This window comes from Sapajus apella, unplaced genomic scaffold, assembly GCF_009761245.1.
Source record: "Sapajus apella isolate SASKATOON/1434 unplaced genomic scaffold, GSC_monkey_1.0 scaffold10, whole genome shotgun sequence".
Classification (NCBI taxonomy): Eukaryota; Metazoa; Chordata; class Mammalia; order Primates; family Cebidae; genus Sapajus; species Sapajus apella.
The window spans coordinates 22,596,186-22,724,751 of NW_022436950.1; the positions used below are offsets into that span (position 1 = coordinate 22,596,186).

At 44.9% G+C, this 128,566-nt stretch overlaps 1 protein-coding gene, 3 long non-coding RNA genes and 1 pseudogene across 5 annotated transcripts; 2 read left to right on the top strand and 3 right to left on the bottom strand.

Annotated features, from left to right (window-relative positions):
- The first annotated feature begins 9,282 nt into the window (after window positions 1–9,282).
- LOC116551811 lies at window positions 9,283–10,241 on the top strand (annotated as a pseudogene). The gene has a single exon (XR_004269074.1). The product of XR_004269074.1 is annotated as a 40S ribosomal protein S2 pseudogene (transcript).
- Window positions 10,242–27,584: 17,343 nt separating this feature from the next.
- Window positions 27,585–29,007, bottom strand: LOC116551812. Its single transcript, XR_004269075.1, has 2 exons — window positions 27,885–29,007; window positions 27,585–27,646 (listed from the first exon to the last, which is right to left on the bottom strand). It is a non-coding gene; the product is annotated as an uncharacterized LOC116551812 (long non-coding RNA).
- A 2,728-nt stretch (window positions 29,008–31,735) lies between these two features.
- On the bottom strand, window positions 31,736–120,639 carry LOC116551815. Its single transcript, XR_004269077.1, has 5 exons — window positions 120,364–120,639; window positions 116,040–116,120; window positions 114,377–114,452; window positions 113,392–113,543; window positions 31,736–32,213 (listed from the first exon to the last, which is right to left on the bottom strand). It is a non-coding gene; the product is annotated as an uncharacterized LOC116551815 (long non-coding RNA).
- Window positions 71,762–73,186, bottom strand: LOC116551816. Its single transcript, XR_004269078.1, has 2 exons — window positions 72,420–73,186; window positions 71,762–71,945 (listed from the first exon to the last, which is right to left on the bottom strand). It is a non-coding gene; the product is annotated as an uncharacterized LOC116551816 (long non-coding RNA).
- TNP1 (transition protein 1) lies at window positions 84,606–85,852 on the top strand. Its single transcript, XM_032278285.1, has 2 exons — window positions 84,606–85,414; window positions 85,616–85,852. The coding sequence occupies exons 1-2, from the start codon at window positions 85,276–85,278 to the stop codon at window positions 85,642–85,644; spliced, it is 168 nt and encodes a 55-aa protein (XP_032134176.1). The 5' UTR covers window positions 84,606–85,275; the 3' UTR covers window positions 85,645–85,852.
- Window positions 120,640–128,566: the final 7,927 nt, after the last annotated feature.

Genomic DNA, 128,566 nt, shown 5'->3' on the forward strand with positions numbered 1-128,566 from the left:
TTGGCCAGAATGGTCTCAATCTCCTGACCTCATGATCTGCCCCCTCGGCCTCCCAAAGTGCTGGGATTACAGGTATGAGCCACCGTGCCTGGACTAGACACTCTTAACCTTTATACCCTCTAAACGTGCACTACCCAATACGGTGGCCACTGGCCACATGTGGTCATTGAGCCCTTGAAATGGGACCAGCATGATAGAGGGGCTGGAATGAAATGTGATTCAGTATAAAATAGACACTGGATTTCAAAAAGTTTGTCCTAAAATAATGTAAAATATCTCATTAATAATTCTATATTAATAGCATAATAATATTCTTGTTACAGCAAGTTAAATAAAACATAGCATTAAAATTTAAGTTTATCTGCTTTTTAAATGTTTGTTAATGTGATTACTAAAATGTTTCAAATTACATATGTGGCTTCTGTCACATTTCTAGATGGTCAGTTCTGCTTTATACTATTTCTCCTGGGCTTAAATATCTGCGGGGCTTATTTCAGGGCTTAATAAATTTACTCAAGTAATTAAGGTAGTATGCTGTTGACACTATCTTATCAACAACAATATGTTGCAATGAAAATTATTTCCAATCTAGAAGTATAGACCTAACTAGACATGTCGAGATAAACAAAAATTTCACGTTTTACCCTCTATTCATTCTTTCTTAAGATGTTACTGAACACATGATCAAAAAAATTAGTAAGTCAACTGGGAAATCTATAGCTAAGAAATGTGGGACCCAACGCAAGAGAGTGGTGAAGAGAGACGGAGGAAGATGGGAGAAGGAAGTCCCAGAGAGACAACTCCACAGCAGGCCCTGCTGAGCCTAGGGCAGGACCTAAGACTTCAGGATAAAAATGGAATTGGCAGATTATCAGATGCATTGCTCCCAAGAAAGATAGTATTAAGAGATGTTTTAAAGAGGGGAGAAAACAGTAAATTTATAAAAACTCAAGACAGAAAAAAAAAAACACAAGAAATGGCTACATACTCTACAATGCAAAAAGATACACAAGAAAGGAGCCACAGTCATAGTCCACTACTTGGATCATCGATGAACAATATTCGTGTAATTATAATAACGTTACATTGATCATAATTTAATAAAAAATAATTATAATTAAAGTGGTTGAATGCGGAGGGATGGGCAGTATAAAAGAACTAAGACCTCACCCAATGTAATAGGCGTTTAAAAATTAATGCCTAAAATTGATATATTGATGGTATTTAGAGCAACAGAGAGACATTACTAAGAATTAAACTTGCTTGCCTTTGGCAAGCAGGATGATACTGAGTTGGGGCATGATAGGGAACTGCCATTTTATTGTATCATGTTGTTCTATTTGCCTTCATAAACTATATCTGTGTTGCTTTTATAGAAATGGAAATTAATTCTAATTTTTAAAAAGCCAAGATATAGACTGGCGCATCAATGGTGCTCAAAAAAATCTAAGCTGTCTACTCTTCTTAAAATGTTGCCATCATCTGATACATGTTAATTATCTTAACTTGGAATCCTCCAAAATGCAAAGCCTTAAACAAGGACTTGCATGCAAGTCGTTTATTTTGAGGAAGTGACCCCAGAGAACAGAAGAGGAGACGCTGGGAGGATAGAACTGGAAAAGAGGAAAAGCTAATCCAAGGATGGGTCATTAAGCTGTTTACGTTTCTGTGGGCAACCATAGCTAAGCCCTCCTGAAGACCCCCTGGAGAACTGTGTGCTTCAGGATTGCCTGAAAGCACAAGAGAGTCGTATTTACCCCCCTAGCTCTGGTCCTTCATTGGCCAAGAATGCCCCAGTCAATGTTACCTTCTGAGCACTTTAGACTGTTTGAGCAGGCTCACCCCAGAATTCCCACACCACAGGATGGAAGCTTGGGCAGAAGGGAGGAGAACAGTGAGGTAGCTGGGGGAATCGTGGTCAGGCCACATCTGCACACAGCTGTTTGCTGAAGCAATGGCCAGAGCAGAAATGTAGGCTAAGAGGATGTGAGCTAGAGAATAAAAACTGACCACCACATGTCTATTCCAAGCCACCTCTTGTTTGCCCTGAAGATAAGTACCGTAGTCTCCCTCTCTCCTGTACTCCCCAAGCCTAAAAAAAACCCTTCATGAATATAAATGCTTTTACATTCTACCATGACCCATTAAACCCTGTCCTTAGATGCCCACCCATCTCCAACACCATCTGGATCTGGATCTGGGCTGTACTGAAGGTATTAGGACCCACATCTGCCTTTGTCTCTGGTCTGGCATCCACCAGAGGATGGGAAGAGAATTACACAACAAAACGTTTATGCTGGAAACATGGAGGAGGTGATGGTGACCCAGACTGGAGCACGCTAATCTGCAGGCTAATCTAATCTAATCGTCTTTGACACTGCTTCATCCATCCTGTTGTGTGTACACAAACAGGCTTCTCTCTGCATCATTTTCGCCAGTCATCCCTGAAAAAGCATTTGGAAAGAGGGGACTTACCACCATCTTTTGATCTGAATTTCCTAAACTGCCCATGTCCCTGGGACCCCAAATAGTAGATTTGGCCATACAGGGTGACTGATAGGAATAAAAACTCTTGCACAGCAGAAAGGTTCTCAGGGATACATGGATGGGAAGACTATGGCAGCCTTTCTCTCTCTATTTTGCAGTTGTGTACACAGAAGATGCCTGAGAAAATTGTCATCAATCTCCTTTCCTCCCACAGGTAAAACGCTAATCAGATTATAAACTTTTCAAAGATAAGAATTACTAATACTACCTTAGGGACAAAGGATTTCAATGAATGTCTAATCCAGCGTTTCCCAAAGTATACTGCTTGGACCAGTAGTATGAGCATCATGTGGAAATGTTCAGAAATGCAGAATCCTAGGCCTCACCCAGATTTACCAAACCAGAAATTCTGGGGGTGGAGCCCAGTAATTTGAGCTTTAACAAGGCTTCCAAGTGATTCTAATACATATTGAAATTTGAGAATCACTAATCTAAAGCTATTCTGCTCTTTTTTTTTTCAGATGAGAAAACCAAAGGCAGAAAAGAGGAACAACACAGTCAAGGCTACACAACTGGGAAACAGTGGGTTCCACAAGTACAGCACAATTTTGTGAACACAACAGGTCAGTGTTCACTTCCACATCTGCCATGATGGCAGCTATTCCCAGAACAGCCAGCTTTTATGTAATTGGTTAGGCCAGTTCCTTAGAGAAGGAAGCTAATGAATCAAGTCATGAATTTGATCCCCAGTGGGCACCATTTTCCGTTTCCACTCCATCTCACAAAGGCATTCCCTCCTGCAAATGCATCCCCTTGGTCAATAAGAAGAATAGGTGTGAAATTCGGAAAGCTTAGTAAAAATTCCATTGCTTCTACTGAGAAATAATATAAAATGTGCCCCAGGTGTTGGTTCTGTCACATGATCTTTGTATAGGAAGAGCCACGTGGTGCATGTCCCAAACACAGAACGGTGTAAGCCAGGGGGAACCCAGTATAACCCTAGTGAGCCAGGATAACATCACACCAGTGACCCAGTTCTGGTGCCTTCAGCCAGACATGTTCTAGCCTTTGCCATCCTACCTCTGATTCATGCTTTAAGCCAGAGGCTCCCAAACTCTTGAGGTTTCATGGATCAGTAACATTTCTAAAACTTTTAGAGGACTGATGTGCGATTTTCCCATCTTTGATCTTATTAAATGAAGATATAGACACAAAGACAGCAACTGCTGCCATTATTGTCCTTACCACCTCATATCACCTCATTTTATATAAGATACCAATGTTTGGGAGTCAGTTTTCCTCCATGCACAACTGCCTTCTGCACAGCCTGGCTTAGGCCACCCCTTGTGGACTCCTACAGCATCCTGTGGATATTTTAATGATTGCAATTTCATATTCATTTATAGTTTATGTTTTTCACACTCTGGTGTAAGTTCTAACGAGCAAGAATTGAAATTAATAGAATATTTGATTTTGTTTTTTCAGCATCTATTTGGCATATGAGAGCTGGGCAATAGATAATTGTGGAAAGAGGAAGGAAAGGAAAGAAGGAAGGAAGAAAGGAAGAAAGGAAGGAAGGAAGGAAAGCAGGGAGGGAAAAGGGAGGGAAGGAATGAAGGAAGGAAAGAAGGAAGGAAGGAAGGAAAAAAGGAAGGAAGGAAGGAAAATGGAGAAAAGAAATGAGGGAGAAAAGGAGGGAGTGGGGAAAAAAGGAAGAACTGGATTTTGCCACAGACATGATAGCCTGATATCCAGATGTTTCTGGCTTTCTTAGAAGTGAAAGGAACCCTTACACCCAACAACCTGAGCAAAACAACCTCATGCAGCTAGGGAAGCCACACCTGGAACCAAGTCAAGTGCGCACTATCAACCTCCACCAGATATCAAGCACGGCTTCCCTCTGGCTGCTCCCTCTCTAGAGATAAACTGATGTCAGAACTGTGGCTTCCCGGAGGAAAACAGGGGCAGCAGAAGACTGGAGGAAAAGAAGTTGCTAAAGAAGATCTCATAGGAAGAGCTCTGAAGAAAGCTACAATTCATTAGAGCTACCAGTCAGGGCAGGCAATGGTTTAGACATTGAACCCAGAGAGCTGTGGGCTGAAGGAATTTCTCATTCACATTGCATATGAAAGGTTGCGTTGGCACTACACAGTTATGAAAGTGTCTCTGAAACAGAAAATTCTAGAGAATTTAAGAAGCAGTTATGGTTTCTTTGTTCCTGGCTTGAACAAGCTGTTGGTCAGCATCATGACACAACGGGGTTTCATGTTTCAGAAAGGGCCAAAGACAGGACAAAATCACCTCTGTGCCAGGAAAGGAGATGGGAGGAAGGGGAAGCAGGCCACATGATAAAAACTAGAAGGCAAAGCTGTTTTTAGGTTAACATAATCACAGCCAACATGGCAGGAAGGTGTGCCCCCCACCCACCTTTCAAGGAAGGGGCCAGTGACACCATCTCCTCTTACCCCACCCACTTCCTTGCCTCAGTGCCCAGGAAATGGTGTCATGGAAGACAGACCAGAGCCTCATGTCTGCATCCCCGGGACTTTCCTAAAAGGAGAGAGAATTTCTGTTTGGGAAATTTTACAAAATCTTTGTGTTGGATGTCTTCCCCAGGCCCAGCTTCCAAGCTGGAACAGACAGTGAATGAATGTTAGAACTTGCTTTAAATAGGGGAATGGATTAAATGACCCCTATGAGACCTCATGAGCAGAAGGACTCAGAAAAGAGAATAAACAGAGACAAAGGAGGCCACAGATACAGAGGCTCTGAATGGCAGAAGCCAGGGGTCGAGGGTTGGATCTGATCTGAAAGTTCATGCAGAGACATTTGAAAGAAGTGGAAAGTGATTACATGATCCAAGTGATTAACTTACTTATTCATTAAGCAAATATTTATGGAAGTCTTCCTACCTGCCAGGCATTATACTGAGCCCCTGCCTTCAAGGAGCTTACCATATACTAGAGGAGAGAAACAAGTACATAGACACCTGCAATTCTATCTAATGTTTACATAGGACCTGCTGATGCCAGGCATGATTTCTAAGCATATTATGGTTTGGCTCTGTGTCCCCACCCAAATCTTACATCAATCAAACTGTAATCCCCACGTTTAGACAGAGGGACCTGGTAGGAGGTGATTGGATCATGGTGGTGGTTTCCCCCATGCTACTCTCATGATAGTGAATGAGTTCTCACATGATTTGATGTGGCAGTTTCCCCTGATCTCAATTCTCTCACCTGCTGCCATGTAAGACGTACCTGCTTCCCCCTCTGCCATGAATGTAAGTTTCCTGAGGCTTCCCCAGCCATGCAGAGCTGTGAGTCAATTAAACCTCTTTTCTTTATAAATTACCAAGTCTCAGGCAGTCCTTTATAGCTGTGTGAGAAAGGATTAATACAAAAACAGGTTACTAAAAAAAATTAATCCTCCCGACAACCTACGAGGTAGATCCTATCATTAGTATCACCCTCATTTTACAATTGAGGAAACTAAGGCACAAGGTGATTAAGTGACATTCCCTGTATTATCCAGGTATAAGTGGCAGAGCTGGGGGTGGAAAGCCTGTGTTCTTAACATATTGTCCTAAGAGGCAGTATTGGCCTGGAAAACGGAGGACAAGTTCACAGAGAAAAGCAAAAGCAAGAACAGGGTGGTAAAATGACAGAGGTGGAGGCTCAGAAACTCTTGCCTCATATCAAAGCAAAGCTCTGAAGGATAGTGAACAAATGATGAAAAAATACTATTAAGGATTGAGCTGACTAAGGGAGAGCAAAAAAGAATCAAGTAATCTAAACTAAGAAGTATAGAAACAGTTTAGGAGTTAGGATCTGGCTCTTCAAAACCAGGAAGATGCAAAAATTCAGCTTGACCAGATGTATTATTTCATTCTCATGCTGCTATAAGAACATACCCAAGACTGGGTGATTTATAAAATAAAGAGGTTTGACTGACTCACGGTTCTGCTGGGGTTGGGGGTGGGGGTGGAGGGGGGAAGGCCTCAAGCAACTTACAATCATGGTGGAAAAAGAAGCAAACACATCCTTCTTTAAAAACTGTCAGGGAGAGAAGAATGAGCAAAAGGGGGAAAACCCCCTGTAAAACCCTAAGATCTCGTAATAACTCACTCACTATTATGAAAATACCATGAGGGCAACTGCCCCCATGATTCAGTTGCCTCCCACAACACGTAGGATTATGGGAACTACAATTCAAGATGAGATTTGGGTGGGGACACAGCCAATCCATATTAGCAGACAAAATGCACTGGCCTTGCCCTTCTCTCCAAAAGGTCTCTCCCTACCAACTCCTACATCTCTGCCTTTCAGCTCTGGCCCTAAAAACAAAGGGCTGCCTGCCACATGACTCTTCAGACCCTACCTCAAGCCCAGCTTTATTTAGGATCCAAACTAAGGGGAGGCTGCAAAATAAATTAAAATAAAAGAGGAAATGGTCAAAAAAAATTGGGAATTGGGGCTAAAAAAAAAGTCTATTTATGTTAAGCTTTGAAAATTTAGGCTAGCAGTAATAGAAAAAGCAAAGAAAGAAAAAAATGGGCATTTCTTTAGGTTAGTACTTCTCAGTAGAATTCTCTACAATGATCAAAATATTTTGGGCTATCCAATACAATATCTACTAGTCACGTGGCTATTTAAATTTTTTTTTTAATTAAAGAACATTTAAATTCATTTCTTCAGCAAGCTACATTTCAAGTTCTCAGTACCACAAGGGCGTTAGCGGCTACCATATTGGACATCACCATTATAGAATATAAAATTTTGTTGAGGTGTAGTATAATCCAAATACATAGAAGGGAATATTTTTTTTGAGACAAGGTCTTATTCTGTTGTCCAGGCTGAAGAGCAGTAGCACAATCACAGCTCACTGCATCCTTGAAATGCAATCTTCCTACCTCAGCCTCCCAAGTGACTGGGACTACAGACATGCACCACTGTAACAAGCTACTTTTTGTATTTTTTGTAGAGGACAATCTCACTATGTTGCCCAGGCTAGTCTTGAACCCCTGGATTCAAGCAATCCTCTTGCCTCAGCCTCCCAAAGAGCTGGAATCACAGAGTCATCACAGAGTCATGTGGCTGGGCATGAGTCACCATGCCTAGGCTTAAAAGGAATATTTGAGAGGCCAAAATTTGGGATATAGTTTACTAGTTACATGATACATGGGCTTTTTTTAGGAGACAAAAAAAAAACCCTTTTCCAATAAAACAAATAAGACATGGAGGAAATGAGAACACTATTTGGATAATTAGTCCCTTGATGAGTGTGTACATTAGATATTCTTTTTCTGATAGGGAAACTCTGTGTTATGAGTTAGGAGACCTGGCTTTCAGTTTCTCCTCCTCACCTGTTATTTACTTGTTGTGGGAGCTCACTCAAATGATGTCTCCTCTCTGATCTTCCCTCTCTTCTCTAATGACAATTTGATCTTGATTGTAGATGGCATATACACATACACGCACCACCACTTCCATGCCTGTTTCCATCACAGACATGAATAATCAAATACAACACTCCTTCCCTCTGAGCTGAGTTCACCCACAGCTCCTTCACATTTAGTACACAAAGTAATCAACAATTGAGAATTGTCATAGAAAACGAAATGTCTTTGCTACCTCAGTTTGAGCTAATCACTAAATTAACTTGTGATTGTTTGATAAATGAGATGACCAAAAAAAATCAGGAGAATGAACTAACACTGAAAAGAACATTACCTGGACAGTCATCTTGATGAGCACTGGAGACATCTATCCAACAACATTTACAGGCATTAGGTTGTTTGTTGCATTGTTTAAAACACTTTGACGGAATTTAATCTAAGATGGCAACGCTGCTGTCATGGTTAGTTTTTATGTATCAGCTTGGTAGGTTTTGGTGCCCAGCTGTTCATTCAAACACCACTCTGGATGTTACTAGGCAAGTATTTTTAGATGTAACATTTAAATCAGTAGACTTGGAGTGAAGTAAATTACCCTCTGTGTGTAGATCTCATCTAATCAGTTAAAGGTCTTAAGAAGGAAGACTTAGATACCCAAAAGAAAAAGGACTTCTACCTTTATATTACACTTGAACTCAAGGCTGCAGCATCAACTCTTCCCTGAGTCTCTAGTCTCCTAGTCTTCCCTGCAGATTTTGGACTTGACAATTGCATAGGCCAATTTTTAAAAACAAATCTCTCTCTCTCTCTCTCTCTCCATACGCACATATAAATACACAGACACATCCTATTGGTTCCATTTCTTTGGAGAACCCTGACTACTACACCGGTCAAGAACACAACACAATACATATACCTACAATTCCCATGGGTACACTAACTGTACAACAAATACTATTTTTAAGTGCAATTTTTTGACATAAATGTTAATGTGTTTGTGAGTGGAGAACTTTGGGGGAGCCCTAAGCCCTCCTTTCAACATTGCCTTTACCCAGAAGCTTCAGGCTTCATGATCTGAGGAACCCAGTTACCAGTGTCCTTTTCTGACCCTTTGTGCAAGGGAGAGAGAAGGCAGAAGAAATCCACCCCCTTGAAAACCTCAGAGCAGCCAATACACATGTGCCCACTGCTCTTGTGTTGACTTGGTCTTTGTGACTAATTTTCCAAGGGGATAATTATCTGGTTAATTGCTCTGGTGCGAACAAGGCTCTGTCTACACTGAAGCAGGAAAACGATGTCAACGTGGGCACAAACAGGGAGGAACAACTTCCAGAGATGGGCTCATCTCATTCCTTCCTTTTTTCAACCACTCAACAAACACGTCTTCAGGAATTTGCCAATGTATAAGAAAGAAACGCTTCTTCTCCGATAAAACACCAAATGGCGGATGACGCCGGTGCAGCGGGGGGGCCTGGAGGCCCCAGGGGCCCTGGGATGGGGAACCGCGGTGGCTTCCGCGGAGGTTTCGGCAGTGGTATCCGGGGCCGGGGTCGCGGCCGTGGACTGGGCCGGGGCCGAGGCCGCGGAGCTCGCGGAGGCAAAGCCGAGGATAAGGAGTGGATGCCTGTCACCAAGTTGGGCCGCCTGGTCAGAGACATGAAGATTAAATCTCTGGAGGAGATCTATCTCTTCTCTCTGCCCATCAAGGAATCTGAGATCATTGACTTTTTCTTGGGGGCCTCTCTCAAGGATGAGGTTTTGAAGATTATGCCGGTGCAGAAGCAGACCCGTGCAGGCCAGCGCACCAGGTTCAAGGCATTTGTTGCTATTGGGGACTACAATGGTCACGTCGGTCTGGGTGTTAAGTGTTCCAAAGAGGTGGCCACTGCCATCCGTGGAGCCATCATCCTGGCCAAGCTCTCCATTGTCCCCGTGCGCAGAGGCTACTGGGGGAACAAGATCGGCAAGCCTCATACAGTCCCTTGCAAGGTGACAGGCCGCTGTGGCTCTGTGCTGGTGCGCCTCATTCCTGCGCCCAGGGGCACTGGCATTGTCTCAGCACCTGTGCCCAAGAAGCTGCTTATGATGGCTGGTATCGATGACTGTTACACCTCAGCTAGGGGCTGCACTGCTACCTTGGGCAACTTCGTCAAGGCCACGTTTGATGCCATCTCTAAGACTTACAGCTACCTGACCCCCGATCTGTGGAAGGAGACTGTATTCACCAAGTCTCCCTATCAGGAATTCACGGACCACCTCGTCAAGACCCACACCAGAGTCTCTGTGCAGAGGACCCAAGCTCCAGCTGTGGCTACAACATAGGGTTTTTATACAAGAAAAATAAAGTGAATTAACATTGAAAAAAAAAAAAAAGAAAGAAAGAAACAGGAATGTTTTCACCAAGAGATGAGTTTTATTTGGGCAGCATGCCCTTTTTAAAACTCGGGAAATTTCCAATTAAAATCCAGATTCCAGCTTCTCTTTGCAGAACAGAGCATCAGGCACATTCTGCCTGTGTTTTTTTGTGGTAGAGTATAGTAACAAGCTGGAGATAAGGAGATGAAGCCGGGTTTGAATTCTGCCAGTCCCCAGCTCTCACAGCAGGCCCACTTCCATCATCTACTGGGTGTCTAGGTATCTGAGGTAGAACCCCTTCAGCTACACTGCCCTGGACCATGAGCTTCAGGAAGGCAGAACTTGCTTATTCACCGCAGGATTCCCTGCGAGCTCTGCACAGTGACCGGCACACACAAAGTTCTCAAGGGACTCTCCCACATGGGTGAAGCGCAGGCTTCAGCTAGACCACAGGACCTAGCTGAAGTCACAACCTGACTTCTCTAGTGGCAGGCAGTGCCAGTATCTGCCAGAAAGAAGGGAGTGGAGTCTGCTCCACAGAGACAAATAATACAGTCTGGGAGTGAGAGAAGGGTGGGCGTGTCAGGGCCAAGAATGCTGTCTGGGCAATTTCAGACAACAGCTTGGGAGCCTGGAGACAGGACAGGGTGGATGTGTCGTTGTGTCCTAGGACATGTTGAAAGTCACACAAGCTTAGCAGAAAATGCCTAATGGACCATCGGTCCCCAGGGAGTACCCTGCTGGCTGGCAGAAGGAAGGGAGATGATCTAACTATTTATGTTACAGCCAGCTCAGAAGAGAGGTACAGTGTACACTTGGTGGAAGCAGAACAGATGTTAAACATCGCTCACCCTCACCTTTGCTTGCTTTTGGGTTTCCTGGTACCTCTTTTGTTGTTGGAGGAGAGTTTCGTAAATGGGTCTCTAAAAGAAGTTTCAGAAAAGTCATCATAACATGATATGCACTCCCCCCAAATGGGCTTCTCCTCCTGTCTGTCTGTCGTCATGTCTAGCTGTCTTCCCATCTCTGCCCATCCATAGCCTACCCCCTCCTCCAGACTCATCTCAAATGTTACCTGCTCCTGGAGCTCTCCTCCATAACCAAAGCTGAAAGCAGCCCTTCTTTTCATGCTGCCATCCTCCAGAAGGCCACGGTGTTCCAAGCCATGGAATGTCCTTCTGAGAGTGCATTTGGACACAGCCACGTGACCCCAGCTGGGCCCAGGCAAGTGGAAGTATCCACTCTCAGAGCCAAAGAGGACCTAGGGCACATCACTTTGACACCCTATTTTCATCCATGAGCCACCAGAGGCCACAAGTGGAGACATGACTTGACCAAGATCACAGAGCCGGCCAGTGGTAGAGGCAGAATTGGAATCTGGTCTTGGGAGTTTGGGTGATACACTTGTTTGGATGTCGTACTTGTTGAAGCACAGCTCTGGAGTCAGGCAGGCCATTTACAAATCCTGTCCCAGCACTAACTAGTTGAGAATTTTGGGCAAACAATTTAATCTCCATGTGTCTCCGCTTCCTTTTCTTGTCTATAGAATGTGAATGGTTACAGTATCTCCATTCAAGTGTTGTTTTGTTGATTAAATAAAGAATCTAGTTATGGAGCTCTTTACTAGTGCCAGATACTGAGCTATCTATAAGATGAGCTGAGTAGGCTGTGCACAGTGGCTCACACCTATAATCCCAGCACTTTAAGAGGCCAAGGCAGGGGGATTACCTGAGGTCAAGAGTTCAAGACCAGACTGGTCAACATGGTGAAATCCTGCCTCCACCAAAAATATAAAAATTAGCCAGACATGGTGGCGTACAGCCATAATCCCAATTACTCGGGACGCTGAGGCACAAGAATCGCTTGAATCTGGGAGGCGGAGATTGCCACGGGCAATCTGTACTCCAGCCTGGGTGACATAGCAAGACTCCATCTCAAAAAAAAGAAAAGAGATAAGGAAAGAGAGAAAAAGAAAGAAAGAAAGAGAGAGAGGAAGGAGGGAGGGAGGGAAGGAAGGAAGGAAGGAAGGAAGGAAGGAAGGAAGTAAAGAAGGAACTGAGTAAAGTATTTTTTAAATGTTATTTCATTTAGTGGATTACTGCTATTCCCCAAGTTCCCCTAAGGTTTTAGAATTGCCCAATATGGCACCCACCAGCCACATGTGGCTATTTAAATTTAAATGACTCAAAATTAAATGAACAATTGAGTTCTTCAGTGGCATTAGCCCCCTTGTAAAGCATTCAGTAGCTGCCTGCAGTTAGTATATCCGTATTGGACAATGCAGATACAGGACATTTTCCACCCCTGCAGAACCTTCTATTGGACAGTGCAGGTTTCTAATCTGGGAGCCCAGAGGAGCCCTGGAAAAGTAGAAGCAGTTTATCTTTGGGCTCCTTTAAACAAACCCTTTTCTTTTCCTTCTCTTCAGGGCTGCCTCTGGCTTCTTGATTTGGATTGAAAACATGTAGATTCCTGGAGGAAAGGCCTGGAGACTGTGCTGGCTGCACTTGCTCCTTGGGATGGGGGCTCTAGGAAGGAGGAGGACAGACAGAGCAGGAGAGGTTTGAGTCTCAGTAAGACGATCTGGGACCACCCTTAGTGCTGTCATCACCCTGATCAGTCTCCTAGAGAACCAAGGCTTCTAAAGAGGAGAAGCACATTCAACCAATTTGCCCAGCCAGCCTCCCAGTGTTTTCAGAAGCAGGAAATGAATGGTCACTCTCCCTTCCAAATAGTAAGGGGGATGGAGAGGACAGGGGAAGAACCATCAGTGACCTCGAAACTATCCCTGGAGCACTGGAGCTTTCACCATGGCCTTCTCTAGCCAGAAATTGATCCACTGGCGGACGTTGTCCCCTGCTCCAAGCTGACAGTATTGTTTTCAGCACAGCAAGGCCAATGGGTATTGAGCTGAGGTTTTCACTAGGAGCAGGAAGAGATTCCTTAAAGGCTCTCTGGCTAGGTATACATCTGCCAAGAAACAGACCCCTTTGGCCCTCCTCGTATTAACACTGTGGCTACCTTAAGAGTCCCAGCAAACTGACACAAGAATAGAAAATCAAACACCGCATGTTATCACTTATAGGCGGGTGTTGAACAATGAGAACACATTGACACAGGGTGGGGAACATTACACACTAGGGTCTGTTGGGGGGGGGCCAAGGGAGGGACAGCAGAGGGGTGGGGAGGTCGGGGAGTGATAACATGAGGAGAAATGCCAGATATAGGTGACGGGAGAATGGAGGCAGCAAACCACATTGCCATGTGTGCACCTATGCAACAATCCCACATGATCTGCACATGTACCCCAGAATGTAAAGTACAAAAAAAAAAAAAAAAAAAAAAGAGTTCTACCTCAGCTTGTGCCCCTCCCTTTCATAGGCGTAGCCACAAGGACTCTTTCTTTTTCAAACGCTGAAATGGCTAAAACAAAATAAAGAAAAAGGAGTGGCAGTTAAAGAGAGAGAATATGGGGAGGGAAAGTGAGAAGGGAGCCAGAAAGAGGAAGGAAAGAAGAAAGGGAAGCAGGCTAGATGATGAAGGGACAGGCGGAGGAGAGCAGGGAACTTCAAGAACAGAATGTCCCAAATTACAGAGGGTGGCACTGCTGGCTGGCGCGCCCCTCCCAGCCCAGCCTCACACCATCTGCTGGGCTGACTCGCCCCTGGTGGCAGCTGGTCAGTGGGTTCCAGCCTGGACTTACTGAGAAAGCTGGGGGAAGAGGCCGACGGGGGTCGCTTTCCTTTCCGCCTGAGCTCTTGGAATGTTTATCCCATCCCTTCCTGCCAGAACTTGAGGTGCTGAGATGCAGTGGTCTCCAGACAGAACCGGCACTGGGAGGACTGGCGCTCTGCCCAGCCAGGCCCTTGCACCATCAGAGCTGCTTCAACCCACTCTCTGGAAATCCCACCACAGCGTTAAGCAAGCAGAGCAAGGGGATGCTGATGGAGAGGGAGCAGGCGGTCAGGGAATTGGAGAAATGTGGTCTGGGGTCCCAGCTAGCCTTTTGTAGCCTGTTGAGGATAAAAAGATGGCCTTAGAACCCATATATCTGAGCCTACCCAACCTCTTTCATGCCTCCTGTGCATATTGGTGGTTTTTCCAAAACAAAATGCAGTCACTTCTCTGGTCACCTTGCCAGTGGTTCACAGCCTTCAAGGCTGCTGAGATCTTTCTGTGCTTCAGCAGACAATCAGGTTATGTATAGGAAGGCCGCTTCTCCAAGACCGCTTGTCCTTTCTCAGCTCTCTCGACCTCTCGCACAATTCAGTTTTGTTCTTTTACAGATTAAAAAGAAAAAAGAAAAAAAAAAACTGAGACCCAGAAAAGGGAGATGACCAGGTAAGGGCCACAAGGCTCGGGGTGCCAGGCCAAGGACCTGGGAGTCTGCATTCCAGTCCAGCGCTTTCTCCTCCATGCCTCCGACTCCCCACTAAATGAGGAATAAATGAAGTTAACAGTCCCACACTCTACTGTGTAACCCAACGGGGTCTCAGACCTCCACCATCTCTTCTTAGATGCCTTTATCTTTTCTCTCAGTGCTGGACATTTCCTCTTTTTCTCTAAATGACCCAAAGTCGGTCTTGCAGGCTGATTTGTGTAATCATTTGAGATCTCTGCCTCCCAGGGCCATTGAGAAGCTAAGAATAGATTAGGGGATGAAGGTTTCACAGATTACCCCTCATGGCCCCTGGGAGGTACAGTTCTATGAGTACAAGGTCCGGAGACTGCCAGTGGCTCCCATCCATTCACCAACCCCAGCAGAGACCTGCTGATGAAAATCATTACGCAGGACCCTCGAAGTTTCCTGGAAGTGGCTGAGGCCACAAGCCTGTTTAATGGGAAGACACGATTTCCAATTTCCAAACAAACAAATTCACAGCTCAATTGCACTGCCTGGATGGTTCCAAATTCCTCCTGCTGAGCCTGATTTCCCTCCTACTTTTTTTTTAATTATTAAAAATACAGGCCATATGCCATCCACGTAGGAGGAAGGAGACAGCCGGAGGGCCAAAAACAGATCCTACGTGATGCCAGGCCCATAGTGCTCACCTCTGCCAAACAGCCTCAACTATCCAATCCCAGAAAATGCCTGGAAGAGTGAGACTATTTCTTCCCAAAGGGGCTTTCTGCATTTTTCTGAGAAGGAAATGAGTTTAGAAGGGTAAAGGCAAAGTGCACGCAGCTAGGAGGAGGGGTCAGGATGTGGGATTAGGAGAGATGGGAGGCCTAGACGGGAATCCTACATCAGTTTTTTCTTGTGAAAGTCTGGACTTTGCATAGCTTCTAGACCCGGCTGACTCAGAGAAGAAAACTCAGACCTCAGATTTCCACGTTAAGGTGCTTAGCACTGACACACACACCCACTGGATCCTCAACAAAACCATCAATGTGACTTTACGTCAACAACCCAGGTTTGCAATGACAAAGCTACAATCTAACCCAGGATTATTTTTGTTAATTCACATACAAGCCCTAGGACACCATGGGAAATGAATAGGTATGCCCAGCCACCCTGACTTTAATAGGTAGCTGAAGAAAAGGATTGTTTGTTAGCTCAGAAATCTACAAATTCCCAAAAAGAACATTTGGTTACCTACAGAAGGTTTGTCAACTCAATAATGTGGGTGATAGACTTGTGAACCCCCAGCTAATGGGAGTAAACCTCAGCGCTCCCGAGTATTAGAGGGACAATTACCAGTTTTAGCAGTTTATTTGGGTCCCATGGTATCTGGACCCAGGCCGCCTGAGTCTGAATACTGGTTCTTCATTTTGCAGCAGTATGAGCCCAGGCAAGTTGCTTAAGCTCTTTGTGTCTCAGTTTCTTCTTTTATAAAATGGACAGACATGTGGTACTTACACATAGGCCTGCTAAAAATGTTTATCAAGTTAGTACATGTAACTGACACTTCAGAATGAGGCCTAGTACGTAAGTACCAGCTATCATGTTTGCTATTGATCTTAGTTAGATACCACTTCTGGGGTGGGTTCTGTTCTTTGTTACATCTATGTGGTCCTTGGTCCCTGACATCCTGTCCTGTGTCTCTAAACCATAACACCTGTCTCATGTTCCAGAATCTGGCATCCTGTCTCTGAAGGCCCAGCTCAAGACAGGTACTGCAACACCAGGACCTAAATGGCCACGACATCTAGCAGTGGATGGAACAGTTGAGGCTCATATCCTGCAGCCTCTCATAGAGAAGAAAAGACCCCCAAATTCACAGCTGCCATGTAAAAAGTCTTGTGACTGGAAAGGATCTGTGATTGATTAAAACTGCCACAATTGAGCAGGGAGGTCTAGTTCTCCTCCCTTAAATCTGGACTGGCCTTAAAGACTTACTGGACCAACAGAATGTGGCTAAGTGACACTCCAGGACTATGGAGGCCAGGTCCTTAGAAGCCATGTAGCTTCTTCCTGAGTCACTTGAAACACTCTTAGAGCCTTGAGCCACCATATAAGAAGTTTGACTAGCCTGCTGCAGAGACCACATGGCAAGACCTGAGACTACATGGGGAGGTAGAGGGGCCCAGGTGAGCCCAGACATCCAGCCAGTCCCACCAAGGCACCAGACATGTGAGTGGAGCCATCCTGGACCCGCCAAACCAATCTGTCTGCCAGCTGTGCACCAATGAGTGACTCTAGTTGCCACCATGAAGAATGAAAGAACCATCCAGCTGAGCCCTGTTCAAATTCCCAGCCACAAAATCATAATATATAAGAAAATATAAGAAATATAATGAAATATAACAAAATACTTGTTTTAAACCATTAAGTCTTGGGATAGTTGGTCATACAGCAATGGATAATAGTATCTATACTAGGTATAATTAGAACTAACAGCAGCAAAGTCAGACTTGAATAAACATCTCATGAGTTAGTTCAGAGGTCACTTTTTTTTAAATCTGCTCTGAATCTTTTTCTTTGGGACTCATCCTCATTCTCTGATAGTATTGCCCAGCGTTATGACTTGTGGCAGAAACAGGTAGCCATTTAACAAGCCTGTGTCCTTTCCTGCCACGTTCACAGTTAGACTATATTCCCAGACATCATTACATTCTGTTGGTGCGACTTAATTCTGGCCAATGAAATGTTAGACTTGGTCCATGAAAGAACCCCATGCATGCATCATGGTCCAGTTTCTCTTCCCCCGTTAGGGAGCTGGATATTGATGCTCTCGGTGACCTTGGAAGCCACATGTTAAAGATGCCAGGACCTCCCTCAGCCTGTGTGCTTAAGAATATTCTCCCAATATGACTGTGTAAATAACTAAAAGGTAAACTTCCATTATATGAAGTTATTGAGATTCTCAGGGATTGTTGTTATAGCAGCTAGAGCTACCTGACTAGTCCCTTGTGGCTAGTGACTCTGGCCTTGGCAACCAGAAAATCCCTTCTCCCTGGCCACTGAGATTGTACCTGTGATGGATATGAGACCCAGGCTGGACTAACAGAGTCACTTCCTGAAATATGCTATGCACTCTGTTTTTCTGGAACCCATGGAAGCATTTTGCTTCCACAAAGAAAGAGAGAGAGAGTTTCAATGACATCAGTGAACTCCTGGGTCCAGCTATACCTGAAGCTAGACCAGTCCTTGGAATCCCCAGCAGCATGAGTCAGCTGATCCCCTCTAAGCAAAAAGTTATTGCCAGTATATTTCTATTCCTCCCATGGAAAGGGTCCTAACCAACACTGGAGGACTATTTTGGATTTAAGAAGAATCCTTAGAGGCAAGTACATCCTGAGCTCATCATGAGTGGTGAATGAGACACTCAGAGAACCCCATCACACAAGGCCCGGCTGGTAAGTCACTGGGAGCTTGTATTTTACATTAAGGCCATTTTACTGTATTTCTTACATACCAGCTAGGCAGGTAGCTCTGATCTATGAAATAAACCAGGATTCGAGACAAGAATCAACTCTGCCTCTCTAGTTAAAACAATATTTTCCCCAAAATGGCGTCCTTTTAAGAATTTTGAGTGATTTTGGAAGTATCTCAATTCCAAAGCATAATGGTCTTCTAAAAACTTAGGGATGGTGTCTGGGAGGTGGAAGAAAGCAGATAGAAATGCATGGGGGCAAAAAGGAGGCATCAAGGACTAGACGGAAGGTAAATAATAGGTTAACATTCCACTTTGAAGGGAAATGCCTGAGCATTGATCTGGCACACACTCATCCTTTGCCATTTGCTTTTGTTCCATCTTTTAACACCTATACTTTGCATATATTCCCGTAGCAGTGGTTTGAATTGTGTCCCCCCAAAATATGTGTTTAACTCCTAACTCCCAATACTTATAAATGTGATTTTATCTAAAAATAGGGTTTTTGCAAATGGCCATCAATGAAAGACTGGATAAAGAATTTGTGGTATATATATGCCATAGAATACCAAGCAGCCATAAAAAGGAACGAGATCAGGCCAGGTGTGGTGGCTCACGCCTGTAATCCCAGCACTTTGGGAGGCTGAGGTAGGCAGATCACTAGGTCAGGAGATTGAGACCATCCTGTTCTGGCTAACACAGGAAAACCCCATCTCTACTAAAAAGAAAAAAAGAAAAAAAATAGCCAGGCATGGTGACTCATGCCTGAAGTCCCAGCTACTCGAGAGGCTGAGGCAGGAGAATCACTTGAACCCTGGAGGTGGAAGTTGCAGTGAGCCAAGATCACGCCACTGCATTACAGCCTGGACAATAGGGCAAGACTCCATCTCAAAAAAAAAAAAAAGGAAATAGATCATGTCCTTTTGCAGGGACATGGATTGAGCTGGAAACCATTATCCTCAGCAAACTAGCACAGGAACAGAAAGCCAAACACCACATGTCCTCACTTATAAGTGGGAACTGAACAATGAGAACACATGGACACAGGGAGGGGAACAACGTACACTGGTATCTGTAGGGGGCTTCAGGGGGAGGGAGCACATCAGGATAAATAGCCAATGTACCTAGGTATTCAGAGGCTGAATACCTAGGTGATGGGTTGATAGGTGCAGCAAACCAATTTGGCACATGTAACAAACCTGCACGTCCTACACATGTACCTCAGAACTTAAAATAAAAGTTAAAAAATAAATAAATAAAAGAACTAGGGTTTTCACATATAAATCTAGTTAAAATAAAGTCATTCTGGATTAGAGTAAGCCCTAAATCCAATGACTGGTTAAAAAAAAAAGAGAGAAGAAAATTGGAATATGGAGACTGAGAAGAGACACAAGGAAGAAGTCCATCTGATGACAAAGGCAGCGACTGGAGTGAGGCAGCTACAAACCAAGGGATGTCAAAGATGGTCAAAAAGCCATTGAAAGCCAGAAAGCAGCAAGGAGGGATTCTTCCCCAGAGCCCTCAGAGGTAGTGTGGTACTGCCAACACTTTAGTTTTAGATTTTTGGCCTCCAGAACGGTGCGAAGGTACATTTCTGTTGTTTGTTGTTTTAAACGACTAATTTGGTGATGATTTGTTATGGGAGCCCAGGAAACTAACGCATCCATGTTTCTCATATATGCATGACATGGTCTGGCTCTGTGTCCCCACCCAAATCTCACCTTGAATTATAACAATCCCCATGTGTCAAAGGTGGGACCAGGTGGAGGTAATTGGATCATGGGGGCAGTTTTCCCCCATGCTGCTCTCTTGAAAATGAGTGACTCTCACGAGATTTAATGGTTTTATAAGCTTTTGGCATTTCCCCTGCTGGCTCTCATTCTGTCTCTTGCTGCCCTGTGAAGAGGTGTCTCCCATCGTGATTGTAAGTTTCCTGAGGCCTCCCCAGCCATGAGGAACTGTGAGTCAATTAAACTTCTTGCCTTTATAAATTACCCAGTCTCGGCAGCTCTTTATAGCAGCATAAGAACAGACTAATACAATGCATAAGTGCTCCCTCACAGTGACTAAGACAAAAAAAGAGGCATGTGAAGCAGTCAATTCAGTGATGAGCTCAAAGAAAGTAAGTCCACCCAACTGGCTAAATGCCACACATTCCAAAACAAGTGCTCGGAAGTAACGATGCTTTCTCATTTCTTGTTCTGCGTCTTCTCTGCCTGTGACCCTATGCAGATAGAGTCAGAATTACTCTGTGAGGACGATATCAAGTTTAAACTGTACCAACCCACTATAATAACCCTGTGCCCAACAGTAGGATGAGCCAATCCTGGAAAGACTGCTCTCCCAAATTTTACCACTAAGGAGAGTGAGGTGGTTAGGGTATAAGTGTGAGAACCAGACTTTACTGTGTGACCTTGAGCAAGTTCTGTAAGTTCTCTGAACCTCACTTTCCTTGTCCATGAAATGGGCATAATGGCAGGGGCTACCGCCTGAGGTTGTGGCAAAGAGTAAATGATCTGATATCTATAAGGCACACAACACAGGACTGGCATACAGAAAAGCCTTAAGGGTTGGCTGTAAACTTTATTAGCTATTTCGATGGAGACAGATCCTGGCAGGTCAGCACAATGGAAAATCTTAGGCAAAATAGCCTTGTCTGGGCCCTCATTCCCCATCTCTCTTTTTCAGTTTCCTTTTCTTTCTCTGTCCCATTTCTCTCTCATATATGCACAATTTCATGGGCTCTCCCTGGCCCCTCTCAGTCTCTGATTTCCATCTATCTCTTCTTCTTGTCCTTGCCCCCAAATGTTCTACCTGCCTGTCTGTCTGTCCACCTCTCCCACCTTCACACAGGGCCTCATGAGGACCTCCTCTGCATCACAGCATCTCCCATGACAACCTGCTCCATCAGTTCATAGCATTGTTTATTAGGGATATGACTGACTTCATTTAAGGGGCAAACTCCCAGCCCCTTCCCCTCCTCCTGCTTCCTCAATTTGAGGTGGAGACATCTGGAAACCGGTTTAAGGCAGCTGGTTCCTGAGCTTCTCAGGGAGCCTCCAGGGAGCCTTTCTGCAGAGGAAGCTGGAAGCCAATCCGGTGATGGATTGGCAGTCTCAGGGAGAATCAGGTCAGATGCTCCAGGCAGGGAGAGGGCTACCCCCCAACCTGCACTCACAGGAGGGGTCCACATCTGTAAAGAGGAAGGGACAATTGGGTGGAGGTGGCTACAGAGAAAAGTGTCCTGATCTTCCTATGGTGCCCCCCACTAGCTGTATAACCTTGGGTAAGACACTAGACCTCGAGGAGTCTCCTCCATTCACAGATGAATTTGACCTGATGAGTCTCGGATCCCTTTCTGCCTTCACATTCTAGAATACCGTGGTGCGGCAAAGCCACCTGGTCAGAAATAAGACAGGAAGAAGGAGCAGTAAAAGACCAGTCACCATCTATTGAACTTGATAGAGACAATAAGCTGGGCTTGCTGTGGGACATCAAGATAAATAAAGGAATTTTGCAGGTTAAAGGAAGAGATGAAATGTAGATCTCAAGAATTCTCAATGTTTTGCATCAGAGCGCCCAGGAGTAGGAGTTTTACCAATGCTCCAGTCAGTTCATAACCAGATGGACAAGACAAAACTTCCACGCACAGAGAAGACAGAGACTACCAAGGGCTGAGTGTAATTCATGTGACCAAGTACTGAGTGATATTGGGCAGGCATAGCTCCTATAGAAACTGAGGACAGGCAGTTACCCAGAGAGCAGAGAGGGGTCAGGGAAAGCTTTCTGAAGGAGGTAGGACTTGAGCTGAACCTTGAAATATTTGTACTCATGGAAAGAAGAGAATAGGGTTTACCTGAGCCCAATGCAAAACGAAAATGCAAGGCCCCTTGTTTAAAAATGTCAGTATAGTGACAGTAGAGCATTAAACCAAGCATGAGCCCTTCTGAGCATTACAGAGGTTGCACTGCCATGAAGCAGGCCCTAATGCTGGGGTACCTGTCGGAGTGCTGGAAGCATGCTGCTTTTTCATCTGGATGATGGTTATATGAGCACATGCCTATGTAAATATCCTCCAAGCTGTACAGTTAAAATTAGTGCACTTTATGCACTCCTATTGTATGTATGCTTTGTCTCAAGGAAAAAGGTTAACACGCACAAAAATTAAAAGCAGGACAAGAAAACAAAGGCTGTTCTCACATGCGGCCTGGTTAGCCTATCGCCCTTCCTCCAACTCTACACACTGCCCAACTCTTCAGAGGCATTTATCACTCATAAACTCCCTTGAAAGGAGCTGTGGTTTGGGGGTTCCCATTGTCGCACCATCCTGCTACCCTTGGTATTCACATTGTTTCTCCCCACCCAACCATCATGCTCCTGGCTGAGGGTTTGTTTAAGCCTCTGCTTCTGCTGGGATTTTTCCTTCTCCTGCTGTCTGGGAGGCAGCCACTATCCTCTGTCTCAAGTTAACTAGAGGGGCGTGCTGGAATGAACAGTGTGCCCCCCAAAATTCATGTCCACTCAGAACATCAGAATGTGACGTTATTTGGAAACAAGAGTCTTTGTAGATGTCATTAGTTAAGATGAGGTCACACTAGAGTAGGGAGGGCCTGAAAACCAAACTCATGTTTTTTCACTTGAGGCGGTGTGGCTCTGCAGAAGTCTTCCCATCCTTCCTGACCAGGTCTGTGTTAGGCTCTCTTAAAATCAATGGAAGTGGAACAGTGACCTAAATATAAGAGCTGAAACAAAAACTGTCCGAAGAACACATAAGGGTAAATCTTCATGACCTTAAATTTGGCAGGGGATTCTTAGATTTAACACCAAAAGCACAAGCAATGAAAGAAAAAAAATTAGATAAATTGGAATTCAGAAAAATATAAACTTTTGTTCAACAAAAGATGTTACCCACACATCAGGCGGGTTTCGTTGCTTAGCAGGTGACAGCCCAATGGCCACAACCAGGGAGGATTTAGAAGGGAATTTTATTACTTACAACAAGTAAAGAGAACACAGGGGGTAGCTCTCAAAGCAATGTCTCCCTGAGCTGGGGTCTGGGTCAGGTTTTATAAGGATAGGGTAAGGTGGCATGATCTGATTGGATCTTGCAATGAAGAGAAGTTGGGAGGCAGGATCTGATGGGGTCCTGCTATGTATTGTTCCTGTTTTTTAATTCCATTCCCATTCCGTGGTCCAAGCAGTTAGATTTCTCTTGTGGTTGCACACTTGGTTCATCTGGGCATGCTTAGGTTACATAACCTTCAACCTGAGGGTCCATGGCAACTGAGAAACAGCTCACAACTTTGCTACATAAAAGTTAAACCATATTCATCTGACGCAGTTACAAGGGCATTAGCAAGAAAGTAAAAAGACAACCTATAGAATGGGAAAAAAATATTTGCAAATTATATATCAGATAAGGAGCTAACATTCAGAATATTCAAAGAATTCTTACAACAGAACGATACAAAGATATACAACCCGATTAAAGTACTTGAATGGATATTTCTCCCAAATAGTTATACAAATGAGCAAAAAACTAATGAAGTGATGTTTTGAGATTTTTTCTTTGTTTGTTTGACTTGTTTGTTTTTAGAAACAGAGTCTTGCTCTGTCACCAGACTGGAGTGCAGTGGCATGATCACAGATCAATACAAGCTCAAACTCAAGGGCTCAAGCAATCCTATGCCTTGGCCTCCCAAGGATTACAGGCATGAGTCACCATGCCCAGCCAATGAAGAGAGATTTAACATAACTGGCCATTAATGTGATGCGAATCCAAACTGCAGTGAGTTAACACTTCAAATCCGCGGGGATAGCTATTAATATATTAAAAGACAAAAACATCAAAAAATGAAAAATAACAAGTGTTGGTAATGATGTGAAGAAATATGAGCAAGGCAGGAGAACTCCAAAATTGGGGCTTAGCCCAGAAAGATTCTTGACTTCACTTAGGAAAGAATTTGAGAGTGAGAGGGTGGCAGAAGAAAACAGCTTTATTGAGGAGGCAGCGTTACGACTCTGTGACTGCTCCTGCACAGCACAGCTGCCCTATGGGCAATGTGCTGAGAATAGCAGCTCAGGAGCAGTTCTGCAGTCATATTTAATTATCCACTTGTAATTATATGCAAACTAAGGAGCAGGTTTTCAGACATTTTTACAAAAGGAGTGGTAACTTCCAGGCCATTGCCATGGAAAAAGGCAGTAATTTTCAGGTGTTGCCATGGCAATGCTAAACTGTCATGGCACTGGTGATTGTGTTTTCTGGTGCCTCTTCCCTGTTTCAGTCAGTCTTCAGTCTGGTCCAGAGTCAAGTCCCACCTCCTACCTCATTGGGAATGTAACATGGTACAGCCACTATGGAAAACAGTTTGGCAGTTCCTCAAAAAATTTAAACAGTGAGTACTATGTGACCCAGCAATTCTACTCCTAGGTCTGTACTCAAAATAACTGAAAATAGATACTCAAACAAATATTTGTTCATGCATGTTTATATCAACCCTATTCACAACAGTCAAAAGGTGGAAACAACCCAACTATTCATCAACAGAAATGGATAAACAAAATATAGTACATCCACTCAATGGAATATTATTCAGCCACAAAAAAGAACAAAGTATTGATTCATTCCACAACTTAGATGAACCTTGAAAACATGTTAAACGGAAGAAGCCAGACACAAAAGGTACCTATTATATTTTTATATAAAATATTCAGAGAAGCCAAATTACCAGAGACAAAGCAAATTACATTGCCAGTAGATGAGGAAGAAGCAACTAGGGAAGGATTACTTCATAGATATGGGGTATTCTCCTGGGGTTATCTTTTAAAAAGCATTGAAACTCAAGAGAAGTGGTGCTTGCACAACATTGTGAATGCATTAAATGGCACTTATACATTAAATTGTATACTTTTTGTTTTAATGTTTTTGTAGAGATAGAGTCTCACTGTTTGCCCAGGCTGGTCTCTAACTCCTGACCTCAAGTGACCCTCCTGCCTCAGCTTCCCAAAGCTCTCAGATTACAGACATGAACCACTGCACCTAGCCTGAATTTTATTATTTTAAATGTTTGATTTTACATGATGTGAGTTTCACTTCAATAAAAATAATGAATGAATGAATAAACAAATAAATGATTTTTTAAAGGTTATGGAGAAAGAATAGTGAATTGATGGACTCCTAGGAAACACTGATATTGCTATCTCATGGAACTCCGTAGCATATCATCACAGGTGTATATGTTAGCAGCATGGCTCTGGTGCCGATGACCTGGGTTCATATCCTAGCTCTGCCTCTTGCTAGCTGAATAATCTTGGGCACTTTACCTAGCTCCTGTGCCTCAGTTGTCTCATCTGTAAATGGAAATAATACCATTATTGTAAGAGGACTGTGATAACTGAATCAGTTAATACATGTGAAGTGCTTAGATCAGGCCTGGATTGTGTTAAGTGCTCAGCAGAGCTGAGCCATTCTTATTCCTAAAAGTTTAGGAATTTCAGTCTAACTTTGCCACTTTCTGCCACATCTACCTCCTCAGTGCCCTGTCATGTTTATGTTTAAGCTCAGGGTATATTTGTGAGGTAGGTAAATGGGGCCACATCCAACTTGGGGGCATTTAAACTCCATGGAAAGATTGCTTACCAAGCAAGAGCATTTTATGACAACCTCTAGTTCTAGGAACAGAGTTGAAAAGAACATAGGATGAAGGAACAGGTGAAAAGAATATAGGGTGAAGGAATAACAAGGGGAGAAAAAGCAGAACTCTGGCCCTACCAAGCTCTTGGGAATATCTAAGTGAGCCTCCCATCCTGTTTGGCAACATTAAATTAAAGGTTTTTCTCCCTTCCACCTCCCTCACCTCCACGACTATGGCCACAGATGCTGCAAGAAACAGTAGAACTAACCCAACATTAGGAATTTGCATATTCTTTCTATATGGCTATTTAGTTAATACTTTTAATTAAATGGACTTCCTTTTTTTCTTCAATAAAGTTATTTGTAGGAAATTTTATATTACTACTCTAAGTAACAACTGCCAGTCAAATTCAGACATCCACCTGTTTTTTCAAATAAAGTTTTATTGTAACACAGCAATGCCCATTCTTTTTGTATTGTCAATGGCTGACTTTGTGCCACAACCAGAGTTAAGTAGTTGTGACCTGCAAAGCCAAAAATCTGAATAATCTTGGGCAACTTACTTGGTTACAATCAAGCCCTTGTGACCTGCAAAACCAAAAATATTTAGTAAGTGGCTCTCTGAAGAAGAAAGTTTGTCTGTCCCTTCTCTAAGTGAAAACCAGTGCCGCTTACCTTAACTAGAAAGAAAAAGTAAAAATAAATATTTGAGAAACAAACTATTTAAAAGATTTTAAAAATTAAAAATATTTAAAATATTAAATTCTTAGATTCTCTTTTTTCCACTCAAAAAGTATTTGTCCATCCTATTCATGCAGTCATTCTCTATCTGGTACTTAAGAAAGAATGCAAGGTCCTGGGTTGAGTAGATGAACAACCAGGGATTCATATTTCGGTGGGAAGAGACAGACACTGAAAACCCAAGTATCCAAGTTTACCTTTAGTTTTTATTGCAACAGAAAATCACAAACAACACAATGTGTAGTGGGGTGACTGTGTGTTGAGCAGATGATCATGTTGATTGGGGGTCTAGAGAGACTTGTCTGAGAAGGTGAATTGGGCACAAACTCTAGCATTCCTGAAAGAGAACATGAAATCAAAGGCCCTAGGGCCTGAGGCTAGTATGGGCTTGATAGATTTTTTTTTCTAGGCAACTGGATCCCATAGCAGCCATCTCTGATATCGTCCCCAGTATTCTCTGGTAGCTATGGATTTGACTTGGTCAGAATGTGTTTTGGAGGGCTGTAGATCAGCTTTACTGGTTTCGGGGAGGGACTGGGCATAAAGCAAGATTCTGAACTGCTTCTGGGGAGATCTGTGAAGTAAGGGGTCCCAGCTGGGTTCTCTGGAAGCAGATGCTGAGGTGGACTTTAGGTGCATGTTTATTAGGGATCATCACTTGTGGGAGGCGGTAGAAGAAGGATTGGGGGAGGGAGATATTAAATGTGATGCAGTGTGACAAGGTCTTGGCCAAGCTGGTGGGAAGCTCTGAAGTGTGTATTGCTGGTCATCCCATCCTGGGTCAAGCAGAAATGGCCAGGCCTGTGTACTCCATCTTGCCCAGTCACTGGAGGTGGGCTGCCCTGAGAAGTGTGACCTTGAGCAAGTTTGTTCTCTGCAGCCGAGGTCAACGCCAAGGAAGCTGACAGCTGGAAACCATCTGCTGACCACACACCCGTAGCTGGGCAAGAAGTCCTGCCCTGAACAGGGGTCTGGGCAGCACACTTCCCGGCTGTCCACGTAGAGGAAAGGCCCTGCTGTTCCGCCCTGAACACCACTCCCATTCTTTCCAGAACCTCATAGCCAGCTGCCTAGAAGGGTTTGAAAATGACCTGAAGAGTAAAGCCTAGCTAAGGTGCCAGCTGGAACAACTTACCGCACAAGTTTTTTCTCACAGAACTCGAAGACGGGAGCCATCAGGACCCAATCGATAAGCAAATTTATTCATTCAGGCAACTGATAAGAAATGATGAGTCATATTACTATGCATAGCAGTGAGAATCTCAGGGGGATCTGACACTCTGCTAGCTTGGGAGTTGTGAATATTTTGCAGTGCTTCTTGCAGAGCATGAAATAGACATCCACCTCCTGAAGTGACTTGCGGTTCAGCCTCTTGTATCACCAAGGACTGTTCAGTCCCCGGCACAGTGAGCCACCAGAGAAAGGGGGATAGAGCTGTAATTCAGTTACTCACCAAAAACCACTGCACCAGGTCAGCTCAGAAGACAAATTCCCCTAGGGACTCCAGGAATGCGTGGAAGTGAGACAGCGAGTAAGTGTGGCCAGGACTCCTCCTCAGGACGGGCTCCTCTGGGGATGGCCCAGCAGTGGAAACCTCTGTTCATAGAAAAATGTTTGAGAATGCTGATTTCAGCCAATCATCTTGTTGAAAACATAGGCTGTTCTGGGTAACCAGCGCCTGTTAAAACTTCAGTCTCTGATATGTCCCCAGGCAGGCAGAGGCCCATGGAAGGGAGGTACCATGTGGAAGGCCACACAGCCAGCTCCTGCAAGCCAGAAGAGCCTCAGCCCTGGTCCCTTTGGTCCCTTGTTTTCTTTATCATTGTCCATTCTGTGTCACACCCTTCCCGAGGCTGGTCCTCCCAGCTGCTTGGCTCCCCCATGGACCTGGTGCTGGGCACCAGCTCCCCTCTACCCTGGGCCCAGCTGGCCTCTTGCACACTGACAACGCCATGTCTTCCGCAATCTGCAGCAGGCTGTTGCCCTCTCAGCATCACCTAGCAATGCCTTCATCCACATGCTTCCCTGTACACATCTAAACAGGAGGGGCCTTTCCACACCCACTACTGCCCTGGAAAGCCCTGGGGGGGACGAGCATGGCAGCACACAGCATCCTGAGAAAGCCGCTGTGCGAGTGCAGTGTCTGCTAGAAAGGGGGGTGCTGTCCAGAGGGATGAGTTTACATAGGAAGGGGGAGTGGCCCTCAGTGTCCCTAGAACCTCTCTACTGGCTCAAGGAAAGGTGCTGATGACTCTCACTGCCTCTGTGCCCAGGGAGGCCTCCAAGCCAAGTTGGGGGCTCCAGGGTGGGACATGGTCTCCTGTTCCTGCCCGCTTTGAGAACTCTGGCTTTATCCTCCAGAAAGCTTCAGAAGCTGCTGTTTGGGGAGCCAATTTCTAGTTACTTCTTTGCCATCAGCCCACAGGCCTGGGTCCCAACCTGAGTCCTTTGGAAAATAGAAAGTGAATTTACAAAGGTAAACACAGGGAGTTAAGCACCCCTTGGTAGGATTCAGCAAGAGGATGATCTAGATTTAGGTGAAGGAGGGTCAAGAGTCAGACAATCTAGGTGAGTGTCTTTTTTTTTTTTTTAATAAGGATGAGGTTTTACCATGTTGGTCAGGCTGGTCTTGAACTCCCGACCTCAGGTGATCTGTCTGCCTTGGCCTCCTGCTTGGATTACAGGCGTGAGCCACCACGCCCGGCTATTTTCTTTTTTTCTTTTCTTTTTTTCTTTTTTCTTTAAATATAAGGTGGCTTTTACCAGGCCTTCCTTCTCAGAACCCTTTGGCCGTGTGTTCAGGATCCAGGTTCCTCTGGCCCACTGAAGCAGAGCGCATTAGGAGGTCTGGAGAGGCTGCACTTGATCCTGCTTCTTAGGTTAATCTGAGCATAGTGAGCCATGAGAACCACTGACCAGATGGAAGCTGGTCTTGTGTCCACCCCAGGACTGATGAGCTTCTGGGGACCTTGGTTTTCTGTAAAAATGGATTGCATTGTTCCCTTTACTTTTGGAGATTTTATGGTTTACCACGCACTTCGTGTATATGGTCTCATTTGGTTCTCACAGTACCCTAGGATGTGGAAAGGGACTGCCACTGTCAGGAAAGGCAGGCAAAGCCAAGGAACAAGGATGGAGCAGCAAGAGGGGTAAGAGAGGCAGGCAGAGATGTGGGCACTGGACTGGCTGATGGGGCCTCCAAAGACTATGTACCCCCGACACACACCTCGCAACCAAATCTTCCAGCAAGAGGAAAAAAGAGCGAGGAGATCTAGAGAGCTCTGAGAGGGGTGGAGCTGCACCTGCAGGAGGGGAAGGGAATGTCGCGTTAAGGCATTGGAAGCCAGCAGGACTGGAGTGGGGCACATGCAAGGACAGGGGGCGGAGGGGGAAAGAGCTGGGAGGGAGGAAGCCCTATATTGGAGGGCTTCAGGGACAGACCTGGTGCTCTTGGGAGAGTCCTGAGAAGAGCTGTTCTCTGCAGGGCCTGGAAGGGTGTGGCCGCCCCAGGATGGGTGTGAGAGGTCACAGTTCCTGAAGGAGACATCTGTCAGTCTGCATCTGTTTCCAGCCAAGCAGAGCAGGAAAGGCTTTGGGATGGCTGAGAGCCCGGGCTCCGAGATGGGAAGTGATGACGGCATGAATCATGGGGAAGGAGAGCGAGGAGAAGACGACCAAGGCGTGCTCCTTTCTTCTCCCACTCACTCCTGCTCATCCCCATTGCTGTGCTTCTCTCCACTCTGTCCAGTGGCTCAGAGCCAAAAGCGGCTCCTCCCCTCACCTGCAGGAATCCTTCTGAAGGCTGACTGCCGGTCCGCACACCAACTCAATCATCTTCAAGGACCGGCAAAACTGCCTTTGGCTTGATTATCATTTTAAGGCTAACGAACATGATGTGAAATTAAGAAATAAAGAATGGATTAAATGAATGTCTTAAAGCAGGATTTCAATATTGTGTGGTAGAGAAACTTTGTATTTAGAGAACCAGGAGGCCCCTCAGAGGCCATGAAATCTGGACAGGATCCTCTTAAAAGCTATAATCTTTCAGCCTCCCAGCTTCCACCTGGCTGTCCCATCTTCCCCCTTGCCTGTCTTCTCTGTGCATGAAGAATATCTAATTTTCAGCCTCAGCATGATAATGCTCACCCCATCGTAGGAAGAAGGGTCACGATTTCATTGCACTCGTCCATCCTGCCCTCTTCCCCTCTCTCAGGACCCTCGAAGCAACAGTCTGGCTCTGAAGCTGACCAGTGATCCCGGGAAGTGTGGGAAGGCATATAAAAAGACCCCAAACCAAGGTTTTAGACGATGACTGTGTCAGGCCAGAAATGCCAAAAGCCAGGACAGGCAGGAGAGCTCAGGGCCCCGTGTAGTCTGCAGTGGGCCCTGGGGGCCGGCGGGCATGGCCGCTCTTAGGCCAGACACTCCGAGCCACAGCTTGGCAAGCGATGCAAACACACATTGATACCTTCAACTCTCTGGTCCCCGCAAACAAATGCATTTGGGGGCACCTAATTTATTTTGCTCCGCTCTTTCCTTCTGCATCCAAGACTTGAGTGAGAAGTGAATCAATCTCAAAGAGCAGAAAGAAGGGGAGTGGGAGCACATCCAGATCCTTGCAGGAGATGATGTCTGTGCCAACCCTTCTTCCCTTATTCCTCCCTGAAGGCCACCCACAGCCACTCCAACAGCTCCCTACCTCAGCCACCATCATCTCTCTGCCCTGGGGCTTTCTCTGGCCTCAGGAATATGATCTATCTATACATGGGGCAGACTGAGAGCACAGGGAAGCCAGTGTCCCAGGAGAAACCCAGGAGGAGTGGGAGTTGGTAAACACCCAGTTTCCTCCTAGAGAGAGTGCCTCCCAGAATATCCCCATCCGGACTGACCCCAGGTGCCCACACAAACAACCTGCTCACTAACACATCTGCTCCCCTCATCCCACTTACCCTAGTTTCTTTTTTCTTTTTTTAGACACAATCTCACTCTGTCGCCCAGGCTGGAGCGCAATGGTGCGATCTTGGCTCACTGCAACCTCCGCCTCCCAGGTTCAAGCAATTCTCCCACCTCAGCCTCCCGAGCAGCTGGGATTACAGGTGCATGCCACCACCCCCAGCTATTTTTGTATTTTTGTTAGAAATAGAGTTTCACCATGTTGGCCAGGAGGGTCTCAAACTTCTGACCTCAAGTGATCCACAGCCTCAGCCTCCCAGAGTGCTGGGATTACAGGCGTGAGCCACCACACCTGGCCCCACTTTACCTATTTTCTACTGTGTTTCCTGGAATCACCTCATGAATAAATCATTGCACCAAAATTCTTTATTCAAGGTATACTCCGAAGGAACCCCAAATTAATATAAGATGAGGTTTAAAGAATCTAATATGGGAATCATCCACACTCCTGCATGGAATGTGTCCCTGTGTGCCACTGTTGGGTCTGCTGGGGTGACAGCTAATCATCTGAGAATCGCAGGCAAGAAGAAAAAAGGAACTGGGCCCCTCACTCCACAGACACGGCCCGGCTCTCAAGCTCTTCACCAGAAGCTGAGTCGGGCTGCAGAGCTCCCAGGCCCACAGTAAAGGCCTTTCATTTACTCTGAGCCACTTTAACCCGGCATGGAAGGCAGCGGGATTTTGTGTGAGGCAGGTGAGATGAGCTCTGAAAAGCTGAGGTGACCCCAGGCATGAATTCTGCTCAGAAGTGCCCATCTTGGGGAGTTCCAAATCATCTGTCCCAGTCCCTGCAAAGAGGCAGGATCAATCTCCAGGAAAACCTGGCAACCTGGAAAACACAAATCAGTGAGTATGGATCAAGAGAATTTCATGTTGCTTGGAAAGAAAGAAAACATCTTAAACTACTTTCCGAAGAGCCCCAAACCTGCAGCCAGCATGCAGCAGCCAGCAGAGTCCCTCCGGCACCCAGCACGTGGCCCCATCGCCTGAGCACTGGGCTCACTACTCCCCAGCCTCTCTCCCCTGTGTCATTCATGTCTCTCAGTAGTTGACCTGTCGTTTCTCAGCCCACCCCTGCCACTTGGCCACTAAGCCATAGGAGAGGAGGAAGAATTCCAGGGAGAAGCTGAGAGCAGTCTGGGTGGCCAGAAAGGGCGCAGCCCCATGAGTGAGCCCGGGAGGGGAGGCAAGTTCCTAACTCCTGAGCCCACAGCCAAGGGGGTGGTCAGGGCTGGGGGTAGGGGTGACTCCTCTTGATTCCAAAACCCTTGTGTATTTTCAGGGAAATTTTATCCATATGTTTCTGATTCATTAACACTTAACTCATCAACATGTTATGTGGTGAGGGCTATTTGAAGTCCAACACGCCTGTTTAATGAGACTAAGGAGCCTTTTGACTGTTTTATTTTTTGCAAAAGGATGAGATTTTTATTTTCCTCTTTTCTCTCCAGAAAAGCAAGCAGTCATATCCTGTACAGTGATTCAGGGCTATGAAACTTACATCTTTGGAAAGACTATGAGACAGAAAGACAAAAGTCCGTGTATTGGGCTTGGATCTCCCTTGACCAAGGTGATCTTCTCTTGGCCAATCATCTTCTCGAGCTTCTGCAAACATCCAAGCTCTTCAAGTGACAGAGAAAGATGTTTAAAGCCAAAGAATTCTCATGATATCGAAATTCCTGAAGTCCCTAACTTATCTGTTCGTTGTTATCACCTCCTCATCGTCTGTCTCTTGCCCAGACTTTAGCTACATACATTCTGTTCTTAATGAAAATCTTCAAGATGAAGTCTGGAGAAGTATGAGTGTGGCAGGGGCCAAAAGAAGTTCTTTAATGGATATGAAGGTTTAGTCTCCAGAATGAGCTGAACCTCAGACAGAGTAAGAGGCATGGATGAAAATAGGGACCAGCTGGATGAAAAGAGAAGCAGAAAGAACTGAGCATCCAGGACATGAGGTACCAGATTACTAACTAAGGAAACTGTAGAATCTTCCTTTCTGTACATCCCAAATTAAAGGGTGATCAGACTCACCTTCTTCCCACTGCATTTCTGACCCACTAAGTTGTTAATTAGCTGCCCTTCCCAGAGACAGAAGAATGGATAAGATGACCTTTGGGGACCCTTACCCACCTCCCCCAGGGCTTTTACCATTCTCCCATTAGCCCAGCTTAACTCAGCAGAGCCCACTAAGAACAGAGGGCCATTATGTTATCTTCTCTTAAGACCACAGATTGCCAGAGACGAAAAGGTCAGAAGCCTCCAGTGCTGTCTGGGGCAGCCTATAGTTGCTGGTGCTTTGTCATGCCGGGTGAAAATAAAGCCAGAAGAGTGACCAAGGGCTCTCCCAGCAGGTAAATCTAGCCTCCAGTCTTCCCCTCTCATTCAATCAGTGCAGAGACTTGGCTGCATGCATTATTCTGGCTCCTGGGCAGAGAGACTTGAGGTGCCATGCATGAAGACAGCAGTTTAGATGCTGGAATGATTTCACACACTGAGAATGGGGGTGGGAAACAGAAACCATCTGTGTGCAAGTGAGTGTTGATGTCCATAGAATCCCAGATGCAGGGAATGTTGCTTCCTGAGTACCTCAGTCCAGTAACTCCAGCTGCGGAGATGAGATCTAGCCCTACATTGCTTTTTCCTCCCATACCAAGCTTCCAATTTACAGATGGAATAATTCCTGTGTCAATCAACACACCTTTATTAAATACCTGGGACAGAAGGAGAGAGAGAGCAGAGGCACCAAAGACAGAAGCCTCAGTCTTTTTACAACCTAACCTTAGAAGTGATATTCTATGTATTGCTTCTGCTGTATTCTTTCCACTAGAAGCAAGTCTGTAAGACCAGCCCATGCTCAAGGTGAGGGGATTACACAAAGGTGTGAATATCTGGAGGCAGGGATCACTGGGAGCCGACTCGGAGGCCACCTTCCACATGCCACCAGGGTGGAAGTCAGAAGATGTGCATCTGCCTGCCTCAGGCTCTGCCACTTTCTGGGCATAAGCCTTATGCCTCTGGGATTTCCATTCTATCTGCAAAGCAAATGAGTTAAGATTTTTTTTCCATTGGTGAGACTCCTGACATGGTTCCCTTGGAGAGTAGGTGGCAGACTCCTCAGGTGGCTAAATGCCCTGAAAAGTCAACCATCCCTGCCTTTTTTATAGAAAACCTTCTTCCTGGGCCATACATACGAGCCTCTTATTGTCATAGCCCTCCTGGGGAGGAAACGTCTTTCCTGGTGGGAATGCTTCCCGGCATCTAACCCTCCATTTGTTCCACTGAGGCCTCACCCCTTCTTATCTGTGCCTGTTCTCATTGGTACCAGAGACACTTTCGCATGTTTCTTTAATAACCTTTACATAATTTAAACATGGAGCACCTGGGCCCCTAGGTGTCTGAGTGACAGATGACTTCCCACCAATAAGCCAGGTCACCAGTGCCTAATTCAGACAGACGGAGACTGTGTTCAGCTGCCCTTTGCCACATGGCTCATCCTGGGACTAACTTGTTCTGTGGCCCTTTCTTGACCAGGCACCATCAAGTCAGAAAAACTGTGAAGAGACATAGAAAACTGCATGAATTAAGGAAAGAAAGGAAGAGAAAGAGGTTATCTGAAATTGAACTTAGCGGGGCTTAGCCCTTCACTGGGAATCTCATTGTCTTTTCCCAGAAGACCTTTGTGAAAGTCATTATCTTTGTGGTCAGGAGGAAGAGACTTGAGCTTCGTGTCCACAGCCAGTTTGTCAAGATCAGGCCCACATCTGTTTCACATTAAGCTGTGAACCATTCTTAAACTTTGCTTCACAGTACCTTCGAGTAGTTTTGAGTAAAGCAAATCCTTTCTTTAACCTAGGATTAAATCCTATTAGACTTCAATGGACAAGAGCCACCAGAATTGACTTTCTTTGTCCTAACCCATGGACAGTTACCTTCCCAATGTCTTGTGTGTACTACAGGTTCTCTTCAGGGAGCCAGACTTTATTAAAACTGTGGATATCATCAGGAAAAGATCACAGGTAAGCCTCTAGGTCCCAAAGAGTGCTGGGACTCAGGACCCCATCCAGAGAGTGGATGAATTCTAGCTCTAGTCCTCTTTACCCAGGACCATGTGCTGGAGAATGTGGTTCTGGACATTGGAGGTTGGCCCGAGTGCTGCACAGGTAGGCCATCAGCCTCACCCTCCACTTCTCTCCTGGCCTCCCTCTCAGAGCCTCCCAGGACCAGGAAGAGAAGGTGTGCCTCTAGGTGCTGACGCTGACTTCTTTCTGGAGCACATACAGCCTGGCTAAAGAGGACCAGCTATGTGAAATGGGAGGCAAAGCTCATAAATGACCTATGAATTTTACTCACTGCCATAAACACATCAGAATCATAAGAACTTGATAGTACTTCACAACCTCCCCAGATGTCTCTCCCCTGGCATTGAGAAGAGACCTTGAGAATCAACACCAAGGCCAATTTTGCCTGAAGCTCAGGCACATGCACTCCTTTCTAAGGGGACCTCCCATTGCCCATTAGCGACTCACTGATGAGAGCAGCAGCCCCAGAATGACTGCAGAGTTCTTCCTCCTCCGTCTACCTTGATCCAATGCCCAAACCCTGCCTGCCTGCTCAAGTGCACCAAATGGGTTTATGCATCATCCTTGAAGCCATGGCCCCTTTCAGTGGATCAAAGGACTGTAAGTACCAAAAGTCCAGTGTGTTCACTATGTTCACAAAGACTCCACCACTGTGGGCACTGTATTCTCCTTGAAATAAGAATTATCCCATTTAATCCTCAAAATAGTCCTATAAGGACAAATGTTTGCAAATGAGAATAAGGGAGATTAAGAAAGAACGTTACCAAGAGTCACACGGCTAGAAAGGTTGAGCTAGGATTTGATCCTAGGCAACCTGACTTAACTACCACTCCATGAGACCCCATGGTATTTCACAGCTCTCAATAAATGCAGCTGGAGGTAGCTTCTGTCTGTTTGGAAAGGCAAAACCAGGACTTACAAATCAAATGTTTTTAAGAACAAGCTCTCCCTAGAGAGATTGTGTTTTCCCAAGATCAGGCATCAAATTGGTCTGAGGGCCTAGGAGATGGGGGCCTTTTTGGCACCCCTCTTTTTGAGTAGCACCCCTAGAGAACAGCCTTATACTGGGAAGTCAGCAATCCTCTCCCACTGCCCATGCCCTGACTTCTGGGAGCCCCAAGTTTTGCACACCAGGCAGGGTAACATGAGGGACAAAGGGTAAGGACTTGGAAATGGGAGTCTGGCCTCTCCATGTGTCCTTGGGCTCTCCTCAAACCCAGTGCTTAGAGATTGCAATTTGGGAACCTGAAGGAAGGACAGGGACAGGCATCTGTCATGTTGGCTGTAAAGCTACTATCTCTCATATTAGGCATCTGGCACGTACAACCTCTAAGACACTACGCAGATGTGCCCCCGATCACCTCACTGCAGAAGCTAGAGAAGAACCACAACATTGCAAGGGGCAGAATGATCCCGGAAATTAATTTGTGGATACAGATTTTTGAGCTGTCAGGGGCCTTAGCAATTCCCCCACTATAGTTCCTTCATTTTACAGATGAGGCAAATGAATTCTAGAGAATTGCTTTTGAATTCCTTTGTTAGGATGAATCCAGTCATGAGTAACTGGGTTCATACGTGTCCGTTAGAACTCCCACCACCTGAACCCAGGAACTCATCCGAACCTCTGTGAAGCTTTGAGCCAGCAGTCACAGGAGTAACTCTGGCCCAGGAATACATATGTTTGAAGAAGAAGCATTCTAGAAAATGAGACAATCCTAGATAATGAGACCATATGATTTATTATCCAAACTGGTATGTTTTGAGAGGGTAAACCAAAAGAAACAGGGACATACAGTCTCAATAACCATAAGAAATCTTAGGGTCCTTCTTGGTGGAGAAGGAAGCATTGTGTAAGCATTGACTTAGGATGCAGGAGACTGAGCTGGCTTATTCATTCAGTCAATAGGCTCTTCCTGGACCCCAGCACCAATGAGACAGCTAAGAGCCTGCACACAGACAGCCTAGATTTTGGTGGTTCAGCTCCTGTTACAATTAGATGTGTCTTTCACAAGCCACTGCCCCTCTCTGAGCCTTATTTTCATCTTCAGAAAATAAAAGCATTGAACCGTATCACGTCTCAGGCCCCTCCCTTCAAGCTGTAGCGTCTGGGAACTTATGGGATCCCTGGCTGAGAGAAGGGGTCCCAGCACAGCAGCCTCCCACCTTGTCAGCCCAATGCACTAACAGCAGAACACATGGCTGGGCCCACAGGCTCCCCAGGCCTGCCCTCACCCAGCCTGCCCCAGCTCCCCCCACAACCTGTTGTTGCTCTTTCTGTTTGATGGATGGGAACATCCCTATGCTGGGAGACCCTGGGAAGGGACTGTAACACATGTACACGGGTGTTCACAAACACTCATAAGAACTGGGATAAATATTAAAAGCCACAACATTCAAACAAGTGCAGAGGCCATGCCAAGAATCCTCTGGCACTGCCTCTGTGGAGCACCTGGTCATGTTTAACCAAGCTGCAAATATGATTTCCATGTGGGAACTCCCAGCAGGGATGGTGAGAGGCAGACTGGACGTCCTCAGCATGAGCCAGGCTAGCCTGAGTCACCCCATTTTCGCCTAAGGGACACGTTCCACTCCTGCCAGGCAACATCTGACAAAGAGGGAGAGTGCAATCCCTCCAGGTCTCCACCACGTCCTCACTTCGGATGTGCTCTTTTACCTAAGCTCTGCCACCACCTCCCTAGGAGCCGGCAGATGGGGAAACAGAAGGGAGATGGCTGGTAGGGCCCACTGGCTTCCCTCAGAGCACCTCAGCCTAATAGAAGTTGTCATGTGTCAGCTCAGGGCATGAGCAGAGCCCTCCTGGGCAGCAGCTGCTCCAGCAGCTAACAGCCAAAATAGTGCTGATATGAGGGAGGCCCAGCTCAGAGGCTAGACAGAGGAAGGAGCCCAGGACCCACAGCACGAAAACAACCAAACGGCAGGTGAAGGGGAAACAGACTCTGCATACAAAGTTGACCTCCTGCCTTCAGCCAGCTTGGACCTCAGTGTTAAGGATGCCACCTTTCAGATGTGGTGAGCAAGAGAAAAGCAGGAGGGGTCAGATAACTTGGAACCCACTGCTAAGCTTTGTTCAACTTTTCCCAAAAATCCCAGATCTTGGAGTTACAGATCCACAGGGATCACGGTGTCTCACGCTCTAATTCTGCAAATGAGCACCCACACTCACGTAGGTTCCAAGGACCCATCCTGTGCGGTTCAGCCAGCAAAGCCTGAGTCATCCAGCCTAGCATTCTGCTGTGTACTATGTTCTCATCCCTACTCCTTACCAATAAGACAATATAAACGTCATAATGGGGTCAACCATGGATTTATTCATTTACTCTCTATTCAAAGTATCATAATTCTTTGGTTTTGAATCTTTACAAATCTCAAAATATCACCTTTTTGCAAGTAACAATTTTGTAATGTGGGCTATTCCGATAACAATTTTTAATAACTAAAGAAAGTTTAGAAGTTAGTTTAAAAATTTAAATTTTGAGGAAGCTGTAACATTTTACCAAATGCTGAATTTTCTTTATAACTAGCCAAGATATACTAATTGTTTCTGATGCTCCAGTTCCCCTTAATGAAGCATTTGAATTTGGAGAACATGAATCTATTTGTGATTTACATATTCCTCATTTATGAGGTCTTGTGTTCCGGTGAGTTCTTCTGTTGGGAATAATCAGAAAACATGGTAAGTCTTTGCAAGAAACAGCAAAGGAGATAAAATTGTTAAGAAAAAGTTGCAAGTTTTACAATGAAGTCATAGGAGAGAGAAGAGCACCTGTCATGACTATTAGGAGGAAGGGAACCGATGGGAGCAGGGGTATTGGTTAAGACTTCCACTCACTCATAGGCGGGTGTTGAACAATGAGAACACATGGACACAGGGAGGGGAGCACTACACAGTGGGGTCAGTTGAGGGGAAATAGGGGAGGGACGGTGGGGGGTGGGGAGCTGGGGAGAGATAGCAAGTGGAGAGATGCCAGATGTAGGTGATGGGGAGGAAGGCAGCAAATCACACTGCCACGTGTGTACCTATGCAACAATCTTGGATGTTCTTCACATGTACCCCAAAGCCTAAAATGCAATAAAATAAATAAATGGGAAAAATAAAATAAAAATAAAAATTACCTTGTGGAAAAAAAAAGATTTCCAGAGGGGTAAGCCTTTGAAATCCCATGTGTTGAGAAGGAGGCTTGATAAGGGCTCCTGCAGTTCACCAAGCAAGTTCAATAAAAGTTAACCGAAGCATTCAAACGTTCCAACTTAACCAGGGCCCACTGTGTTTCCAGAGACAGCCTTAGCATCCCAGTTGTAAAATCACATTGCCCATTGTGTGGCGAACAGATGCAGAAAACATGCCTTTTAACATGCTCATTATAGGAAGGAAAGCAAAATGACTATCTAGCCTGTCATTAAAACAGCAGGGGAGTGAAAGCTTGAAAAGTTCTAGCAAGTAGGGGGAAGTAAATGGAAATTAAATGGATAATAGTGGATATATTGTGCTAAGAAGATATGTATCATATCTTTTAAAAAGGCAGAGCACTAAATAGGGGTGCCACATTTTTAGTGAATATATTTATTCATTATCTAGTCCCTTATGAATTTTCTTGTGCCCTCAAAATCCCCCCCGTCTTTTTTGAGTTTTTAAGTTTGTTAATAGTAAACTAGTAAATTTCTTACTCTGAATTTATGTGTGTGTGAGAGTGTGTGTGTGTGAGAGAGAGAGAGAGAGAAAGTGTGTGTGTGTGCGTGTGTGTGTGTGTGTGTGTGTGTGTGTAAGAAAACTTGACTTCCTCTTAAGGCAAACAAACACACATACACAATTAGGAAAAATCGGGAGTATGACTGATCAGTAACAAATCTGATAATTAGGGAATAACAACGTCTTCATGTAGGTGGTTCACATATGCCCACAATGCAAAGGGAGATGTCTGGGTAACATGGTGACCAGGTGGCTGGTTTAAGGGCTGGTAATCATTTTAACTAGCTCTCTGGTTTGAAAGACAGCACACTGGAGATACAGACCAGAAATTGGTTCTCACTTCTGCCCCTCCCTAGCTTTGGAACTTTGGAAAAGCTATTTACATTCTCTGAGCTTTCATTCCTTCACTTACAAAGTTAAGAAAATAATGCCTATTTAACAGCACTGTGGTGAAGATTACATAAAGTGATGTTTGTAGAAAGCAGCTTGTATGCTATAAATTGCTTTGCAATTTACAATTGCAATGGCTAAAACTCCAAATCTATGTCAGTTTGGAATCTGAAAAGTGATAATTAAAAAAAAAAAAAAAAAAAAACTTTCTATTAGAAAACAGGAGAACGAGTGCAGTGGCTCACGCCTGTAATCCCAATACTTTGTGAAGCCAAGATTGGAGGATAGTCTAAGGCCAGGAATTTGAGACCCTCCTGGGCAACATAGTAAAACCCTGTCTCTACAAAGAAAAAAAAAAACAATTTAGTTGGATGTAGTGGCATGAACCTGTAGTCCTCGGTACTCAGGAAGCTGAGGTGGGAGGGTCACTTGGGCCCAGGAGTTAGAGGTTACGGCAAGCTATAATCACACCACCACAGTCCTGCCTGGGTGACAGAGGAAGACTCTGTCTCAAAACAAAAGAACACAAGAGAATTCAAATCGGACATCAGAAAGCCCAACCTACCCCCCATGAGGCCTGCTGAAAACAAGAAATAAGTTGATGGAAGTTAATCAAAACTCCTTTTCAGGAGACTTTTCTTTGCAAGAGGTTGTTCCACTCTAAGAAGGCAAAGAATAGCTATTTGTTTCCTTTGTTTTTGTTTTTTTGTTGTTTTTTTTTTGGGGGGTGCATTTAAAAAAAATTGTATATATTCAAGGGGCCCAAGTGTAGTTATGTTACATGGATATATTGCATAGTGGTAAAGCCTGGGGTTTCAGTGTACTCATTGTCTGAATAATGTGCATTGTACCCATGAAGTAATTTCTCATCCCTAGGCACCCCCTACCCTCCCACCCTTTTGAGTTCCCATGTCTGTCATTCCATGCTCTATGTCTATGTGTACACATAATTTAGCTTCCACTGGCAAATGAGAACATGCAGAATTTGACTTCCTATTTCTGTGTTCTTCCACTGAAGATAGTGGCCTCCGGTTCCAACCATGTTGCTGCAAAAGACGTAATTTTATTCTCTTTTGTATGGCCGAATAGTATTCCACCGTGTCTATATACCACGTTTTCTTTATCCATTCGTCAGCTGATGGACACTTAGATTTCTCCTCTTTGGAGCTGGAGCAGCCTGGATGCAGGGAGCAGTGTTCTAAGGCTGTAAAGAGCATCAGAGCTCTGGGCCTGTCCTATGAAACCATTCTTTCCTCATAGGCCGATAGGTCTGTGATAGGAGGGGCAGACTGGAAGACTTCTAAAATACCTTCAAGGTCTTTTTCCCATTGCCTTGGCTACCAGCATTTGGCTTTCGATCATACAAATATCTCTAGCAAGTGGTTGCTCTGCAGCCTGCTTGAATTCTCCTCCTGACAATGCTTTTTCTTTCTCCGCCACATGGCCAGGCTGCTCTAGCTCCAGCCTCAGCTCAAAGGGTTCCAGATACACCTCCAGCCACTGCTTCAGAGGTTGCAAGCCATAAGCCTTGGTGGCTTCTGTGCAGTGTTAAATTTGCAGGCTCGCAGGGTACGAGGGTAAAGGAGGTTTGGTAGCCTCAACCTAGATTTCAGAGGATATATGAAAAAGCCTGGGTGTCCAGGCAGAAGCCTGCTGCAGCCCTCACAGAAAACCTCTACTAGGACAGTTCTGAGGGTAAACATGGGGATGGAGGCTCCACTCAGAGTCTTCACTGGGACACTTCCTCGTGGAGCTGTGGGGAAGGGCCACTGTCCTCCTGTACCTGGAATGATAGATCCACCAAGCAGCTCACGTCATACACGTAAAAAATGCACAAACACTCGACTCCAATCCATGAGGCAGCTATGGGGACTGTGCCCTACAGAGACACAGAGGAGGAGCTGCCAAGACTTTGGGAGCCCATTTCTTGCAGCGGTGTGCGCTGGATGTGGGGCATGGAATCAAAGGAAATTATTTGGGAGCTTTAAGATTTAATGACTGCCCTGCTATGCTTCAGACTTGCATGGGGCCTGTAGTCCCTTTCTTTTGGCCAGTTTCTCCCTTTTGAAATGCGAATGTTTACCCAGTATCAGTACCCTCATCGTATCTTGGAAGTAAATGACTTGTTCTGATTTTTACAGGTACATGATTTAAGGAATCTTTTCCTGATGAGACTTTGGACTTAGGATTTGAGACTTTTGACTTAATGCTGGGATGAGTTAAGACTTTAGGGGACTATTGAGAAGGGGTGATTATATTTTGAAACACAAGAAGGACATGAGATTTGTGGGGCTAGAAAAAGAACATGGTATGTATTATCTGTCCTGACCAAATCTCATTTTGAAATGTGGTCCCCAGTGTTGGAGGTGGGGCCTAGTGGAAAGAATTTGGGTAGTAATGGCAGATCCTTCATAGCTTGATGCTGCCCTTGTGATAGTGAGCTCTCGCAAATCTGGTTGTTTAAAAGTGTGTGGCATCGTGCCTCTCACTCTCTCTCTTACTCCCACTGCTGCCATGTAACATGCCTGCTTCTGCTTCACCTTCTGCCATGAGTAAAAGCTCTCTGAGGTCTCCCAGAAGCCTAGTAGATGCCAGCACCATGTTTCCTGTCCAGCCTGTAGAACTGTAAGCCAATTAAACCTCTTTTCTTTATAAATTACCCAGTCTCAGGTATTTCTTTATAGCAATGCAAAAAACAGACTAACAGAGGCTTAGAGGAACAGAAAACTATGCATTCATCTGTCATTCAGTGAATCTGAATTTTTACATAAGATATTTAAACACAGAGTAGAGGAAGCAGTCAAATACACATTTATCTCAGGTGAGTGGAGGGATGACTTCTAGTCCTGTCTTTGTCCTGTACCTGTGAAGATAAGCTGTTAGTTTACATTATCGGGGTGAAATTCAACAGAACTCTGTTTTAGGGTGAAGATCTTAGGGACCACAAAAAGTTTTCTTGTGAACAAATTGTGAGGGAGCCCCCACCCCCGACCCCAGGGAGGTATGTGGCCTTTCTATTTTTGTAGCTATCTATTTAGGAACAAAATAGGGGGCAGTTTTGCACAACCCAGTTCCCAAGCTTAACTTTTCCCTATGGCATAGTGAGTTGGGGGTTCTGAAATTGTATTTTTCTTTTATACCTCCGACCTAGAATTTCATATTCAGCAAAAATATCCTTCAAAGAAAGGTGAAATAAAGACTAGGCTTTCTTAGACAAATGAAAATTGATGGAATTAGTCATCAATAGACCTGCAGTTAATGTTAAAAGTTCTCCAGAGAAAAGAAAAATTATACAGGCTCAGAAATGTGGATCTACATAAAGAAGGAGTATTAGAGAGGACTAAATGAAGGTAAAATAAAATGTTTTCTTTTATTATCTTAATCTAACAGATAACAGTTTGCTCAAAATAATATTACCAAAAATACATTTGATGATTATAGCTTATAGACAAATGAAATTAGTAACAGCAATGTTGTAAGGGACAAGAGGAAGAATCAAGAATACTTTGTTGTTAAAAGGTACTTGCATCACCCATAAAATGGTATAGTGTCATTTGATGGTGGACTTGGATTTGTTGTAAACGTACATCACAAACTCTAGGGCAACCACTTTTTAAAAAGTGTAATTGATACTCTAAGACAAGTGAGAAAATGGAATTATATTAAACTTTCTATTAAAACAAGAGAAGGCAGAAAAAAGAGTAGAAGACAAAAAGAAACAAGGAATGAGGAAAATGAATGGAAAATAGTTGTAAATATGATAGACGTTAATACAACTATGTTAGTAATCACTTTAAGACTGAAATAAATAATGAATAAAAAAGAAATAAGTCCCGACTATATATTGTCTATAAGAAGCTTTAATGATATTTCATATTGATAGAAAGCAAGTATACATTTCACAAGTACACATATTAAGCTATATACTCAAAGTATTTTTTAAAGGCGAGATTGAGCAATCCAAACTGCTTAGAAGCTACTCATATAGAGTAAGCTCTTCTGAAATTTCATTGTGCATAGGCATAGGAATCACCTGGAGACCTTGTTACAATGCAGATTTGGGATCAGTGACTTTAAGATGGAGCTGAAATTCTGCACTTCAAAAGAGAACCCCAGGGATTTGGATGCTGGCCTTCCTGAGACCTCACTTTGAGTAGCAAGGGTGTAGAAGATGTATTCCAAACACCAATAACTGTCACTGCATCTAAGAAAGAAACATAAGATCTATATTACTTACAGTTTTCCCTCCCCTGCAATGATAATGCATTCATATACTGCTGGCGAACTTATTTTTTTTTTTTTATGTTTTGGGGCAAACAGAAATAAGACTGCATCTAAACAGTAAGAAAAAAGGTGAAGAAAAGAAGAAGGAAGAAAACAGGAAAGGAAGGAAAAAGGAAGAAATAAGAGAATTAGGAATGAAGAGAGGAGGTACTATGGTATGAATATTTCTTTTTTTCAAAACTCATGTTGAAATTCAATTGCCCCATTGTGACAATTTTGGGAGGTGGGATCGTTAAGAGGTGTTTGGGTCATGAGGTCACCACACTAGTGATGGACTAATACGATTATCACAGAAGTGGGTTTGTTATCTCAGGAGTGGGCTCACTCCATCTTTTGCTCTCTTTCACCATCTCTTTGCCCTCTCTTCGGCCACCGTGTGATGCCTTCTACCATGCTATGATGCAGCAAAAAGCCCTTGCAAGGTGCCAGCACCTTGATATTGGACTTCCCAGCCTCCAGAACTGTGAGCCAATAAAGTTCTATTCTTCATCATTTACCCAGTCTCAAGTATCCCATTACAGCAGCACAAAATGGACTAACACAGGAAAATAATGAGTTAGAATACAAGAAAAGGTTACTCTGTCTTTGGGGTCATGAATCAGATAAAGTTATACAGAAATTAAAACTTATACAGATTTTAAAAATCAAGATTTCACTTTCATGACTCATTTGGACCATTTTGAAACTTATGATTATACTATAAGGAATATTTTGAAATAGGGGTCTAGGGAGTAGGCTTTAATTGTTCACTTTCATCTTTTATGGCTACTGAAGGAAATCTTGTGATGAGACTTCTATGAAGGAGATGTGGCAGAGAGCCAAGTCATATCCAGCAGCCTTAATCCTTGGGAGAGTGTTTTGGGAAAAAAATCTTGATTGTCTAATACTAACCAAAAGCCAGAACAAGCAGGTCGGAGTTCAAGGCCAGCCTGTAGGGAGGGAGAGAAAGCACCGAAGGCCCAGATGCTTTACCATCCATTTGGTGAAAGCAAATGCTGAAGACCCTCAACAGGTGGGCTTAAGTGGGATATAAATTACTGTGAGAAAAGAGAATAAAGTTCCAGATTTAGAAAGGATTATAGAGGTTATTTGAACTACTTCTACATTTCTGATATACTCCTCAACATGGTTTCTGCTCTCTCTGCCCCCTTTATGTCCTCTCTACCAAAAGTTCTAAGTTCACATGTGACCTCTTAACTTCAAAATCTAAAGAACGTGTCTCAGTATTTCCAACAGAACATTTGGCAGCATCTGCCTCTAGTATAATTGAAACAATACATAAATAAACATACATACATTTAAAATAAATAAATACATACATACATAGGCTATGAGGAGGAAGGGACTGGTTCACCAACTCAGGGTTTCCTCCCATATCGCTGATAACAGGTTAGACTCCTCTTTTGGCTCCTCTTCTAAGCAGTTTTTTAGTGTCTGAATGTATCTTTCTTAAAAGGTGATTCCCAGAGGTAAAATATATTTTTCATGTGAGGTTTGAGCCAGGGAGAGCACAATGGAAATCTTGCTATTTTTCTTGTTGACTTTTCCAAGGAAGAAGTCAAGTGCAAGAGCTAAAGGTAGGACCGCCCCAGTGCCCCCACTAATGTTGATCTTGCAGATTGCCTCCTGAAAGTTCTTCAGACAAATGGATCTAAGCTTCCTTTTCACAAGCCAAACCTATCCAAGTACAGGATCTTAATAAAATAATGTCTAACTAATTTATACTTTTTATTCAACAAGTGGTTCCCTTTTCTGAAAGCAGAACACTGGCTACATAGGAAAATAATATGCTATTATTTGCAAAGAAACATAATTACTTGGCAACTTCTGTCAACAAATTACAGTCCTATTGAAGTATAAACTAAAGCTATTACAAGTTATTCCTTGTCTATCCTGTATAGTTGATTCTGAGATCATTAAGTGGCTTGAATATTAAGGAAGCTAGAGAATGCAGTTGGTGAGACTACAGTAAGCAACTGATTCCTTATGGCATCCATCTGTGCAACTGACTCTGATATTTGGCCTCGAGAAAGTAATTTTCTTACTCGTCCTCCTTTCCCCATCTGTAAAATGGGCCTGTCAGGTTTCTACGTTATATTTTTCCCTAGGCTCATCAGCCTGGCCACATTCCATCTTTTCTGCTCAAAACATCTCATGGATTCTACAATCAGCTTTGTCTCTTTAGCCCTATCTTCTGAAATCACATTCATTCTCCTACCAGATCTTTCTCTCTCCTCCATTTGATCTTCTTCTGGGCACCAGTCTCACGGCTTGCACTAATTGCCCCTGCAACAATGCACCAATATTCCAGGAAAAAGAAACTGCATTCACAAATCCTGAGGTTTGTCACACTAAAGTACATCTAAAACACCGTCATGTCATTGGGGATGAGATCAGTTTCTATATCGCTGACTTCCCTTAGATTCCTTGGGACAGTAATAAATACAGTCCATGAGAACGGTCCCTAAGGAAAGTGACCTGTCACCAGGCCTCTCGAGGGGGCAGGAGACCTACAGTGTTCACTTGACTCCACCTCCACTTTACCAATAGACTCAGCCCTATTTCTGGGCTCCTTTTTTTCACAAGCTGCCTGGGGAGATTCAGCTTATCTCCTCCACCTTTCCAGTGCCCTTGGAGAGTAGTGAAACTGGTTTTTCCTGAGATTCTTTGAGGCACCTTTGACGTTGCCCTTGGTTCATTCCTTCCTCAGGACCCCCTTTAAAGTAGAGGTCAGAGTTCATCTTGCTTTCCACTTAAACTCTCCATTTTCAGGATTTTCTACTGAGGCAGGACCTGCAGTTCACAGTATAAAGAGTGGTATGGAAAAGAATGTAGTTCTCAGTCCCTGAGCAGTGGCCCATTGGATGCTGGGGGTTTATCCCCCTCTCTGTCTCCACATCCATAAAGTCCAATCCATGGAGATTGCACTTCAGTCTGTCTATACCATTCTCTGGGGAGAGGGCTCTTACTACATCCTTCAGCCACTCACCTCTGCACCCGGTACAGGGAATATGTTTATCTGCCAGGATTTCCCAAGCAGTACTTTTCTGAGGATAAGCAGCATTTAAAGAGAACTACTTATAGAGGGGATTAAAAAAAATCATAATAATAATAGGTTTCTTGTATTTTCAAGCTGATAATGAAAGAAGGAAGCCAGAGATGAAAGTCATCTGTATATCCAAAATTTTAACCCATTTATTAAAATCTGTTTTCTGAAAAGTTCAGTAATTATCTGCTTTGACATAAACCCCTTCCGGCATTCAGAAAATGATTGTTGTAGCTTTCTTTAAGAAAGGCAACCCTACCCTTGTTCTCGCACCAGATTGCACTCCACATTCAGAGGACTTGAGCAGCTGCAGTGAGGCAAGAAAGTGCTGAAGGTGCTGTGTAGCAGGTAACACCTGGAGCCCTACCAGGCAGACATGGCGAAGTACAGCCCTGCACACATATGCTCACCTGCACCAAGGTCACTGTTTGGTGTGATGGCTGTGCCCATTGAGCAGCCATTCTCAACACAAGGACAATTTTGCCCTCCCTGGGACATGTGGCAATGTCTGAGACAATTTTTAGTTATCACAACTGTTATGTGGGTGGGGTGGAGCACGGAAGGTTGCTATTAGCATCAAGTGGGTAGAAGCCAAGGATGCTGCTACACTTCCTACAATGCCCAAAACAGCTCCCGTTCCAAAGTATTGTCCATCCCAAGATGTCAACTGTGCCAAGGCTGAGAAACGCTACCTTTAGAGTAACCAGTTTGGGAAAAGAGTCATTTCTCGTATGTATTTTCAGATCTACCATCTCCCAAGCTTCAATTCTGAATGCATTCATTCATTCTTTCATTCATTAATTTGTTCACTTGTTCTACATGCATATGTTCAACCCCTACTCCTGTATGCCAATAGGTATACGGTACCTGTGTAGGTGCCGAATAAAGTGGCAAGAGGAAGTAGCCATGATCCCCGTCCTTAAAGAGAAGACAATCATTCAGGGAGAGAGGTCAACATTAAGAGTATATACTTGACAGCAGACACTGTCCTGAGCACTTTGTTTATTCATTTAATTCTTACAATAGTCCTATGGGATAGGTAGGCATATGTAGAGAGGTTAAGTAACTTGCACAAGATCACACAAACAACAGGTAGTGGAGGCAGGATTCAGGCATAGGCCACTGGGCTACAGGGCCCATCTATGCTTTTAGCCAGCATTCCATGCTGCCTCTCATATAAACAAACACACAGCTGGGATGACAGAAAATTATGTAAAAAGGAGAGGAAAATGAAGCTTTGAATGTCGATTATAAAAGAAAGTGTAACACAGTCAGGAGGCTCTGAAGAGAACTCCTTGAGGAAATGGCACTTGGGCTAAGATCTGAGGAGTTGACAACCAAGGCAGAGAAGAGTCTCTCAGGCAGAGGGACAGCATGTGTATTTGTTTTCTGTTGCTGCTGTAACAAATCACCACAAACATAGTGGCTTAAGACAACACACATTTATAATCTTAACAGTGCTATAGTTGAGACATGTGAGTCTCACTGAGCTAAAATCAAGATGTTGGCAGAAGTGCATTCCTTTCTGAAGGCTCTAAGGGGGATCTATTTTTTCTTTTTGTTTTTGTTTTTGCCTGTTCCAGCTTCTAGGGACTGCCTGCATTCTTTGGCTCATGGCTCCTTTCCAGCTTCAGAGCCAGCAACGTCTGATTGAGTCCATCTCTCATTAAATCATTTCAACCTTTTATTCTCCTCCCTCTTCTACTCTTAAGGGCCCTTGTGATTACACTGGACCCACCCAGATAATCCAGGGTGATCTCTCCCTGTTCAGGCCAGTTGATTAGCAACCTTAATTCCATCTGCAACCTTATTTTCCCTTTGCCATGCCATGAAACATATTCACAGGTTCTGAGGATTAAGGTGTGGACGTCGTTGGGAGGTCATTATTCTGCCTATTACAGACAGCGTGTGCAAAAGTCTTGCAGAAGTAGAAAACAGACAAGTATGAGAGGTGAAAGAAGGTCCACGCGGTTAAAATAGAACAAAGGAGGGGAGAAGTGGACAGGAGGCTAGGCCACAGGGCCAGACGTAATGGGTCTTGGAAGCTACATTAGAAACATGGTCTTCTTTTCTTCACACATATGGATAAAATACATATATTTAAAAAAAAAAAAATGAAATGAAGAAGAAGAAGAAATGAAAGAAATGTGGTCTTCTTCCTGACAGCAAGGATTAGCTCTGAAGCATGTTAACCAGGGCACTGGTGTGATTGGATTAGCATTGTGAAAACAGGTATTAGAGGTAGATGTGTAACAAAGAGAGAGTAGAGGAAGAGGCCAGAGTGGGGCAGGCAGACCTGTTGTGGAGGGAGGATATGCAGATGGAAAATGATGGCAGTCTAGAATGGAATTTAACACGGAGAGAGACAGGAAAATGAAGACTCAAGAGGTGTTTCGGAGAGGAAATCAACAGGACTTGGGTTTGGGTGAGTAGGAAATGGAGAATGAGAGACGGGGAGAAGTCAGGGAGGCTCCTGGGCTTGGGTGACCAGTGGCGCCACAGAGAATGGGAACAGGTGAGGAGGAGTTCATGGAAGTGGGGGAAATTGGCTTTGGATGCATTAAATTTGAAATGTCCAAGAGGAAATCCCAGCTAGGCTGGTGGATTTGTTAGTCTAGGGCCCAGAGGAATGGCCTTATGTATGGTTGCTACAGTGGCTGTTGGATAATTCCAACTCCATGTCCTGCTGGCATCTCAAAAATATATCTCAACCCAAGTCTGTTACCTTCCCCCAAACCAACTTCAACACCTGCATCCTTTTCCCTGTTAAGGCACCGTCCTACAAGGTCAGAAGTCTTATCTGACTCATCTTACCAGGCCCTATACAGTGCAGCAATGTGTCTGGATTCTTGCAAGAGAATAATAAACATGGTAAAATAAATAACTGATTAAGCCAATGAAATAATCAATTACCTCTAGGTCTCTTTTTCTGGATCCTTCTGCCCTACTGCCTGCACCACACTCTCTTATTCTGTTTCTTTTGGGCAAAAAGTCAGGTCTGTTTAGTTTAGAAAGATCTGGGGTCAAATTGTCAAATTGCGTTTTGACCCTAGCACCTGTAGCCACAAGACCTTTGACCTTAAAACTGCAAAGGGCTCTGTTTCTTTAAGCAGCTCAGCCAGACACTCAGGGAGAAATTTAACAAAACTGACAAGCATTGCTGGATTTTATTATCTGTGTGGGTGTCTAAAATCGTACTTATTTCCCATAAGAAATATGCTTCATAAAGCATTGCTATAAATTGATTCATTTAAATATAAAATTGTAGCTTTTTCAATCAGATAAATATATTCCCATGCATATATTATTTTGTGAATTCATGTTCTTTGTCCTTTAAAGTTTTCGGGAAATCAACACTCATTCACCACACAGAACTGCAGTAGGGAGAGAAACAAATGCTCTGGGTCAGAACCTCCCTGAGCTTAAACCTTAATTAATCAATCAGTCAGAAAAGCATCCATTAAGGTCTGCTGTATTCACCACTGTAAAAAAAAAAAAAAAAAAAAAAATTACAGACATGGCGCTTTGAAAGCTTGTGGGATGAGACTATTTTCTGCCTTCTGTTTTTATACCATACTTGTTAGATGGTTAAACAAGAAATTGGGCAAAACACACCAAAATGTTGAAAAGAGTTCTGGAGTTCTCTTTAGATATCAAATGTTAGTTCATTCTACCACAGCAAAACTCTAGTCAGATAATTTTCCTTTCTCCATTCATTTACCAAATGAACTATATTGAATACCTATTATTTGCCAGACAAAGGGAATACAGCAGGGAAGAGGCTGCTCCAGTTCCCTGCTGGGGCTTACATTCGAGAAGGAGGAGATAGTCAATGAGCAATAAATCAACAATAACAACAACAACAACAAAATACTAGGTCTTCATGATTGCAATAGGACTGTGTGAAATGAAGAAGTACTATAGGCTAGACTTTTAGGAAATGCCAGTCACCATAGTTAATATTTAAGCTGAAACTTGAATAATAGGAAAAAGGGGGGCATTAATACAAAAATCTGGGGGAGGCATCCCAAATATTTCTTTTTTTAATTGTACTTTAAGCTGTTGGGTACATGTGCAGATCTTGTAGGATTGTTGCATAGGTATACACATGCTACGGTGGTTTGCTGTCTCCATCCCCCTGTCACCTACATCAGGCATTTCTCCCAGTGTTATCCCTCCCCAACCCCCCCACCTCCCACTGTCTCTCCCCAGCCCTGCACACCCAACAGACCCCAGTGTGTGATGTTCCCCTCTATATGCCCATGTGTTCTCATTGTTCAACACCCACCTAAGAGTGAGAACATTGACTAAAAGCTACATAAAACAGGGACTGATCCCTGTTTAACATTATAGTCACTGGGGTTACTACCAGAGAGCGTTAGCTCTGAGTACTCAAAAAGGACCTGGTATTTTCAGTCTTTACAATACAGATCATCACCTCCAGGACCTACCTAACATCTTGACACTTTGCAAGGCTCCCTTAACCAGTACCATAATCACTGCAAAGCTGTGCTTAGAGGCTTTGAGCCAGCAGACCCAGTCTTTCCCCCCATACCTGGGCACAAAGACTCTTTTTTGAGGCTAGAAATTTTCTAACCTTACTCCTTCTTTCTAACATTGTTCATTTCCTGTTAATCTTTTAATGGGCTCAAGGTTTTGCCCAGTTTCCAGGTGGGTTCTGCTTTGGCATCTTAGGAGTAACCGCAGAAAAACCCTTCCCTTCACTTCTGAACCACAGTAAAGGAAATGCTTGGGCTAGAAAAAACTGGAACCACTTCGCATCTCCCCCCACCACAAAAGACTCCTCATAAGCAGACTTGAAGCACAGATTCCCTCAGTCTTCTCTTCTAGGACATCACATCCTCCACCATAGGAAGTTCCTTTTCATAACCAGTTCCTCCAGCTACAACTTTATTCCATGTATGGAGCTGGTTCTTGCTGCCAAAATCAGTGGCTAACTTCATAGACTCCACACAGCTGAGGAAAAAATTGGTGAACTTGAAGATGGGTCAATGGAAGTTAAACAAACTGAAGCACAGAGGCAAAAGAAGGTAGAAAGCATAACAAAATGCAACAAAAACAGAACACAGCATTCAACAGCTGTGGGATGATAAAAGCTAATGACTGGGCATGCAGTTATCACATAACCTGGAAGGGTTCTAGGGCTATTAGTTCAACCTGTCCCCACCTAACCCCTAGTTATACAGAATTAACTTCAAAGTCACCCTGAAAGTCGGCTCCCAACCTTAATTTCTAAGACATCTTCCTTGGCTAGCAAATCCTAATATTCTAATACACAGCCTTAGCTGTGATGAAAATGATGTTTTCATGGCACAGTTTGGGGGTCATTAAAATAGGATTGCCAGATAAAATCTAGAACATCCAGTTTAATTTGAATTTCGGATTTTTAATTCAAAGCATGTCTTACACAATATTTGGGACATACTTATACTAAAAAAAAGTATTCATTGACTACCTGAAAGTCAAATTGAACTGGGCATCCATATTTTCATTTGCTAAATCTGCTAACTGTACGTTAAAAGCCACCATGCAATTCACTCAAAAGTCTCTCCTTTTTGACCATCCACATTACCTATTCCTAATAAAACCATGGATTGGTTTATCACGTCTACCAGGCATTAACCTAAGCCTTGGGTGCTCGGTGAAGCCTGGGGCATAACATGGAGGAGTGGCCGGTGGAAACCTGCCACAGAGGGGAGAAGCTTTGAGTCGAGAATCAGAACATCCTGTTCTAGAACCAGCTCTGCCTCTTTCTTACAAATTGGGCCCCTCACTGAACCTCTGTGTCTCACCTTCCTGGCACATCCAATTACAGTCTCACTGAGTCCCCTCTCCGAAGCTCTCAGATGATCCTCAGCACAGCTCTCCACGGAAACATAGTTTGAAAACCATATAGGAAGACACGCCCATCTGGCAGTGATATTATTGTTCCTTATGGGAAGAAATTAGAAGCCCGGGCCGCTGGGTAGAGGGGGCTGGGTAAGAGAAGGAAAGGCCTCAGATGGCCTTTGCCTGTCTATCTTGCCCCTCACTGCCATGAGCAACACCTGCTGTCATCAGACCTGCCCACTTCCACCCCCGCGAGTTGCATTTCAAACTGTTATCGGTCAATAGCGTTTATTTTTGGACTTTGCCATCATGAGCAACCCAGGCGCCACCAGGCTCTGTGATGTCAGTGTGGCTGAGGTTGGCCTGGTCAATTCTCAGAGAGGAAACTGCCAAGGGGATCATGGGAGGGCACAGCGATACAAGACCCTGTTCTCTGAGCCAACCTTGACGACAGCCAGGTGAGGTAAGCATCCGTCGGGGACACCATTCACCTGCTGGTTTCTGGCCTCTCGCTGGCCATGATCAGCACCCGGCAAACTGGCTCCAGCATGAGTAAAAAGACAGGTTTATTTCACATGGCTCTCCTGGCGAGGGAGCAGTGGCCTGGATTCCATACATCAATAAGGGGACAGACAGCAAGCTGGCACTGGCCTGGAATTAGTACTCCCAGCCTGGTTCTCCAGGGCTGCTTTGCCATCTCTTGAGACTCCAGACTCTGAATCCAAGATTTTAGATGGTTCATGAGCTTAAGTGACTTGCCTGCAAGCCCAGATCCACCCCTCCCCTGCTGTGTCTCCCTCACCAAAACCCACGACAGTCCCCACGATCAGGAGAAAAAAGTCTTAGGTGTTTCCTCTGAATCTGAAAAAGAAGATTTGCATGAGCAGCAGCAAGCTCTCCTGGTCTCAGGGGCTCTTTAGTTATAAGGAGGAAGGTGTTGTAGTCACAGCTAGAGGGGTTTGAACTAGACAGTAGGATTGTGTACACTGCTGTTGCAGCGTGAGGACACAGATTGGATATAGTGGGACATGTTACCAAAGGAGGTTACAGACAGCCATGCTCTCATGTTTTCTGACCCAGAGACAAGGGACTACGGTAGGCCCAGAAGGAAAACTCCAGAGATAGGAAAATTGTGATTCTTTGCACTATAAAATAAGCTAGAGCACAACTGAGTGTCTGCTTGGAACACACGACATCCACAGGAACATCTTTAAACACAGAAGGCCTTCTCAATGCACATCTCTGGTGATAGGACAACAGTGACCTCAAGTTTCTCCAGCCAGTAGCAGGTGAGTTGCACCCAGACCTGTCAATCCCACGCACACCTGACCCAGTGGCTCATGCCGCCCTCCAAACCTCCCTTAGCTGCCATGTTGACCCTGGGCACCACAGGTCTAGGGACATGCACAAGAATTAGAGAGCTGCACGCTCTTACACGGATGGAGCCCATCAGTGGCTCAAAACTCCAGTCAAGGAAGGAGAGGCTGAGAGGGCCCCATGGGGAAAGTATAGAAGGTCCCACCGGGAAGCTGCCTCTTGGGATCCTTTAGGAGCAGGAGCACCTATCTGGCCTGAGGCCTGTCCCTCCCGACTCTCTCTGAAATGGCTTCTCTCTGTCCCCCCAGACCAGATCTGGTTTCAACAGATTTGGAACTCTCCAAGCCCTCTCCTGCTGTGAATGGATTTATTCAGAGGCATCTGTCAGAAGGTGACTGAAGGGTGCCTGGCCAGCTGGAAGCCCGGCAGCAGCAGATGTTGCCTTGGAATGCCCTGGAGGTGAGGCTCATGTGGATTTTACCTGCCCCTTCCACTTGTTCTCTTTTTGCCCTCCCGGGAAAGACTTGGAAAGGGGCTGAGAACATCTGCATGACCCGTGAGAAACAGGGAGCTGAACAGGGCATCTTGGGGGCCACAGAGCACTAAGGCAGGCATGCCAGTGCAGCAAATACTGGGAACCCCGGCTCTAGCCTGTGATCGTATATATAATATACACGTTGCTGATACAAGAGTATGTACCATGTTTTAATAATAAAATAAGCAACACTCTCCATTGTTAAGTTCCATAAGACCAATGGATTCTCACAGAATGCTTTTGTGAATTTTTGCCAAACTGTTGTGTCTATAGTGAGTTTATTATTGCAGTTCAACTATAATTTGACAAAGGGCCGTGTTTGGCAACAGCTTGTGAAACTTTTGAAAATTTTTAAACTGGGACCCAGCAGGAGCCCTTGGGACCCACTAGAAGCTGGGTCCAGTATCCAACCGAGGCGATCCCTTGAGCGGGCCCACAAGAACAGGGGCTGTTCTTGTCTGTCTATGCCTGCAGCACTCATCACAGACCAACCTGGTCAGCCAGTCACAGTTCGGCATTCAAGCTGTTCCCTGAATTGGACCTGCTTGCCTTAAATCACCCAAAGAAGAAAGCCAAGCAAGCAGGATCTGATAAAGTAGGAGCAGGTGTCCACAGGGAGCAGGGCCAGGGACTGACGGTGGCAGGCAGTGGCAGCCAATAAGACTCCCTAGACTGAGTGGTTCAGAGCCTGGAGAGAAGCAGCGGGAAGGGAATGGGGAGAGTGGGAGCCAGGGAGGGCATTCCTGGTGAAAGGGATGACACTAGGAAAGGCACAGGACAAAGGGCTGCCTTTCCCGGCATGCAGACCACTCTTAGATACCGTCACTAAACCAATGTTAATTGTCCACTGTATGCGAAGCACTAAGTTAAACAAAGTCCCTACTCTCATGGATATTAAATTCTACCAGGTAAGAGATCCAATAAACAGCAAATAAGAACCCTCCATGGTAGAGGATGCTATGAGCCAACAGCTTTTGTTTCAATATAAGGAAAAACTTGATGTGGAGCCTAATCCCCAGGGTTATCAAACAGGTACTTCTCAAAGAAAAGTCAAGTATGGCTAAGCAAAGAAAATCAGGTCCCTTTCACGTTCCGCTTCTCAGGGCCTTGGTGCTAATGGCCATCGTGAGTCACCAGCAGGAGCTGATGGGCAGTAGTGCTTGTCATGCTTCATAGATGGAAGGAAAAAAAACAAGTGGGGCTCCTAGATAGAGAGCCAGAAGGTCTGACATCCTGGGCAGCCAGTGTGGGGACGTTAGAGTAGGTAGTCAGGCAGACATGAGTAGGGCAGGAGAGGGCTCCCTCCCACCAGCAATGTCCAGTGGCCATCAGGTGATGGTTAGGCAGTTGCCATACTGTCTAAAATAATACCTGGTCATAGCTGGTGCCAGAGAAAGGCAGTCTCCCAATAGATAGAAAACACCTGGGCCAGGCGCAGTGGCTCAACCCTGTCATCCCAGCACTCTGGGAGGCCAAGGCGGATGGATCATGAGGTCAAGAGATCGAGACCATCCTGGCCAATATGGTGAAACCCCATCTCTACTAAAAATACAAAAATTAGCTGGGCGTGGTGGCGGGCGCCTGAAGTCTCAGCTACTCAGGAGACTGAGGCAGGAGAATCACTTGAACCCGGGAGGCAGAGGTTGCAGTAAGCCAAAATTGCACCACTGCACTCCAGCCTGCCGACAGAGCAAGAGTCTGTCTCAAAACAAATTAAAAAAAAACAAAAAACAAAAAAACATCTGAAGCTCGTGATCAGCAGCAGCGTCCCGATAAGATCCCAGGAGTTGGGCGAGTGGGCCCGCGCTTGGGCTCTCAGAGGCGAAATGGCCAAGTTTAACTGGGCTATGACCTTCCTCTAGGAACACTCGACTGGTAAGGGAAAAATGCCTCAGATGAACATGTGCACAACTTCAGTAAACACACTGCACATGCGACCCCTCCTCAGTGCTGGCAGGCCACTGTGCATACTAATAGCTCACCCCGAGGGAAGAATCAGGGGAGAAGAAACGCACTGGAACCTTCCAACGTATAAAACCCCAAGTCAAGGACCAAACAGTGCACCTGGATCTCTCAAGATTCCCACTTGGCCCTCTAACAAGTGTACTTTACTGCCTTTCGTTCCTGCTCTAAAACTTTTTAATAGACTTTCACTCCTGCTCTGAAACTTGCCTCCATCTCTCCCTCTGCCTTATGCCCCTCAGTGAAGTTCTTTCCTCTGAAACAGCAAGAATCGAGTTGCTCCAAACTGGTATGAATTCGCCACTGCTAATAAGAATATTACTTCAATGTCTGGGTTCCTAAGACCTAAATAGGGAAAGTCAGAGGAGGGGGAAGCCTGTTCCAGAAGCTTCTACTTCTATCAGCCCAGCTGCTGCTTCTCTACATTGTCCACAACCCCCGAGTCCCCAAGAGAAATTAATCCCCCGGTGGCACTTGCCCGGGATAAGAGCTCCCACCTGGGTCTTTCTTGTCACAGGGGCTGGGCCCCATGCTGTGGAGCAGTCACCCAGGCCTGGCAAACACGCCAGCCCTGGACCACCTGTTTCTGAGCAGACTCCTGAGAGAGCAGTTGGAGCCTCCAGAGAGCTCACAATGAGATACAGCTCCAGATAACCTAAGAACTGGTGGATTCATTAGGCTTCTCCAGGGACTTCTAACCCATCCCATCGGGTCACCAGGGATCATGCAAGGTGCCTTGGGAGGCACTGAGAGAGGTGACCGGCAGCTGAGGGATAGGGCTTCAGCAACTCCTGGCCTGAGCCACGGAAGACCCCTCTGCTCTCTACTGAGGCTCTGCATAGAAAGGTTCATCTGATCCATAAGAAGAAAAACATATTTGCAACACACAGGCCTCCAGCCTTTGCCTCTGGTCCCTCCACATACAGCCACCTCCTAAGCTACTCTCCCTTAATAACAGTCCTCTGACTTCTCCATGAACTTGACAGTTGACAGATACTCTTCACACCCTCAGGCCTGCCTGTCTCACAGTTCTGGAAGAGGCAGATGTTGGAGAAAACTCAGACCCAGCAAGGAGAAGGAACCGCAGCTGGTATCGGAACAGGGGTGGCCCCAGACAAGCACTGTGTCAGCGGCTACACAGTCCGAACGCCCCCTCCGACAGTACTGCTGTCCCTCGCTCCCAGCCCACCTCAGAGCTGCTGCCCAGGAGCTCTTGAAAACCCCTCTGTGCTTTTTGGCCCTGCTGCTTAGTTCCACACACAGCACATTTTACCGGTTTTTTTTTTTTTTTTTTTTTTTTTTTTGAGCCAGCCCTGAATGACAACCATTTTCCCCAGAATTAAAAATCTCTTTAACTGATCCTTCATGCCACACAGGCTGAGCCTGGGAAAAACATCCGGGAGGCACATCTGGTCCGCCAGCCGACCTCCCTCACAGACGGGCCTTCATGGGCATGAGCCCCAGTTCCTGCCACACCACCAGGAATGTGGCTTTGGGGCCCAGCCCTGCCCAAGAAGCTTACTCCACTGAGTAATCCTAGTGCCTGGAGAAAGTCAGCAAATGTCTCTGAGCCGGTTTCTGCTTCTTTGCAATGTGGGGAAAACACACCCTATTAACTCACCTAACTGTCTGTTATAACAAGCAAGGCAGTAACTAAAAGACAGCCAGAATCCTTAGTGAAGGCAGAGCATCTGCAGTCATTCCAAGTGTCTGTTCTCTTGCAAGATTGAGAGGTACAAATGCATAGTGTTAAGTTTGGGGGCAGGCTCAGACAGCCTCAGTTCAATCCCTCTTTCTTTCCTTCTGCAGCCACCCAGAAGACAGCCTGATCTTGACGGAGGCTTTGACCATGGTGATTTTCACAGAAGCTCTAGATAGTCACCCCTTATCTTTCTTGGCAATAAAGTTGCTGAGGGTTAATTAGCAAAGGAGGAAAAGTGCAACGTGTCTTCTAGAGGAGAGATGGCAGTGGCGACAGGGCCTATAGGGTGGGGAAGGGGGTCAGCCATGTGAATGGCTCCATTCCTGTGAGTGGCACCACCAGCAGACCTCCCTGGAGCCAGCCAGTCCAGCCAGACTGATTAAGCCAATTCACTCTTTATCTGGGACAAGCAGATAAGGCTGTGGCCAAGAGGGGTGACTGTAGGATGTGCCCAGTGGGAAGGAGACCCAAGAACACTGTAGCTGATGGAGAGGGAAGGGAAGAACAGAGAGAGTTCTCTCATGAGCCTCCTTTGTGGATTTCAAATGGTGTCCAGTCAAGATGGCACTGAGCTTCCCGATATGCCCCACCTGAGTACCCGAGGCTGATTGTTCTCCAATACTAGAGAGCATCAGAATCACCTGGGGGGGCTCCTAAAATACAGGTGGCGGGACCCCACCCCAGGTCCTGCTTTAGCAGGTCAGGAAGGGACTAAGAATTTGCATGTCTAACAGATTTCCTGGTGATATCAATGCCACTGATTGAGCACCACACTTTGAAAACTGCTGCCATAGGTCCTTGACAAAACCTACCTATCCAGCCGCGTCCTTAGGCTATGCCTCAAATCCATCTCCTTCATTACTCCAGAGACTCCACTTCCAAGAAAGCCCCTAATGAGGAGGGACGGCCATCTCTCTCCTCACAATCTAGGGCAGTATAGGCACCAAGGTATGGAACCCTCCTTGGCTCCATCTTCTTTATTTTAGGGTGAATTAAGCAATATTTCTTTTCTTTTTTTCCTTTTCTTTTCTCTTCTCTTCTCTTTTTTTTTCTGAGACAGAGTCTCACTCTGTCACCCAGGCTGGCGTGCAGTGGTGCTATCTCAACTCACTGCGATCTCCAACTCCCGGGTTCAAGCAATTCTCCTGCTTCCGCCCCTCAAGTTGCTGGGATTACAGGTGTGCGCCACCACACTCAGTTGATTTTTGCATTTTTAGTAGAGATGGGATTTCACCATGTTGACCAGGCTGGTCTCAAGCTTCTGGCCTCAAATGATCTACCCACCTAGGCCTCCCAAAGTGCTAGGATTACAGGCATGCGCCACTGCGCCCAGACCTAAGCAATTTTTCAACAAGCTCCTTTCCACACTGAAGTTTGCCAAATCCATGGAAGGGAAAAGAACACCAAGCTTCACCTGGTAGCCCAGCTGGGGCTGGCTCTATTCTTCCCATTCTTCTGGACGTTGGATTACACAGATGACTTCGTTTTGAACATCTGCTCCCATCTAAACCCCTAAATACACGTCTGAAGACTTTTTCAGTTGTCAGCTGTCCCTCGTTTTCCTCCTGTCTGCTGTCTTCTCTTTGCCTTCTCCCTAGACTTAAGATTTAAGCAGAATTTTATTCTGCAGATGTTTGATCCATTTTTTTAATACCTCAGCTGGCCACCTTTTGCCTGGGACACTCTGGTGCCCTCCCAGAATAGAATCTTGTCCACAACCATCTCCCTGACAGGCTTCCAGGTGCTGCCCCAGCCAGAATCAGTCACCCAGGCTGCACCGGAAGCCACCTGTTGCCTGGTCCCAGCCTCAGCCTAAGTCACAGTGGGGAGCCCTGGCAAGAGGCTCAGTGCCTGCCCTCTGAATTGCTAGTGAGATCTCTGGCACCCACACCAAGGCTTTATAAAACTCCACAAATTTTTCTGAGGAAGAAGTAGGCCTACACGCAGAAAACCTACATCCCATCAAAATTCCTGCTTTCAAATGAAAGCCTCCAGGTCCCACAAGGGAGAAATGGGCAGACTCCTGCATGGGCTAGAATTCTGTGGGTCTTGGGTCTCTATATGTAAGTTGCTCAGTGAGAACCCCGCTCTGTCCTCCAGGTATTCTGCCAGATACATGTGCTTTCTTTCACTTGACTGTCACCAGCAAATCATGGGGCTGGCCAAAGGCAGGTTCTCCTAACACTGCTGGTGAGAAAAGCTGAGATCCCCAGAGGAAAAATAACATGCTCGGTGTTGCACAGCTAATTCTTGGTGGAGCGGGAAAAGGGCTGGGGTTCACTTGAACGACTCACTTTGCTTTGCCACAGGTTGTTGGCCCTGGGTGCTGTTGCCTGACTCAGATGTGACTGCATGTGCCAGGGCCAGCCTGCCCTGGCCATGTCCCTACTCTGTAACCAGACACAGCCATGAAGGACACCAAGGAGGGGGCAAGGGAGCAGAAAAGATATACAAAGGGATTCGAGTGGATTTGGTTACAAAGTTGCACCAGCCATTTCCTGGAACCTAATGGGAGCGAGTTCTGAGAACTTGAAGGGGTGGGGTGGGGAGGAGGGAGGGGAAAAAAAGGCAGATGACTGGCTTACAGGATGTGCAGTGGGGAGGAGAGATGGGCTCTGCTCTTGTGGCAAGCAACCAGGCAGGCCAGGCTCCTGGAGGCAGGAAGGGGCCTGAGACATATCTCTCCCCAGCCCTCAAATGATTTCTGCACCCTAGGGTAAGCCAACAGGCCTTCCAGTAAAGCTCCTCCCAAGCCTCCTTCCCAACCTCACCCTGGGCCTGGACAACCTCAAGGGCTGATGAGCTTCTCCAGGGCTGGTAAGGACAAAAGGGAGCAAAGGGTGCTGGTCCACCCGGATGCCTTTGCCCCAGGAGGCAGAGAACCAAGGCCCTGTGATGCTGGCTCCTGCCTTGTCTTCCAGGCCTTCCTGCCCCTTTCCTCTTGCCTCTGCATCCCTCTCTTCTCTTCCTGTCTCCCTCTGCTTCTGCCTTCATGTTCTTCTTCTTTCTGTATGGCTTCTCTGCCTCTGCCTTCCTCTACCCGTTTTCTAGTTCCACATTGCATAATGCCCAGTTGCGGACAGATACAGAACCTCATCCTGAACCCCTGTCCATGCCTGAGCAAGTGGGGTCTGGAGCTAAGAGTCACGATGGGGCCTTCACTTCTCACAAGTGATTCAGCAGCCTCCTGCACACTTGCTCTCACTTTCTCTAAGCCCCATTTCTGCCAGGAGGGCCATGCTTGCTAGACCCAGTCACCAACATGGGGAACGCAGCAACCCCCTATTTTTCCAATCAGCCCCCACCCCATCATCACACACTTTATTTGCCCTTTTCCTTTCCTTTCCCTGTTACCCACAGGACCAAGGAAAGATGGGGACCACTCACCTACCTGTTCCTACCTCTATGATAGCTGCCTACATTGGCATGCAAAACACCAAATCATAAGGCAAGACAAGGAAGCTTCACCCACTAAACTGCAAGCTCCTTGAGGGAAGGACCCAATGCCTTTAGATGTTGTGCAGCAAAGCCACCATAACTTTGTGGCCGAATATATTTATTACTTTTATTTGGAGTTGCACCAGTTATTTTGTCCTTCTAGGCCCATGTATTACTTCCATTCTTTAAAGGTTGAGAGAGCCATATTGTTAATACTAAGGCATGAATTAGTAGCTCTTGCATACTTTGGATACTCCCAAACCAAAGTATTTTCAATTGGGACCATCTTGGAAAATCTGTTGTGTAAAGGAGATAATGGATACTATCCCCCGTTGGGTCTGGGAGAGATATGGAGTAGGCATTCAGACAAGGTGTGTCCAACTGCTTAGTCGTTTTGCTAAAGAAATCAAGACAACGTGAGTGGAAAGCCAAAGGGGATGGAAAGCCAAATGTCATGACCGGCTCTCCCTGCAGATCACCCATCAACACTCCTCCTACTGCCTGACATCCTATTATCAATTGCAGATTTAGCTAAAAATTAAACCAAGTCAGATGTCTCTTCTCAGAGAGGCCCACAGACAGAGTGCCATCTCAGGATCATCTAAAGCTAGTACCGGAAAGATGTGTCCCTTTCTTTAGCAAACAAATCTTTTTGTCTCAACCCTTATTCCTGGTGCCTGCTGGGTGGTGTATACAGTGACTGAGTCATATATATAGTATGACTTTTTTTCTTTTTTTCTGAGACAGAATCTCGTTGTGTCACCCAGGCTGGACTGCAGTGGTGTGACCTTGGTTCACTGCAACCTCTACCTCCCGAGTACAGGCGATTCCCCTGCCTCAGCCTCCTGCGTAACTGGGACTACACAGGCACACGCCCCCATGCCCGGCTAATTTTTTCTTTTTTCTTGTATTTTAGTAGAGATGAGGTTTCATGATGTTGGCCAGGATGGTCTCGATCTCCTGACCTCGTGGCCTACCCACCTCGGCCTCCCCAAGTGCTGGGATTACAGGTGTAAGCCACCACCTCAGCCTATACTATGACTTTTGAGGATGATATCAGGATAAGTTGCCCACACAGAAGCAAAGTAAAGACCCATCCAAGTTCCTTGGCCTTGTGTCTGAGGCTCCCTGAAGTAGTCCATGCTTCTGGAATTGCCTTGGCCATGCTTGTGACTAGTTTTCCATCCTGAAAAGCCCTGTCTATCTTTCCAGCTCACCCTCCTCTGATAACTGTCTGATTGTCCTTAACTTTATTGACATCTCCCTTCCTGGAACTCTCAAAGCACCAGGCCTAAATTACCCATCTGGTCCCCGCAGCCTGTTGGCATGGTAGGTTGGCTTTTTGTATGTCCACATAGTGGAAGCCATGAACTCTGTGCAGGTCCCCAGGAGGTTCTTTGCACGCTCCTCCACTTTTGTTGTGCTTTCTCTTCCCAAGCGACCCCTATGCGTGGCTTTTCTTTGGAGGTCTACCTTTGGCCTCCTGGAGCCACTTCACTTGCATACAAGCAGAGAACCTGATATGCCCAGGAACCTATGACTTCATGGGGTAACACCTGGCTCCCTTGTTCCAGGCCCTAAATCAGTCAGGATGTAGTCTCAGGCAACAAACCACTCCAGTTATTTTAACAGAGAGAATTTAATATAAAGAATTATTAACAGTACAGTATTAAGATCAGAAAAGGCTGAAGAGGATGTTAAGATATTGAAGAGGTAGCAGTTATAAGCAGCTAACATCCTTAGTCTGGAGGAACACAAGGGAGCATTAGAATTAACAAAATTTAAAAGCTTGAAGGAAGACACTGACAGAACTGATATGCAGCCCTTAGAAAAGGAGCTGTTTCTCTACTGGGGCTGAAGGGGAGAGCTCACCGTGCTAGGACCCAGATCCCTGAGCCAGATGACGGCTGATGGAGTTTCTGGGGGAGAACAATGGACCTAGTTCTACAAGTGTTGGCAAAACTGCACACTGGTATCCCTGGCTGCTACTGGAAGGAATGGCCACTGCCAGGATGAAGAAGCATCGCTAAGTGATACTGATGGGAGCAGGAAGCATAATGAGGAACAGAAAGCAAACAGGAAGGAACACTGGCCAGGCCAAACTAGAGGCTGCCTTACAGAGATGGGATTAAATTTATCCACCTACAGAAACACTAGAACCATATTACCGCCATGCATATGAATTCCAAGGACAGCTTGAAATTAACAGAGAGCAAAGCCAAAACTGAAAGACATCTTCTTGATTCAACTTGCCCATACTCTGATGCCCATACTGAGGACTGGAACTGTTCTCTTTCATTTATGGGTTAGTTTATTCCGGGAAACAGTAAAGAAGATGTCTACTGAAGACACTTAATCAAGTAGGACCTAGAATATGGAAACCACAGACCATCCCAAACAGAGAGGATCTCAGGGCTTGGCTATTACAACCTCCCCCTCTCCTCCCACCCACTAGCAGACATTAACAGATAAGGAAACAGAATCACAGAGGGGCCAAGTGATCAAAGAGTGGCCAGGACTAGCCCTGGAACTGGAGTCATTCTTTTGCTCAACAAGTATTTATTGATCATCTATTGTTCTGGCCACAGATCTAGGTTCTTGGAAATATCAGTGAATAAAACTCCCAGGAAACTGGGAAACCTGAAATGTAAGCTATACTGTGGCAAACAGGTTTTTTCTGTATCTCTTCTTACTAAGGTGCTCTCTCTTTATTACTTTAGGAGGCCTTGATTTTTCACTTATATTATCTGCAGACCTCATCACAAAACAAAATATTTCCAGCGAGTCGTCGTGCTTAAAAGGGGAAGTTTGGGGAGGCAATAGAACACAGTGCAATAGAAACTGCATTTTTCCCCATGCTCCACTGGCCCCCATAGTTCTGGAAACTCTAGGACCATGCCAATTTCAAACATCCTGCTCTTGTGACTAGTACAAACTAAGAACCTTGTTTCTGGATTGTTGAGCATGTATGTCCATATTCATATTTCCCTTGGAAAGAGACTGGTGCCAGGCCTGACTGGCACAACAGCTCCCCCTGGTGCACTGGAGGAACAGCCTGTCTTAGACACTGGCAGGGGATCAACTGGCTTGGAAATGAATTCACTTAACTCTACCATGAAAACAACAAACTTCTTTTTTTCCTTTTTTTCTTTAATTTCTGGGATACATGTGCAGAATGTGCAAGATTGTTACATAAATATTTACACGTGCCATGGTGGTTTGCTGCACCCATCAACCTGTCGTCTAGGTTTTAGGCACCACATGCCTTGGGTATTTGTGCTAATGCTCTCCCTCCCCTTGCCCCCTACCCCCAACAGGCCCCGGTATGTGATGTTCCCCTCCCTGTGCCCATGCATTCTCATTGGAAAACGACAAATTTTTAAGAGACCTTATGGGAAACCTCAGAGATAATGGAGGAGCCAGGGTTTATTTGGGGACTTGGAAGTTTTTATGTCTATTTTTCACATTTCCAATGATACCAGGCCCATTGATTGTTGGTGACAGACATAAAGGGGATTTGAGCAAATAAAATAAGAGAAGCAAAGAGATAAAAAGGAAGGCAGAAGAGGCATTCGAAAATATACATGTGGCTGCATTTCACCCTTCACCTGAGTTCAAATCAAGAAGCATGGCTTGTGCTCACTAATCCAGGGGATGAACCAAAATTTAGGCTATTCTGGTCTTTGTTTTTCCCTCTTTCTCTTGATCTCCACTTTTATACTTTTTCCTCTGATTTTCCTGTTTAACTCCCGGGACACAAGAGGGACAAAAAGAAACTGGGTCTCTTCCAATTCTAACAGTCAGCTGTTTAAACCTTATCTTTGTCAGAACTTCTACAAGGCACTTGGTCACGTAAATTAAAATTCCAAGAGTTCTAATATGTACCGGGGTTATTATTTCCCACATAATCATGGAAATTTGAACATGGGACACCTGGTAACCCATTTATTACATTGACACATGGAAAATAAGGGTGTAATGATGGGATGGCAAATTTAGAACCTTTGAAAACTCAAACATCTCAAATTGGAAATCTCTTGGAAGAATCTATTGTATGTGTTTTGTGTATGCTCATTTCAGCTGATAGTAGAAAGAAGCACTTTTAGAATTCAGAAAAGACAAGGAATCCAGAATGAATGTCCTTCATACATTTTCTATTCACATAGAATAGTGCCTTAACCTATCCTAAATAAATAGAGGCCTCCACTGTGCTAAAAGTGCTCTAAGCAATCAGAGTTTACAACCTCTCTCAGTCACCCATGCCAGGACATTGCCAAAGTTCACCTTTAATGCTCTCTCACACTGCTGATGGGACTATAGGTCAGTGAAACCTCTCTGAAAAGCAATTTCGAAAAAACATTACCCGTTTGACCCTATAATTCCACTTTTATAAGCTGTATCCTAAGAAAATATAAAAAAATACAAACAATACTGAATAAAAATGTAACTTTTTGTATGTATTTTAATAAAAATAATTAGAACTGCACTGAATATAAGCTGTTGGTTCATAGATTATATAAATCAAAAAAATAAAATATTATGTAGTCATACACACACAGACAACAATGTTAGCATGATGCATTTTCTGTCTCCGTTTTGGTTGAGGCCCTAAAAAAGCAGAGAATAATACATCAGGGAGCAAGTATTCCTACCTATCAAAGTCTGCCTTCTAGGCAGCCCAAGAAGGGGGCAATCTTCACCCCTTAGTGTAGAGGAAAGAAATCCATTACATGCCCCAGCATCCCAGCATCTGGAGAGAGGTGCATTCTGCAGAGTTACTCAAAAGGTCTCCAGTGGGATTGAACCCCAGTTGCTGATGACAACACTTAGCTCAGTAACATACTCTTTATTTTCTTCCTTCCCTGTCCCATGTGGCTGGTCCCCTCCCTTTTGCTTCCTTCAATCTACCTCCCAGTACAAAGCCTGGACTCAAGTTTTTATCTCAAGCTCTACTGGAAGGTAAGATAAAATTAAGTTACCCCCAAAACATAATGCCAATGATATCTAAAACACAGAAAGGGAATTATGGATTTGGGATACCAAAAACTCAGGAAGGGAATTATGTACCACCCAAAGCAAGAAAACACACCTGAAAATGTGGCTCTCTGCTTCAAAGAAGAGAGGGGAAATACACTGAGAATATACGCTGGATTATTAGTGAGTTATCCTATGCCAGCATTATCATCTCATCACTGCCATTGTTACAGTCATACACCACCAGTGCAGATAGGGGTCAGTCAAGGTCCCCGCCCTTCAGGGAATCACAAAGCTGGAAAAAGACTCACAGGCCTGGGAACTGTTCAAGGCAATTCCTCTCCCTAACACCATGTTCTTGCTGTTCTTGCTAACAAGAAAGCCTTAAGAGAACACAGCGTTATTCAAAAACTAATGATGAGTGTCAGGGGCAGGAGGACTATAATGTGTTTATGAGTTTTCTGTCCCAATTTGGAGCCCAAGTCACATCCAGACAGACAACTGATTCTCTTCTCTGTGGTTATAATTCCTTTAATTTCCTCATGTATTTCAAACTACTCTTCAGGAAAAAGAAGGGATTCAGAGGCTAGCAATGAGGTAGACTTGATAATATGTGATCCCAACGAACTAAATAAAGATCCAAAAAGAAGGCTGCCCTGTGTACAATTCCACATGCTTGTCCTTGGCTCCCCTGCCTAGAATATCAAACTGTCCTCTTTACTGCTTGATAAATGTGAGCAAAAGAGCAACAGAACCAACAGAGTTGGTAGTGCTAGCTACCAAAAGTTTAGGACAGAGGTTACAAAATCAAATGTCTCCAGAGCTCAGGCAGGTTAGTATAAAGTAATGCAAGCAGGAATTTGTGGAGACAAAGGCAAATTGATGAGTATGTGCCTCTTTTGAAAGATGATTCTGAGCTCAAGGCAGTTAAAATCCAGTGTTGAGAGACATTGCACTTTTTTTTGAGCCTCAAAAAAAGTTGGTTTTTATTTGTTGTTGATAGACATTGCACAGTTTTTGTTTGTTTTGTTTGTTTTTCGTTTTGTGTGTGTGTGTGTCTGTGTGTGTTTGTGTGTGTGTGTGTGTGTGTGTCAGTGTGAGACTCTGCAGTGTCACCTGGGCTGGAGTGTAATGGCGCGATCTCCACTCACTGCAACCTCTGCCTCCCAGGTTCAAGCAATTCTTCTGCCTCAGCCTCCCGAGTAACTGGGATTACAGGTGCCTGCCACCACACCCGGCTAATTTTTTGTGCTTTTAATAGAGATGGTGTTTCACTATGTTGGCCATAATCACAAACTCCTGACCTTGTGATCCACCCACCTTGGCCTCCCAAAGTGCTGGGATTACAGACGTGAGACACCACTTCTGGCCAACATTGCACATTTTTAAGAGCAACCAATAAGTAAGATATCTAGTTTTTACATGAAAGCTCCTGAGTTTTCCGTGGTGGCAACTAATCCAAATGTTTTCTGCTCAGTCCATATTGGCCTGCATAGGATGTCAAAGAAAACATATTTGTGGGCTGTGTTTGGACATAAGTTATGAGAGCTATCTACCATAATTGGAGAATACATTGAAAGTGCACCATAATGGACAACTATAAAATTTTGAAAAGCAGAAAGACTAGAGAAAAGTGTTAGTTCATGAGTTGCAAATAAGCAAGAGAGACTCAAATTTGCAAGCTTATGCTTAGCAGGGCTGGTAATTTTAGATTTCTGGTCTTTTGGGGGCATGGTCTTTTGGGGGCATCTTTCTACTTGTCCCATCAAGACAAGTAGGAAGATAGCCTACTGCAGAAAGGCACCTAGAAAGAGGAAGAAGCCTCTGAGTAAAAGAAACAAGCTACCACAAAGAGTTAATGAACGTCTTAAGAAAAGGAAGCATATTGTTGACACTTAGATGAGACTCACAGAAGAAGGATCCAACCTCCCAGGGGCTGGAGGAATATGAGGGTAGATAGAACCCTGCCAGCCAGCTCTACCTACCTCGTCCTTTGTGTGACTTTTCTGAAGGTATGATATGCTCTTCCTTTGTGTGACTTTTTGAAGTTATGACTTTTTTTGAAAGTATTCTGGTAAAAGGGTCTTTGGGGGGCATGGGGAAGTAGGGTTAGGGCATAGAACCTACTAGTCCTATCATTTGAAGGTAGGATAGCTTGAGTCTTAACTCAAGCACATCCTAAGCTGTGTGATCATAAGCAAGTTAATCATTCTGCCTGTTTCAGTTATGAAATTCAGACCCAGATTACCTTGATGCTACAACTGAGATAAATGAAATAACCATTCCACAATCTCTAGTGCAGAGCCTGACAAGCTGCAGCCTGCAGGCCAAATCCAGCAAGGTTTTACTAAAACACAGGCAGAGCCATTCACTTACTATGCCTGCTTCCACCTGCAAAGAATAAAACATGTGCTCTCTGGCCCTTTAACTCTGTAGGGGTTCTCTCAAGTGGCCCTACCACCTCGCATAACTCACAAAAGCTGCTGGAAGGTATAACTTGGGTCATGGTTGCTTACCTCATACAAGACTTTCATCAGTAACTATTAAATGTCCTAGACAGGAGATTCAAATGCTTCACATCCTGAAGTTCTCCACAATTATCCATTTCAAAATTTTCTTCTAAGTTTCAGGTTTGAACATGTGACAGACAGATCTCCTGGCACTGTTAGATTTATTCTGGTTTTCTCCTGGACTACGTCTTAGACTATATATAAATGCTGCGTGTACATTTCTTAGAGTACATGGACATGTAAACAGGACCTGGCACACGGGTATTATTCAATAGTAAAACATGTCCTATGTCAAGGTAGTGAAAATAGTGAGGGTGGTGTAGAGGACTGCACCAGAATGAAGCAGAGAAGGCTACGACCTCTTCATCTTTGCCTTCTCCCTGAGGCTACGCCAGTGTATGCACAACATTGCTATAGCCTACTACTGCCAAACATACTTATAACCTGTTACTGCAGCCTATTAATTGCCAGAGGTATCTGTAACCCATCACCATGGCCTACTACCATGAGACGTGCTTATATCCAATGATATAGCTATATTACCACAGCCTGCTACCACAAGATCGACTTGTATTACTACTACATACGCTACCTCAGGACACTGCTTTTGCGCCCAGGAACACCTGCTATAACATTTTTAAGCCATAGATTGCCACCTCTCCAGACCCCCACACTGAGTTTGACCAAATGTGACGATGGAAGAGCAAAAGCAATCATCAAAGAAACCCAAGAAGCTCGTCAACATCTAGGAAATAGGACAAAACCCTGGAGCCCATCTAAGTCAGCTGAACAATAAAAAGGCAGTTTCTGCATCTTTCATGTTCCAAAGGAGATAGAGAATTGAGTTTTGAGGCCCCAACCTTACAGATTAGCTTTGGTCTTGCTGGTAAATTGTTTTTAAAGATTCTGGAGGCAAGTTGTGCTTAGCAGAACTTCTGCAGTTTAATGGTAATGAATTAGGGGTGAGGGATTATTTGGTACTTTTTGTTAAGTTATACAAGGTTCAAATTTAATTAAACAAGGGATTCTATAAAGCTACAAGAATTATTTGATCCCAGATTGTCCAAACACAACATTATATCTAGAGCATACCACCAGGAGAAGCCCGAGGATGTTGTCCTTTAAAGAATTCCAAAGGCATATATGCCATTGTAAGCGTACATCATTGTGCCTTTGCTCTTTCTCACATTTACAATTCCTGGGCTTCATGATGGATGACCTGGGCTTGTTTTAGGAAAACAATCATCTTCATTACTGCCAACAAATGAATGAGAAGCATGAGCTGATGGTGATCTGGTGGTTCACCTGGCTCAGCCTGCACTGGCCTTTAGGTGGTTTGTCAACCCAAATAAGCCCTTATTATGTGCAGAAAGCATCTCAATGTATCCAAAACCAAAGCCCAACCACAAATGTCATTAGCAAATCTTTCAAACAGGAAAAAAAGGGTAAACTACATATTTCCTCCTGACTCACATGGTAATCCCTCTACTCACCACACCCATCTGATTACATGAAGGGCTAGGGTACTAAGGTCACCCAACATCACTCTTTGGCTAAACAGTAACACTCAAAAACACCTTTGTCAGAGAAAGAAGAGACGTTTTATTTAGAGACCCTGGGGCGGAGAGGAATAATCAATGATGATTATGGTGGTCTTGGGCCTGCACCAAAAGCCCTTTTCTGTGCTGGCTGTGGGAGAGCATATGTTACAGAAAAGCACAAATTCAAGCAGCTTCTTCAACCAAAAGATTGACATATTCTGCTGACTAAAGAGACAAATAAGAAAATTAAAGATGTACAATCCAAATCCCATGTGTTTTTCACATAAGGTCCTTCCCAGCTCTGTTTCCCAGAGATTCCATCAAACACAGAGCTTCAAAGAGTTTGAGAGTCCCACCTCAAAGAGGTAGGACCAGGGTTTGTGTGATCTCTTTACTGTGTGGACAGGATGAGGAGGAGGCTCTACAGCACAGAAAAGACAAGCCATGAGCATGGAAAGCCTGGCTCTTCGAGGGACTGGGGGTGGAGGAGCAGGGAAAGCACTGGGTGTTGTTTTTTATTGGCGGGTGGGTGTCAGTGAGGGAAGGGATTGTTAGAGAAGCACTGGGGCCAGTCTTTAGAAGGTCACAGGAGATCTTCGCTTTTGACAAAGGAATGACAGTTTGGGAGCTTGGCCAAGCAGGGATGACAATTCCTCAGTTCTAAAAGTCCCCTCTGTGATCAGAAAATATCATCAATACCTTGTCTTCCCATTCCTTTTCAGAAATAATTTCCCGGCTTTTTGCCTCTGTGGGGAATATTTCAGATGGCACGCTGAACACCTACATCTGCAGGCTTTTACCATCTTCTTCCGTTCCTCAACTATGGTCAGCACAAGGTTTTGGTTGAAACAGCAAGATCTTTTTGCTCCCACTGTTGTCCCTCTCTCCTACCCCAAGTCCATTTGTCCAAAGCCGTCCACCCATCATTCCCTTTATATAGTGGCTTATGACATGGGTCCTCCTGGTAAAGGGACATGATGATTGACAGTGCCTTGTCACAATGGCTGAAAGTCAACATGAGAGCTTAGTTGGGTGGTTGGGGCAGTACTGAGGTGTTGGATAAAATCAAGAAAATGCCTACTAGGACTCCTTAAATCAGCTGGCTGCCTATCAGGATAGCCCGTAGGAACCCACACGAATTACAGAAACCAAGCAAAATTCTCTTTGCCTTTCAAACACAAGTATGGCACTTTTAAAAAAGCCTTTGTCTGCTGACACATTTAGGCATACATTCCTGGTTCCATTGCCTTACTTCTAGAAAGAGCTGTTGTGGGAGGATTTGAACAATGGACACTTTTAAAATGAATCTATTGAAGTATAACTGACCTACAATAAACTGCACATATTTTAAGTGTACAATTTGATAAGTTTCGACATAGGGATATACCCATAAACCATTACCACAAATCGAGATAATTAAGTAAGTTGTACTGTGCCCCCTTTGTAATCTTTCCCTCCTGCTCTTCCCCCAAGTTCTACTCTAAGTCCCCAAAATGTGGAACTTAAAGCTCTGGTCCAACTCATTTTTTAAATCCACTACCCCAGCCCTGTCTCCCAGAGCCCCACAGAAATATAGCTTCAACTTCAAGAAGCTTGCGATCTGGGAAGAGAGGGCATCCATGCAAATAAAAATCTCCAGGCAGAATCTGGTAGATATAAAATGCGACCAAATGAAGAAGTAACCACAGAGTATAGGGGTCTTTGTTTTGAGTCTTGAAGAACAGATGGAAATTTAATAGGTGAAGATGAAAAAAAATAGTACAAGTCACTGAATTTTCTATGTACACCTGTGCTTTTTCTACTTTTTAAATAACCCAGCTTGGTTAGAACGGAGGTTGCATGAAGAAAATAATAAAGAACACAGCTAAAAAGCCAGGTTGGGGTTGGAGACAGGGATATGAAAATTGAAACACTGTAGTCGAAATATCTACACTTGTAGACAGCGATGAGCTTCTCAGATTGAACTGAAGCGTGACATGATAAGCCTTGCTTTATGAAGTTTCACTGGGCAGCAGTTTTCATGAAAAAAGAGACTCCAGCCACCTCCACAGTGACATAGCCCAGAGGCTGATCAAGGACTGCCACCTGGCATCATAGAAATGTGGGCCTCATAAAGGGAGAGGGAAGAACCCAACACACCTGGGCTTCCAGCCTAAGTAATGTGGCTCTGGGTGGTGTGCCAACCAGAAGTGTCAAAGTGGCAGGAAGGTCCCAAGAGATGTCATCTCCTCTCTTTCTTAAAAGCCCAGTTTCAAACATACCTACTCAACAAAGGCTGTAGTGATTCACCCACTTGAAGAAGGCCAACTTCATGTTGAGGTCATGGGGGGTAGAGGTATGGAGGTGATCATCCAAGCATCCCCCACCACCCCTCTAATAGCCCACCTCTTACAGACTCCCAAGAGGCAGAGAATGCTACAGTTCTCTTGTCATTCTTTTAACATGAGACCTAAGGATTTAATCCTGGGGAGGGCAACAATGGCAGAAGAGAAAGAGAGAGAAAGAAAGAGATGGAGGTGGAGTTGCATTTAAACTGCATAGGTGATGCTGAACTTAATGTATTCTATTTCTTCCTTGTCAAAAAACAATTGAAGCAGCATCATTGTCTGGGGTCAATACCTGGGGTTCAAGAAGATCAGGAACACAGACACATGAGGAATGGATTAAGGAGCAGGAAGTTTAATAGGCAGAAGAAAGGAGAGAGGAGATCAGCTCTCTCTCTCTCTCTTGCAAGACAGAGGCATCCGAAAGGGAAAAGCTGGCCTGGGGCAGACCTCAGCAGATTTTACTGGCAGGCTTGAGGTGGCAGTGTCTGATTTACATAGGGCCCATACATTGGTTCAACCAGGTGTGACATTTACATAGTGTGGAGAAGGCTGGTTGCTCCACCCTAATCTTATTATGCAAAATGAGCATTCCACTTGGCCAGACCTGTGTTGTCTGCTCCTTACTGCACATATGTTTGGCTAAGAGAAGGGAAGATGGAGCCGACATTTTGATCATGTCTAGTTACAGGTAGCCTTTTCCTATTGGCACAACTGCCAGCGTTCACCTGTGCAAGCTTCCACCTTGCTTGTCTATGTCTGCAGCTCAATTTTACAGGCTGCTCTTTGTTAGAAAAGAAGATGTTTAGGGGACAGCTTTTCATTCAAAGGAAAACCTCCCCGAGGACTCCCATATCCTCACTATTGCCTAAGTACTTTCTTCTTAACTTCTATATCACAATCAGGTTGTCTCCACGTCAAAAGCTCTCAGACACCTAAGCTAAAAGGCTTGGAGTCTACGATCATAATTTTTTGTCTTAGAGATGGTTTCATCCAAATTTGTATAGAGGATCTCCAGCTATCTTACTAACCCCATGTCTGGCCCTTTGTGGTTTTGAGCTCTTTCCTATGCGTGCATGGGGGTATGGGCATTGTGAGGGATGGCGAAAAGGAAGCGAAGAACATGTTGTCATGGGATCCCATTGTAATTTAAAATGTCTGAGAACCCACTAGGTATATACACATCCACATGGATCCCCCACTCCCCATCACTCCCACTAAGCAGCCTGAATAAATCCTCAGTTTGTAAACACAGTTCCCTTATTGAGGACCTTTGTTTTGATAGATTATAGGGATCCACCTCTCAAGGCAAGAATGTATTGAGAATCTTCTGTGTGCCCATTTTTAAGGACCCAAGAAACATAGAATATGTAAGAAACAGTCTTAAATTTAAAAATTATTCCAGTTTCTTACACAAGACCCCGGCCTCTCTGCTTACCAGCTTGGGGACCTTGGGACAATTACTAACCACTGGGATCCTGGAACATGGCAATAACGGTATCCACCTCAGAGGGTTGATGTGAGGGTTAAATGGCTTCACATCACCAGAGTACTTACCATATTGTAGGCACGGTCTTGCAGTAGGTAACAAGCTATTTTGGCTCTGTAACCCCAGAGTGAAAGGTGACTGAGGGAAGGCCGAAAGGAAAAATAACGAGAACAAGCAAGACAGGGATGTCAGTCCAAACTGCCAACTTAGCTGCAGTGAGGAAGAAGAGTGAGGTCAGATGGGGGTGACTTCAAGGTCATGTGCATAACATAGGCCAAGGAAAGCAAGAAGTCCTGTCATTTTTTTAATGGCAGAGCAATAATGGTTAAATAAAAGCCCTTCTTTTGAGAAGCTTGGCTGAGAAGGGAAGGAGAGGATGGTGATTAGAGAGAAGCTTACCTTCTCCTGCTGAAAAACAAGTTCCACCATCTCTCCCCCACCCACACTCCTGCCCATACCCCTTACTGTGTTTCTGCAGGAATCCGATTGCCAAATGCTCTGCAGGAATCACCTAAGGTAAGGACAGAGAAATGAGATGCTCTTCCTCGAGCGCTCACGCAGTGCCTGACGCTTAATAGTTGCCCTAAAAGTGCTCTGACCACTATCACGGCTTCCAGTTTTGCATGCCTTACTTTCAATACCATTCTTTCCTGAGTTTTCTTCTGTTCTCTCGGTCTCCTTGCCCTGCTCTCTCCTCCGAAACACCCAAAGGCTGATAAGTCCCATAACTTTGTCTCTAGAGCATCTCACCTGCTCCTGGAGATTCAACCGCACAAAACTCTACCTTGCCAGTGCTCAAAACTGCATCACCAGTCTCAGTTGCTCTTCTGGGCTACAGATAGCACTATCCAATTTGTCTACAGGGCATCCTTGGGGACATTGGACCTGTCTGGTAGACATTTGACCTACGCAAAACTAAAATTAGGTTTTTCTGTCCACATATATTTCCTGCTCCTGTATCTATCTGCTCAGCAGTCATTCACTATTCACTTAGAGCAGAAGTCTAGATTAAAACTTTACACCTCCACATAAGTCATGTCAGTATTTTATAACTCACCCCTTCTTCTCCAACTCCATTGCTGACTTGGGTTAAATGGCTCAATATCACTGGAGAACTTGCCATATTGCAGGCACTGTCCTGCAATAGATAACAAGTTAGACTTCAAGTCTTTTGTTGATAGCTGTTTTTATGGTGAACATTAAGCCAAAGATATCACCCTCTGGGTAACTGACCATCTTCCTCTGCATCCCCTCTGTGGCAGCAGGTAGAGCACATCCACTAAAATTGAGTAGATGTTGATCTAAATCCCGGCCCTGCTGTTTAGTATTTGTAGACTCTTGAGCAATTTCCTGAAGCTCTGAGCCAGTAAGGAGGGGAACTCCAACTAGGTGTTTAGTCTCCTCGTTAGCAACACGATAGGATTGTCATTAAGCATGAGTCCTTCTCTCTTTAGCTTAATGAAGATTTTTAAGACTGGGAGAGATAAAATGATCTGTCCACATTTGGTAATTTGAGAAGCCTGGATCCAGAAAATCAGTCTGACTAAATATTGGAGGAAATCATCCCAGGTCCCCTGCTCAGCTCTTCACTTGTAGATTGGTTGACAGACCTCATGTGGACTTTGTGACATCCCAGAAAGGGGAAGACCAAGTCACAGTGGTCTAGCTTCTTTGCAGCTGGGCCCCTTCTGTCTCAGAGCTAGGAATACAATCTTCAGGCAAATGACTGGAAAGCCCCCTTCAGGCTCCTGACATCTCCCATCACTAAGTATGAGCACTGAATGTGTGCATTCAGCCACACTAGGATACAGCAGAAATGCATGTACCCCGAGACTCAGACAGTTTCCTACAGGAGCATAGAAGAAAGCACCACTAAAGGAGAACGAGGAGGAGGAGGAGAAAGCGGGTAGCGATTGGCAAGGCTCGCAGGTTGGAGTAGGAGGAATGAAGAGAGGAGCAGTACCAGCTGTGGATGGAGGATGTATGTGAGGATGGGAGAGGAGATGGTCATGGAGCCAGTAATGAAGAAGCTAAATTCATTCTCAGGCACATGGCACAGCCTCAGTATGAAGCAAGTCATTTGCAAGTATTCATCAGTCTCCCATTGTGAATAAGAGATTTGACCTGCTCTCCTGGTCTGTAATGGTGACTAAGATAGGGATTTTTCAATTTAGTTATCTGGCATGTGCCATCAGTAGTGCCTTAAGTGAGGCAGGAGAGACAGGATGGGGTTCACAGTCACGGGACCTGTGCATCACAAACGTCCTTGTACTCACTTACTTACCCACCCTGATCCCACACTTATGCTTATCTGTCACCACCATGAAATTTCTAATAATTTTTTAGCAAGGGGCTAGCATATACATTTTGCATTGGACTTCACAATTTATGTAGCTGGTTCTGGGGAGACATCACTTTTTTTATCTGGAGAATGTGGGGTCCTAGTAAGCAACAACAAGGAAGGGGCACAAGATGGGGAAGGGATGGCCCCAGGTTGGGGGAGAACAATGAACAACTGTTCAGAGAAATGGCTAAACACAAACAATCTGTGGGCACAATGACCTCCTTCCCCACATAGCTCCAGCAGCACAACCTCATTCTACATATAGACCCTATAAAAGTCCCCTCCAGCCTCTGCCCTTTTGCAGACAGCCCCTTCTCTGCTGTGCTGCCCATTGCTTTCTTGCAACATAGCTTCATACTTCTTCTAATAAATCTGCTTTTCTTTACCTATGACTGTCTTGGTAAATTCCTTTACTGCCCACAACAGCAGCCCCAGCTAGTCACACCCACAGGAAAGCAGATGTCACAGGAAGTAGCAAGTAAGCTAGGCCAAACCAGAGTTAAAGAGGTAACAAAATCATAAGGGAAAATTTGGGAAATGTCAAGTTAGCCTTGTGTGCCCACCTGAAGAACTTCCTGAGACTCTCCCACTCTACCTGGAGACTTTTTTAGCCTCAGTTTTTTCTTTCCTCTCCTGCAGCATGAAGAAAGTGCATTTTCATTGTCACAGTCATCTTAGAAAACAAAGATGGTGACACAGTCTCTACTAAATCCTCAGAACATCTCTATGGTATGACCTACCACATTTCCTCCTCACCAAAAGATAAATAAATAAAGCTGCATAGTATCTGGAATTTCTTGACTAATAAAATCTGATTACTGCCATATTCAAAAGCACTTGGATCTTTCTTTGGTCCTTACTAAAAACAAAGGCTTTGCTTTGAACATTTCTCCAGGCAAGTCCTGTCTGCTCCCCCAAGAACAAGAATGTAATGAAGAATGAAGTGTTACTAAACACTTTGGACCGCAGAACTTTAGGATTGCACAGAGCAGCAAAGGATCTACTTTGTTCCTCTTATTTAGTATAAATACAACTAAATCTACTTTTTGAGATCTGCAAATATGAGAATTTTGTCCCAAAGAACAATGGGGAAACCTGACAGTGACACCATCAAGCAAGCCTTCATTGCCAGCTCTGTCTCTCAAGAGTTTCACAACATGAGGTAAAATTATGCTTTCAATCTGCCTCTTCTTCTCCCTCAGTCGCCACTAAGAGCAGGAAGCAGAGGTTTGGCAACCCAAGCCAAAGAGGTAGGGCTGATTGTGATGCTCTCTCTTGACCCAGCCTTGGTCAGTGGAGTTAGTCAGATCTCCTATATCCAATGCACTCTACCAGGCTAATGGTTGCAGTGCTTTGAAATCATCAACTATGAAGCCATATGACCTTCACGTGTGGCAGCCTCAGCCTATCTCTGTGGTCCTATTCCCCCTCTTGGTGGCAACTCTTTCCCCCCTTTCAAAGGGTCAGGTGCCCTAAAACTCAATGAACTGATGACTCTTGGCAGATGGAATGATTTTAAGAGGTCAAAGTCCCCTGCACATGGCTCCTAGGGGAAAAGAAAAGCAGACCTAATGCACAGAAAATAAGAAATGAGACCAGAAAGTACGACTGCGGTCCATCATTGCACAGTGGTAAGAAGCCTGGACTGGAGATGAAGAGATCTAGGTTTGAGATCTGACTTTGCCCGTGATTTGTGACTTTGTCTAAGTTGCCCTTCATCTCAAGGCCTACTTATTATAAAATTGTTCTCTAGCAATGCTCCAACTCAAAGTTCCTTACTCCAGGCAGCAGATGGATTAAAACACTTTATTTTTGACCGCATGCGGCCAAATGATTTTAATATGTGTGATATTTTTGTACCATAACACCCTTTTCTAACACCCTAGGCTACAGCCCAGCTTTTATCTTAACAGCTAAAGGGAATTATATTTCCAGTGTATTCTGGAAAAGGACATCTTTTGCTACCGTGGGGATTAAGGTTAATAGAGGCAGGTTAGTAGCTAGTGGTCAATGTGAAAACTTTATTTAGAACTTTATTTAGAAAGCTCTGAAGCATACAATTTGGATTTTCTTTATGTACCATTATACCATGTAGCTTTTTTCTTAGTGGGACTTGGAAAGACAAAAGGAACAGAAGTCATCAATTTTCAAAAGTCCAAAAGTAACTAAAAGCAAATGAAAATTTGAATGCTCTCAAAATGAGAACTTGAAAGTTGTCCAGAGTTCCTCCAGATTCATGCCCTGCTCTAAGAAGAACTACTTTTTTCCAAACTACTTTTTTCTAAAATTAGGTTCCTTCACTGTGATCACAGCAGGGCATACATGAGAGAAAAGGCAAATAGAGTGGACACTGAAGGACAGGTTCGTTTCTGGGGAGTTTTTTTCTGAGGTGGAGTCTCACTCTGTAGCACAGGCTGGAGTGCACTGGCACGATCTCAGCTCACTGCAACCTCCACCTCCAGGATTCAAGGGATTCTCCTGTGTCAGCCTCCCGAGTAGCTGGGATTCCAGGTGCCTACCACCACGCCCAGCTAATATTTTCTATTTTTAGTAGAGACCGGGTTTCACTGTGTTGGCCAGGCTAGTCTCAAACTCCTGGCCTCAGTTGATCCACCCGCCTCGGCCTCCCAATATGCTGGGATTACAGGCGTGAGCCACCACGCCAGGCTGACAGGTTTGTTTTTAAGTCAAGTAGGGAAGGCACCAAGGTGCGGCGGGCAGTCCTTGACCTGGGTTCAGCAATCTTGTCTCTGTCCTGGCTCTTCCACTGCCCAGGTGCAGCCCCTGAGATAAGCCTCTTGGCTCCAAAGGAGCAGGACAAGGTGGCCCCTAAGAGCCTCCTGTGACCCCTGCTCTTGTGATAAATCTCCCACTTTCAGCACCCAATCTCTCTCCTCCTGAAAAAACAGAAATTGTTATGAGAATGCAGCAGAAAGAATAGGAGAGAAGCCTGATGGAAAAATGGAAAACAACGCCACCACATCTCTAGGCAGACTCCAGACCATCCTCAGAACCAAGATGCCCCCTGTACCTCCACAACTGGATGAAAAAAGGTGAATGGACTTAAGATCCTTCCTCCCTTTCGCTCTGCAAACTACCCCTTGGCCTTGATCTCTGGCCTCTTTTTAATTCCCTGCTAAAGACAGTGAATGTGTTCTGAGTTCAGAGAGCTCTGCCCCTTGGTGAGGTACGTCGGCAAGTCTCTCAGCCACTTTCCCCTCCTCCAGCCTGTCCCCAAGCCCTTTGGCCTATTTGAAGAGCAACAGCAGCAACAGTAGAGATGACAGGGTGTGCATGTGAACAGGGTAAAAGGTCCCCACCTCCCAGCCGAGGTCAACATCTGGAGAGACTTAGATTTCAGAGGATTCAGACTGAGTCATCGGCATGTGTAAGGACCATCAGAAACTTTTCCATATTCCCTCTTAATAGGCCCCAAGTTTCAGGCTGCTGGGAAAATCCAGCCCTATGATGGCATCCACTGGACTCCCAGGAAAAATTAATGGAGTGAGCTTGAATTGGAGAGGTGAGATGGACTCTAACTAGAGATCTGACTTCCAAAGCAGTGACACCCTAAGCCTACACTTCCTAGCCTAGGAAAGGACCAGGAGAGAGACCACTGGCCTCCAAGCCCTTTCCTGCACTGCAATCCTGGCTACTCTTCTAGGAAATACAGACACCATCCTTTCCATCCACCTGTCTCCAGGCAAGATCTCACTCAGCCCCAAGGAAGAAGAGGCTGGTAGCATCTCTTCTCAAAAGGCCAGGAATTTAGTTCTCTCTCTTTCTGTGCCAACAATGATCAACATATTCATTTCCTTTCTTCAAGGGAGAAAAAGTTGAGTCCCACCAGCAAAGCTAAGGTATAAAGGAAACAGGTTTATGGGGCTGTCCCTGTTAGTCCTATGCTAGGTTATTTGAAGTCACTCATATGTCCTCTCTATGCAAAGATAGCAGAAAAAAACAATGGTGAGACAGTCAGCAGACTGAATTAACAGGTGGTTCTCAAGGAAGGACCTCATTCTGGGCCTGCTAAGGGTTAGAAGTAGCTCACTGGGCTCTATCTAAATTGCTGCTGGCTTAAGCAACACTGGGGCAGAAATGGAAAGAGAAACAGAGACAGGCAGTGCTCAGCCCTGCTCCGTCCTCACTCCAGGAGGTCTGACACAGGAGCCAACCCAAACACCCCCCACACCCCAGCCTTGAGTGGCCTGTGAGTCGCCTTCCCTGTCCCCCATGGGGTTTTCTACTGCTCAAGTTTCTCAACATGGGTGTCTGGAACCAGAACTGCTCCTCAACTCCAGGCAAAGGGGATTTTTTGTTTGTTTCTTCATCAATCCCCAAGTCTGGCTGCCTTCTTCCCTGTGATCTCAGCTTCTCCTTGGCAGAGCAGGTCTTTTGGGGGTAGGAAGGATTGGGGAGAGAAATAGTATCCAGCCTTCAGGACCATCCAGAAAAAATGCCTTTCAAACCAAAGAGGCTGGTTCCTCTGTAAACATGTTAGCCAATGGTGTAAGGCATGAGAGGTCAGCACAGAGCACCAGAGGACCTGTTGTGAGGACAATGTTTTCTCTCTTACCTGCCTAGAAATGCCCCTGCTTGTGCAAAGTCACCATGATTGTGTTGAACTGTCAGTCCTCATAATATACCAAAGCAGCTAGACTGAATATTTACTGACCACTAGTGTGGGCCATGCTAGTACTTGTGGAAAAACGCAGTAAAAAGAAAAGATACAGTCCCTAATGACAAGGAGGCTACCACCAAAGCCAGGTCATCTCAGAGATCACCTAGCCCAACCTGCTTATTTATAGAATAAGGGAGCTAACGTCCGGAGAAGTCCAATCAGGACCAGAACCAAGACATACCACCTCCTGCTGAGCCCAGTCTCACACACGTGGCATGGCAATGTAGGCAAAAAACAGGATTTTGCACAATTAGGGTTGGTTGTCTAGACTGTAAAGTCAATGTTATATGAAGAGTAAACTTTGAAGAAGTTTCAAAGGACAGTGAAACTTTGATAAGTTGGAAAATCTCCCTTCGTGATGGAGGGCAAAATGGGAAGGAACAGGATAGTTAGAAAAATAAAAGAAGGGCTTCTTATTCATTGACCGAATGTATTTCACAAACACTTACTGAGCTTCTATTCTGTGGCAGGACTGTTTAACTCCCAGGGAATAGTCAGTGGTAAGCCCCGTTTCTCAATTCCTGCCTTCACAGGGGTCCCTGCTTTCATGGGGTGTGTTTCTAGGAGGAACAACTGGCCTAGAGTGGACAGAGAAGGTCTGGAGTGCCAACAAGCAAGCCAGCAGTCTGTTCTGTAGAACTGCTTCGTCGTGTGAATAAAAGTGGCCAAAGTCACCAACAGAAAGTCTCCAGAGAGACCTTCCTGGAAGCAGGAAAATGGAAAGTGTCACATATGGTGACTATTCAAAGAATCTGGGTTTCAAAATACAATTTGCCATCTATAGATATCAGAGAAACAGGGAGTGGGGCTTGAACTACATCCTCTCTTCTATTCAAACAACTTTTGCTGAGGACCTCCTGCACGCAAGATGCTCAGTTCTTGAAGGAGAATGATGGCAGTGGAGAGGGAAGGAGGGACAAATGGAAGAAATAGCAAACGTTCCATAGAAATCCATTTGGGACTGGGCACGGTGGCTCACACCTGTAATCCCAACACTTTGGGAGGCCAAGGTGGGCAGATCACCTGAGGTCAGGAGTTCAAGACCAGCCTGGCCAACATGGTGAAACTCTCTCTCTACTAAAAATACAAAAATTAGCCGGGCGTGGTGTCACACACCTGTAATTCCAGCTACTCGGGAGGCTGAGGCAAGAGAATTGCTGGAACCCAGGAGGCGGATATTGCAGTGAGCCGAGATTGAGCCACTACACTCCAGCCTGGGCAATTCGGTCTCAAAAACAAAAAACAAAAAAAAAAAAAAAAAAAGAAAGAAATCTGTTCAAAACCATTTACTACAAGGTATAATGAGGTATAATGGAGAATAAATAAAAGGCTGGATGACTTATACACCCAATAACCATTCAATATATCTATTTGTAAGTGTCAAAGGCACTTTGAGCCCAGTATGTCTTATACCAAGTGCATCATCATCACCCTCCCCAAGCCTGACCTTTATCCCTGTGAATGGACCAGCATCCAGGTAACTGCATTATACAGAAACAAAAGCCACACCCTTGACAACACCTGCTTTCACCTCCCAAATCCAATCCAACACCAAGCCTCCGTCTCTTGTCCACTTAATAGCTTAATCAACACCCTTCTTGGACAGGTCTGAGCCATCATCAAATCTTTCTCTCTACTGAACCCTCAATGTTGACAGGGGCATCTCCCTTTACACTGCTCTTCCAGTCAATACATCACCCACTTGGCACCATCTAATCTCACATGCCATCCTCTTAACATTTTTAAAGGCTTCCCAAATACTTGACCATGGTTTGATCTCTTCCTCCCTCTCCAGCCTCATCCTGTACCATGTAAGGAGTTTCTCTCTGCCCTTCTCCAGCCAAAATGACTTTCCAAGTACTTATTCACTGATTTATGTATACACCTGATGAATGGCTTTCTCCCCAGTGGGCTGGGAGTTCCATGAGCACAGCATCTACATGTTTTTATCTTCCACTAATTTTCTACCACCTAAATGTAAGGCACATGCTATGTAATCAACATCTGTGACTGAATTTTTAAAAATTAGGTTAATTGTTCTCAAGAAGAGTCATTTTGCCCCTCACTTCCCCAGCCTCCCAAAGAAACAGGTGGCAATGTTTGGAAATATTTTGAGTTGTCATAGCTGCCAGGCTTCATTGGTGTCCAGTGGGTAGAGGCCAGCGATGTTGCCAAACTTCCTAGGATGCCCAAGACAGCCCACCAAAAGTTACCCTGCCCATTGTGTCAACAGTGCCAAGACTGAGAAATCATTAGATGAGAAAGAAAGAATATTTCTATTTGATCATGTTGAACTGGGTTCTCTAGAGTCAAGTCCTTACAGAAATACATGTGTCATCTCCAGATGCTGTGAGAAACTTAAATAGTCATGCATATACACACACTCAATGACTGTTACATTTCCTAGAGCCAGGGGAAGCATATTTGAATGGTCTCTTGTATTCCTCCAATGCCTGGCATGGGGCTGGGATTCAGTTGCTCAATAACACCTCTCTGGAAAGCCTCACTTAACACATAAAGGACCTCAAAACGGAGGGCAGCTCTTGAGCTTTATTTCACATATATGACCAAAGGGCAGCAAAGGTGAGTGACAGCACAATAGAGCCCCTCCCACCTGCTGAGCCACACCCCTTCCCTGTCACAATGGCCAAGGCCTTAAATACCCAGACTTCTGGCCCACGGGCCTTGCAAAGCCCCTCATTTTGGCAGAACTTACCATGTCGACCAGCCGCAAATTAAAGAGTCATGGCATGAGGAGGAGCAAGAGCCGATCTCCTCACAAGGGAGTCAAGAGAGGTGGCAGCAAAAGAAAATACCGGAGGGGCAGCCTGAAAAGTAGGAAACGGGGCGATGATGGTGAGTGAGGGAAGGTGGGGGAGACTGTCAGACTTAGGCACACATTGCTGCCAGGCCCTCCCTCTTGGAGGCAGCCCTCACAGGACCCTGAAATATCCACCCGAGATTATTTCCAATAACTAAATGCAGATGTGGGCATTAAGAGTATTGATGGGAATGTTCTAATTTGTGTCCCTGTTGCAAACCTGTCCTTCCCCACAGCCAATCGCAATTACCGTTCCCACCTATGAGCCCCCAGCGGGCTCTGCCCTGGTGCACTTCACACAGCACCAGGCAGCAACAAGAACAGCAGAAGGGGGACTGCCAGGAGACCTGACGTTAGATCAAAGCCAGAGGGCAGCCTATGGAATGTGGATCAAATGCCAGTTGTGACAAAATGAGGAATGTATATGTTGGCTGTTTCTCCCCAACATCTTAATAAAATTTTGAAAGCAGAAATGTTTCCTTTGATCTTTTGGTTGGAAAGATTTGGGTTCCTGAGCTAGGTGGGTTTGGGGAAGAATTGGCCAGTATGAAACCATTAAATGTGACTTGGAAAAAATCAAAAGTAATTTGTCTTCCAATTCTCTCTCATGGTGGTCCTACTCTGGCCACACACCATGACCATATTTGTCTTCATCCCAATGTGCTGTCTCCCTCCCCAACATGGAAGATAAAAAGCATAAACCAAAGGATGTAAGCTGTTTTTGTCAGAGCTTATAGATTTATAGAGTTGAGCTAAAGACTTGGCCCGGAGATGGAGACTACTTGGATGATCTCTTAATTTATTGATCATATGGGCAGGATAAGGGATGGGAACACCTGGACACCAACATGGCTATTGTAAGGTGGAAGTGATGAGGGTTTGGGTTTCTTTAGGTTATTTTGTAGCTATGATGGGCTTGAGGTGGGGCTTGAGGTGGGAAAGACTGAAGACTGGGATATCAGCTGGTAGCATGACTGTCATCATATGTCATAAACCTGGAAGTAGGAATTGTCCCAACCTGAGTAAGCCTCATTGGTCATTTGACAGAGGTAAGCCCTAACTTTACCTTGTCCTTGACTTGATTTATGATGTCTCTGGTCAAGGATATGACACCACCTCTCCACATTCACCCACTCAGATTTTTCTTAAGTGTTTCCTGTTGCCTCAGAGGTAACTCCAGGGTGGAATTGAGACTCATATTTAAACTCAAGAACCAGCCACCCACATGGTTTCTGGGGAAGTAACCAGGAAAGGGTATAAGCAGGAAGGAATGAGGGGGCATGAGGTTAGACATGAAGTTTCCAGCAGTGGGGCGTGTGAGGTACAGGACCAGCAGCAGAGGAAAGAGTCTGAGCCTCATGCAAATGTGTGGGTATTGGGATGAACAGACTATTAAGGGGTGGCAAGGGGTGTTCCCAACAAGTCATTTCAACTGTTGGGGTAAAAATTTTCAAGTCCTCACTCTTCCATAACTCTAAGAATGCACAGACTGATTCAGAGCTGTTTTCAAGTTCATGTGATAAACATCTCTCCTTATCATCAGGCACACAGGTATTTCAACAAAGAGCTTGTGTTTCCCACTGTCAATTTCCCTTTTTGTCAAATAGTGATAGGGAAAATGCTTCATACCCTCATCGTCCATTTTACCTCCTAAATATGACATCTGTTTGTCTCTGCTTCTCTACCAAACTCAGATTAGTCTCAGATTAGTCCCTAACCAAACTCAAACATCTGTAGTGTCACTGAACAAAGCTCTAACTTCTTAGAAGTCTGCACACGTTTCTGATCCAGAATCCCTCCTTCAGAAGCTCTAAAAGAACTCATCAGCCATGGCTCTCACCCTGCTCTCATGCCCCCGGGAATTCCTCTGCTTCTGTATAAAATATGAATGATCCTTGCAACACAGGAAATCCATAAAATAAATCCAAAAAATAATGTTTAATAATTGTAATGTGCTTTCACGGCTCTTGCTAAACTTAGCCTCATAGATTGGGTTCTCAGGGAGCAGAGATCGAGATGGAGTTTGAATGCAAGATGTTTATTGGAGGTCAGTCCTTAAAGAGGGAGGCTGCAGGGTTGTACGGAGAAAGGAGCTGAACACACCATCAGGCAGTGTACCCGGTTAGGGTATCTAACATGGGGCCAAAATGGCCAGGCCATTATACCCCACCAAGAAATGGCATTTCTTACTGCTGAGGCAGATGCAGAAGGGAGCATCAGCTGGAGATTGCTTGGTGGACCACACACCCGCAATCTGAGCAGCTATTACAATTGCTCTCTGGATGATCTGTATCATTTCTCAGCCTCTGGTCCCAATCATTCCCTTCTGCCTCTTCCAAGCTTGCTGCCTTGCCACTTCCTGCTGTTACTGTGCATCATGAGTCTTCAAATACTCTTGTGAACAGCTCACTTCTTATGGATTGCCAATTTGCACAGATGACCTCTCCCACAGGGCAAAGTCAACAGTCAGGAACATACCAGAATACAGTGATGCTGAGTGTGCAACATTTACTTCCCTCAGGAAACTTGTTATGACTAGGGAACTACAGATGCCTGCAGATGGTCCAAATGAAGACGTTATCAAAAGGATTATTTACAGAGAAGAGACACCTAGAGCCTGGCAACGAGGTCTTCAGACCCTTAGGAATGAGAAGGCAAAGGGGCAAAATAGCACTCCAGGAGCCCATTGACAGCCAAAGCTGTGTTTGGGGAGGGATGGTTGTGAATGGACCTCCTGGTAAAATCTATACTAGGAGGATCACAGCTGTTGTCAGGCTCAGACACAGGAAAGAAACATTTAGACATTTCTCTAATCTCCTGCTGCTGCGCTCATTGGCCAAACTCAGTTAGAAGCCAGCAGACAAGAGACCCCAGGTGACACAGAGCATAAAGGCCAGCCCCCTGGGACATCAAAGGGCAGAGAATGTTGGATAAAATCTCTAAAAATCCAACAGTGATAGCTGACACAACTTTGTAGACAAAATTTCTTCTTTCCTTGGACTCCTTAGAAGTTTGCTATTTTATCATCCTGCTTATCTCCTCCCTTACATTTTCATGGACCAAAATCCCTTCAGGAGCAAATTGTAGAGAGAGTGAGAAGAGAGACTCAGAACAGTTACCCAGAGCTCCTGAACGATCACTTTCAAAAGCTTGTTTTCATGTTATTTGCATGAGAGTATTATCCCCAAACCAATACAATTCGATGTTCTAATGAGGGTTATATCTTCACAATACTCTAAACACTAAAGCAATCGAATTAATCATTAGGACAGGCATGTGGTGATCAGCCCAAGGCTACTCACAGCAGGCAGATCCCCGCCTGGTGACTTCAGCCTCTGCCCTCTTAGATAAGCTGTGAAGGAATGGTAGCCTCCCGGAAAACTGTTTTGCACTAGGAACATTTTCCAGACCCACATATTGGAAATTTTTCAACACTGACATTGACTTAGTCTCTGTACCCCAGGAATATTCATTCTGTCCCTCTGTTTACAGCTCCTGTAGCCCTCAGCACCTGCAAGGCATGTGTAGGGGTCTTTGACCATGAGGATACTCTTTCGGAAAACCCAAAGGCCTCACCCCCTTTTTTCTCCTTGTGCTTTTTCTCCATCTCCCCAACCAAGGAGGACTTAGTTTCCCTCCCCAGTCTTCTCTAGAACGCTATGTCCTAAAGTCATCATTTGTTTGGACTTTTGGAAAACTGAAAAATTAAAAAAAAAAAAAATTAAGGATCTTGGCCACAAGCCCTTTTGGGTCACCTTGACCTTCATGTGAGCTGACTTGGATACTGGGCCTCTGCTCCCCTGGCCTCAGAGCCTGATGGGAGTGGTGAAGCCCAGGGGACCCATGCGTGGGTGGAGAAAACCCCAAGGAGCTATGGAGAGCACAGCCAACTCGTACCTTTCACCCAGCCTCCTCCAGATGACCCTTGGGTGGGACCTGTATCTGTGCAGCTGCAGGCAAACAGAAAGTTCTGGAGAAACGCTCAGGGCTACGTTAAGGAGGTGAAGGCCCAGAAATGGTAGCGGGGAGGGGACTTTGTGCTCTGGGGGTAGCTGGTGCAAAACATGACCCAGGGCTTGGTTGTTGGGGTCACCCAAAGGCTCTGTCCTTTGAAACCAGAGAACGGCAGCAGCAGCCTGAAAACTCTCACTTTCTGGCTTTGCAATCTGAGCACTCACTTCCAGGCCTATCCTAGGAGAAGAACCCAAACCGGAAAGCGTCTTAATCCCTGATTTCTAGGAGCAATGGGTCTTGGTTCCAGGTTGATCCGCCTCACCAGGTTGTACGTGAGGAAGCCAGCTATTTCAACAAAGCCTGCCTCTCCTCCTGTCTGGCCCCACCAAGCCTCTCTCCGTTCTTTCCCTGACCCCTCCCATAGCACTCCAAATGTGAGCTTTCTCCGGCAGCACAGCCCTGCAGCCATTCAGGAGCTCAGTGTTCTGGAAGTGGTTCACATCATGGTATAAGAGAGTTGAGAATCAAAACCCAGGGGCCTGATTCCTTCTGGGCCAACTCCTCTTACTCTCTGACCTTGATTGACTTATCAGTCCTGCTTCATTCTAAGCTTTGCACATCTCTTCTCCTGCCACTGAGGCCAATTTCATGTCTTTCAATGGCCCAGCTTTATCATTGCCATAACCAAGCCTGACCTCTGGCAGCAGAAAGCGAGGCAGCATGACACAGGATGAAGCAGAAAGGCACTGAGGTGAGTGGACCCTGAGTCTGAATCCCCACTCCCTAGCTGTGTGATCTTAGGTGAATTTTATAACTCCATGAGCTTCATCTTCCTTATCTATAAAATGCAGTCATAAAATCTACCTCTCAGATGGCTTGTAAGAATCTGAAAAGCTGTAAATTATAGGCCCTGGGTATATTGCATGACTCCTCACTTTTGGACTGGTCTTTTAGGTATCATTTTTTGTGCCTATGTGATGCCAACTCATGACTGCTTCCCAGACCTTAGTCTCAGGATGCCACACCCGAGGAGGCAGGCCCCACACTTGAGGACAGAAGTCCCTGGCAGTGCCTGCCTGCTCTGCAGAGAGCGAGCCCCAGGCTCCCATTGTGACCTAGCACCTCTACCTCTCCTGACCTTTTTGCCTAGGCCAGATCCTGAGATCAGAGAGTACCTGCATCTCCCTGGGGCCTGCTTTCCTCTCCTACAAAATTGAGGAGTAGGGGCCGGGTGTGGTGGCTCACACCTGTAATCCCAACACTTTGGGAGAAATAAGCAGGTGGATCACAAGGTCAACGGATTGAGACCATCCTTGTCAACATATTGAAACCCGTCTCTACTAAAAGTACAAATATTAGCTGGGTGTGGTGGCGCACACCTGTAATCCCAGCTACTTGGGAGGCTGAGGCAGGAGAATCGCTTGAATCCGGGAGGCAGAGTTTGCAGTGAGCCAATATTACACCATTGCGCTCCAGCCCGGCAACAGAGCGAGACTCCATCTCAAAAAAAAAGAAAAAAAAATTAGGGGTTGTGGATGATCTTATCCCTCTACCTAGACTATAGACTCCTGGGAGCAGGAGGCAAGGCATTCACAAGAGGGCATCACAGTCACATCAGGACACACAAACAGCCATGGAATCTTGGAAAACAGATCAATGAGTCCACCTCTTAAAATACTGTAAAAAATAAAATCCGAGTATGAAGCTTGGTGAAAAGTACCAAGAATGGATTAATAAACTCATCAATTAGCATCCTACTTACTTTTTTCCATTAGCATTGGCAAATATCTTTTAAATTAATTAGCTATGAAGTCCCCAGGTCTAACACACAGGTGGTTTTAACAAAAAGATGTAAAGAGCTTGAATTTCACAATCAGCGGAATCATCCCCAAAAATGCTTTAGAATAAAAACTTTCCTAAAAGTTGAAGGAAGGATACAGTCTTCAACGGACCTAGAAACTGGATCAGTATTTGAAGTACTGTTCCCTTTAGGAACACAGAAGGAAAATGCTACACCAGCTATATAATAATACTTCTGCAACTGTATGTGCATAGAACCGCCAGGTGATCCTGATAAGATGCAGACTGTAGGTCCAGGGTAGGCCTAAGATTCTGCATTTCTGAGAAGCTCCCAGCTAGGGCTGATGCTGCTGGTCCAAAGACCAGCGTGAGTAGCAAGTACATAAGAATACTCAATTGGAAGCCTACGGCACAGGCCCTAACCCAGCTCCCTCCAAACTTCCATGGCCATTCATTACCCCATCTGAATCTGATCTTACTTCGCAGGGACAGCAGAAGAAAAAATGAAAGAAGAAATAAGAAAGTGCTCTGCAAACAGTCAGGCTTCTCCCCCCATGGCCACCATTGGACTCTTGAAAGAGGATCTCTGGGTTGTTTGTTTGTTTGTTTGTTTGTTTGTTTTGAGATGGAACCTCACTCTGTTGCCCAGGCTGGAGTGCAGTGGTGCTGTGATCTTGGCTCACTGCAACCTCCACCTCCCGGGTTCAAGTAATTCTCATGTCTCAGCCTCCCAAGTAGCTGAGATTACAGGTGTGTGTGATCAACTGCAGCTAATTTTTGTATTTTTAGTTGAGGCAATGTTTCACCATGTTAGCCAGGCTGGTCTCGAACTCCTGACCTCAGGTGATCCACTCAACTGGGCTTCCCAAATTGCTGGGATTACAGGCGTGAGCCACCACACCCGGCCTGGATTTCTGTTTTGACCAAACCTTTCCTTTTATTTTAATTGTATTTCTTCCCCTACGCTGCAGATCACGAGCCATATCACCCCCCATCTGCTGCTTGAAATGTACATTCATTTGCATTTGGTTGAGATCAGCAGAAACAGATTCCAGCTTCTTAGAAGTGGGGTGAGGTGGGGAGAGGATGAAATCTACTAGAAGAATGTAGAAGAGCTCAGGGAATAGGAGGAAAAGCTGAATAACTGGGCCTCACAGTGGGAGTCAGGCAGGCATCAGATGGGGCCTCAAGGGCAACCTTTGATTGAAATGACTGATTGTTTCTCGTTCTTACATCACTCATGCTAAAAATTCAGAGTCCCAGGAGAGAGAAAATGATGCCTAATCTTGTTTTGCCATGGGGACAGCAAGGGCTGGTCCTGAAAGGAAATTTGAGAGACTGATACCAAAGATGGGAATATCCATGCTGATCAGCCTTATACGATGATATCCTCTACAGGTACAAGAAGCTACTTCCCTGCAATGCAAAGAATTCCAGGGTACCAGTAGTATAGCATAAAAACAGCACACAACAGCCACTTTCTTGAACCCCTAAATCTGTGAACACACTTATAACATGCAGTTTTTTCTGTAAAATGGCTATCTTTGCACAAAGAATTTGTTTAGAATACATAATGTACATTTTACTCTTCACCACCAGAACCAGAAGGTGACTTCATTCTCAACTCCGTTATTTTCCCCACCTAGAAAGTTTGATCGCATCAGGAGAGTAACAGCAAATGGGGTAGGAAGGAGGGAGTCACAGAACACCGCACTGCAGGGCTACCTGCTGGAAGGATGGCCAGACTCATTTGCTAGTGTGCACGTTTTATGTTCATGCCACAGCAAAAGGAAATGTGCCTGGGAATCATAGACTCTCTCAAAGAGTCCAAGATAAAGGCTGTGATGTCCTTGAAAGCCAAGAGTACAGTGACACAAAGGTGTGGTGGTTGGAGGGGACCGTGGCCTCAGAGCACACCATCTGTCCCTGCCTAACCCTTAGCAAGAATAGTACCCTCCTCTTCTCCTTCCACTTCAAACAGCCAGGAAGCAAGACGAGCTCTGGCTGATTCTGCAGACAGAAACTCCTTGGGGTTGAGATCTGTGACTCTCCAACCGGGGATCCACTGGCCGCAGGAGCTACCAAGCACTGGAAAGAGGACGTGTTTGAATGGTGTTCCTATAACATACACATCAGCTACCAAAGCCACCGTGCGAGAAAAAGAGTATAAAATATCTCATTAATAATTTTTTGCATTGATTACATGTTAAAATAATATTTTAACTATATTAAGTTAAATCAAATAATAAAAGTGAATATTTACATGTTTCTTCTTTGCTTTTTAAAATGTGGCTGCTATCACGCCTGTAATCCCAGCACTTTGGGAGGCCAACGTGGGTGGATCACGAGGTCAAGAGATCGAGACCATCCTGGTCAACATGGTGAAACCCCGTCTCTACTAAAAATACAAAAAATTAGCTGGGAATGGAGGCGCGTGCCTGTAATCCCAGCTACTCAGGAGGCTGAGGCAGGAGAATTGCCTGAACCCAGGAGGCGGAGGTTGCTGCGAGCCGAGATCGCGCCATTGCACTCCAGCCTGGGTAACAAGAGTGAAACTTTGTCTCAAAAAAAAAAAAATGTGGCTGCTAGAAAAACTGAAATTACAAACATGACTTGCATTATATATATTTCCGTATTTGGATAGAGTTGGCCTAGGCTGCCCTGGGTTTTAACTCTTCATTCCTCACGCTTTCTGCTCTTCGTGCATAGAGCAGTGCCAACTAGCCAGGCCCTGTACTAGACAGAGCCCATTATCCACCTGCACCTTTCCTCTCTCTCTGTATCCTTCTTAGTTTAATCCTTCGGGTCCAGAGGTATAGGAAGCGATCGCTGAAGCACTGTTGATGTTCTCGTTCTCATGTTCATCCTTGTTGCCTCTGATGGGCCTCAATGATCACCTTATCGGGATGTCTGGAGGCAAAATTGCTGACTGCTATATATCTGTGTCTTTTCTACCCAGACAACACTTAGCTCCTTATGAAAGGGCTCAAAGTTGGTTTATAAGCATATATAATTAAAACAGAAAATTGATTCTTTTGGATGTATCGGGAAGTTTGATATGTCACACACATGGAGGAAAGGATAACTTGACATCTAATTTTCACCATGGTCTGCTCACACCTCTGCCTGCTAGCTCACACACACACACACACACATACACACACACGCCCACACACACACAAACACACACACACAGCAAAAAGTAGAGAAGCAAATATCAAGGGAGTGGCACTCAGCTTTAAATTCTGTGTTATTTCCCATATGTTTATTTGAAAATACTAGAATTTCATTGATTTTACATTTAGGGAGAAGAATGACAGCATTACTCGTAAAACAACTATACCAGATACTCTCCTAAGAGCGTTATGAGTATTAACTTCTTTCACTCACATCACAGTCCCATGAAGTGGATATTATGATGATCTCTATTTTAGGGATGAAAAATGTGTCCAAGGTCACAGGCTAGTGAGTAGCAGAAGTCGGGTAGAGCCGGTCTGCTTTTGCATGCTTAACCACTAAGCTACGCATCTGTGTTTTACAGGCAGAGGAAATGAGGCCTGGAGATCAGGAAAGACGCACTCAGGATGGCTTGGCTAGCGACAGAGGCAAAACTGGAAATCTGTGCTCTATTGCCCTCCCGACCACCACAAATGCTGTCCCCCGACCCATCTCTCTACCTGCAAAACCAGACTACAACATTGTCTGAAGTGAACAGGAGTTTTGATAGCAGACCTAGGATGCTTAGGGGTAGAAGACAAGGAGAAGAAGACAGAAGATGTTTCTAATCTCTCTTGGCCTGAGAGAGACAGGGCCAGTTGATTCAAACCCTAACTAACAGAAAAACCCAACAGCCTGATTCAAACCCTAAGTAACAAACCGTATCAGAAAAACTGAGACTTTCCCAACAGCCTGTTCTAGACTCGAATCTTACAACAACAACTTAGCAGTTATGTAACCTTGAACAAGTTATCTAGCTTCTCTGAGTGCTGTCACTTGTTCTGCAAAATTGGGCTAAGAATACCTTTTAGGATCAGCATGTAGATTTACATGGAACCCAAGTGCAAAACAATTCTCACCATACCCGGTACATCCTGGGTACTCTATAAACATCAGCTCCTCCCCAGACACCCCTGACTCTTCTCAAGGTTAGCTGGAACCAAACAGGGACCCCTGAAATCTCTACAAAAGGGTCTATCATGGAGAACAGTAAGTGTGTAGGTCTAGAGAGTTGCCCCAGGAGCAGAGAAGGAGCAACCTCTACACCGACCACTGCATAGCAAGTCAGGCAAGGGTTACCACCCAGAGATCCACCCCGCAGCCTCACACTGTGTGCTAGAAAGAAAGAGAAGGATTGTGAGCTTTTGATTGAGTCACAGAAGTCCTTTGTGTCTCCCTGGGGAGGGGAGGGTGAGGCCTCAGGCTAACAGAACAGTGGTGGGCAGGGCGATCTGGCAGCCTCGATTTCATCGAAGAAAGGCTGGCTTGATGCCCAGCCTGGCATGTTGCAAGGCCAAGGGTGGAGGTGCCCCGTGAGGTGGAGACAGGTGTGGAGAAAGAGCAAGGACTTGGGCAAAGGAGATGCCTCTTTCTTCTTTTAGATTGCATTTTAAATAAGTAAATTTCATTGTTAGGACTTTTTGTGCTTAAAGGGAGCCCATTTTCCATGCCTCAGTTTCCTTAACAAAAACATAGGAACTCAAAACATTGTGGATATCAGAGGATGCTCCTAGGCCCATCTTTTCTATCTCCCAGTACACACCACAGACAGCTTTCACCCCTGCTGAGCAGATGGAAAACAAATGGGTGAGACTCCAAGACTCCCAGAGACTAGAAAGCACCTTGGCCAACTTGATCTTCCATGGTTTTGGCTGGAAGAGAACTAGGCCAAAGACCAAGCGGAGGCTCCCTTCTGGAAAGAGACATCTTTTGTTTCTCACTATCGCCTTTCTCTTTGAAATTCCTCCCAAATGTTAAAACCCAGCTCCAAGGATCTCTTGCTAATCAACCCAGGCAAAAACAAATAGGCTTTATCATTTCTCAATTCCTTGCTCACTGTGCATGGCTTTCTAGAAGTCTTCACTCTCTACAGATGCAATGATATTATAGCTGCTAGGGTCTCATGTTCCTAATGGAGCATAATTTCTCTGACGATGTTCTGTCTCATCCATGTGGCTCACAACAGGGCCTCTCAGGCTGGGACAATATCCTCCCCACTAACTCAGGGTTTATTGAATGTCTACCCTGTACTCAGACTGTATTTATAGTTTCTCACATTCATCCGGGATGACAATCTCTGTTCCATAAATATCTGTGGTATAAGAGGCCCTTATATCATACACTGGTGCTTGTATAGAATGAGTGGCCTGGGTACCAATTTCACCTGTCAAGTTATATGCCTCTAAAGTGAGCAGGGCATCAAGATCCACATGAAAGAGATGAGTTTTACCATGGGCGTTCTGAGTAACTGAAAGATGAAACATATTGTCCTGCGTCCCTCAGGGTATACACCAGGAGTTCCCAATTTGGTTCACAACACCTCAATTCTAAATGTAACTTTTTGTCCAGAGGGTGGAAGAGGGTTCCATTAGCCCAAGCTGCTGCTCCTGACCTGGACATCCCGTGAGGACAGGTGATGTGATATTTTGTACTCTACTGTCTCTAGCCTCTGGTAGAGTGCCTGGCACATAATAGTTGCTCAACAAATAAGCGTTGAATAGATGGACAGATGGAGGTGATGCTGCTGATCAGTGACTACATACATCTTAGGGGGAGGACGGGAATGAAGAACATTGCAGTTAGAAGGGACTGTGAAGTTTTTCGAGACCAGCCTCTTATGTTTAGATTAAGATATGTGGGCCAAGTTCACATGATGGAGTAGAAAGAGCACTCAACCAGAGGGAGACCTGGAAACCTTGACTCTGAAAAAAAAAAAACAACTCAGAAAATAAAACCATCAGTAGGGGTGCTGTTAGGGAAGCAGTTCTTGCCATATCCCCATCACCACCCTCCACTGGCCAGGTCAGAGCCTCTTTGTGCTCTTAACACATGCATGTTTATGCTCTCCAAAATCACACTTCACATTCTCAATTCTGTTCCTATGTAATTCTCTCACTGTAAGCTCCATGAAGCTGCGGGGATCATGGTTTTCGTTTGTTCCTTTCTCATTGGCCATAGTATGCCCATCATCCACCACCACGACTGAATTACATATTAAATATTTGTTAAATGCAAGAAGTTATTAATTATGCATTCCTTCTCAATTGCATGCTAAATTTTCCATGCAGTCTAAAGCGGCTCTCATTGCAAATGCAGCCACCTTATAACTGTAAAGTTGCATTTGAGAAAGCTGATCAGAGCTGAAGCAGGTTGAATTCTGCCCCAGAGAGCTGGTAGAAACCAGAAAAATGCATGGCTGTTGGAGGAAAGTCGATCCTACTTTCCAAAAGTATAGGGTGTCTTTCAAAACTCAGACTAACACTAATCTGAGCTGGGCTTGAGGGACTTGCTCCAGGGTAGTAGGTCTGGGGGAGACAGCGATGCAGATGATTCTGCTAGTGGAACTGAGAGAACAAGCAAACAGCCAGCAGTAGCCAAGTGGCATCTGGGAGACAAGTCTGGACCTCAATTTAAGAAGGTTCGCACCTAGAACATCGTTCGCAAGAGGTGTCCTCCAAACTCAGGACCGAGAGAGGTAGAAGAATTAGCCAAAGACTGATGCATAAGCCTGACATTTTTTATTCTGTTTTGCATTAAGTTGACCCAGTTATGTGCCTATAAATCGTTCTTCCACATATAAACTGTGTATTAAGATGTTGAGCTCCAATCAGAAAATGGAGAGCCATTTCCTGAAGCTGGTTTATCACCCATAAAGACTTTAGATTTAGAGCATGAGTGACAAGGTAAGTCATGGTTCCAATGTCTGGTCTGAGCTTGGAACCATGACTTACCTTGTTGAGTTTCTCACATTTTTCTTGTGACAAACTCAACAAGGCAGACAACAAGTCCCATAAACTGTGAGAGGAACCCCAGGGTTATGTCTGGGGTGTCCAGGAAGAAAATCCAGCTCTAAGATTTTTGAAACCTTCGTGTGTATGTAGAAGTTGAAATTAAAAAAAAAAAAAAGAAAAAGAAAAAGAAACACAGTTCAAGAGCTGATCTATTAAAAATGCAAATGAGGCAAAATGCAAATCACGCCTGTAATTGTAACAGTTTGGGAGGCCAAGGCGGGTGGATCACTTGAGGTCAGGAGTTTGAAAACTGCCTTGCCAACATGGTAAAATCCTGTCTCTTCTAAAAATACAAGAAAATTAACAGAGCATGGTGATGGGCACCTATAATCCTAGCTACTCCAGAAGCTGAGAATCGCTTGAACCTAGGAGGTGGAAGTTGCAGTGAGCTGAGATCAGCCACTGCCCTCCAGCCTGGACGACAGAGTGAGACTCTGTCTCAAAAAAAAAAAAAAAAAAAAGAAACAAAGAAAAATGCAAACAAGCAACACACTGGACTCAAATTTCACCTCAGGCATCTGCTATGGTTTGAACATTTGTGGCTCCTCCAAAATTCATGTTAGATTGAAATTCATTCAATCCCCAATGCAACAGTATTAAGAGGCAATGCTTTGGGGAGATGACTAGACCATTAGTAATCAACACTTAAGGATATAATTAGTGCCTTATAAAAGGGCTGCAGGGAACTAGATAGGTCCCTTTTTGCCCTTCCACTTTCTCCCGTGTGAGGACTCAGTGTTCATCTCATCCAGAGAACATAGCATTCAAGACACCGTTTTGGAAGAAGGGACTGGGTCTCACTAGACACCAGATCTTCTGGGGCCTTGATCTCGGACTTCACATCCTCCAGAGCTGTGGGAAATAAATTTCTGTTATTTATATATTGCCCACTGTCGGATATTTTGTTACAGGAGGAAAAGCTAAGACAGCATCTATTCTAGAGAAATCGTTACATCTCTGCACAAAAAGTGTTCCATAATGGTCATGGTAGAATGCAATGTTTAAAAGACTCTTAACATAGTTATTTAACTAATAAAAATGTGCCTGCTGCAAAGTCTAATATGGACTTCTCCATTGAAGTACACCCTAAGGGATTAGTCAAATCAATTAAATTACATCTGTACCATGATATGTTCTATAGCAGTTTAAAAGTAGATGTGTGTGTGTGTGTGTGTGTGTGTGCATAGACACATACATATACATATGCTCTGATATGGATGGATTTCTAAGTCATATTACTAGGAAAGCAAAAAAATACAAGAAGCAAAACAGTACATGTAGTATGATTCCCCTTTAAATTTAAAAAAATAAAACTTTTTATATTTAAAAATAAAGTGGATGAGTGTGTGTGTGGTATGTCTATATGTGTATGTGTATACATACATTTACAAACACACATACACATACACACACACAATTTTGTACCTTATTTTGTTATGTCAGCCCTAGCAAACCAATACACAACCACACAATCAGAAAACACTCCAAATTTTGGCTGTTCTCCCCCCATAGTTCTACCACTTACTTCTGTTTCCTGCCTTATCCCACCGGCTACCATATCCATTCTTTCAAAGTTTAGGATGCAGTGCAAGAGGGGACGTCCTCATCTGACATTCTAGTAGGCTTGTTTTTATCAACTAAGTCACTCAATATGAAAGAACTAACTTCAAAAGGTATTACTTGTTATTCAGTTAATCGTAGGAAGTTGACACTGTCATCTTGGTGACTAGATTAACAGATTGAGGCTTCATGAGGGTGAGTGACTTGTCCTGGTTGAAAATCAGACTTTAGCTTTCAGTTTCTATATTGAATTCCTTGCCTACTCTATCTTATCACCAAACCATTGACCAACGATGAAAAAAGAAATTTTAAGTATTTATTAATCAATGCAATGATTGTTTCCTTTGTGGGCTTAAATTAACCTTTCTGCCACTAATTCTTGCTTTCCCTTCCTTGGGGAGAAGAGTGTTTTCTCCAAAGTAAAGGCAGGGCAGAATAGCTGTAGAACAGAACACACACTTCATAGGGCTGCCTACCCAGCCCTCTCTGCTAGATTGCTCAGGGAGGCAGCTAATACAGCGGGAAGTATTTGGTATGGTGGCAGCTTCCAGGAAGATGGTTCCTGCCTCTGCTGTTGAGGAGTGTGGGCCATACAGAGTGGCTTACTTCAGTGAGTGAGATACAGCAAAAGTGATGATATGTCATATCCAAGGTAAGGCTAGAAAAAGACTGGCTTCAATCTTGCTCACTCTCCTTTGCATCCCTTGCTTAGCTTACCGCACTGAGGGAAGCCAGCTGCCCCACTGTGAGGGGCCACATGGAGAGTGATGCACAGCAGGCCAACGGCCAATGGGGAACGGAAAACCCATTCCAACAGCCCGCAAGGAAGAGCATTCTGACAAGTGAGCTTGCTGAGTAGACTCAGAAGCAGATTCTCTCCAAATTAAGCCTCCAAATGAGCACGTAGCCCCTCCTAACACCTTGAGTGCAGCTTCCTGAGAGATTGTGAGTCAGAAGACCCAGCTAAGACACACTTATTTTTCTACCCCATAGAAACTATGAAATAATATGTGTTTATGGTTTTTAAACCACTAATTTTGGGGTTATTTGCTTGCACTGCAATAGATAATAAGTTCAGTCCAGAAGTGGAAAGACCTGGTTTCCAGTCTCACCTCCACCAATAGTTTATGATTAACCTTTAGGCTAGTGCTTTTCCCTCTCTGAGAATCAGACAGCTCCTCTCTTGTGCAATGAGGAATGTGAGAGATAGCTCTAAAAATCTCTTTCAGCTCTCAGACTTTATAAGCCTCTTGACACAACATCCTAAATATTTTCCTATGTCCTCTCCCACACTTTTTCTCCCCTTTTGTGTTCCCCTTCCTTCCTTCCAGGCCCCCAGCCTCTCCTTGGGCTCTATCATCCCTGCTCTTTTCAATACCGCAGTGAAAAAGAGAAGATCTTCCTAGGGGAAGAGGCCCAGCCCCCAAGGCCCACCCCAGGACTTTACTGGAACTTCTGAAGCTAAAGGCAAAAGGAGGGGATGCTACAGCACTCTGTGAATTTCTCCTCGACTCAGACATTCACGGGCTGCTGCCAACTGCACACCTCAGCCCTCAACCCTCAGTCCCCTCTTCAACTTTTAGGAGACTCATGTCACATCTTCTTCCATGTTCCCCCAAAGGAAGCTCCAAGAGGTTCTCAAAGCCTGTCACCTGACTTCAGACAACACCTGGTCCCTGAGTCAGCCCAGTACAGTAAGTTCAGCAGATGACATCTCCAGAGACCAATACCTTCCGCAGAGAATGCTGACCTGGTGCTTTCTCCGGAACATCCAGTCTGGTTCCAGGGGAAGCAATTCACGGGCCTGAGGAGGAGGCAAAGAGGCCATCTGGAGGGTGGGACCTAGTTTGGGAGCAAGCCCTTGGAGTTCAAATCTCTGTAATGCTGCCAGATTACCTGGGTAATGAGGAACAGGTTCCCAGCTCTAAGCCTCAGTTTATATTCCTATAAAATAGAGATAAAACCCTGGGATAGTTCTACGTCTCCGAACACAGTTGCACCCACACTCTGCAAACCTCTCCTCATACACTGCACTTCAACACCCCAATCCTTCCTGAGAGGGCCCTCAACTTCCAAGGGACAGTACGAGGGGAAAGCGCCTGTTCCTTTAAAGACAGAAAGCATGGCAAGGGAAAGCTGCTAGTGAAATTTAAATACAGAATCTCTCCCTCTATTTCCTTCTGGTTCTGTTCTCTTGAGAACACCCATCCGTGCAGCCCAACGTAATAACTAACAGGTCCTAGCAGCTGTGATAATGGCCCTTGTGTTCTCTAGAAGGGGAAAATGAGGTACAGAAAAAGAATTAGTTTTTTAACGCATTTTAATTATTTTCCACTACACCTGTATCTGTGAAAGGAATCTAAGAGACTGTGAGATTCATTCACATTCAGGAGAGTGCATGCCAGAGAGGCAATGCAACTACCTGCTCTCTTCCGACAGCATGTAAAAGAGAAAAAACATCTGGCTCCAATAGCTTAAACTTTAAAAGGGGCTTATTAGCTCACCTAATTTTAAAAGATGAAAGGTATGCCAGCTTCAATAGTTTCACTTAGAGTTTTTTCTCTCCCTTTGTCTCTGTTCTAACTTCAACTTCATCTTAACACTGGTTCCCCTACTGTTCTTCAGATAGCTGCCAGCAGCTCCCAAGGTCATGAGCTTCCTCGTTCACATGGAGAAGGAATGCAGGAGCTTCTTTGTTCCAGCATTCACAACAAAAGTCCTCAAGTTCACTGGGACATGGCTTAGCTTAAGCCATCCAGAGGTCATCATTACTGGAGACTGGATATGCTATCTGATTGAGCTCCCCGACTGAGCCAACAGCAAAATCAGCTTCCCCAAACCACTTGAATTCCCAAACAAAATTGGAGGCCTTTGGGGAAAAGAAAGACAAATGGATACTGGGAAGATAACCAACAAGAATCTGCTATAGATACAAAGAGGTTCTTCAAGTTCAGAGCCCCAGGGTTTTAAAGCCAATAACAGCCATACTACCCACCCTTTCCTGGACCTCTGGATGATGACAGAACATCACACCCCACCCAGAAAAGTGTGCCCATGCACACACATAGACACTTATCCTCTCTGCAACCCAATTCCTCATCTGGAAAATGAAATGTTATAGTAAATCATCTCTAAGCGATGGTCCACTTCCAAGATTCCATGACTGCATGTGAAGCAGATGTGTCCCTGAGCTCTGTGAGTCCACATACAGCCCTAGGCTGGTTGGTTCTCACTGCAGACCCATCTCTGCTCTTTTTGGGCTCAGGGGTGCTCCTAGAACCTATCGCTATGAACTCTGTACTAGGGCACCCTTGCCAACTGGCTCTGGTTGGGTTTGGGCAACAGAAGATATCAGCGGGAGATCAAGAGTTGGGAGGAATGACATTTGGGGTGTCTTTCTTTCTCCATTCCTACTTTGGGTCACATTTCAGTTGTGTCTGTCCCTCTAAAGCCAAGGCAGCACCTCCTCTACAATTCCAGCTCTCACTGGAATTCTTGTAGCACTGATCCCTCCCCTTCCCCTCTGCGGCCAAAGTGTGTTCGTGGCTTTTCCACTGTTGCTGGTCCCTAGTTGCCTTGGTGTTTCTTATTGGTGTCTATAAACCTGTCCACACTTTTGAAAGTAGTGCTTTGTTGGTTTTTTTCATTCTTTTTTTTTTTTTTTTTTCATTTGAACTGTTTGAGTTGAATTCTGGAACCTGACTGATACAATATACATTCTTACATTCCTCTTCGAACATGCTCCCAGGCAAAAATAAATAAATAAAAACTGAGGACTCCTTATTCTTATACATATGTGCACATACATGGACATGGAAATAAATGGGTTCTACCCTAGGGATGCAAATAGATTTTATTTTCTATGATGATCCTGCCAAATTGGTAGTGTCTGTCAGGAACACTGGGTTGAAAAGGATTCTGTCTGTGGAGTAGGCTGAATAGTGGCCCTAAAAATGATACGCCCATGTCCTAAAGCCCAGAACCTACAAATGTGACCTTATTTGAAAATAGGATCTTTGTAGATAATTCAGGGTCACGATGATATGTCTCCAGGATTCAGAGTGTACCCTAAACCCAATGACTGATCATTGAGAGAAAGGCTGACAGAGATTTAAAACACAGACAGAAGTCCACGTGAAGATGAAGCACAGATTGGAATGATTCATCTACAAGCCAAGAGTTCCCAGCAGCCCCAGAAGCTAGGAGAGAGGCACGGAAGAGAGTTGCCCTCAGAGTTTTCCAGAAGGAGCCAACCCTGCTGACATCTTGATTTCAAACCACTGGCCACTGGCCTTCAGAACTGAGAATAAATTTCTGTTGTTTTAAGCCAGGAGCAAGTCTGTGATAATTTGCACAGCAGCCCTGGGAAGCTAATCCTATCTGCTCCTTAACTCAGCTGAACAGAGTGCCATGCACAGCCCAGGGAAGGAATCTACCATCACTATGCTCTCCAGTTTGGACAGCTGGGAGAGCCACTTGGCTGTATGAGCATCTATGATCCAGTGGGCTTCCTTATGAAACCATGTGTATGTGGGCATTCTAGACTCCAGGAAACCAGTGAAATGTGACACATAAGGCACTCCAGAGAATACTAAAAGATGACCTGAAAGAATACGCAGGCAGTTACAGTTAGAGTCTCAGGTTTCCTTTTGAGTGTATGCATGTGCACACACACCCACAGCCTGAAGGCAGATATGATGTCTGTTTCATTTAGTGTTCCTTTTTTTGTTTTTTTTTTTGTTGTTGTTTTTGAGATTGGGTCATTCTCTGTCACCCAGGCTAGAGTGCAGTGACGTGATCGTGGCTCACCATAACCTCCATGTCCTGGGTTCAAGTGATACTTCTGCCTCGGCCTCCTGAGCAGCTGAGACTACAGGTGCATGCCACCATCATGCCCAGCTAATTTTTGTATTTTTAGTAGAGACGGGGTTTCACCATATTAGCCAGGCTGGTCTCGAAGTCCCGACCTCGTGATCCACTCACCTCAGTTTCCCAAAGTGCTGGGATTACAGGCATGAGCCACTGCACCCAGCGTCATTTCGTGTTCTTTTTCTCCACAGGTCCTTGTGCCATATGGTGCTTTGCACACACAAGGCACCAGATCAGAGTTTGATGAATGAAGGAAGGAGAGAAGAAAATGAATTCATTGGTTACTTAGTGAATTCCCAGGACATGGACTGGAGCCAAAAGAAGCAGATTGCTCTTGGATACACCAATAAATCGCTTTGTTGATCTATCCTTCCACATAGACACAAAACGCTAAACTCAGAATCATAAATGTGTGGGAAAGTCACAATATGAACCAAATTGAATGACCTGTGTCAAGAATTAATTCAAACCTGTGCAGGCCCTTGCCTACACCCCTCAGGCGCACTGTCATTTCAGCACCTTTGGGTATATAAGAAGGACTAAGTGACCCTGCTAGGTTAGTAAGCATCTCAATTTGATGAGCAATTAAGGCAGCATGGCCAGAGGTCAGGGACGCAGACTCTGAAGCAAGCCTTCTTGACTCAGATCACAGCTTCGCCACTGACTACAGTTTCTGCATCTGTAAAATGGGGATAATAACAGTACAACTTCACAGGGTTACTGTGAGGATCACATGACCTACAATTTATAGACTCCTTAAAACACTGGCTGGTATAGACAGCACTACATAAACGTTTGCTGTTGTTATTCTTCCTTTTTGCATTCACGTATATCTTGACCAAGGGACAAATTAGAGCTCTCAGCCGAGTGTGGTGGCTCACGCCTGTAAGCCCAGCACTTTAGGAGGCTGAGGCAGGAGCATCGTTTGAGCCCAAGAATTCAAGGCCAGACATAATGAGACCCCCTATCTCTACAAAAAAAATTAAAATTAGCCAGGCATGGTGGTGTGTGCCTACAGTCCCAGCTACTTGGGAGGCTGAGGTGAGAGGATCCTTGAGCTTGGGAAGTTGAGGTTGCAGTAAGCCAAGATCCTGCCACTGCACTCCAGCCCAGGTGACTGAGTGAGAGGCCCTGTCTCCAAAATAAATAAATAAGTAAAATTTTTAAAAACCAACAAAACAACTCCAACAAAAACAACACATTTGAGCTCACAAAGCTTAACTCTGGACCTCAGAGTATTCCGGTGTCAGATGAAGGACCGAAGGACGGTGTAGACATGGACTCATGACAGGGATCCCATAGTAACCCATCAGCAAAGTGTGAGAAGTTAGCGGGACAGGCTGAGGCACAGATGAGAGGCCAGCAGAGGCAGGAAGAATGTCCTCCATTCTCCAATATGCACACACATACTGCAAGCTGGAGGTCTTATATAGAAAATGCCTTCTTTGCTTTGCATGGTCCTCCACCTTCTTTCTCTCCTTCTTTTCTGAGCCAAGAACACTGTCATTTTGTGAAAAGAATAACAAAGATGCATATATGCCTATAAATGGAAGATGAAGTGGTGACTGAGGCCTTCCTCCTGCCAAGGAAAACAAGTGTAAGGCAGCTGGAGAGAAAGGAGCCAGGGAAGTCTGTGGAATCAGAAGCGCTCCATCTCCCTGGGACCCAGCCCTGGCCTGTGCAGGCCTGGCCATCTGGGAACGGCAGCTCGATGGTCCTGCAGGAGAGACCTGCCAGGAACCTTGGGGCTACAAATCAAGAGTTTCTGGGAGCTGAATGCTGCAATTTGCTATGGGAAAAGAAAGAGACAATTGGAGGCCAGTGGCCCAGAGAAACTGCTGCTCAATTCGACAGGCATCAACTGAGTAATTGCTGTGTACGAGGCATGGAGCCACGGAGCCATGGACAGAAGAAGCAAGGCTGGCATGTTTTCTGTCCTTGAAGACCTAGAGTCAATGGGGAGGAGACCTGTGAAAGTGAGACTAAGATGAATACAGATGTGATGGCACCTTCCAAAGCATCAGCTCTGCTTTAAATCAGGAAGAACTTGGTTTCTGAGGAGCAGGGGGCTCACCCAGTTTGAGGAAGTGACCCTGGAGATAAGTTGCAAAGGAAGGGCAGGATTTTGACAAGGGGAGATGGGGCCACAGGACGGCAAGTGACTGATGTGACCAGGCACGGAGGCGGAGAGATAAAGGCACCTCTTGGTAGGGGTAGGAGGGGGAGCATGGGATCCAATTTGACAGGTTGGGCAAAACGTGACAAAAAATGTGAAAGTACACAACTTGGTAGAGCCCTCTTGAAACCAGGCTGGGCAATCTCTGCCTGGTTCTGGAAGCAATGGAAACTCACTGAAGGCTTGAGAGCCTAGAAAGTGTGGGACCAGCACTGGGCTCTAGGATAACTTATGGACAGCAGGTGAAGATGGACTGGAACAGAAAGAAAGAAGACTCCTTATGGCTATCAGCCCTTGGAAAGAAGGAAACCTAAGGCTTTTCTGTGACTTAAAAAACAAAAGAAAATCTAGCCGGGTATGGTGGCTCCCAAAGTGGCTCATCCCAGCACTCTTGGAGGCCAAGGCAGGCTGATGGCTTGAGTGCAGGAATTTGAGACCAGCCTGGGCAACCTTCCTAGAGATAGGAAGACCCCATCTCTACTGAAAAATAGAAAAACTAGCCATGCATGCTGGTGTGCACTGGTAGTCCCAGCCACTCGGGAGGCTGGAGGCTGAGGTGGGAGGATCACTTGAGCCAGGGAAGGCTGAGACTGGAGTGAGCCATGATTGTGCCACTGTATTCCAACCTGGGTGACAGAGAGAGACCCCATTTCAAAGTAATAATAATAAATAAATAAATAATCAAAATTCTCTACCACAGTTTACCTATGAGGACGCCACTCTGCCCATCCTTCCTGCCTCATCTTGTTTCACCTTCTCTGCGCTCCAGCAGCACTGATTGGCTTTCTGGTCCTTTGACACAACAAGCTTTTTTGATCTCAAGGCCTTAGCTTGTCTCCAAGATGGTCACCATCCCTTCCCTTCCCAAAGACACCAGTCATTCTCCCTTTGAGAAGTGGAGTCTAATTCTCCATGTCCTACCATCTGAGCTGGACTGTGACTTCCCTGATCAAGAGGATATTGCAGAAGTGATACTAACCCAGCCTGGGTCTAGTCTTTTAAAAGACAATTTCCTCTTCCCTGCTCACTCTGGACAAAGCCAGGTTTCCACAGAAGTTCAACCATCCTGAGCCCTCCATGCCCTTAGGAAACCCAAACTAGCCATATGGAGAAGCCACATGGAGAGCATTGATAGCAACCTCCGGCCATTCCAGCCAGCCTCACCCAAGGGCCAGGCATGGGAGCGAAGGAGCTATCTGGAATATCCATTCAGCCACGTCCAGCCTTCCTATGACTCCAACCCCAGCAGCTGACTAGCACTGCGTGAGAGACTCCAGTGAGAATCGACACCCAGCAGAGGCCAATCAATCCACAGGGCTGTAGGAAATAATAGTACCTTTTTGTTCTAAGCCACTAAATTTTGGGGTAGTTTTGTCTTCCCTCTAGAATATTCTATCTCCCTCAGCCATACACTCCGCCGTGGCTGGTCACTGTCAAACTTCAGGCCCCATCCCACTTTAGGGCCTTCCTTTCCCACCCAATCTACACACCCCGGGTCCCCCCCCCACCCTGAATGTCATCAAGTTACTCACACTCCTTGCTCCCTTCCTGATGTATCTCATAAATGACTTATTCTGTGAGTGACTGCTGCCTCTCTCCCTTCACTAAACATGGGCTCTCTGAGGTTAGAAGCCATGAATACTTACTTGAACCACTATTTCATTACCATACCTAGCAGACAGCATGTGTCCAATAAATATTTGTCAAATGGGTGAATAAGTCATAATCTCTCTACATAGCACAGAGCCACCGACAAGATGATGATAAATTTCCAGAGCCCCAATGGTCTGCCAAGCAAATAAGTGAGTAATTACATTTAGCTGAGACATTAGTCTTGCTCCAAGAGGTTCATAAGCTGGTTTAAAAGTCTCTAAAGTATGTTCCTTCTGTATCCCCCAAAGCCGCTGATCTAAGAAGGGCTGCATAGAAGCTGTTCATTACATATTCACTGATTTATTGATAGAAAATTGGATAAAAAAGTCCATCCTGGTCAACAGAGCAAGATCCCATCTCTACAAAAAAATTAAAATAAATTGGGCCAGGCAAAGTGGCTCATACCTGTAATCCCAGCGCTTTGGGAGGCCGACGCGGGAGGATCACCTGAAGTCGGGAGTTCAAGACCAGTCTGACCATAGTGAAAAAACTCCATCTCTACTAAAAATACAAATTTAGTCAGGCGTGGTGGTACATACCTGTAATCTCAGCTACTCAGAAAGCTGAGGCAGGAGAATAACTGGAATCCAGGAGGGAGAGGTTGTGGTGAGCTGAACCATTGCACTCCAGCATGGGCAACAAGAGCAAAACTCAGTCTCAAAAATAAATAAATAAATAAATAAACATAAATATAAATTAGCCAGCATGGTGGCATGTGCCTGTAGCCCCAGCCACTCATGAGGTTGAGGCAGAGGATGGCTTAAGCCCAGGAGGTCTAGGCTACAGTGAGCGGTGATTGTACCACTCCACTTCAGCCTAGGCGACAGAGTGAGACCCTGTCTCAAAAAAAAACAAAAAAGAAAGGAAGAAAATTTATCCAAAAACTCCAATGATTTAATGGATGGGTTACAATAGTAGAGTAGATTCTGGGCGGTCTGACACCAAAGGGATCCCCCTAAACCTGAAGGAGATCATTTAAAAGACAATCAAGAGAGACTGAGGTTGTTTCCTTCTCTTTTAGCAGCTCTCCTCAATGCAGAGAAATGTACAGAATATGTCCATCCCATCTCCATGGTAACAAGAGGCAGGCATGATTATTATTATACACATAATTACAAAGAGCCTCCACATGGTTATTCCTTTTTCAGATGAAGAAACTGAGGTTCATGGGGGAACGTCACGGAATTCTAGGAGTCGGCCACAAGGCTACTGTTTCTTGTTTCCAGTAGGAGAGGGGTTAGTGAGAAGGAATCCAATCAGAAGGCTGATTGGAATTCAAGGAATGCGAGGATGATGTCAGGCAATCCAACACTGTGGATCGCCAGCCCTCGTCGAATCACAGACGGGATTTACAACTCCCATGCCTATCGGTGGTACAAGTCGCATTGTGTGTTCCAACACCTCCCTTACCATGGCACCCGGTTTTGATCCACATTAGGTGTGTCCATTTTTATGTCGAAGCGTGTGAAAATTATCACAAAGCTCCATTCTTTCTTACCAGACCAGTCTTATGCTGCTTTCTTCTCCATTTCTCCAGTACCCTTTACCCCTCTCTGTCAGCCAATCTTTCCTGGTTTTTTTTCTTTTGCCCCTTTCCTATTGGTCTCTGAGTTTCTGCCTCTTTCCTATATCCTGATGGTACTGCAGCCTACTACCGAGATAGTCTAGGGTCTCTTCACGGTCATCTTTGACCACAGGCCACCAGGGAGCCAGAGGAGAGAGAAGGCTCTTCTGTGAGAGGTGGCCGGTACAGGTGAAAAGATCCATGTTGCAGATAACTGGAGTCAGAAGACCCAAGCCCTTCTCCCAGCTCTGTTACCTCCAGCCATGTGACTTTTATTCAAATACTTAACCTCATGAACCTCAGTTTCTTTATCTGCAAATGAATAACCATGTGGAGGCACTTCATAATTATATTAATAATAATAGTCATGCCTGCCTCCTGTTACCATGGAGATGGACATAGACATACTCTGTACACTTTAGATGCCAAATATAAGTATGAAAATACAATTTCTGCTGTCTGGTCTCACCTAGCTTGAAAAGTCCTGTGTTCCTGTCTTGGCTCTGCCCTTAATTATGTCACCTTAAATAAGTCGCTGTCCCACTTTGCGTCTCAGAATCTTCAACCACAAAAAAAGAGAGTAGAGTAGCCTTGGAGGCATGAAATGGGACCAACACTCTGGGTCTATTTCACCCACTTTTTTATCCCTAGTGTTGTGTTTGGTGTGTGGTAGGCACTCAACAAATGTTTGCTGAATGAATGCATGTGTAACGTGATATTTATGAATAAGTGCTAAAAATATACATTAAGAGTGTTTAAAGGAAGTCTGGCTGTGGCAAGGTAGCAGATAGAGAAGGGTTCTAATGAAACCCAGCTGGCCAAGGGCACACCCCCCACTCCCTACATGTTTCCACACTGTCTGTCCCCATTCCCTGAGAACCTGGCCTGGGATATCACCCCCAGATGAGCTTTGGGCAGATGATGAGCATCTCTGAGCCAGATCACAGTGGAAGAGGCAGAAGTAGAAGAAGAGAGAGAAGATGGATATGGAAAAGATGGGAGAGCCCAGGAAAAGATGGCAGAATGCTTCAAACTTCACACTCTGACAGCAGAAAGAAAACTGGCAATCAGGTGATCACATCATGAACTTTCTCATTGTCTGCACAAGGGAACTTAGGGAACAGCGAGATCACCTCGTTCATTGGTGAACAGGCCAGTTTGAATTTTAAAGGAGAACAAAACTGTTTCTCCATGGGATGCCTTAACTATTTCATGTAATTTCTACCTCGCCAGACTATGCAGAACTTGGAAGCAGAGACCAAACCAACTCCCTTGTCCTTCTCTCCTCTTTCCTCCAGGCTCAATTCCCCACACCACTCCCACCCCCACACCCCCTTAGAATACAACAAAGGGGCTGGATGTGGAGCAGATGCCCTGTAAATCATGAGGCTCATGGGCTGGGAGCAATTGCTTACTCACTGGAGAGCCCCTCTTCTGCCTCAAGGCAGCCACATCTGTTTCCCTACATCACAGAGGGAACTGTTGGTCTCAAAGGAGGAGTTCACAGGGTTTCTCTATCACCTGCTGGGAATGGGTGGGAGCTGGAGGAGGACCACTGTTGCCAGAGACCACATGAGCACTGACCTCTGGCCCTGGCAGCAGCAGTAGCTGCTGTTGCAATGGGCCTTTGCCATGCCCCAGTCCTAGGGGAACATCTGCAGATCAGTGGTTGTCTTGGAATAGGCCATGGGAAAGTCAAGAGAAGCCACGGTGCTTGAAAACCATCCCAGAATCCCACTGGAACACTGTGCCAGAATACACTGAGCCCTAACAGTCTTGGGTTTTATGCTATTTTACTCATTTTTATTTTTTGGCTGCACTTTTAGTTGGAAATTCAGAAAACTAAAGTTATCCCAGGGTATGGGTTCCAAGAATGTCACATAGCTCTCTGGCAGCTGATAACTACGGGTCCTGTGTTCAGGATCCACAGCTCAGTGCTGCAGATCAGCCTGGCCACCAAGAACAACCAGTCTCTAAAAGAGACCCAAGTCCAGGGAAGCAATGACTGAGACCAAAACCCAATCTTGTCTTCACTCCTTAAATCTTCCTGCCATGGCCAGGGAAATGTAAGTTACTTGAGGGCAGGCACCTGCCTCATTCACTTCTGAATTCCCTGTACCTGGAGCAGTCCCTAGCACACAGTAGGTCCTCAGTAAGTATTTGACTAAAGAAATGGATAGGCTGGGCACAGTGGCTCATGCCTATAATCTCAGCACTTTGGGAGGCCGAGAAAGGCATATCACTTGAAGTCAGGGGTTCAAGACCAGCCTGGCCAACATGGTAAACCCTGTCTCTACAAAATTACAGAAAAAGTAGACGGGCATGACGGTGGGTGCTTGTAATCCCAGCTTCTTGGGAGGCTGAGGTGGGAGAATCACTTGAACCTGGGAGGCACAGGCTGCAGTGAGCTGAAATCACGCCACTATACTCCAGACTGGTGACAGAGTGAGACCCCATCTCAAAAAAAAAAAAAAAGAAAGAAAGAAAGAAAGAAATAGATAAACTACCAGGTCATGCAAAGAGAATCTCTAGGCAGAGTGACCTCACCCCACAGCGCTGCTCATCTTAGAATGTGATAGGAGAGGTGACAGGAAGGCAAAGGTTGGCAAACTATGGCCCATGGAATTCTGTTTTTGTATGGTCCATAAGCGAAGAATCCTTTTCACATTTTTAATGGTTGTAAAAAAATGCAAAGAAAAATAATATTTTATGACACATGAAATACATGAAATTCTCATTTCGATGTCTATAAATAAAGGTTTATTGGAACATAGCCACTCCCATCCACTTACTGGTATTGTCTGTGGCTGCTTTTGCAGAACAGCGACAGAGCTGAGTAGTTGCAAAAGATTGCATCACCCACAAAGCTGAACATATTTGCTACCTAGCCCTTTATAGGAAAAGTTTGCCAACCCCTGGCCTGAAGGATTTCCCCAGTTAGGTGCATGTGGACTGGATGCCCAACATTAGCTGCTTGGGGTTAAGCATTGTTCTTTGGCTCTTCCTTTTTTTACTTTTATTTATTTTTATTTTATTGTCAATTGACAATTTGTAGTTGCATCTATTTCTGGGTACAAAGTAGTGTTATGATTTATGAATATAATGTAGAGTCATTAAATCAAGCTAATTAACATATCCATCACCTCATGGCTCTTTCTTTTAAATAGAAGCCTTTCTAGAGTGGTTTAAATTACCCTTAGCAGTATAAATTGTTGACAATTTTCTCCCTGAAAAAAACAGACCTGATCAAGAATAAGGAGAAACAAAGAAAGAAATATTTTTAAAAAGGTAAAGGACTCAAAAAGGGGAATTTCCCCAAAGACAAACTGAGTGCACTTTATAATGTTGCTAAGGGCTAGCACTATACCAGGGCTTTGAGAAAAGACACAAAACAGAAAACTTCTCTGAGTTCACAGAAGGACCCCTTACCTTGCCCGGAAACAGCCACACCCCTGCCCAGACTGGCTCCTCCAATCTGGCCTCCTTCAGTACTTCATCCATCCTGATCCAGTGTGAATGATGCTGTCTTTAGACGTCTCACCTGCACCACAGGACACCACAGGGCACCACATACAGCTCTCCTGAGCAGTGGAAATCATGGTATTGTTTATTTAGATCCAGACATAGCAAATGACCTGCATCCCTTCCTCCCCACAGAAAACACTCATCACAGCAGTCCAGTCAGCAAACAAAATGACCACCACTTGCCATCTCTGATTCCATGCTTGCCTCGAGACAGTGAACTCCTTGTAAGCACAAATTCTGTCTTAGTGGAGGTTTTCTTGTTTTTTTGTTTTTTTGAGACAGAGTCTCGTTCTGTTGCCCAGGCTGGAGTGCAGTGACACGATCTCAGCTCGCTACAACCTCCACGCCCCTGCTTCAAACAATTCTCCTGCCTCAGCCTCCTGAGTAGCTGGGATTACAGGCATGCACCACCACGCCCAGCTAATTTTTTTTTTTTTTGTATTTTTGTAGAAACGGGGTTTCACTATGTTGGTCAGGCTGGTCTCGAACTCCTGACCTCATGATTCACCCACCTCAGCCTCCCAAAGTGCTGGGATTACAGGTGTGAGCCACCGCGCCCACCCCTATCTTAGTGATTTTTATTTCCCTGCATCTAACACAACACCTAACTTGTGGTAGGTATAATATTCAACTAAAACTAGTCCTCTCCTCCTTTTCCTTTGCTTGCCCTGTCATGCAGCTAGGAGATGCATGAAATCCAATGCTCTTTCCACTGAAATGCTGCTAACAACTTCCCCAGAATTCTTTATTTCCTCTCCAGGGAAGAATGCGCATCTAGAACTTGAGCCTGGAATTCAGATCAGCTTGGTGTCAACACACATCCAGGGTCTCCCCATGGCCAGTGTGTCTCCCCCTTAGATATGCTTGGGCTTATTGGAGGAGGAGTCACCTAAGCTTGTTTTTCCTCTCTAGTCTTCTGGTGGGCTAGGAGGATTCAAGGTTCCAACTGAGTTCTCTTTCTCAACCTTGAGCAAGAGGAGAAAAAACAGTCACTTGAACACCTAAAGACAAACCCCTCATCCTCTTCAAGGCAGAGGAAAGTAACTTCCCAAACTCTTCTTAAATAAGAAGAAAAGAAACTCTCCTCTTTCAACAGGTATTTCTGGCTGCTGGAGAGCGTGTTATTAGTACAAGAATCTAAACACAATAGCCTGTCTCCTGGCAACTGCCATTACCATGGCAACCTCTGACTTTCACGGACTGCTTTGGATACTAAGGGTCTCAGAGACAGACTTCTAAAACAACCAAATTTTTCAAAACTGACTTCTCAAGGGACTTACTCCTCTGGCAGAACAGACCCCTCCTAAACTTTCATTTAAAGAGAAAACCTAAAATCTGCCATTTTAAAAAATAACAGAAATCCCCGTTAAGTGCTGTTATCACACCAACCCTCAAAGCTATGGACATGGACAACATAGAATTTAAATTTTACAAGTGGAAAAAAAAATGTACTAAGTGAGAGTTGAGGATGGGAGATGGAGATCTGGTAGACTACCAGCAAATGGAGATAGCCGTGAAGAGGCGTATTTGGGAAGGTAGTTCACAAACCTGAACCAGAGGAGACCCACCTGGAGAACATGTTCAAATACAGATTCCCAGGCCTTATTCCCAGAGATTCTGATTCTATAGGACTGGAATGACACCTGAATCATTTTTGAAAGCTCTTCCAGTGATTCTGATGAACACTCAAATTTGGAAACCAGCAATCTGAAGACTATTCCTTGCCTCTTCCCCACCATGGTCCAAGGGTCTCCTGGATCTTAGCTCCCTCAATTTCTGCCAGCCCTCAATTCCAGAACCAGAGTAAAAGAAACTCATTTTCTTTAAAATAAAAGGAAGAAACCGCAGCCCTGACATGCACGTGTGCTCTGTTAGGTGCTGTACACAGGGAACCTTGGAGCTGGAAGCCGCCCCCAGCCCTGAGCTGTGGAAAGGTTATGTCACGCTCTTGGGTTGCTGCCTGGTTTCCACTGGGGTTGCTGTCTGGTTTATTTTAGGTGCTGGGTCTGCAGGCTAGTACTCTGACCTTCCTTGGCTCTCCCCCAGGGAGCCACCACCAGGCTCCTGGTATATCAAGAGCTACAAGGTACAATTTCCATGGCATCCAGGTAATAGGAACCAACTGGCAGCAATAGTTAGGACCTGCATTAGACCTGGGGAGGCAGCCTGCTGGGGAAGAAAGGTTCCCAGATGTGAGCCTTTGCACACGGTCTTAGCATGACTATTCACAGCTGTGGGATTTGGGGCTAGCCACTCTCCCTCCATGGGCCTCAGTTGCTCACCTATGAAATTAGGGGTTCAACAAGGGATTCAGCACAGAATAGTGGAGGGAATGTGGATTCCGGGGCCAGAAGACTTAGAATCCTATCTTCATCACTGACTTGCTTTGTGACGTTGGGCAAGTGGCTCATCCTCATTGTACATCAGTTTCCTCATCTACAAAATGAGTCTAAAAATACCTCTCACAAGGCTGATGTGCCAGGTGCAGATGATGTGTGCCAAGTGCTTGGCTTACACACCAATGGAGCTCCAAGACACACACACACACTCACTTCTTAACTGTCAGCCTGATGAAGTAGGTGCCAAATCTGGATAGAGACGGTCTGGGGGGGTTTAGAAGATGGAAGAGTCCTCTGCGCAGAACAGGTAGAAAGAAAGGGAAACATGAATTTCTGAGGGAAACAAAGTTTGACTTGGGATTTTGTCAAATGGATAAAAAATGAATAAGCAACTAGAGGACAAAACCCTGAAGAATAGAAGAAAAAAAATCTGGAATCTGGATTGGGAAATGTGGGTTCAAATCCCAGCCCTGCCCCTATCCAGCCTTGTGGTTTGCTGATAGCTGCCTCTGTTGCAGGAAAACACACACACACACACACACACACACACACAAACACACACACACACACAAACGCACACACATACACACAAACACACACACACACGTAAAACAGGTTCTTTTCACACTACGGGGAAAATTTAGCCACACGAACATATTGTAGGGTGAGATGCAGGGAAGGGTTTATTGGGTTAAAAGGAAAAAAGGAAAGAGGAACTCTCAGCAAAGCAAAGTGAGAGAGAGTCCTGCTACCAGGCCCCCACCTTACAGACTGAATCTCAGGCCGCCACATAGGAACTGAAGAGGCCAAGTTCCTCCTCCCTGCTCCACCCGCTTCCCCCAGTGGGCAAGTGGGCACTATCCAAGAGAATCTGTCAGGAAGGGGTGGGCTTTTCCCAGGACCAGCAGTCTGGTTTTTTAGCCTTCAGGCTTGTCGGCTTGTTTTAGGCTTTAGGTGGGTTTTCAAAGGAGACCCTTGTCTGTCTCCTGTCTCTATCACCTCTTTTTCTTTTTTTTTTTTTTGAGACGGAGTCTCGATTTGTCGCCCAGGCTGGAGTGCAGTGGTGCAATCTCAGCTCACTGCAACCTGTGCCTCCTGGATTCAAGTGATTCTTCTGCCTCAGCCTCCCCAGTAACTGGGACTACAAGCATGCACCACCACACCTGGCTGAGTTTTATATTTTTAGTGGAGACAGGGTTTCACCATATTGGCCAGGCTAGTCTTGAACTCCTGACCTGTGATCTGCCTGTCTCAACATCCCAAAGTGCTGGAATTACAGGCATGGGCCACTGCAACCAATCTCTGTTACCTCTTTCTCTGTGAAATGGAGCTGTGGCAAAAATTAACAAGATGACTTGAGAGAAAACACCTTGTATATTACGTGGAACACAGCAGATGTTTAGTGGGTGGACGGATGGATGGATGGATGTACGGACAGACGGATGGATTCCAGATGGGGAAAGTGGGGTGGGCAGTGGAATAGAAAGAGGAACGTCCAAGGCAGCTTTATAGGTCAGCGGGTATATCTGCATAGCTCAGCAATTTCTAAAGAGTGTTCCTGGAACTCTAGCACCTAAGATACTCCTAAGGGGGAAAAAACCATATTCTCTGGTCAATTAAACTTAGGAATGACACTCTGATATATCACTCTCCTGATGATCTGCAATAAATGTCAACATATAAATGATTCTGCAAAGTCTTTTCTAGCTTTATTTATACCAACTAGTCCACAATTTAGTTCACTTCTAAACCAGTTTTTCACATTAAATATGTTAACGTCACACTGAACTTGGCAGAGGTCTCTTCCTGAAGTAAATTAAGGGGGTGGCAGCAGAGAGCCTTGGAAGAATTACCTGGGGTTTTCTTTGTGCTCCTGCTGCTCTGCACTTTAGGAGCTGTCTGTGCGGCACTGTGTAGAAGCACCCTGGACAAGACAAGCAAGCATATTGAAAACAGGGTCCTGTACTTCCACACAGTCCCCAGCTGCTGAGACATATGACCTTGGGAATGCTCCTCAACTTTCCTTTGCCTCCATTTCCTCACCTATAAAGTCACAGTACCTACTGCACAAGGTGATTGCACGAATCAAATGAGTTAAGGTACCTAAGGAGGTTAACATGGTGCCTGGCACTTAGCAATCTGTCAGCAAAAGTGGTGCCGGTATTATTAGGTCACCATCTGAATCTTCTCTACCAGTCATTCTGTAATATCCAGCAGGATTTGGACGCTGAGTCCCAAGGGTAGGAATCATGCCAATTTCTGCCTCCGTCTTCCTTTTGGGGGTCAGCCTAGAGCCATACACCAAGAGGAGGTGAGTCAGGCCATTGCAAAGGAGGCAACGATGATGACGTCTGCCTCGTGCTTTCCCTACCTACAGAGCAAAAGAAGGGGGCTCTTTCAGAAAAGCATCAAGTCTCGCAGGCTGGCAGCAGGCTACGAGAAGATGGAGAATCCGCTTAGTCATTTCTTAAGAGCAAGAATAAGTGGCTTAGAGAAGCAGCCAGCTATACCCCCCTGGGAGGTCAGCCAGGTGCCTCCTAAAAAAGAGAAAAGCAGGGAGGCACAGAACGCTGAGTGCCTGGATCTGATCAGGGCTGTGGGGCAGAGACAGCTGGCTCCCAGTGTCAGAGACACATGCCCTGCACAAATACCTCCGCTCCAGGCTGGAAGGGGAGGCCCCAGCTTCATCTCTGGCCACAAAATCAAGTCCCCAGCTCTCCTCCATTTGTGGAAGAATATTTGACGCTCTGCAGAGGCCCTATGGTCGGTTTCTCCTCCTGGGTTCATTCATTCATTTAGTTAATATCTATTGAATGCTTACAATATGTCACAAGGGATACAGTTGTACACAAAACAGGAAAAAGTCTCTGCACTGATGGAGTTCACATTCCCCAAGAGGGGAGGAAACTCGGTCAGGGTCAAACAGCCGTTTGCATGTAGTGCCAGAACCATAATCCATGCCTCCTGTGCCGACCCCCACAAGCTACCTTCCAAGTTTGAGCCTTCTTTCCACTCTTGTCAAAATTGTTTCCCACTGATTTCTTGAAGTTATTTGGACATTCTCCAAAAATTTTCTTTGTTCCACTATGGGGGAAGTTGTTTCTTTTTTCCTTATCCAACTTAATTTTCTCCATCTGCAATTTAAACTCATTCTCTATTTTAATCTTTTTTTTTTTCCCGAAATGTGCATGCTGTTGCTATACCTGAGTTTTAAAACAATCCTGTCAAGTAATTAGAGTATGCATTTTGGTTACCATGGACAGATGAGGAAACTGAAGAATCACGATCAGATAAATTACGTTCAGAAAACTGTTTATAGATAGCTGGAGACACCCAAACTAGAACCTAGTGCGTCTTAAGTCTTTGTCCAGGGCTTTTCCTTATGAGCCAAAAAATCTTTTCAAGCCCAGGCGCTGCCATCCTTCTGCAGCTGAGGACTTCTAGCTCTTCAGAAAGAGGAAGATAATTAACATCACCCCAATCTTACTCTTTTTCAATTCACATAATTCTCTCTCTTTTAAACTCTCCTTTCTATGGGATAGATTGATTCCTATTGGCTAAATCCATTTCCTTTTTTTCTTGGGCACAGAGCTGAACTGCCTTTACCAGACTCTCTTGTATTTAGGTGTTTCTATGTGACTGATTTCTCGCCAATGGAATTTGACCGGAATTAATGCACACCCTTCCTAGTCGGTCCTTAAAAATCTGTCAGGCTCAACTGCCTATGCTTTTTCCTCTTCCACCAGCTCAATGTAAATGAGCATAGCTACCTTGGAGCCAAGTATCTAAGATGTCAGAACCTCAAGTAGGAAAGATCCTGCTTCCCTGTATAACCGCTTGGAGGAAAATGGCCTGCTTATTAGGCAAACACATTTTAGAGCTTTTGTGGACAAGAAGTAAACTTCTACCATGCGTGAGCCATTGTATGTTTTGAGATTTGTTTGCTACAGCAGCTAGTATATTGACCTGGATTAGAGACAACTGATTCTGGCTTAGGAAAACACTCAAGAGTATCTACCTTCCAACACTTAGTCGTAGCATAGAACCAGTGGTTGAAGTGGAAGGAAGAAGCTCAGAGACCATAAACCATGCCCTTCCTTATTTAAAAAAGAAGAAAATGAGATCCATACATGGACACATCTGGCAATGCCTAAGGTCATGGAAGCCAAAAGGTCTCTACAGGATTCCAGGGCTCCTTGTTCAGTGCTCTTTCCCGACCGCACTGCCACTCTACTAACTAACAGATGGGGTGTATAGTGTCTAAGACAGGCTTGACAACAGGACTCAGATGAAGCTCGCTGTGTCTTCATGACTGTAACCTGAACCTCACTCGTAGAGGTTTACACCCATCTCTTAGTACTCTGAGCTCAGGGAGGAGTAGCTGGTCACCTGCCTTCCTAGAATAACCTTCCTGACACTTAAAGATGAATATTAAATTATTTCTCAGTACTGGCTTCTCCTGTACAGCTGTATTCTCACAAGTACATCTCAGTATTATAAGAAGTAAAAAACAAATGTGATCATAACATCCCCAAACCTTCATCATGGTGGTTGAAATGTAGGTCCGCACTGAACTGGTCCCCAGCCCAGTTGTCTCTTCCATGGCTTAGAGATGTCTGCAGTTTTTGCTCATAGGACAGTGCTCTGGTGGAAGGAAAAGGGGAGGGTTGGGGTTTTTTACAGATGCACTGTCCAGTCTCACACTTTCTGAAGCCCCTTGAGCACCAGGCTGGAGGCTACAGCTTTAGCCCTGTCTCAGGTAGGAGACATGCAAATATCGCTTTTCAAAGACTATTCCAGGGATCTTTTTTGGTTTTTGTTTTTTGTTTTGAGATAGGGTCTAGCTCTGTCACCCAGGCTGGAGTGCAGTGGCGTAACCACAGTCTCAGTCTCCTGGGCTCAAGTGATCATCCCACCTCAGCCTCCTGAGTAGCTGGGAATACAGGTGGGTGTCACCATGCCTGGCTAATTTTTATACTTTTTTTTAGTAGAAACGGGGTTTCACCATATTGTCCAGGCCGGTCTCAAACTCCTGGATCAAGCAATCCACTCAACTCAGCCTCCTAAAGTGCTGGGATTTCAGGAGCGCACTATCATGGCTGGCCTATTCCATGGGTCTTTGAAGCCTTCTGTTCCACACCTATATCGATAAAAGTATTTGATCACATATCCCCAATATATATAAATAATTTCTATTTAAATATTTAAATGATATGCCTTGCTATATATGAGTCAGTTATGTATATAATACAGCATTCACAAAAATGAAATTTTTTAAAGGATGAGATAAAAAACAAATGTGATTAGAAGTGCCAACAAAATTTTCCCTGGCCCTAGTGGACCATTCTACTCCCCTCTTCAGAAAACATTTGGTGCAAGCTGGGCGTGGTGGCTCATGCCTGTAATCCTAGCACTTTGACAAATGAAGGCCAAGGCAGGCAGATCACCCGAGGTCAGGAGTTTGAGACCAGCCTGGCCCACATGGTGATGCCCTATCTCTACTAGAAATACAAAAAAATTTAAAAATTAGCTGGGCATGGTGGCAGGTGCCTGTAATCCCAGCACTTTGGGAGGCAAAGGCAGGTGAATCACTTGAGGTCAAGAGTTTGACACCAACATGATGAAACCCGTCTCTACTAAAAACATGAAAATTAGCCAGGCATGCTGATGGGCACCTGTAATCCCAGCTACTCAGGAGGCTGAGGCAGGAGAATTGCTTGAACTCAGGAGGTAGAGGAGGTAGCGAGCCAAGATCACACCATTGCATTCCAGCCTGGGCAACAGGGCACAACTCTGTCTTGAGCAAACAGACAAAAAATTTGGTCCATCAGAACCTTTGAAAGTCGCAAACTGACAACCTACAGACTAAATGTGGCCCACAGATGTGTTTTGTTGGGCCTGAACAATGTTTTCTAAACTTTCTGTTAGTTCCCAATACTTAAAAATTGGAAAAGTCCACATGGAAATCTAGAAATTTTTTCAATTTTATTCACTGCTTTATCCCCAGTGTCTGATACATAGTAGGCACCCAATAAACACGTGTTCAATTAAATTTCCAGCTTCTCTTAAAAAAAAAAATCAAGCTGGCAGTTCTTCCTGGCAGTAATTACCTGGAGCTGAGTGGTGATTACTCTCTTTAGCAGGGTGTTGGCCCACCAGTCCCGAACCACAGTCCCCACCACTCCCTGTTGTCCTATATCCAACCAGCTTCAGTCATACTGATTTGCCCAGCCCCCATCAGTATCTGAATAATTGTTTCTATCTCAGTGTTTCCTGCTGTGTGATGGCCTCAGTCACCCTCCATGAGTTCAAACAAGAACAACATTCCATCTGGAGTCCAAAGACACAGGTTTGAGCCTGATTCTGCCAATTGCCATCCTTGAGAAATTTGCTCTCTGAGTCAATTATCCTAACCTAGAAAATGAGGATGGCAATACCTTCTTCACACATTGTTTGACAATCAAAATGAACAAGACAATATTGTGGGCTGCTTTATAAATTGTAAAGTATTGTGGGAATGCGAACACTTTTCATTGCTACAGTTGCATTCATCCTTTAAAAGTACCCACTGGGGTGAAAGCGATGAAGATTCCTAATGCCAAGCCTCTGATCTCACCACACTTCCCCAAATCAGTCATGTCTCTCTATCTATACACCCTCTTCCCAGCCCTCCCCTCTCATCTACCACTTCGGATTTCAGGGTTGAATGGGAAGACAAATGAAGCAACAAGCTGAAGAGTAAGGAGCCACAGCCCTCAAGGTTATGTTCCATTTTTTCTACTAACATTGACTCCCTTCTTTTACTCTTTCTCGTTTCTAAGTCACTAAATCTCTGTGATTTAATTCGCTATCACTGTACCCAGTGTCTCCACTCTGCATCCTGAGAGCCAGTCACTGCCTCCTCCGTATCTCCTTGAATCTAGACCTCATGGACTCCTAATCTGGGTGTTCACCTCCTGGAAATACGCCAAAGAGAACTTTCCTCTTCCACCTTTTTAACAGCAGGGAGACTAAATTTGTCATATATAAGCCTAACTTATCAGCAACACCCCCACCTCTCTCTAGATAGATATAGATAGATAGATAGATAGATAGATAGATAGATAGATAGATAGATAGATAGATAGATAGATAATGTCCTCTTCTAACACTCCCATAAATGTTTGGCCAGCTCTTGGTTGGACCATGTGAAATTACCAGTAGTTAACAATTTCTGATATTTTTTAAATGGCAATTTTTTTTGTGGTCCAACTTGATACATTTACTCCAGTGGCCCAGCCTTGGAGTTCTCTGTGATCTCTTCTCATGTTAAGCCAAAGCCAGTTGCCTTGTCCATTTTTTGTGATGATTGCACTGCAGCTCTGGGAAAAATGCTTCAGTATTTCAAATATTCCGGGGGGGGTTCCTCTCTCACAGACTTGAGCTACAGTTGCCAGACAGTTCTGTGAACTAGAAACTCTAGTAAAAAAGATATTCTGTATGAAACAGATTCTTGACTCTTCAGTGTCTCTCCTGCTCCTTAGGGGAAAACAATTATCAAACATGCTCTGCTGGTCTGTGGCCTGGGGAGTGTAAGCCTTTTTAAGGAAGGGGACCTCACCTCAGAATCACCCATGTCTTACCACCTTGGAAGTTTCGCATTCTTCCTCAACATGTTCTTTCAGCCCTTTGTAAAAGAAGTCCCAAATCCCCTACCTTTTGCTTATTTTGCTCTGTTGATCAGCAGGAACTGACTCTACTGCCTCCTTCCCTCTTAAACCCAATGAGGAAAAGAGGATATTCTGAGACTGTTGGAAGAATTCCCCCAACTGCCGCCTGATAACTGAAATTCTATATGGTAGCAGTCTTAAGGCCTATGGGGGCTGCTATAACAAACTATCATAGTCTGGGGGGCTTACAAACAGAAATTTATTTCTTTATAGTTCTAGAGTCTGAGAAATAAAAGGTCATGGCACCTGCAGGTCTGGTGTCTGGTGAGGGCCTCTTTCTGGTTCATATATGGCCCCTTCTCCTATATCTTCACATAGTGGAAGGGGCTAGCTAGCTCTCTGTGGCCTCTTTTACAAAGGCATTAATATTGGTGAGAGCTCCAGACCCATGACCTAATCACCTCCCAAAGGCCTCACCTTCTAATACCACCACTTTACAGATTAGGATTTCAAAATTAGGGTGACACAAACATCGAGACCATAGCATGACATAAATCCTGTAGCAGTAAACATTGCTCCCTGTCTTGTGGGGTGTCCTCTTTGAAAAGGCAAATCCCTCACATATTAAGAGTTTACAACATCATTCCTGGGAATTCTAGTGTTCCAAGACATATTCTTGGTTGCTCATAAAAAAAATGGGTTTTTAGGTCCAATAAGTTTGAGAATTGCTGCATGCCATAGCCCCTCAAGGGAGTTCCATAATACGCACACCAGATTAAAAGTTCAGAGAGACCCTGCCTTGAGGAACTATTTAACTTTGTTTAATCTAGTCATTCCTTATTTGTCAAAAGAATTCTTTTTTCGTGGAATTTTTAAAATTATTTCTTGATTCTTTATGCCTCACAGAACATGCTTTGTGAAACCCTGAGCTGACCCTTGAGGGAGAATAGATGAGTTGAACACTTCCCCTTCCCCTAGGGTATGTGGAGAGAGCAGGAATAGTGAGGACACCACACCTCTTATCCATCATCCCCCCCACCCCACACCCCCACGCCTAGAAAGGAAAGCCACTCACACAGGCTTGCATATGGCTCTCCTCCTCTGCCCAGGACACACACAGTATCTGCAAAGAGCAAGACATTCCCAAGTGTCTGTTCAGTCTATCATCCATCATCAGTCTGGGCCCTGGGAAGCTCTGTGTGAGTCTGCAACAGACTCGGTTGACAGGGAGATCCGAGAGGACCCCACCCGAAAGGAAGATATTAGAAGGCCAAATATGATATGTTCTCTTTAGTTCCATTGCCCAATTTTGATTAGACACACCCTTGTCTCCAAATTCATGCAACCTAGACCCACCCAGGTGGGAGCCCCTGGAGCACCCTGCAGAAACCACAGACTTGGAGGTGGGGCTTTCTGGGCTTGCTCAAATTCCTTGTGATTCATCTAGAACCCACACTTGCACTTTTCAGCTCTTTCTACTTTTTATTATTCTATTTCATCTGTGGAATTATCTCCCCACCTTGGTTGTAAAATCCAGGAGGTTTGAGGTATTTCCTGTTTTTCTATCTACAGCATCTAGTTTTCAGTGATAGGTATGAAGTAAGTACTTAATAAACAATACGAATTTATGTTTAACCGAATCTCTTCGGTTCTTACCCATTCCAGGAAAGAAGGGAGGTAAAATAGAAAAGCTCTCTTAACCCACCTCCTCTAACTGCCTCAGATTCAACCGGCACCAGCAATTTACACTAAGAAACACGCCAGAAAAACTCACTGAACACTCCTTGCTCACAACACTGGGCCACTCACTCTCTCATGCCCTATGCACTTCTCACTAATCGAGCTGTTTGCTTATCAAAAGTCATGTGTTCCCCAATTTGTTCATGCCAGTTGTATGCGTTACTGTAGTTATGTATTTTATATGAAGTTACTGGGAGAGACACTCATGTTCCACTACACCAGATATTTTCCACTCACCCTCCAGGCCCATTGTCCCCCTTCCTCCCTCCTGATTGATCTGCATCCCAGGAGGCTGATCTAGATGGACTGCGCTAGTCAGGCTTCTTTGCCCTCTGGCTTCTGGTTGGATTCAGCCACTACGAGGTACAGTGGGAGATAGAAGGTAGGAAATAGAGGGGTTGAGCTATTTCCTCCCCTGACTCCCTCCTTGCAGGTCTTCAGCTTGATAATGACTGAGTCCTCTACCAAAAATCCTAACCCTAATCAGGCAGCTGTCTCTTGTGCTACCTGATGACGTCATCCTTGCTATCCTAGCAAGGGTAGCAGCTAGTCACTGTTGCTAGTTGCTAACCACTGAGTGCTTCACTACCCCCTGTTGTTTTCCCTCAACTCTGTCCACTCTTTACAAAGTTCCTTTGTTAAACCCTTGTCAATGTTCCTTTTGAGTGTACCATCTCTTTCGGTCCACATACCCGTAACTATTCTTCTCTCTCTTATTTTCTAAAAGGGCCCCATTTTATACTGATACCAGGATCCCAAGTGCTTCAGGAAGCATCTCTCTCCTGCTAAAGGGTGGGGAAAAAAAAAAAGATTTAAAGAGAGTAAGTAACTGACCTAAAATCACACAGCTCCAAAGCGGTAAAAGCTAGGGATGGGATCAAACCCCCTTAGCCTGGGTTGCTCCAAGAAAGCACAGCACCAGGCAAAGTCTTGTGTGGGAGTAGTTTATTGAGGAAAGTGATCCCATGGAGCAGGAGTGAGGGACAAGGGAATTAAAACAGTAATTAAGGGGAAACCAGTACAGAATATGTTACCAAATTAGTCTTTGTTAAGAGAACTGCATGCTGCTTGCATCCACCTGAAAAACCTTACAAATTGCATCTCCTTGTTCATCTGAAGCAAGAAAAGGGATGTGCATTTATCCATCAGCTCCCATGTCCCTTTGGTCAAGCGTTGCGCCGCCCCACCCCCTCGAGTGTTAACTGCTCTGCACTTCCAGGTGGCATATGGAGAAGAGCCTAGTGGCTTCCCACAGGTATTCCATACTGCTCCATCAGAAAAACCCAGGGCAGACCACAGGAGGCACTACATACCAGTGTGAGGTGATGCTAAAGTTCTATCTTTACAAAGATAGAACTGTAGGTTCTACCTTTGTAAAGTGGGTCAAAACCTCTGTGGAAGTGATCAGTGCAGCAGAAGCTGGAAGGAGTAAGCCCAAGAGGTTATAAAATGATGCCCAAGAAATGACTGATCTAGTCCACCCCTTTTACCATTCAGATCCACTCACACCCTTCCTCCTATAAGTCCAGTCTACACAGAGTCCCCTGAGGTGGTGACTGGCCACAATCTCCAAAAAGACTTAATGCAAGAGAATTAGTGGAACCAGCTAGAGTCTCTACAGCTGCGTCAGTCTGGGAGCCATAATTATTATTCATCATCTCCTTCTTCCACCACCCTTTCTGGGTTCCCCTCCTCTCAGTCAGCACTTTGGTTGGTCTGGATTGCTTTCCAGCTGGGGCATCACAGGTTCTTCAGGGAAGGATCTTAGTCTTTAGCTGCCTTGCCCTCTTTAGACTATGTGTGGTGAAACTGCTTATTCACTAATATCACTGGGCAAGGATGCCCAATGCATCCCATGAGTTCCAATAGACTCCTCTCTGCCCTTCATTGCATGGAAGCCACCATGGTTCCTCACATCAATCCGGGTCAATTAACCACTGTTCCCTACCCCAAGTAGCATAACTCTTTTCTTTGCCTGCTAGTCCATTGACATGTGGAGCCTAAAATGACCTAATAGTAAGGAAATGGTAGTGGATCCAAAGTACGACAACTTGTCATTCATCTTAGAGGTATGTTTCAGTGTGCTCTAAACCAGTGGACCACTGAAAATCCACTTGATGTAGTAGATCTTTGGATCTTTGTGGAGCTTATCTCCCACTTTCTGGCATGCATGTGTCTTAATAGAGCTACTTCCGCTTACCAGATCCAATTAGCATGATTTCATCAATATTGTGAGCAGAGAGTGAGAGAGGTTGTTCTGAGGATCCAACTCTCATCACAGAGAAAGCATTTGCCATCTATAGCCTTTCTTCCTTCTCTCATGTCATTCATTTCTTCTGTTCTCCTAGTGCAGGTGCTTTTTTTAAAGGCCATAGGGTCCCCATTTCAAGTGTTTGGTGTCATGAATTAGGTCCATGCCTCCCTTCTCAGGAGACTTACCTTGAGATCCACAGGACCATGGGCTTCTGCAAACATGAACCAAATCATAAACCTTGTTATGAACTCTTCAGACTTAGGAAGTTCCAGACACAAAATCTGTGAAATTGAACTAAATTATCTGAGTTGGTTTGATCCAAGGAGACTCAAAGAAATTCCCCAGAAGCAATGCTGCCTTTGTCCAAATTTCCTGTCTCTGGTGTCAGAATTGGAGAACAAGTGTTTCCACTAAAAGTTTTCATTCAGTCCCTTTTCCCAAAGAGCTACCTTTCTTGGATGGTCTGTAACTATCTAGAATTCCCTTGAATGATCTGTGCACATCAGAGCCCACAAGAGCAACAGCAAGTGGAGAGAGCCGTAAGTCTGAAGCCACAGAAGTTGCTCAGACACCTTCGCCTGGGATCAGCCCCTTCGAGATCTATCTGATCCCAGAGCATGGTTCCTACTGACTCTCAGTTCCCCAAACTGAAATGGAAAGGACCACGGTAGCAACTCACATGAGCCACAAGGTCATTCGCAGTTGGGTCCCAGCCACACTCATTCAGCCTCATTGGCTGCCATGCCCAGACCATGTGCTCTTCCAGGCTGCTACCTCCACCTATTGATGACTTTTTCATGTGGTGTCCTTTTGTGAGCATGCCCTCCCTACCCTGTACCCCACCCTACCTTCTGTTCCTGTCTGCCAAGAAAGCCCTGCTCACTATTCAGACCCAGTATCAAAAGTGCCGTGCAGTGCCCATAACCCTTCCAGGAAGAAGCATTACATCCCTTTCCTCTGGCTCCACAATTCCTGTCTCATTTACATCTGTGCCATGACGTGTGTTTCGCACGAGGCTCTCTATTAAGCCCTGCCCTCAAGGGCTTAATAGAGAGCCTCGTGCGAAACACATGTCATTTGCGAAACACACATAATAT

Bases quoted from the DNA above. Each gene is read 5' to 3' on its own strand.
- TNP1 (XM_032278285.1), top strand. From the start codon at position 85,276: ATGTCGACCAGCCGCAAATTAAAGAGTCATGGCATGAGGAGGAGCAAG. The intron at 85,415-85,615 runs GTGAGTGAGGGA...CCTTCCCCACAG, and splicing joins TAGGAAACGGGGCGATGATG to CCAATCGCAATTACCGTTCC.